Genomic DNA, 124,645 nt, shown 5'->3' with positions numbered 1-124,645 from the left:
CACAGGACAAGACCACAGAACAGTGGATCAAAAAGGTAGTGCCCTTCACAATAGCCAAGCACAAATTGAAATATTTAGGGATTTACCTGACTAAAAACCCAAAAATTTGTATGAGGAAAATTATAGAACACTATTGTAAAAAAACAAGAGTGATCTCAACAAATGGAAGAATATCTCATACTCGTGTATCAGAAGAGTCAGTATAGTAAAGATGTCAGTTCTGCCCAAGACACTATATAAGCTTAACACAATCCCGATATAAAATCCATCCTTTTTCTTCAAAGAATTGGAAAAATTAACTAACAGCTTCACATAGAGAAGGAAGAAGCCCAGAATTAGCAGAGAACTCCTCAAGAAAAAGGACAAAGCTGAAGGGCTTTCTTTGCCTGACTTTAACACCTATTTTAAACCACAGTGGTCAGAACAGAGTGGTATTGATATAATGACAGATACTCAGACAAATGGAAAAGAACTGAAAACCCAGAAATGAAATCATTAGCATATAGACAACTGATCTTTGATAAGGGCCCAAAAATATCAAATAGGAAGTAGATGCCCTCTTTAACAAGTGGTGTTGGAAAAAATGGATATCTATGTGCAGAAAAATTAAGCAAGACCCTTAACTCACACCATGCACAAGAATCACCTCAAGGTGGATCACACACCTCGAGGTAAATCCCAAACCATTAGGGCCATCAATGAGGGAATTGGGACAAACCTGAGAACTTTGGTGCATGGAATACAAAAACTATCAGAAATAGGGAAGGACATAAACTCAGAGGAGGCACAAATTACTAAGTGGGATATTCTGAACATAAAACACCTGTGTACATTGGAAAACTTCACCAAGAGAGTAAAAAGAGAGCCTACAGACTGGGACAACATCTTTAGCAATGACACATCAGACAAAGGACTTATTACTAAAATCTACAATACTCTGATAGCTTACAATAGGAAAAAAAAAACCTAATTGGCCACTGAGGAGGTGGGCAGAGAATGAACAGAAGTTTCACAAGGCTGAAATCTGAATGGCCAATAAACATATGAGAAAATGTTCCCGATCATTAGCCATAAGATAAATGCAAATTAAAACAACTATGAGATACCACCTAACATCCTCAAAGATAGCCCAATTCAAAAAATCAGAAAGCAACAAGTGTTGGAGGGGCTGTGGTGAGACAGCTACTCTTGTCCACTGCTGGTGGACCTGTAGGTAGTATATTTGGCGATACCTGAAACAGATGGAAATCAAGCTACCATATGACCCAGCAATCCCCCTACTGGGCATATACCCAGAAGAGGCAAAGAACAAACCAAGTTCAAATATCTGTGCTCCAAAGTTCATCACAGTGTAGTTCACAATCGCAAGGAGTTAGGCACAACCCAAATTTCCATCTACGAACGAATGGATTAAAAAACTGTGGTACATACATACAATGGAGTATTACACATCCCTAAAAAGCAGCGATGAATGCATGAAGCATTTGTCATATTGCCGAATGGGAAGTATTGGAGGAAATTATGCTAAGCGAAGTATGCCAAGCACAAAAGGACAAGTACAACATGAGTTCACTGAGGTAAGCTTAAAAAGCAAAAGAGCCTAGGGGAAAAACTACTATAGGCATATATTCCTGGGGTGAGGTCCAGGTACTATGGCAGGAGCCAGACCCAATCCAGGGATACGTGTGGCAGGCAACTAAAAAGGAGGGTAAAAGAAAGAAAAAAAAGACATGGATAGCGGGGCAACAGGGAACTAACTTACCCAAGGGGAGGCTATTGTTTATTTCTCCACAGGAGAGGGACCAAACTTCAGCATGGTGTGCCAAGACATGAATGCAGCATACCAGCATGAAGCAGTGAACCAATAGGGAGTTCTGCAGACCAGCCTCAATCCCAACTACATACACACCCACACACACACACAAATACACTTGTCTCTGAGCTGTAGTTTCAGTGCTGTACAAACCTGAACAGAGCACACAGGAGCAAACAAAGGGGCAAGGCGAGATATTGGAACACATCCTGGCCCACCAAGCCCCGAGGACGATATTCCTGTTTAGAGACAATGCACAGAGAGGACCATGAAACAAGATGTTCCTCACTGACCCATAGTGCTATGAGGGACAACACTAGTGAAACAATGTGGGAATTATGCCCCATCTGACCACACTGGTGTGAAATACTAACTTGGTGCAACAGAGCAGCAAGGGGAACAAAAAATGAAGTCCCCAAGGAATACCAAAAAGTAAGCTTTGAGAACAGGGTGTGGCTCCCCATCAGACTCGACCTAAAAGCGCTCATAAAGGTCAATAAACAGACCTGGAATTATTTATAGGCTTTTGTTGTTTTGTGGTTTGTTTGTTTTTTTGCTTTTTTTTTTCATGTCTATCTAGATAAGCGGGATAAACAATATGGCGAAAATAATGGGACTGATGGTTCCAGGGAGAAGGGGGAGGTGGGGGAAAGGCAGGGTACCAACAAACCGAAGGACAAGGGAACAACAAGTGATCTAGTATCAATAGCAAGGAGGGCGTAGGATGCCTGGTGGGGCTTGATCAAGTGCAATGTATACAGGAGGAATTACTGAAAACAGAATGAAGGTGGAACATGATAGTGGGACAAGAGGAAAGTAAGTAGAAATAGAGGAAATAACTAGGAGACAAAGAATATTCATAGAAGTCTAAATATAGGCATGGACAAAACATTTATATATAACAATAGGGAAATAGATCTATGTACAGTACTATGTTAACTATTAAGATAGCAAACAGACATTGGGCCTCTACTCAAGTACTCCCTCAACACAAGAACACTTAGTTCTCATAACCTGGCATTCTGTAATGATCAATTTCCCAACATGAATGCTGAAGACAAAATGGGTACATAAGCAAATGTAGTGAAGAAAGCTGATGGTACCCGGCTATCAAAAGTTATAGTGTCTGGGGTCTTAAAGGCTTGAAGATAAACAAGTGGTCATGTAGTTGAGAATCCACAAAGCCCAATATTGAAGAAGCACACCAGCCTGTGTGATCATGAGGTGTCGATGGGATCAGGTATCAGGCAGTAAAGACCCAAAACAAAAAATCTTACCAATGTGAATGAGAGGGAGGGTGGAGTGGAGACTCAAAACCCATCTGTAGACAATTGGACATCCCCTCACAGAAGGGTGACAAGAAATGCATCGTTCAGCAAGCAGTATAACATTAATGAAACATGCTACTTTCCTCTAGTTCTTTAATGCTTCCTTCCCCCCACTGTCATGACCCCAATTTTACCTTACAAATCTGGCTAGACCAGAGCATGTACACCAGTACAGATAAGAACTGGCAATACAGGGAATCCAGGACATAAACCCTCAGGACCAATGATAGTAGTGATACCGGGAGGGTAAGGGACAGTGGAGGGAGAAAAGGGGAACCTATCACAATTAGCAACTACAACCCCCTCCCAGGGGAAAAAAAGAACAAAAAAGTGGGTGAAGGGAGACAACTTCGGTGTAAAACATGAAAGAAATAATAATTTATAAATGATCAAGGGCTCATGAAGTAAGAAGTGTGGGGGGAAAGGGGAAATGAGCTGATATCAAGGGCTTAAGTAGAAAGAAAATGTTTTGAAAATGATGATGGCAACATATGTACAAATGTGTTTGACACGATGGATGTATGGATTGTGATAAGAGCTGTAAGAGCCCCCAGTAAAAGGATTTTTTTTAAGTTGTTGAATAAAGGCCAAAGATTATCAAGGGAAAAAAAAAGATTACAAACAACACACACACACACACAATGCTCTGGAGTAGTCTAAAGTACAAAGCCATCATTAGTTGGTAACAATTTGCTGGCAACTAACAAGGGAATTTGCAGACCTTGTAGGAAACACGTCGAGTAGCTAGTGTAAGATGAAGATCAGAAATTTGAAATGGCACTAGTTTGTGCAGTTGTGGTAATTACAGAAAGGAATTACTGATACTAGTAGTCCTGAAACTGATATTCAGAAATAAGTACAGAGATTAAGAATCTTTTAGGGATTTCTGTTCCCAGCAGTTAAACAAACATTCTAAGCCATACCACCTGTGGTACCGATGTCCCATGAAGAAAGTGTTCTCATAGATAAATCCATTCTAACCATGTGAAACCAATTTCTTGCTGTGGTTCTCTGAGCATTGTGACACTATAGAAATAAGAGAAGACAAGAAAGTAGCTAAACTTCTTCAACCACAGAAGTGGGTTTCCTAGGACTGCCATGAGACTATGGTGTACCCTTAGTCAGGGAAGTACAGGCGGTTCCCAGGTTATAAATGAGACCATTTCTTTTGTGCGCCTCTAAGTTGAATTGTAGGCAACTCAGAATGGGTGCACGTGGTCCTTATTAAGAATTTATTGAATGCAAGAAGGAGCCCTGGTGGCATAGTGGCATAGTTACACACTGCGTTCCTAGCCTCAAGGTTAGCAGTTCAAAACCAGCAGCAGCAGCTGGGGAAAAAGAGGAGACTTTCTACTCCAGTACAGATTTACAAACTTGGAAACCCACAGGGGCAGTCCTAATCCTCCCTAGCATTGCCATCAGTCAGAATAAATACAATGGCAGTGGGGGGTGGGGTTTAGTGCAAGGAAAGACTCAAAGCCATGATTTAAAAGCTGCTCGTGCGGCAAGGACAGCTGATTGTGATGAATTGGTTGTGAGTTGGGGTTGGTTCTGTCGTTTCAAAGTGATGGTACATATCTATAGCATTAAAGGGCAAGGAGGCCGAGTCCTTTTGTCAGCTGTTCATAACACAGGGATGTCCTCTACTTGCATAGATGGTTTCTTCAGATTGCTTTCCTCCCAAACATTTCATGAGTCCCCACCCAGAGTGAATCAGGCAGACAGTGAGATCCCTAATTAGCCCGGGCATCAACCATCCGTAGTTAGTCATGGATGTGAGACCAAGAACTGAGACCTGTGATGTTGGCCGAGGTAAAAAAAAAAATCAACTGGATAAGTACCCCAAAAGAGCTTTTAAGGCTAGAAGTGTATGTTCTGGGAGTGGAATCCCTTTGGTTGTTTAGCAGTGGAGCACTTCTGTGTATGACCAAGCATGCAACTGCAGAGCTTAATCATAAAAGTAGATTGGAGATAAAGGTCATCAGAGTTGAGGGAATCAAAGGACAAATAGAGTCTAGACTATAGAGTGGTAGGCCATTCACAGTGACATTTAAATCAATGGTGTTAGATGAGAATGAAAAGTAGGAGCTTAGGTCTGCATTGAATATGAGGGAGAAAAGGAGACCTGTTGAGGGTATATATTATGTTAAAAAGGTGAAGCTAACACTTTCTCCTGCTTATTGGCCATTCGGGTCTCCTCCTTTATGAATCTTCTGTTCAGGCCTTTTGCCTACTCCTCAGTGCGCTATTGTTTTTGTTTTTTCTTATTGTGAAGTTGCAGGGCTCTGTAAATTTTAGAAATAAGACCTTTGTCTGATGTGTCATTACCAAATACCTCTGATGTGTCATTACCAAATAACTTTTCAGTCTGGACTCTTTCATTACTGGTTTGAAGTCTTTCTTTTCAATGCACCTAAATGTTTAGTCTTTTAAACATCCCACTTGTCTGTGTTCTTCTCTTCAGGGGAACAGCCTTCATTAGTGCTGATAGCCATGTATTCCCCTAGTTAAGGTTCTTAGATTTGTCCCAATTTTTTCATTGTTGAATCTAATAGTTTTAAGTTTTACCTCAAGGTCTGTGATCCACCTTTGTCTTTGTGTATGGGGTGAGGTAAAGTCTTGGTTCATTCATCTGCAGATTGACATCCAAGTTTTCCAGCACCATTTGTTATAAAGGGCATCTATTTCCCATTATATTTGAGGGTGGGGGACACTTAGCAAAGATCAGTTGTCTGTATTCTGCTATTTTTATTTCTGGATTTTCTGTTCTTCTCCATTGGTCCAGTATCTATTGTTATACCAGTACCATGCTGTTTTGACAACTGTGACTGTATAGTTAGTTTTAAAGTCAGGTAATGTATCCCCCCACCCCGACTTTATTCTTCTTGTTGAGGAGTTCTTTACCAATTCTGGGTTTCTTCCCTTTCTATATGAAGTTGGAAGTCAGTTTTTCCTTTTTGAAAAATGATGCTGGTATTTGTATCAGGATTATATTGAACCTATATAGTACCTTAGCTAAGGTTGACATCTTTACAATATTTAGTCTACTGATCCATAAGCATGGGATATTTTTCCATTTGTCTACTAACATTTTATAGTTTTCCTCATACATAGCTTTTGAGGTTTTTTTAATAAAGTATATCCCTAGATATTTCTATTTAAGCTTTGCAATTGTGAAGGGAACTACCTTCTTGATCGTGTAATCCCATCAGTTGTATATAGCAATCCAATTGACTTCTGCTTGTTTTGATAATGATGGTTGCAACAATTGTACAATTATGTTTGATCGTTTTTTGTTTTATTTTTTTTCTTGCTGAATTGTATTTATTTTAGCTTTTTAAAAATCATTTTATTGGGGGCTCATACAACTCATCACAATCCATATATCCATCCATTGTGTCAAGCACATTTGCACATTCGTTGCCATCATCATTCTCAAAATATTTGCTTTCTATTGGAGTCCTTAGTAATAGCTCATTTTCCCCCTCCCTCCCCACCTCACAATCATGCTTGATCTAATTGCACTATGGATTGTTATAATATCTGTAAGGCCTCCAATAAATGTGGGGGAAAGGTGAAACAAGGTATGTAAAATGACATACCTAAGCCACAGAACTTTCCACAAATCTCATATATTTACTTTTGCTAAAGACTAATAAAAAGGTAAGGCAAAATTATTTAAATATTCAGTATCTTAAGTCAAAGAATGGGGGTATTTCAGATCCTTTGGCAAAGTATTTCAGGAAAATGTACTTGTGCACTAGGAACTGCTAACATACGCATATAGGCCACTTAGGGAATCAAAAAATTGATTATAGCAGTGTATGTAATTCTTATTTAGCAAGGTATTTTCAAACTTTTTGTTACATGGACAGAAGTTTAAAGGCTACCTTGGTAGCAGATAAAAAACTCTCAGCTGTTATATGACAAACTGTACCCACAACTTAGACATTTAGTCTTGCTAGACAACGAGTTTATTCTGTGAGAGCTGTCCCCTGAAGAACCCAAGGTCTTCCTTTCTCTGCTTTTCACATAGCATTTCACCTCAAATCACACTACACCAAAAAGTGTAGTAAGGCAACGCTGTGGAAGTCTGAATCTGTGTACAGCAAAACCTGTCAGAGACGGAAACTCATATACTCAAAATTTCCACTGGAGAGCTATAGGAAAGAAATGAACATGCTCAAAGGCAGAAAACTCAGAGTTGCAGGCAGTTCTGAAAGCTACAGCTCTCGCAGGCGTCACTGTATTTATTTAAACTTATAACTAAGCAGATGAAATGAATTGAAAGTCATATAAATCTTTTTTTTACCATTTTGCACTTTTTAATTTAAATGAAGATATTTAAAAGGAAAATGAAGCAATTAGAATTTAATAAAATCGAACGCCAATTTCTTCATATTTATCTGATAGTGCGACATAGATATGTGCAATAATATTTTATGGATATAAATAAAAATGCTCTAAAATTTACATCACAGGATACACCATCACATTCATAGAGGTACTATTTAAACGATACTATCCCATTCTTTGTGAAATGCTTGTTACTTTGATTTCTGCAGATGCAGTACATACGATGAACAGCAGAGGGCACAAAATTCCAAACATTCCCTGAAAGCTTCTCCCGTACTGGAGGCAGACACATTGCGTTTTATGACAGTTACTAACAGCTGAAAACTGAGCGCCTTCAGATAGGAGGCTCATTTGTGGAAAGAGGAGCTTCAAGTTATTTAATTGGGGTAGCCTGGGTTTCCCAGGCTTATGGCAGTGTGATGTGCCCCTGGGCATTTATCGACACTACTCAAGGAGCTTTGTAAGGCAGAAGCCAAGAGGCCATGTGGCAGAGAGAGTGAGGACCAACAAAAAACCTGAGAGTTCGAGGCCCCCCTTGGGCATGGAAGGGAAGAGGCTGACCGGCTGAAGAACTGAGTCTTGAGCAGTTCTGAGCCTGAATTGTAACTGTTAACTTCCCTAATAAACCCTACAATCATGAATATTGTTTGAGAATGCTGTGTAGCCATTGCAATGAATTATCAAACCGAGGTAAAGCAGGGGGTATTATGAGGAGGCCAGTTGGCATTGGAGTAAGGAAAGGAGACTGAACGGAGTGGCTTGTCTGACCCTTCGTTCTGCCTCATAGGAGTTAACTTTCACCGGCAGAAGCCTGGTCAGATGCTGCCTCCGTGTCCTTTTTTCCTTTGAATAAATGCAAATGTAGATTTTATAGCAATGTGTGCAGACCATCTACATAGAAATAGCTATAAAGTTTTATAGCATTACCATCATTAAAATAAAAGCTAACCCAAAGAAATGTGTTATTAAAATACAAAGCTGTGTTGGATTTTTTTCTAAAAGAGAAAATGTGAAATCCAATGTAACTGGATTTGAGTATGTCTGTATATTTTTAGCATTATATATGTAGTTCATTGTTCATATCAGAATACGACCTGGGAAATTAGCTATATGAGAATCATCCTCAAGTACTTGTTTTGAAGGTAGATTCCTGTCTTACCCACTATTTACTTTTTCTGATCCATCTAAGGGTATAGAATCTCAAATTTCTGTAGTAAAATATAAACAAATGTAATTACTTATTAGAAACAATCAAAATGTGCATCAAGAAATGAATGGATAAGCATATTGTGCTATACATACATGCAATGGACTATTTTCAACCATAAAGAGAAATGAAAAGTTGATGTATGCAGCAACAGAGTAACTCAGACACATAAAATAGTATGATTATATTTATATTAAACATATTATTACATTATATATTGTGTTATATTATATAATAAACAATAATATTAAATATTTAATAATGTAAAGCAATATTTTGTATTATAAATAATATTCTATATTAAGCAATATAGAACAAGAAAGGTCATAAAAAAACAAAAGAGATTATCATTTACTAGGACCTGGTTGAGGTGAGAATGGGGAGATATTCTCAAGGGATACTGAGATTCTATTTAAGGTAATGAAAAGATTTGGAAATAGACTGTGTTGAAGGTTATCAAACACTGTGGATATAATCAATGCCATAATATGCTTAAAATTGGTAAATAAAACAATGAAAAACTAGAAAAAATAAGTGAATATTATAAAGGGATCTTATATACATTCTTGAAGATGAAAGCTCTTTACAATAAGATCACCAGACAATTTTGGAAATGACACCTTAGTATTTTAAAATGGACTAGCACAAGGTAATTTTTTAACAGTTATCTTTATTAGTGTATTTTTAAAGGTACATATAATCCTGAGCTACTGTTTTTTTACATTTATCATTTATTCTTTGAAGTTTACATTTATTTTGTTCCAAACTCTCTGATAAGTATGTTTTAAATGTTAATCAGGAACATAAATAATTTACATTATTATTCTTATCCTTGGAATAGTCAATTAATTTACTCAGAGCATCTCATTATCTAATTCAACTGCATTAAAGACTTTAGAATAATTTTAAAAAGACTTTAGAATAGTTTTTCTCAATGAAGCATTTTCTTCTTTACTGCAAAGAGAGGCAGTGTGAGAGCTGATTCCTTAAGTCCTAGTGAATTCTTAGAAAACTAAGTTGCTTTGTGTTTCTGATCTGTTTTATTTTTTCATAAATTGGGTAACTATCTGACACCCCTCCCCCCCCCATATTGAGAAGAATGGTTAAAAGAAACTACAGTCTCAACATTTCAGCTAGTGTAAAATGTCATAGGCTTCCTTCACTTATAAGTAATACATACTTATCCCAATAAGAAAAATGTTTCATGGTTCTAAAGAAAAGAAGGCAACCCAATATAAATATACCTTTGTTTAAATGGTCAAGTATTATAAAACATGTTATATGAAATACCTCTTCCAGGCTCTATAAAGGAATACATACAATAGATCAACATTGAATTCCATGAATCCAGACAAAACATTTTATAATTGGTAAAGAAAACAGACAAAAATGAAAGTCAAAAAGTCCTGTGATCCTTGAAAAACATTTATCCAACATTATCTCCAACTGTGGACAAATAAATATTTTCATTTTTGTATTTTAAATTACTAGCAAAATATTGTATCTCTCTACAAACAACAAAAAACCAAACATACATTGTCTAGAAAGGTTTTGTATCCTCTAACAACAGTGTCAAGTCTTTGAAGGTACACTCAAAATTTCTTCCTGAATAAAATTATTATGATCTTAGGTTAAAGTTACAGTAAGCAGTTCAAGCAAAATGCATATTGCTTAGATTTTAAAGCAAGCAATTTTGATATCATCTAATTAAAAGGTAAGTATAAATGTGAAGCTATCATAGAAAACCTTATAAATACTTCTTGGGAACACAGTAAGCCATCAGTATTTGCAGGGTGTAGGATGAGGAAAGTGGTTGCTTCCAGAATCCCTATAAGTACTCAAACTTATAAAATGCATAATACTTGCATATTACCTACACACTCCCCCAACCCATATACTTTAAGTCATCTCTATATTACAATACCTAATAGAATGTAAATGCTATGAAAGTAACATGGTATGGTCTCTTTGCCTTTGAGGGTTTGTTTTGACCACTTAATTGCTTTTTCTCATACTCCCACTCTTCTCAGAACATTTTCAATCTGTGTTTGGCCGAATTCTGGGATGCAGAACCCAGGGGTGTAGAGGGCTGACTGCATTCACAGACTAACAAATTATGGAGCAACTGATTTTAAAATAATGAATGGCTGATATTAGAAGCAATGATTAGGGGGAGGGGGATCCAAAATGCTTTTCAGAAACATAAAAGGAAGTGAAAACACAATGTTATTATTTTTCAGAGCTTGAAAACCTAGCAGCAAACCAAACTATCTGCATATAATGTAGTGCAATCAACATTTGTTCATTAAAGACTCCCAAAGTCTTTAAACTAGTATACATAAGTGGAATCCACTGGCAGAACTTGTTTATAAAGATGTCCAGAGTATCTTTTCAGGAACTGCTGGATATTCTCACCTCATTACATGATCATAAGCAAGTTTATGCAAAACTATGTTCTGGATAACTGACTCTAATGGCGCCCCAGTAACAAGCTCGGATAAGGCAGATCAGACCTAAGAGATAAGCAATTGCCCAGGAAACATAGGTTGTGTGAAAACGCCTGGCAAAATCTTGGGTGCCAACCTAAAATTAAAAAAAACAAAGGTTAAAAATTTTAAGGAAATAACTGCTTACAGACTTTGTGTTGAGTTACATGTGAGTTTTATAAAATATATAATTGACAGAATAAAATTTAATAAAATGCTACTTATATTACCTCTGAATTTTTGAAGTAAACAGTTTCTAAACATTTGTGATCTCTAGAAGAAATTTAATCTACATACCTCCTTAGTCTGATGAGACACGGTAGAATACTGCTAGAATTATGGGAACAAGTATACTAACTGAGGAACAAAGAAACACGGAAATCAAATAGCAAAAAAAAAAACATATCAGTTTCTTCCTCTTCTCTTAGTATAATCCCCATGCCAACTGCTTAGCTTCAGTCCCCTCCAAAAATAAACCTTATATTGGTACTAAGTCTCGGCTTAATCTTCTGGGAAGAATGAAAGAAGGGTTTTTCAGGCCAGACCACATGGGTATTGCTTAGGTATAAAAACAAACAAACAAAAACCCATAGCAGCACTAAACTGGTCCAAGAGATTACACTCGAGTACGTCACACGACAAGTACATGTTAGACCCTTCAGAAGGTTTCCCCACTGTCATTTCATCCAGATGGGCACAGTCTACTAGAAACTGGACCATAAATGGGCTGCAGATTGTCCACAGTCCTTCCAAAGGAGTTGGGCCTAGCATGCAAGGGAAGTAGGCTCTTCTGGGGTCATCCTTTGTTGGCCCTTTGTTTACTATGAAGGAAAGCTGACAGGAAAGAATTCTAACAGTAAAGCAATACTTACAGTTAATCCGATGCCAATAAAAATACATATCATTCCAATCGTAATGTATGCACAACAGCGTCTACGTGGAAGTGCACTACCCACGGAGGAGCTGCAAATTCACAAGTGCAGAAGGAGATACAAAATATTTTATATATTTTATTCATTTCTTCAATTTGATATACAAGAACATGCATAAAATCGATCAATTTTAGTGAGTAACAAATTTAAAATGATACTTTTTTAAGCTGTGGTCATTCACAGTATCTACAACCATAAAAATCATAAAACTCCTCAATGAGCTCACAAGAGAAAAATTTCCTTCCAAAAAAATCGATTGTAGAATAGAAATTAAGGGCTATCTTATAAGTAACATTTGGTTTTTCTTGATCTGATTTCAATATATTATTAATATATGTTTATTGTCGGATATTAGGAAAATGTAAATAGGAAAGGGATATTATCTTTAATCCTATGACTATAACATAATCTCTCTCAATATGTTGGCATATTCTCTTCCAATTGTTTCTTTTTCTTTTTTAAACTTATTATGAGTATTTTGCTATGTCACTAAGTATTCCCAAACTAGAATTCTGGTGGATGAATAGAACATCAAAGTGTCCATTTGTAATATAACTAATTTCCTAAAATAACATGTTATTTTCATTAGTATAAACAGCACCAGCTAAACAGCATTTAATAGTACTATGCTTATTTTTCACCATTTTCTTAAAATAAATTCCTAGAATTAGGAGTACAAATTTAAAGGGATTAAACTTTTCAAAGTAAAAAAAATAAATTTTTCAAAAAATTTTAGTAAGAAATTCAGAAAAGCATATACTGTTACTACTTGCTGTTGGGTTGATTCTGACTCATGGCATTTATGGAGACTCCACCGTCTCAGAATGCTAAGGCCCTTTAGGAAGCAAATGGCCAGGCCTGTCTTCCAAAGCACCTCGCGGTAGGTTAGAATTGCCAACGTTGAGGCCAGTACTTTAGTCCTTAACACTTTACACCATCCAGGGACCCCCTAGCACTTCTCAATTAAAATTCCAAACCCACCAGTATTTACCTCTCTCTACTTATAAAAAATTCCATTGCAGATAACCATATTGATAATTTTCAAAATGATACAAGTATGTTGTTTTTAGGCGCCATTGAGTCAGTTCCAACTCACACCGTCCCTATGCACAACAGAAGGAAACACTGACTGTCCCTAGGTTTCAGCCAGCCCATGAGGCAGCCACTGTGGCAGTCCATCTCCTTGAGGACTTTTGTCTTCCGTGCTGCCCCTTTACTTTACAAGCATGATGTCCTTCTCCAGGAATTGGTCTCTCCTGACATGTCCACAGTATATAAGACGAAGTCTTGCTAGCCTTGCCTCAAAGGAGCGTTGGCCAGATTTCCTCCAAGACAGATTTGTTTGTCCTTTTGGCAGTTCATGGTACTTTAAATATTCTTTGCCAGTACCACAATTCAAATGCACCAATCCTTTGGTTTTCCTTAATCAATGCCCAACTGTCACAGGCATTGGAGGTGACTGAAAATGCCATGGCTTAGTCGAGGTTCCCTTAGTCTTCAAAGTAGCATCCTTGATTCTCAACACTTCCAGCAGCAGATCTGCCAATGCAACATGTCTTTTGATCTCTTTGGATACAAGTATAACAGAGCTCGAAAAGCCAAATTAGCACTTCTATCTCAGCCTAATTGTGCATGTATTCATGAACACATCCTGTGTGTCAACCACTATGCTAGTAAATGATAAAAGAGAAGTGTCTTAACCACCTTTGTGCACCCAATGTCAAGATCATCACACCTGGCACACAACCATTGCTCAATATATTTTAGGAGCAGATTTTTTAATAGCAAAATTAATTCCTTTAATTCTCAAACTTTGAAAATAGGTGTCATTATAAATATATATTACAAACTTTCCTGCAACTTTGAACCCACAGAGTAATGGCATAATCTTGGTTCTATCACTAATTACTGCAGTGTGCCATATTCCAACTTGCTCTCAGGGATTACAGAGCTCTGGTGGCGTAGTGGTTATGAGTTGGCTGCAATCCAAAAGGTCAGCAGTTCGAAACCACCAGCCACTCTGAGGGTAAAAGATGGAGCTTTCTAGTCCCACTAACAGTTTAAAGTCTCAGAAACTCAGAGGCAGTTAGTTCTACCTTGTCCTATTGAATCGCCTTAAGTCGGCATAGACTCAATGGCAGTGAGTCTGATTTATGTCAGGAACGACAAGGCCATGAAGTATTCATTGCCCTTTTTCTATATTAACATATAGAAAACCTACATTTTAATATAATATATGAAGCCTACCATTTGTTTTAAAACTTGTGTGAATTCAGTGGGATTTCCTGGCTTATACTTCACAGTCAGCTGATGTTTCTCATTACTATCATGTACTTGCATTTAGCAGTCCTTAATCTACCACTAGAAACCAACTAAGTTTATTAGAATTATATGTTGAAAAGGAAAAAAATTTCTAATGAAATATTAGAGGAGATTTTCTGATCCAAGAGAATATACTTGAATTCATTAATTTCAGTATATGAACTCTACTACTTAGACTAGGCCTGTCCATTTTTTAAAATCACTCATATACTTCCTATCTCTGAAACATATTCTCAAAAAAGAAATGACCTACATCTACCTCACAATCTACATGTCTTCGTACCACAGAGATAAGGCAGTTATCAAAAACAACCATTGCATATATCATAAAATCTCTTTATACATGTAATATTTAGTGTGCTATCTAGGTAATATATGATATGCTTTGCCTAGGTTAAAAGTTATGTGCATGTTAAACTTAAATGAATAAAAGAAAAATATGAAGTAAACAAGCTGAACAGAAGATTGCAAAGGGCTGCACAAAGAAGACAAACTAATTGAATGTGCAAGACATAGAGTTAGAAAATCAAAAGAGAAGAGCATGCTAAATATTTCTCAAGCTGAAAAAAATTGAAGAAAAAAATTATCCTTGACATACAATATTGAAAAGTTCTATGGGCAAAATATTAAACAATGTGAAAAAAGAAGAGATGAAATGAATGGGAGTCACATTAAAGAAGTAGTCGTTTTTCAACAATCTTAGGACAGAGCACACGATCAAACACCACAGGGAAGGCTGCACTTCAGGCAAGGGTGAAAAACTAGGCTCCGGTAATTAATGGAAAACCAACTGAGATGTTTCAACAAATGGATGTGGCTCTGGAAGCACAGCTTTTAAGGTAGTGGTCACAAGTGGCCCAGTTAAAGGACAAACTTCACCCTCCGTTACAGTAGCCCCAGCTCCTGAATAAATATGGAACAGTGAGTTGGGGAAACGTTTCTCGATCTCTGTAGCCTCACAGGCTTCTTTCCCTGTGTGTTTTGTAAGATAAATACAACATGTAGGGCTTAGTTTCGTAGTAACAATTTAGCAACTCTCAGAATTTAAGATAATCTTAGGATGCTTAAGAGTTGTTTTAAAGAAAGAAAATTACATCTCAGATTATTTCAACAGATGATCCATCATTTTGCTATGAATAAAAACATTCAAAAGGAAGAGAGGTGACACCAGCCAGGAGTGTTCATGTGATAGCATCTGTACCAAGTAAGCAATGACTGCCCTGATAAGTAATGAATGCCCTGCTCTCTCCCATGTGTAGCATGTGATTCCAGTTCTATAAACATTCTTCTTAGGATAGTGTTAAGCTGATTGATTCCAAGGGAATTCTATGCAAGTTGTTCCCTAAGTAGCTCACATCCACATTAACACACTGTCTTGTGACAGTTTAACAAATCATAGACTATCTAGAAATTCAATACGCCTTTATTATTACTAAACATCACCATTGTTTAAAATAATTAACCAAATAAATCAGTTGAGAAAAATCTTTTACCTACCTAATGCTTTCCATCAACAAAAGATAATATACTCAGGATTCCCAGTTTTCATAAAGATTACTGCTAGTATACATGGATGTTATTTAAAGTAACTATCATCCACCTAGCAAACAGCTTGCTTGCTAATCACATAATTCTCTGCTTTTTATCTTGTACATGATACTCAAATCCAGTGTGCTATTCTCAGTGAAGACATTTACAATTCAATATTATTCATTTTTCTGGAAATACAAGTATGCAACATTAACATGCACACAAGCACACATAATTTTAGTAATTTCCCATTCTTAGGAACTGATTTCCCTTCAAAGAATGATAATCAAGCACAATCATTTTAATTTTGAAATGGAATATATTAATTAATGCAAAGATGTCTCTTTTTTTTTTTAAGATGTCTCTTTTTTGTCTTAACAGCATAAATGTATTTCACACATTCATTTGAGAGAGTATCTATAAATCAAAAGCTACGTAACTACAAATTCTGAACTCTTTAAATCGGTCTTGGCATTTCCAAGTTTATAAAGAACTTACATTTTTTTGCAATGTGGGCATTTTGCCAGAGTGTTGAACCTCAATTCCATCCACTGTAAAATAAATAAAGAGAATAACTGAAAAGAAAAACAACGAGAAAATGTCCAATCTGATAAGATGTTTCTTTCAGTTTAAATATCACCAGGGTTCCCAGCAGAAGTAATCACTTTCTCATGGTCACAGAGCTTTGGGCCACCAACTCTCTTTCCCCTCCTTAAATTAAAATGGTTGAGACTCCCCTCAGAAACTTTCCCACGACTTTTCCAGGGCTCTGACGCACTCCAGGTTTGCTTTGCAATGAAAGCTGAATGTAAGGCCACAATTAGGGTCATTTCTTTCAGCATTATGTCTCAGTTCATGCCGAAGGAATACAAACATATTTCATGAGCAATTGACAAGATCAGATAGGAAACCCTGGGGGCAGTGAGTTCACATTATTGGATAAAATGCAGAAAAAGAGGGGAGAATGACTGCGGAACTGAGGAAACTATTATCAATGTCACCGAATTGTACATGTGCAAACTGTTGACTTGACGCATGATCCTAAACTGTATAACCTCAACAAGAGGACAATGAAAGTTTTAAAAACATATTTCATCTAACTTCAGAGTTGCCTTTTCTTCTAATATAGAAGGTCAGCTTAATAAATACAGGGCTGTTTGGACACATTATTAAACTGCAACTATTCATTCTGCAAAGGCACAAAATAAGCAAACTAAGCAAAAGGGTGGAGGGAAAACTAAAGTCAGGATACTTTTCTCTGTCACGGGTTCCACACTGACCCAAAACACACTTCTTCTTTCACATAAATTTCTCTGCCAATCTTCTTTCCTGTAAATGTAGATGGAAACACATGCCAACTTACTCACACGAACGTTACTCAGAGACTTGAAAAGGCTTCCTGGTAGTAGGAACTGTAAATTATAGGTTCATGTTAATCATATATAAAATATACTTAAGAAATACACTTCTTACTTTATGTCCTCTCTAGATACCTTCTGGAACAGGCAAACTTCATTTATAGGTTTGGGGGTAATTATTTAACTCCTTCAAAAGTTAGTTTCATCATCAAAATGACTTTTTCTTTATAAAAATTAATTTTTGTTTAGGAATCCAGGGCACATATTTCCCTTTTGGCTGTGAGGTGCCATTAAGTTGATTCTAACTCATAGCGGTCTGGGTGACGAAGGTGGGTTACCTCATTGGTTGTGCGAGGCTGTAAAATTTATAGGAGCTGATGGCTAGGTCTTCCTCCCAGGGCACTGCAGGGCATGTTCAAGTCGCCAGCGTTCAGTTAGCAACTGAACAGTTAAGCATTGAGCAACCAGGCTCTGTATTGGAATTCTCAAATTCCAAGTTCGGTGGGACTTCAATAAGTTGTTTGTATTTGTGTTTGCCACACAATGGAAGGCACTATTTACACAGCCTATGAGGTTTCATATTTGCTTTAACTTAGCTTTAGAAAAGGATCAAACAAAACTTAAGTTTGCTTGGACACTTTTTGCTCCATTTCCATTTCAAACTCCACGAACCCCAATTAAAGCGATGTGATCTCTCGCAGTCATAGCAGGACCACACAGGTCCAAGATAACTCACCCAGAAATAAAACTCTACGTGAATGCTTATTCGCTTTTCAAAATGTTCGCTGTTTGTTTTTTTGTTTTGCGGGGTGGGTGGGGGGTAACCCTCTTGTGTGTGTGTGTGTCCTTTATTTTTCTATAAACGTTTCTTCAAAAAATACCCCTCAAAATACGACTGTGGTTCTATTATCCCTCAAAAAAATTCTGGAGGCTAAAAAAATATTATAAAGTGCCACATAAAACCTCTGTTTGGGGTATTAGGATTGATGATGCATGCTTACAAGTGCTAAAAAAGGCGGGGGGGGGGGACAAGAAAGAAAACTGCTTGTTTTATTCCAGCAATTTCCAACAACCATGGAACTTTTCAGTCACACAAACCAAAAGCTTAATTATCTGCCACCAAGGTGATCCCAACTATCAGTAGCTCTATGTGCTCAAAGAACTACTCCACTGCATTTTCAGGACCATCACCTTTTAGAAGCAGAAGGGCAGGCCTTTCTTCCAAGGAACTCTGGGTACATTCAAGTGAGCAACCCTTCAATCACCAATGGAGCACTTACCCATTTGCCCATCTAGGGATTCCTTACCCACGTAAGACCTACGATTATCCTATAAAATTAGCATCCTATGAGTATACTTTGGGAAACAAATCCAGTTACTCTAAATTGTATCCATAGCTCTAGTCAGACATCAAAATCAATAAAGTAGATAGTGTGAGTTTCTAGCAAATTTCATTTCAGCAATAAAATATTGAAATATATTTTAAATGTTATTATCCACAGCAGATGCTGTTGGGAACAGTCCATGACATTATTTTGTTTTTTATTTATTTGTTTTTAACTTAATCCATGGGAAATTTCTATTAGGTCTCAGTATTCTGGCAAAAGTTTTCTAAGTGGGCTTTAAAAAGAACAACAACATCATAAATACCATATATCAAGATCTCCTCCTTTCACTGATGGCTAGAAAGCATAAAGCAAAATTTCAGCCTAATTTATGAATGCTTATGTTCTTATCTGTGACTTCCTCTTATTTTTCTACCCTATTTTTCAGTCTTGTTGATCTGAACATGTATTTTCAGTCCAACCAAACTGAATGTATCTTTGGAACTCAATTGCTTCTAGATTTTGTATGCCAAGGCTGAAATAAGGTAGGTAGAGAAATAAATGAATTGCCCTACCAGCTGCACACTTGAAGGTAAATGGACATACTGCTGTGGATATAAAATTCTTCATGGCTAGCACAATAAAATACATGATTGAGTTCTCCCATCATAATCAAGAGTTTTCAATCAGAGTATGCTTTACAACACTGAATATCTCTCATTTATCTGAAGTTCTTAAAATAATACAAACCCAATGAAACCCTACCACCTTCAAATTAATTCTGACTCATACCAGCTATAAGGGATTCTGTCTCATACCGACTATAACAGTAACTATAAAAGTTCTTTCTGAAGTGAGAAATCTTTATGTAAGCAAACTGCTTCACCTTTCTCGGGTGGGAAGCGGAGGGTGGGGGCAGCTGGTTGGTTCAAACTGCTGCAGACTTTGGGGTTAACAGCTCAACACTTACCCCAAAACACACTAGTGCTCCTGTACCCTATAGACGTGGTACAGTATTCCCCAAGTAACCAAAGCACTGGCCTCTGGCAAGTTTGTCATGTACATATCTGTACATATCGTATATGAATCCCAAAATACCCGTTCCTGCAAAAGGATTAAAGTTTTTCATCAGCATTATGGTATTACTATACTATCATTATTTAAGCTAAATAATAAAGTAAGAAAAAGCCTGTTTTAGAAGGTAGTCTCTGGTTTTCATACTACTTTAGTAACTTCTGAGGTGAAAAGCATATCTAAGTGCATAAATCATTTTAAAAAATAATAAAGACTATGTCACATAGATGTCCATCTAAGTTCTCAATAAGTTGGGTCCTTCTCTAGAAGTCAGTGCTACATTCCAAACATTTCATTATAAGCCTTTGAAAATGTATCTGATTCTTTTTCCTCATTTCCTTTTTCATCCTAGTACCTTTCAATTTTCTCTCTCAAAAATGTATGGTCATTTCTAACTATGGTCATCAGGTTTTACAATGAGCGCTGGTGGCATAGTGGGTCACATGTTGGGCTGTTCGAAACCACCCGCAGCTCCTCAAGCCAAAGACTGGGTTTTCTACTCCCTTAAACAGTTACAGTCTCGGAATCCCACAGGGGTTGCTATGACTCGATGGCAGTGAGCTTGGTTTGGGATGTAGTCTCCTTTTTCTCGAAGTTGACTTCTCTACATTCTATTCTGTACCATGGAGCCATGTGTATGCAATTAAACATAACACTCTTGTATGACTCTCCACTACTCTTAGGATAATGTCGCTTCCCTGAGGAAAAATAAACGTAGGCTAGATGCTATTATCTGTGCACTAAAGGCACTCCACGCTTCCGTTGTTATAATACAAATGCATTTCATTTTAATTGCCTTTATTCTTCCATTAGCTCAGAAAACTCCATGACTGTGCTTTCCTGTTCACCATTGTTTACCAAGCACTAGACCAGTGCCTTGAACACATTCAACATATTTGCTGAATAAAAAAATCAGTTCATTTGTAATCTGGTTATAAGACAGCAAAGGACACCAGGATTCCCTTGTCAAATGATTTTATAAATCATTCAAAGGAAAATTATTAGCAAGCAGAAGAGCTGAAAACCACACAGAACTGCAAAACCCACATCCTGGAGCAAATGGGGAAGTTGAGTAAACAAATCACCCTCACTCAAGCTCCTCAAGCCCAAGTGTTAGCCGTATGCAGTAAACAGAGAAGATATAGGCTGCCCATCAAGGACCACAGCAAGCACACATGATATACCATAATAAGTTCTGCCTTCTGGTACCAGACGCTCTTGCGAGTTTGCAAGCATCCAACTGGGAAAACAGCCATACTTGTAACATATTAATATAGACCAGCCTAGTCCAGTCAAACTTGGCCTTTTTGCTGAATTTTGATGAATATGTATAACCTTCCTGTTGGACGGGAAAAAAACTGGAACTCTTACTGTGGCTTTGGAGAGACAAAGGTAAGGCTTGCATAGGCCCTCCATGTCTTTGCCAATGGGTTCTCTTCTCTAATAAACTTCGCTCATGTGGAAACGCTGGTCCTCTCCTAGTCATGCTACGTCAATAGAAAGCAAGAACCCTCAATTATCAAGGAAAATAATTTAGAAAAGATACCTGGGTAAAATGCAAGGCAATTGTGTAAAGAAAGATCCTCCCTTAAGAAGGCTGATAAGAAATCTCTTTTGGAGATTTTTAAATGGTATAACTTTAAAAAAAATTTTATTAGGGACTCCTACAACTCTTATCACAATCCATACATATACATACATCAATTGTATAAAGCACATCTGTACATTCTTTGTCCTAATCATTTTCAAAGCGTTTGCTCTCCACTTAAGCCCTTTGCATCAAGTTCCCTTTTTTCCCCTCCCTCATGAGCCCTTGATAATTTATAAATTATTATTTTGTCATATCTTTCCCTATCCAGCATCTCCCTCCCCCCCCCCCCTTTTCTGTTGTCCGTCTCCCAGGGAGTAGGTGACATATAGATCCTTGTAATCAGTTCCCCCTTTCCAACCCACTCACCAGCTACCCTCCCAGTATCGCCCCTCACACCCCTGGTCCTAAAGGTATCCACCCTGGATTCCCTGTGCCTCCAGCTCCTATATGCACCAGTGTACAACTTCTCTATCCAGACTTAACAAAGTAGAATTCGGATCATGGTAGTGGTGGTGGGGGGAGGGGAGTATTTAGGAACTGGAGGAAAGCTGTATTCTTAATCGGTGCTACATCGCACCTCTAGACCCCTCTGTGAGGGGATCTCCAGTGGTGACAAATGGGCTTTGGGTCTCCACTCTGCACTTCCCCCTTCATTCACTAAGGTAAGATTTTTTTTTTTTGATGATGCCTTATACCTGATCCCTTTGACACCTCATGATTGCACAGGCTGGTGTGCTTCTTCCATGTGGGCTTTTTTGCTTCTGAGCTAGATGGCCGCTTGTTCACCTTCAAGCCTTTAAGATCCCAGACACTATCTCTTTTGATAGCTGGGCACCATCAGCTTTCTTCGCCACATTTGCTTATGCACCCGTTTGTCCTCAGCGATCGTATCATGGAGGTGTGCAGCCAATGATATGATTTTTTTGTTCTTTGATGCCTGATAACATCCCTTCAGAACCACGTGATCACACAGGCTGGTATGTTCTTCCATGTGAGCTTTGTTGCTTCTGAGCTAGGTGGCTGCTTGTTTTATCTTCAAGCCTTTAAGACCCCAGATGCTATCTCTTTTGATAGCCAGGCACCATCAGCTTTCTGGATCACATTTGCTTGTTCACCAGCTTTGGCTTCAGTGGTTGTGTCGGAAGGGTGAGCATCGTAGAATGCCAATTTAATAGAAGAAAGTATTCATGCATTGAGGGAGTGCTTGAGTAGAGGCCCAAGGTCCTTCCAAAATGGCATAACTTTCATGTTAACATTTTTCACATAAAAATGATAGGGCATGGCACCCCATCGGACTCGACTGGAGGAGACCCCTAAGGTCAACAAACAGACATTGAACTATTTACAGGTTTTTCCTTTCTTTAATTTTATTTATTTATTGGTCATTGGTATTTTTGTTGTTGTTCTTGTCGTGTTCTCTTTTGTTGCTTTGTCTTGCCATGCCTTGTTTGTTTGTGCATATTATTATCTCGGCAGGGCTATCTACATGATAGGCTGGATGAACAGTCTGGAGAAGAAAACAACAGGACCGATGGTTCCGGGGGAACAGGAGAGTGGGGAAAGTGGGAGAAAGGAGAGAGATGGTGTTGACCAACCCAGGGACAGGGAACAACAAGTAATCCAAAATTACTAGCAAGGTGGGTGTGAGCAGTCTGGTAAGGATTTATTAAGGGCAATGTAACTAAGAGAAGTTACTGAAACCCAAATAAAGGCTGAGCATGATAGTGGGAGAAGAGAAAAGTAAAAGGAAATAGAGGAAAGAACTAGGAGGCAAAGGGCATGTATAGAGGTCTAAATACAGGCATGTACATATATATAATAGGGCAATATATCTATGTGCATATATTTATAGGTTTAGTATTAAGGCAGCAGATGGACATTGGGCCTCCACTCAAGTACTTCCTCAATGCAAGCACACTTTGTTCTATTAATTTGGCATTCCATAATGCACACCTTCCTGACACAATACCTGAAGACAAACGTGTGCATAAGCAAATGTGGCGAAGAAAGCTGATGGTGCCTGGCTATCAAAAGATATAGCACCTGGTGTCTTAATGGCTTGAAGGTAAACAAGTGGCCATCTAGCTCAGAAGCAACAAAGCCCACATGGAAGAAGCACACCAGCCTGTGTGACCATGAAGTGTTAAAGGGATCAGTATCAGACATCAAAGAACAAAAAAATCATATCATTGTGAATGAGGGGGAGTGCAGATTGGGGACCCAATGGTCATCTGTAGGCAACTGGACATCCCCTTACAAGAAGGGCCACCGGGAGGAGACAAGCCAGTCGGGGTGCAGTGTAGCAACAATGAAACATACAACTTTCCTCTAGTTCTTTAGTGCTTCCTCACCACCACCACCCTCACAGTCATGATCCCAATTCTACCTTACAAATCCGACTAGATCAGAGCATGTACACTGGTACAGATAGGAACTGAAAACACAGGAAATCCAGGGCAGATGACCCCTTCAGGATCAGTATTGAGAGTAGCAATACCGGGAGGGTAGTGGGAAGGTGGGGTAGAAAGGGGAAGTTGATTACAAGGATCTACCTATAACCTTCTCCCTGAGGAACAGACAACAGAAAAGTAGGTGAAGGGAGACATCGGTCAGTGTAAGACATGCAATAATAATAATAGTTTATGAATTATCAAGTGTTCATGAGGGAGAGGGAAAAATGAGGGGCATATACCAAGGGCTCAAGTATAAAGAAAATGTTTTGAGAATGATGATGACAACAAATGTACAAATGTCCTTGACACAATAGATGTATGTAAGGATGGTGATAAGAGTTGTACAAGCCCCCAATAAAGTGATTAAAAAAGAAAAGACTATGGGAATAACTAATAATTTGTGTATAGAAAAATAAGTCCAAAAGGAGGGAAAAAAAGTATTTTTAAATCCAAGAATATCTAAAGTTATACAGGAAAGAGAATATAGTATATTTATTTGGCTTAATTGTGAACATTATTTACCTACATAAACAATATGATTAAATAATCATAAACAATATGAATATAACCCTAAGTGTTTTTCTGTTGATTTCACTTTGTAATTTGTGACTTTGGAGCTATGATTCTCAACCTGTGGGTTGCGACCCCTTTGGGGGTCAAATGACCCTTTCACAAAGGTTGCCCAATTCTTAATAGTAGCAAAATGACAATTATGAAGTAGCAACAAAAATAATTTTATGGGGCAATGAATGTACAGATGTGCTTTACACAGTTGATGTATGTATGAATTGTGATAAGAGTTATATGAGACCCTAATAAAGCGTTTTTAAAAAAAAGAAAATAATGTTATGGTTGGGGGTCACCACAGCATGAGGAACTGTATGAAAGGGTTATGGCATTAGGAAGGTTGAGAACCACTGCTCTAGAAGGACCACCTCTGCCACAGAGTAGAACAACCCCATAGGTTTTCTTGGTTATAATCTGCTGATCACCAGGTCTTTTCTTCCGTGGTAGGGGGTAGGTTCAAACCACCAAACTTTTGGTTACCAGCCAAGTACACATCTTTGTGTCACCCAGAGACCTTAAAAATGCAAACATTAAGTATTAATTGAACAAAAATAACTACATTGAAAGTATAAGAGTTGGGAAGGAATATGAGTGGTATACTTGCTAAGTCCTGACTTGTATTTTACAAGTTAGGGAGTACTGTCTAAAAATGATTAATCAGAAAGAAAGAATCTGAGCAAATACTTTAAACACAGAGGTGTAAATACCAGAAAAGGAGAAAGTTACAAATGCTTGGGTCTGAAAATCAGAGGTGGAACTAGAGATGACCACCATTTTCCCTATAAGCTTGACAGTTATTTTTTTCATTTGAAGCTATATATGAATTGATATAATAAAAATTAGAAAACCACAAAAAAGCCAACCACCTACTCTTTAAGCTTGTTCATCTCTTAGTGACAGTAGGTAGTTTTGGATAACTGGTAGCTCAGTCTTTCCCATCCCAACAGACTGGAAGTTTCCTTTAATATTCAGATCTTTATGGAAAATATCTTTTCTCAAGCTCAGTCAATTAAGAAATCAATCTGTACAAAGCAACAACTCATGGACTACAGCTCCCACTTGGACATTTACTCATAAATGCCGCATATCAACAGTACCTTAGATTCTATGTCATTGGACAAATAATTGATGCACTTGATGCAATCGCCTTTTACCTTAAGAGAATGATTGACGATGTTTTTCTTTTCTAATGTTATTTTTGTTTGTTTTAATTGTTGTTTCTCTTTTTCTTGTTGTTTCTGGCTTTTGTTTTTATCATAAAATGACCACCAAGGTAAACCAGAGTCGTTTATAACCCAAAGACAAGCAGGTGGATTCTTGGCTCCCATGTAATTCTAGCCCTAATCCAAGAATGGTTAGTTCTAATAACGTGCCTCGGTTCCATCCTCATTTTCACAAAGAGATCACTGAAGATAAGGGTACTAGAGCAAAGTGTGGTGAAGAAAGCAGATGGTGCCTGGCTACTAAGTGGAATAGCATCTGGGTTCTTGAAGGCTTGTATACAAACAAGCAGCCTTCTAAGTGAGGCACCAACTAAATCTACAAAGAAGTACACCAGCCTGTGTAATCCAAAGATGACTATAACAAAATCCAAATATGATGAAAGGAAAGAACTTACCGTATATACGTGAATATAAGCCAACCCAAGTATAAGCCGAGGTACCTAATTATTACCAGGGGAACCAGAAAAACTGGTTGACTCGAGTATAAGCCTAGGGTGGGAAATGCAGGATGTGAATTAACACAGAGGCCAGAGGGGAGAGACGGAGCGCAGCCACAGACACATCCTCACCAGTTCAGCTGCCTGAGTAAGTGAAGCACGACATGTACTTCTGCAAATTGGAGCCGTCCACATCATAGGACAGCTCTGATTGGTTAGATGTGAGTAAACAAACATTCAAAGCCCTGCAGTGTCAGCGGGGCTTTGAATGAACAGCGGAGGAACAGCAATCACCCACGAGATGTTATACCTCGCTGGGGTACCACTGACCCGTGTATAAGCTGAACCCCAGGTTTTTAGCACATAAAACTCGGATTATTCACAAGTATGTACAGTAAATTTTGAATACCCAACTTATAAAGGCTATGGAGGATGGTAGGAACCAAAGTCCATCTACAGAGTGTCTGATGGGATTGAGTCTCTGGGAAGATCCGCTTTAGTCATGGGCAGCAGACTGGAACAGCTTTACTATCAGAGATTTATTGTAAACTTGATTATGGAAGATGAAACCATGGTATAATATGATACTTGGTCAGTTGACCTCTCTCTTGACTCAACCTGAATTTGCTCTAGGCCATGGTTCTCAACCTTCCTAATGCCACGACCCTTTGATACACCTCCTCATGTTGTGGTGACTTCCAACCATAATTTTGCTACTGTAATGAATCATAATGTAACTATCTCATGCAGGATATATTTTCATTGTTCAAATTGAGTATAATTAAAGCATAGTGATTAATCACAAAAACAATATGTAATTATATATTGTGAAATATTTATTTCTAATTACCAATAAATGAAATTTTGTCTTGAAGCATGGTATAGCATTGGTAACAGTCTTCATACCAGGTACTCATACGTGGGCATATCTGCATGTGGGAGAACCTGCCTGAAAATGGATAGAGGAGCAGTGTCTCGGTTCCTAAGACCATTGGAAATATGTGCTTTCCAATGGTCTTAGGCAATCCCTGTGAAAGGGTCATTTGACACCCAAGGGGGTCGCGACCGACAGGTTGAGAACCACTGCTCTAGGCTCAACTATTTCTTGATTGTTCCAAGACAGAAATTTCTTCTCTGGGCTTTTAAATATTGGTAATGGTCTTTTCTTTCTGACTGTTTATTTTTATATTCTTATTTCTTTTCTATTTCATTTTGGTTTTGCTTTTTATTGTTCCTGTTAGGTCTTTCAGTTTAGGAAGCACAGAAGGAGTGGATACACAGAGACAATAAACTGATGCAATGGTTTCACAGGAACATGTGGGGGTGGGGGGGATTGAATTAGGGAGTCATCAGTGGATGTGGGAGATGGGAGGAAGCATTGGAGCTGATTATGATGATGTATATACAACTCTTTTCAGTAGCAGTTTAACTATGAAAGTTTGTTATATGTGAATATTATATCAAGAAAAACTACCAAAAAGAGAGAGAGAGAAAGAGAAAGAAAGAAGCGACCTTACTTGACCTATGGTTACCCTGGGTGAAGGACGAAGAGTTTTGCTTAGGGGACATTGAGTTCATTTTAATGGTACTGGAGAGGGACATGGATAATGGTTGTATGGCATGGAGAGTATGTATAATCAATGGCACTGAATTATACATGTAGAGAAGTTGTTGAACTGGAGATTTTTTTTCCAATAAGGACTCCTTATTTATTGTACAGTAACTCTTATGTTAGCCCCTTTTATTTTTAAAAAAATCATTTTATTGGGGGCTCATACAACTCTTATCACAATCCATACATCCATCCATTGTTTCAAGCACATTGCTGCCATCATCATTCTCAAAACATTTTCTCTCTACTTGAGCCCTTGATATCAGCTCCTCATTTCTACCCCCCCTCCCACACCCTCCCTCCCTCATGAACTCATGATAATTAATAAATTTTATTATTATTTCATGTCTTACACTGACCAATGTCTCCCCTTCACTGTCCCCCAGGGAGGGGGTTGTATGTAAATCATTGTGATCAGTTCCCCCTTTCTCCCCACACCTTTCCCTTAACTGAATTGGAGAATGTTTTGTTGTATATATTTCTGACAATTTTTAAATTACATGTATAACAATGAGTACAGGGAAAAAGGAAATGTTCTAAAATTGATTGTGGTAAAGATTTTAAAACTCTTCTTGATATGATTAAACCAATGAATTGTGGATGAAATCCAATAAGAAAGATAGATAGAGATCTTTTCTCGATGAAAGCTGAGCAACCGAGGAAAATCTGTCCTAGTGGTATCAGTTTTTATGCATTTAACTGCTTAAAAGACAAACTTGTGATTGTCTCTATTGTTTATGGATATCAAATTATTTAAGCTGTATCATTTTCTATGCAAGGGTTTATATAACAATCGATATCCATGTTTATCTTTATACCTTATTTTAAAAATGAGAAAATATCAGATAAGTTAAAGTTAATAAATTATCCTGAATCTAGAGTCATAAATCAGTGACATCATATGGGATTGTGCACATTGAACTCTGGTGAGGTGAGAGTGAGGCTCAGATTCAGCTGCTCACCAAAACAAGGCATCCATGAACCTAAGCCTGGGTAGAAGTTTCCTGATTCTCATTGACTCATGCAAGGAAGCTTCTTTTTGCAACTGAACTAACCAAACAAGGCACCTATTATCCAATTCATAAAACATGCTGTCTGCCCTGGCCGGAGCTCACTTTCACTAACTTTGTCCAGTAAGGCTCTGTTTTATTCTTTTGACCAGATTTTCCTTGGATAACATTGTGAGATAATGAGTAGTTGATAATTCTCTGTGATGATGACCTCTATTTACAGGTTGTTATTGCTGAGACAAATGTTGGCTACTTACCAGGAATGTGTTTCCACAATGGCCACACACAACTCTTGTACCTTCTGGTTGGATTGGCAATGCAGGTTGAGCTGGCTGTTCTTCAGAAATAAGCATGACTGGACCAAGGTTAATGATGCGTCTGCTATGGAAAGGGACAGGTAGAAATTTCATTATCTCACAGATAACCTGAGGATGAAATCTGCAATGTATGGCCTAAGACAGAATTTGTTTCTAAAACATACTATACTGATTTTATAAACTGTCAAGCTGTGGAGTCAAGATTATGTAAATTAACAATAGTCAACTTTCAAGAGCAAAACATTAGGATTTTTTTTAATACTTGGGACGGAACTCATATATTTAAATATCTGTCCTAATCAATGTCCTTGGAAATCATTTAACTGTCATTTCTAAGCTTCCAGACATTTCAATGAGAAAACTCTTCTGACTGTTCCTTGTCCAGCACAGCTTGAACTAGGCATAAAATTAAATAAATTAATCTAAAATATAATAGTACCAACATATTTTCACATGCCATGAAGGTTCAGGGTAATGAGCGGCCAAATTTGTTTGAATTAGCTGTTATTCCTTAATGCCTCTTTCACCATTGTCTGAGAGAAATTAAAACAGAGACCTCTTTTCCTTTATCCAGTTCAACATCAAATGAAGCTACAAAGGATTCATTTAATAGTCAAAAAGCAAGAAATCATACACACACAAAATGCACACATGGTAGTTAAGTTCCTGATACTTGTATCTGAATATTCACAATGGCATCTGGCATGTGCAAATTATTCAATAAATTATTAGCAATATTTAGTTGAGACTAAGATTACTTATAGTGGAGTAAATAATGACAAAACACTGAGTATTTATTTTAAATAAGTTTAGAGAAGGATTAAATTATTACAGTGTACAATATCAAGAAAATGCTTTGCTCACTAAAAAATACTGTCTTACAAATACCTATGGTCATAAACTCAGACTAAGCAGATTAGTCCTTGAACAAACGGGGGGAATTCTAGATCCTGTAAGTAATTTGAGGACAAAGACTGTCTAGAACTAAGCCAGATGCAAAATGTGCCTTCAATAAATAGCTGAATGAACAAATAGATGGATGAATAAATGAATGAACCTTTATCTCTTACCAATTAGGTCTTGGACATCCAATTCGCCGAGATGTGTCCTTACAAATGAGGAGACAATTACAAGGGCATCTAACATACTTCTTTCCTGTTGGGGGGTTTTTGATTGGCTAGATAATGAAAGAGAATCCAAATACAGCAAATTAACTGAAGTAAATTACCAAAGTTTACCAAAGTTTCTGTGTGTGCTTAAGAAGAAAAAGGCTCCTCTCAAATTAGGGCTCCCCAAAGTGCCACTAAAGCACGCTTTAAGGAAAGTGGTTTCAAATAGCACAGATGTCAGCAAATGCTCTGTGTAGTTTGGGATGTCTACAGAGATTATCAAGGCTATACTTCAAAATTAGCTCTTATTGGCCTTTGAGTTATAGGAGAAATAATTTCATTGAAAACCACCTCACTGACATGAAGTCAATTCTTACTGGAAGCAACTTATAGGGAAGAGTAGAACTGTCCCCCTGGGTTTCTGAGATTGTAAATCCTTACATGACCAGAAAGACTCATCAATCTCCCATGAAGGTGGCTAGTGGGTTTGAACTGCTGACCTTGTGGTTAGCAACCCAACACTGACCTCACTGTGTCACCGGAACTCTGAGGAACAATTAGGGTACACAAAATGTTTGTGTCTCTTTAAAGATAACAAGACATCTATCTGGCCAGGTGCAAGCGTTCCTTCACAGAATGTCCTGGCTACCTGTCCAGGAAAGTGCCAGAATAGTCTGTGCCTGGTTATGATTGCCCTTTAATATTATGTAAATTTATACTCACTTTGAAATGAACAAACCCTCATTCCCAATAAATTCTTTATCACAATAACTTTCACTTGCTGCACATACAGCTTTTAAGTCATTGGCAAGGCTTTGAGCCATTTCTTGTTTCTTGCATTAACTCAAAAACTCAAACTCACTACCACTCAAATCACAGTCACTCCATCGGACAGTAACTGCTCTGTCGGTTTTCCAAGACATTCAATCTTTTGGGAAGCAGACGAACTCATTTTTCTCCTACAGAGTGACTGGAGTGGTTGAACTGCTGACCTTGTGGTTAGCAGTTCAGTGTTTAATCCACAATGCCACTGTGCTCCTAACCCAGGACTGTCTATCCAGTGGGAATAGTTGGAAAGAGGAGTGCAAGGTAAAGCTGAAGTAGTCTTAAACTTCCATCAATGAAATGTAACAAGTGGTCAGTTCCATGGGGATTTTAGGTTTGAAAACACAACTGAATAATTGTTCTTAATACCAACATTATTTTTAAACTTAAAGGCATGAATAACAAGAGAAATCTCTTTCAGTGAAGCTTGCACTGGGAGGAATAGAATTGGACTCCTTTGGCATTATTGTCAAAAAAACGTAAAACCTGAGTCTCCTCACAAGTGAGTACCAGACAAACCCACCTGAGGTACATTCTATAAGATATCTTATGTAGACTCTTCACAAATGTCGAGAAAAGTGAAAAAAAAAAGTTTGGGATCAAGATTTACTAAAGCATCATGACAACAAAATGTATCACGTGATCTTCAGATTGGGGTTGGACCAGAATCCTATTTATTTAATTTTATTTTGTGCATAAAGAGCATTAGTGAGAGAATTGGAGAAACATAAGAAGCCAGTAGATTTGATAACAGCATTCTATCAATGTGAACTTCCTGCTTTTGATAATAGTACTGTGATGATATCAGTGAGTGCCCCTGTTTTCCAGAAATCTACTCTGCGGTATTTAAGAATAAAAGCACACCAAGTCTGCAGAGACCTTCAAGAGACTCAGAAAAACAACAGCCTTTACTTCTTTATTCAGAGTCAATGTGGCAAAATATTAACATTTCTGGAAACTGAGTGAAAGGAATATGGGAATTCATTGTTACTTTTGTAAACTTTTTCTATAATCTGCAATTATTTCAAAATAAAAAGATAAAAACATTTTAACTAACAGTATAAAATGTAAAAGTTAACACCTTATTTTTTATTAAGCTATAGTTATTAATTTACTAAACTTCATTAGAGATTTCAGGAAATGTGAAATTTAAAATGTGCAAACATCAGACTATGTAGTTTTAATGTCAAAAGCATCAAGAAAAACAGAATGTGGGTCAAGTTCTGTTAGTCTGAACTGTCCTGTAGCTAAACGTCTGCCTGATAAAAGCCAGGATTTGTCTTCATAACTTATTTACACCCACTTCTAGACTCCAGTTGCCTTATGAACTAGATCTCAAGCACTGGTCTTCAGTGCCAGTCTTTTGTGCCCTGTAGTTCCTGGTTTGTTGAGAAGTGACCTCCCCACCCCCATCCACCTCCAAAAAGAGAGAGTGTGTCCTTATGCATATGTTTTAATATTCATAAAAACCGTGTTGCCAGATACTAGACACTCTACTTCTGTATTCTCAATATCTACTCTATAAGATAGGTATTACTATTCTATATGAGGAAATTATAGTTTACAGATGTCCAGCCCTCAAGGAAGTTTTGCTAACTAAAAGACAGAGCCAGAACTTGAACCCCATTCTGTAAGTCTACAGTACTCAGCCTCTCAGTCACAGAGGCAAGCATTCTTGACTTAGAACATTTTGTTAGGCAGACTAGCGCAAGGTTAAGGAATGTCCATTAACGCATGCCCAGAGAGCCAAGCAGGGGAACAAGGAGTGGCGCACTGCACATGCTCAGAGGCTCAGGTTTCCCGCGGGTAGGCATGGGTGGGCGCTAAACCTGGATTGGCCCACCTGGGCCAGGTGAATTCAATTCAGCTAATGGGGTCGATCAGGGGTCGTCCACCACGCTTCCCCATGGAGTCCTTGAAAAGGCAGGAGCCTAGAGTTAGTCAGAGAGAACTTTGTCTGCTTGACTCTGAGCAGGCTCTGCTGGGCTGCATGGTCGGGAGGAGTCCTATGAGTGCCGTGTAAACCTGAAACTTCTTCTAACTTTCATAAAACTCACTTGGATCACAAACCAGGCTTCGGCGTGAATTCTTTCCGCGCGGAACCAAGGACCAAGGTACAACTCTATCTCCAGAGAGATCTTAACAATTTCACATTTTCCATGATGCTGCCCAAGAAATCCTCTCCCTTAATCTGAAATACCATATTATCAAAAATCTTGCTAGCAATCATTTTCACCTTTTTGACAACAAAATAACAAAAACCGTACTCTTCTTCTCAATTTACTAAAATAAAGAGCAGAAGAAAGAAGAGGCTCTCCATTCCTTAAAGAGGTAAAGTTTCAGAAACCCACAGGACCAGTTCTTCCCTCTTATATCATCACTCACTATGAGTCAGAATCATGCATTTTATTTTTGCTTTTGTTGTTGTTATTTTGTTTTTGTAATTCCCATAGATATGAAAGTAGCTTCAAAAAGTTCGTGAAAGAAATTTAATATCTTTTAATTCCATTTTTCTACGAAGTTTGTCAAATCCTCTTAATGTTCCTATTGCAGGTGACTGCTCAGGAGGCTAGATATAGTGATCTCCTGGATTCAATGACATGAGTAGATTGATCACAGTAATAGTGACTGTGATCTAGTCACAATGAACATTGGGAATGGCTCTGTAGGCCCTTGGTCCATAATAACAGTTCTTTGCTATCTAAATGGAGTTCTACATGGTAGAGTATGCACTGGGCTGAACCAACCACGGGGTCAACAGTTTGAGTCCACCAGCTACTCCACAGGAAAAAGACGAGGCTTTCTGCATCCATGGACATTTCTTTTTTTTTTTTTAATTAAAAACCCAACCCAACCCACTGCCCTCCCCATCCATGACATTTCTATAGTCTCAGAAACCCATAGGGAAGTTCTAGTCTAGTCTATGAGGTCAGAATATTCCTATTACAAATCAGATCCACCTCAATGGCAGTGAGTGAGTCCTACCTAGTACAGTCTAACATCTCTGAAATACATTTGTTTATATTACATTTTAAGTCTTATTATCTAATAAAGCTCTCCTCATGGAATTTTTTTTCACTGTTCTCCTCTGTAATGTTCCTGATTACAAGCACAGTAGTATACTTAAATACTAATCATGTTCTATAGAATCTTCACATTTATTTATATCTTTATTCCTTCACAAGGGCAATCATAATATGAAAAGTTTAGAATGGCTTAAAAGTAGCTTATTTGTAATCAACTCCTTAAATGGCCACACAAGTTGGACTGTGTAAGAACTCACCACTTCTTAGAAGCCAGATTGACATGATTGGCTAAAACCACAGGGGTTGTGAGATGACTGCATAAAAGTTCTACCCGGCTGTGTTCAGGGGTGAAACAAGTTAGGCACTGACCTACTAACCAAAAGGTTATCAATTAAAATCTAAGCAGATGTATCTCAGCAGAAAGGCCTAATGATCTGTTGAAAAGACCCTGGAGCACACTTCTACTCTGAAACCCAAGGGATCTCCAGGGCTGGCAATCACTCAACAGGAACTGGTCTTTTTGTCCCTGCTTACTGCAAGTGTAATCTTACATCTTTCAAACTGAAGAACAAAAGTTGCAACGTACAAAGAAATAGGTGAGGAAATGAGCACCAATACCAATATAAAGAAACCTTTCATGGTCATTGGTAGTTGCTATTTTCTGTCCCAAATCCAATTTTCTTGCCAAATGTCCAAAGAGCAATGAGAAAGTTAATGCTAATTAAATGTATGAGAGAAAGTCCAAATTAAAAAGAAAACAGCTGGGTTTGTAGCCACCATCTATTTACACAATACAGCTCTTAAAAATGGTAACCAGTACAGAAGGAAATATTTATAAAGGAATGCATGCACTGTTTCATGACCTAAAGTGGTTTCCTTTGTTTTGTTTTGTTTGTTTTAACTTTCTTACAAAACATGCCCGGATAAGTAGAAAAGCATCGATACAAAACCATAGAAGCTTTATTAGACCAAAAAAGTATGAAAATGTAAAGATATTGTTTTTGATATGTCCTCCAGCTAAGTCTATATACTTCTGGAGGCGTAGTTTCCATCTCTTTAAGCCTCTCAAAAGAATTCCAAGCTCCTTGCTTTACAATCCATGGAAATAGCAGTTTTGGCATCCACAAGGGATACGAAAGGGATTCCTTTTCATTGTCTTTGCTTTTGGGGAACAAAGAGAAATCTGAAGGTGTAATATTGACCCAGAGGGATAGATGAAGGCTTCCCCAGGGTATTGTCACAGGACAGCCCTTGCCAGCCTCAAAGAATGAGCAGGTCCAATGTTTTGAGGGGGAAAAAAATTCTAGGTATAACTTTCTTGGTCTATTCCTCATAAATGTCATTTTCAATTTTCTTAAAACTCCTTCCTACTAAGTCCCATGATTTTCCTAAGTCCTAAAAAGTCTACCACAATTACCCCCTAAAAATATATAGGAAACTCAATATCTATGTTTATGATTCTTAAACACACAATATTATGGAGTGATATTTTAGATCTTCTAATGAAATAAACACATATGCAAAATAAAATTAATACATGACTACAGATTTTAAAAGAGCCGGGACCTTTAGATAGAGATTTCTTGTAAATCACTGCACACGTCAATTATTTATGACTTGAAAATATAAACATTTGGCTTAAAATGCATTTGCTTTTCCCAGGTGCTAAGGTCTAAGACCAGTGGAAAATGTGCCCTTCAAATTGTTCTGAACATTTTACTAAATTATTACAGAATAAATAGATTCAAAGGCAAGATATTTGTGATCTAGCACAGGTAACAGTAATAATGGTAATCACAAAACCCAGAAAGCTCACACTGACATCCCAGAGAGTGAACAAATTTAAATAATTTCCCACATACCAAAGGCAGAATTTACATTTTGAATTAATTTTAACACATTTTTAAGAACTTCTTTATGATGCGGACAGATATCCCAGTTAATTATAAATAACTGCCTATTACCATTGTCTTATTTTAGAAAATAAAGAGTCAAATAGCACTATACTTATATGAACTGTGAAATTTTCTTAAAGACAGATAAAGAGAAAGAAGAAACAAAGAGTTAAGACTACCACATTTGTATCCAGCCCACATCTACTCTTAAGAAACATTAGAAGTGCTTTGGAACAAAGGATGACATCAGGTACCAATTTACGCTTTTATTAACGGAAAACTCCACTTACTGTTGCTTCATTGCACACTGTACACTTAACCACATGCTGGTGAAGCTTGCCATCCAAATTGATGAGAGATTGGCACACACGGCAGTTTATTACTGGAATACCACTGGCATCTGGGCTGGCAATGGCTGTGTATGGAGGTGGAAGTTCCGCTGAAAAGATATTAGTTACTTAGTCAGACTCTCAGACATAGTCTGGCAGCTGATAGTAGGGAACAGATAAAGAATAGAAGTAAAGTAGAAACCATCAAATATTTCCCATGCTCTTTTCTTTCCTTTTTTCTTTTAATTAGCCTAATTATTCCAGTTTTATAGCACTATACACACACTTGAGACTGTCTTGTAAAAGTACTAAGGTAATTCATTTAAAGTATTTCATTGTGTTTTAGTGAAAGTTTACACAGTAGTTTAGGTTCCCATTCAACAATTTCTACATAAGTTGTGCAGTGGCTGTGATAACATTCTTCACGAAAACTTAACAAAAATGGTGAGCATTCTCATGATATCTTTTCTGCTTGTTCCATTCCCATTTGTCTTGTTTCCCTGATCCTTTACATTCTCACTTTGCTTTAAAGCAACCAACTGCTCTCAGGTGATTGGTTATAAGAGCACAATATTTAGGGGTGAAATTTCTTAGTTTGTTATTTAGCTAAAAGGTTATTTCAGGGGTTAGTTTTGGTTGAAGGTTTGAAGAATATCTTAGGGATTGGTTGTAGTGATGATTTCACAACTTTTTCTAATATGTTCAAGCTACCGAATTGTATGGTTCATGAATTATATGTTAATAAAATTGCTTAGAGAGAGAGAGAAAAAATCTTAGGTCAATAGTCTCAAGAGTTCTTTAGTCTCAATCAATCTAGTAAGTCTGTCATTTTTTTCATTTTGTTTTAAGGAATTCAAAGCTGTGAAATAATTCTTAATTCTGATGGAATCTCAATCATGTTGGCCTAGACCTAACCCAATGACCCAGTGTTCTTTTGCACATTTACAAAATTTTCTTTTACACATTGTTATGAACTAAATTGTGTCTTCCCCCTAGGGAAAAAAGTGTACATCAAGTAGGCTAGGCCCTGGTTCTCAGTATTCTGTTGTTATCCATCACTTTGTGATCTGCTGCAATTATCCTACCTATTGTAAATCCTAACCATTATGGTACTAATGAGGCAGGGTTTCTGAAAGTTTTGTTAATGAGGAATAATATAATCTGCAGGATTAGGTAGTGTCCATAGTGATTCTCTGAAATATAAAAGAGACCAAACAAGTGAGCAGAAACCAGAGGGATATATTACCACTAAAACAGAAGAGCCAAGAGCAAAGCATATCCTTGGACCCAGGGTCCCTACACAGTGAAGGGCCTACAATCAGGTAAAGAGTAAGACATCTGGATGTCAGAATCCAGTGTGTTTCTGTTCCTACTTTGATAAATTAATTGATAATACTCTAGAATGGGTTCCCTAAAGGAATATGAAGCGTTTAATATCTTCTGAAGTCAATTACAGTCCTAGAAACCCTTGCAAGGTAAGGTGTTATCTTGGACATCTACAGAAGACTAAATTATTTTAGCAATACTCAAGAAAACTGGCATCTCAAGAGATTTCTGCAACTCTATAAAAATACAATCACAATGAGGGGGAGTGTGAAATGGAGACCCAAACCCATCTGTAGGCAACTGGACATCCCTTTTCAGAAGGGTCAAGGGGAGGAGACGAGCCAGTCGGGGTGCAGTATAGCACCGATGAAACATACAACTTTACCCAACTTCTTTTATACTTCCTCTCCCCCACTATCACAATCCCAATTCTACCTTACAAAGGCGGCTAGACCAGAGGATGTACGCTAGTGCAGATAAGAACTGGAAACACAGGGAACCTAGGACAGATAAACCCCTGATGAGTAGCAATACCAGGTAGATAAGGGAAAGGTTGGGGGAGGAAGGGGGAATGAATCACAATGATCTACATATAATCCCCTCCCTGGGGGATGGACAACAGAAAAGTGGGTGAAGGGAGACATGGGTCAGTGTAAAGACATGAAAAAAAATTTATAAATCATCAAGGGTTCATGAGGGAGGGAGGGGAGGGGAGGGAATGGGAAAATGAGCTGATACCAAGGGCTCAAGTAGAAAGAAAACGTTTTGAGAATGATGATGGCAACAAATGTACAAATGTGCTTGATGCAATGGATGGATGGATGGATTGTGATAAGTTGTACGAGCCCCCAATAAAATGATTTTAAAAAAATACAATCACAATAGGTAATCATGAAAAGAGCTATTAGAATTGGAACTCTGGTCTTTTAAAATTACTTAGAACACAGCATATTCTAAACATAGTATGTTTAGAATCTATATACCACCCCCTGGCATCCTCAGAGTTAATTGTATAGATTTTCCCCCCAGATTTGCAAACAGTAAAGATCAAGTACTACTCATTGCAATGATTCATAATAAGATGAATTTCTGCAGTCAGCCAAGGTTCTGAAAGAGGCCACTTTGAAATCACAGTATGCTCACATTTCTAGGAGGCTTATCCCAAAACACTGCCAAACACTTTATTTGGAGGAAACAAAGTCATTGATGTCTTAAATTATAAAAATAGCTATAAAGCCTTGAAAGAATGTGAAGTTGATCCACAGAGACAAGTACAAGTTTAAGGAACAACAACGATACACTTGGGCTCCTGCAATTTGCAGATATTCTATCAGATCTCAAACACACCATCCAGGGAAACTCATAATACCTCACTAGAAATTTAAGACAGCTCAAGAGAAATAAACAAGATACTTGCAGTCACGCACTACCTGGTGCACAGTGAACCCTGTGAGGGCCAGAACTCCCTTAGAATGAATGCCTTGTTTTTCCGGGTTTCACATGCTTTAACATGGTAGAGTCCTTACATCATTTTTCGCTTGTTTTAGTGGAAAATAGTTGCATTTTCCCTCTCTGACAAGTTTCTACCATAGAAAGGCTCTGGCTTTTGCCGGCTTTACTGTAAATAGTTTTTAGATAAAGTTTAGCAAGACCTGATCCCCAAGCCCTCCTGCTTGAGTCGATTACAAATCATAGCAACCTTTGAGAGTCCCCAAGGCTGTAAATCTTTCCAGCAGCAGAAAGCCTCATTTTTAACCCTAGTGCAACCGTGGGTTTGAACCACCAAGCTTGCAATTAGCAACCCAATGCTTACCCAACAATACCAACAGGGTATTGATAAAAGTTACTTTCTTCTCTTTTCTCTTACTTGAGTTATAAAGTAGCATGTGGCTCCATAACCCCAGGTTCTCATCTTAGCTTACGATAGAAATTTAATGGTGAGACAATTTCAAAAATAAAAACCATATTTTTTTGGTGAAGAAGGAAAGAGGCTACATATGATAACCACATAAAACAACAATAAAATTTATCACTCAGAAGAATCACCTAAGAAAATGCTAATTGGTTTTAAGAGGTATTTGAAGTTTATCAGAGCCAACAAAACTGAAATTTTCCTCTAAGATTTGTTCAACATACTTTTTTAGCCTGTCATAAAAGAAAAGTCCCTAATGACAAAAATATGTCCTAATATACTTTGGGGAAATGCCCACACTTCTATAAGCCTATAGATTGACAAAAATATGTCCTAATATACTTTGGGGAAATGCTAAAGAAATGTCCACACTTCCATAAGCTTATAGATAGACATCTAAGAGGGAGAGGTCATAAACTCCATAAGGCCAGGCCCATGTCTGGTTTGTTCATCAACACTTGATGTCGTAGAGCCTGGTCCATGAAAGATGCTCAGTAATGATTGAGTGACTGGATGAATAATTGAACAAATGGGTAAATCACTAAAATTTATCAAGCACATCTGTTTCTCTTGGAAATATAGCACTAAGTGACTACCTTTACTCTCCTCCCAAGGGAGTTAGGGTGCTGAAAAGGGGTATAGAACTTGACTGGATAAAGGTTCTATTTGATATAGAAGAATGTCGTTTCCAAGTCATGCACAGAAAGAGACGTACTAGTCGTGGAACACTGACCTGGCCCACTAGATACTGAATCAATACCAAGTACTGACTCCATCTAAGAGATCAATAGAATGACAGATGTTACAGTCTAATTACTCCACTAAATAGTTCTTTCAGGCCCTTCATTTCCATTTTCCACCCATCAATTTAGCCTAAGCTGATTTAGAGATAGAAAAGGGCTTTCAAAAGTGTATGGGGAAAATTGAATTGAAAGATAATGGAACTTTTTCTGGAACTTTTTGAAACCTCCTCATATTTCTTATACTTTGGGCCTCTTACAAAGAGCTTGTGATTCTAGTTTTTTAATTCACAGTTAGCAAACCAAGAATAAGTAAAATAAAACAAAAAACAACCACTACCTTCGATTCGATTCCAACTCAGAACAACCCAACATTGGGTTTCCCAGGCTGCATATCTTTAGCCAAGCAGAGTCATCTTTCTCCCCAGGTAGGACCTGTGGATTTGAACAACTAGCTCTGTGGCCCAATGTTCACCCAACAGTGCCCCAAGAGCTCAAATAACAACGGGTATTTGTTCACTTTCTCTGTTTTAATTTTAAAGCATTCAGGAGATCACCACTATCACATGCATTTTAAATGACTACCTTGGATCCAAGTCTATCATAATTTGGAACTCAGAGGCATTATTCTTTGGGAAGCATCTTAGATTGTTTATTAAAATGGCCCTTCTTTCTCTATAGAATGAAAAAGAGTTTCTCTTCCACGTGAACCACTAGTACTCAATTCTGGGGGAAAAACGATTCCCAAGTTTCAGAAGTGCATACAATTTGAAATTCAAACTCTTTAAAATCTAACATTTTCATTTATGAAGCAGAAAACGGAAGTCCTGATATTCTGCCTTTTAAAGAGTGGTGTAGCATCTCTCCAGTATGAGAGCTGACTCCTATCCCAGAGATCATTCCACAACAGGTGCCATCTCCCTGAGTGAATCAAATGACTCAATATCAGGAAGAGGAGGAAGGGCCAATGCAGAGATTCTGTAGAAACAGGCAGGAATCTGATCATGAAGTTTTCAGAGAATCCGTTCTGAGTTAAAGGGAAAGATGGGTGTTGTTAGGTTTCCTTGATTCAGTTCTGACTCATGGTGACCCTGTGTCCAACAGAAGAAAACACCTCCGGTCCTGCACCGTCCTCACAGTTGTTCTTACCTTTGAGCCCATTGTCCCAGCCACTGTGTGGATCCATCTCATTGGAGACCTTCCTTTTTGCTCTGCTCCTCTACTTTACCAAGCTTGATGTCCCTCTCCGGGGACTGGCCCCTCCTGGTAGCTTGTCCAAAGTAAATGGGACAAGTCTCACCATATCTGCCTCTATGGAGCATTCTGGTTGTACTTCTTCCAAGACAGATCTGTTTGTTCTTTTGGCAGTCTATGGTACTTTCAGTGTTCTTCGCCAACACTATAGTCAAATGCACCAATTTTCCTCCAGCCTGCCTTATTCAATGTCCAACTTTCATATGCATATGAGGCAATTATGAGAAAAACACCATGGTTTGAGCAAGGTGTACATTAGTTCTCCAAGTATCTGTCCTTAAAGTACTATCCTTGCTTTACAACACCTTTTATGAGGTCTTTTGCAGCACATTTGCTCAATGCGATATATCATTGAATCTCTGCCTGCTGCTTTCATGAGCACTGTGGCTCCAAGCACGATGGAATCCTTGGCAACTTCAATGTCTTCTTGGTGTATCAGGCTGGTACCTCTTGGTCCAGCTGAGAGTATTTTGTTTTCCTTACATTAAGTTGTAATCCCTGATGGAGGCTGCAATCCTTGAACTTCATCAGCAAGTGCTTCAAGTCCTCCTCACTTATAGCAGGCAAAGTTGTATCACCTGCATATCGAAGTTTGTTAATAAGCCTTCCTCCAATCCTGATACTGAATAGAACCATTATTATTATGGTAAGCCCACAAGTCATCAAATTACATTTTCCCATAATAAACATTGACATAAATTATTGTATTGTACTTAAAATATGCCAAAGAACCCTTCTGTTCTTACACTTTGTTAGTGTATTAATCTATATTTCCTTTTCTTTTTCTTATGTCTTCCACCACTTTAAAGCTTGACATTGTCCTGCTGAATTGCTCTGACTTTTATTATCTCAGTTATCCCTTTATATGACCCTTCAGGTAATATTTTCCAGTCTAATTCATTTAATTCACTAACACACTCTCTTATTCAGTCAAGCAGGCCATGGTCAAAGATGCTACATCAAATTTGAAAGCATCATTAAATTAGAGATACTTTAGGGTAATAATGGGAAATAAAAGTAGAAAAGGAAAGTCTATGTTGTATATTTTATATAAAAGTATAAAGGAGGAAAGGCTTGCTTTTTTCTGCTCTGATTTTTATTGAAGAAGTATAATTTCCATGATGATGTTTGTGAGGAACCAAATCACCTTGGCTGCTATGGAGTATCCACTTTTAGTATACATTTAGTCTAATTTAACCCAGAGAAAGATCCCTCCCCTTCTTTGAAACCAAGGAATTCCAGGGAATTCTTAAATTCTTCACAATCATGGCACTCTCATCAAGAATCCTCTTGCCCCAAGTCATATAAGAAGGTAAATATGACAGCTATTAAACCACAGCCTGTCTGCTCCAAATCCAACCATTTCTACTCGGTTTTGTGAGGCTGGCACTAGTTCTTGAGAAACCACATTTCTGTCATGCCAGCTGGCTCCAGGTTATCATCCAGTGAAGAAGGGGCGATAGAGGAAGCCAGCAAGGTTGGAGGAGAAACAAGAAATATGCTCCTTGTTTGGCGCCTGGTTGCTCTCTGCAAGATACTTCCCTGCTTGTAGTTACTCTGAGCATAATCCCAGGAATGCTTCTTCCACCCTGGTGCCTGCTCCTTTCCTTAGCAACAACTGAATCAGCTTGCAGTTTTCAACGGTTATTTGCCTGAACCACATTTCTGGTGTTTTCCCTCCTAGAAGACGAAGCACTAGCTAGCTAGAGCCTCTCTCTCCACAGGTGGGTAGTTGGCTGGTTCCTCTTCCAAGGATGTCATATTTCAATTCGGCAGGACTCCTCTTCTAAATTTCAAAGTTTTAGAAAAACCCCTTTGCAGTGTGTTCAATCACTTCATGTGGTCCTTCAGGGCTTTGTCTTTAAAACTCCAACCGAATGCCTGGGTGGGGCTGTTAGCTGCCAGTGAGTCAGCTATGAACCACAGGGACCCTCTGCACAACAGAATGAAACACTGCACGTCCTGCGCCACCCTCACAATTGTTCCTATGCCTGAGCCCATGGCTGCAACCATGGTGTCAGTCCATCTCACCGAGGGGCTTCTCCTTTTTAGCTGCCCCTCCCTCTTTACCAAGCATGCAGTTCTTCTCCAGTTCTTCTTCTGATCTCTCCTAACAATATGTCCAGAGCCTCTAAGGGCCTCTCTGGCCTGACTTTTTCCAATACAGATAGATTTGTTTGTCCTTTTAGAAGTCCATAATACTTTCAACATTCTTCTCCAGCACCACAAGCCAAACGCATCGATTCTTCTTCAGCCTTTCCTATTTCATTTCCAACATTCACATTGCATAAGAGGCAAGGGAAAACAGCATGGCTTGGGTCAGGTACACTTTAGTCCTCAAAGTAACATCCTTGTTTCTCAATACTCTAAAAAAAGGCTTTAAAAATAAAAATAAAAGGGCTCGTGCAACAAATTTACCTAATGTAGCGTCTTTTGATCTCTTGACCGCTGCTTCCATAAATATTGATTGTGGATATAAGCAAGACAAAATTTTGACAGCTTCAAACTTTTCTCTATTCATTGTGATGTTACCTATTAGTCCAGTTGTAAGGATTTTGGTTTTCCTTACACCGAGTTGTCATCCACACTGAAGGCAGCAATCCTGGATCTTCATCAACAAGTGCTTCAAGTCCTCATTTTTAGCAGGCAGGTTGTATCATCTGCATATTGAATTCTTTTACTAAGCCTTCCTCCAAATACTTCTTCTTTTTAATCATTTTATTGGGGCCTCATACAACTCATCACAATCCATCCATCCATCCATTGTGTCAAGCACATTTGTTTCCCTCATCATTCTGAAAACATTTGCTTTCTGCTTGAGCCCTTGCTATCGGATCCTCATTTTTCTCGTCCTTCATGCACCCTTGATAATTTATTATTATTTTGTCATGTCTTACACTGTCCGACGTCTCCCTTCACCCACTTTTCTGTTGTGCATCTATCCCCCAGGGAGGGGGCTATATGTAGATCCTTGTAATTGGTTCCCCCTTTCTACCCCACCTTCTCTCCATCCTCCTGGTGTTTCCACTCTCACCAGTGGTCCTGAAGGGTTCATCTGTCCCGGATTCCCTGTGTTTCCAGTTACTATCTGTACCAGTATACATCCTCTGGTCTAGCCAGATTTGTAAGGTAGAATTGAGATCATGATGGGGGCGGGAGGAGAAGCATTTAAGAAGCCAACTTCTCTGATGATTTTCTCAGCATACTGATAGAACAAGGATGGTGAGAGGATACAACGCTGTGCCATACCTTTCCTGTGTTTAAACCATGCAGTATCCTCTGGCCCTCTTGTGTGAGGTGCCAGTGGCCTGACAAGGAGATTAGATGACTTGTGTGGAACCCCATAGAGGTGGGATCATGCAAACTATGTACTGGAACCCTACCATCTAGATTGGCAGGTTTTTGCCATCCTGCTAGACATAAAATGGGCTGTCTCGGAAGTGGAAAGGGGAACTTCCTTAGGTAGGAGACAGAGATAAAACATTGTAACACTAGGGACAATATAAGATAATGAGAGAGAAACCACAACAGTAGAACCCAGCAGGAGTGTGTGGGCTTCCTAAGCCATGGACTGAAAAGCTGCACACTGCTGGGCAGGAGGCCTGTTAGTGAAGGGCGGTGCTTACAGGCATTTGGTGGCAAAGTTAAAAGAGCTTGGGAACACTGGACGGAGCAAGGGGAGGCCAGCTGAAGGGGGCAAAGCCAAATAGAAGCCTGCCAGCCCACAGGCCCAGCTGAAACAAGACTTTCTTGAATGAAGAATTGTATTCTGGGTAATTTCTGATCTGAAATGTAAATCTGTCACTTCTCTAATAAGCCCATAATCTTGAGTATGGTCAGTGAATTCTGTGTGATGATTGCAACAAATTATCAAACCCAGTAGAAAAACAGAGAGCTTGATAAGGATTGGAGGATGGAGGCATATCTAACTTCCATCTCATAAAAATCATCCTTGAGCTATTGATCTTTATCTTCTTCCCAGCTCCTGACTTGGAGATCACATGACCCCAACAGGCCATTCTAACATTCTTTCCTTCATTCCTACAACCTATGGGTGGAAGTTGTTCTCTATATCAGAGTTCATATATATAATTTTACCTTTTGGCTGCCTATTAGCCAAAACTTTATACCTCAATAACCATTTTTATACACTAAATTCTATTGTGTCACATCTGTCTTTTGACCAGGCCTAGACTAAAACAGAAACTGTTATCAGGAATGGTCTCAGGAAATTAAGATGGAATATCGTACTGCCTGGGCTCCTGACCAATGGGAAAGGGGATAACAGGAGTCCATGGCATACAGCAGCTTCCTAAGAAATCAAGATGATCTGAGTCCAGCTGCTGTGGTGCTTACACGTTGGGCTGTAGTTTGAAACCACCCATTGTCCCACGAGTAAAGGACAAGACTTTCTACTCCCATGGACACTCACAAGCTCAGAAACCCACAGGGCAGATCTAATCTCTCTGATAGGATTGCTATGAGTCAGAATCTACTCAATGGCAGCAAGTTTTGGTTTTTGTTACATAAGAATCCCCAGATATTCTACAAGAAAGCTCCTGGAACTACTCAAAGCATGTAGCTAAGAGGCAGGGTGCAAGAACAACATACAAGATTCAGTCAATTTCCTCTAGAACAGCATACAGGTATCAGTCAATCTCCTCTTCACTAACAATGAGAACTCAGGTAGAACACCCACATTTACAGACAGTGGCCACCAAAACAATGAGGTATTGAGGAATAAATACAGATATAAAAGACATACAAAGAAAACCACAAAACACTACTGCAAGAAACCAAGTCTCAACTCTGCTTGAAATCTAGTTGATTCTAACTCACAGAGATCCTCTAAGACAGAGTAGAACTGCCTCTGGATTTCCGAGACTGGATTTGTTCCCAGGAGTAGAAAGCCACATCATTTTCCCACAGAGCAACTGGTGGTTTCAAAATGCTGCTAGCAGACCAGTGTGTAACTCACTACCCCACTGGGCTTCCTAGAAGAAAGATGGAAACAACCTACCTGCTCATCAACAACTGAGTGGATAAACAAGCTATGGTGCAAACCTACAATGAAATAATACTCTGCGATGTTAAAGAATAATGATGGATACAAAAAAATCATTTCACAACATGGATGAACATGGCAGACATTAAAATAATCACAAAAGAAAACTATTTTTTAAACAATTTATTAGGGGCTCATACAACTCTTATCACAGTCCATACATATACATACATCAATTGTATAAAGCACACCTGTACATTCTTTGCCTTAATCATTTCAAAAGAAAACTATTATACATAAGGCCACTGTTTTAAAGGTCAAGCAAAGATTTCTACACAGAAAGAAACATTCTTTGATGTTCACCAGGCATGAGAAGGAGGAGGACTAGGAAGTGTTTCATTCTGTTGTACATAGTCGGAATCGACTCCCCGAGGACCTACCAATGACAGAGAGTAGACATGAGTACACACTTGGGAGAAGAACACCCAGTAAGGGGGAAGTCAGGATAAACTGACCCAGGCAAAGGAAGACACTGGAACCAAGAAAGAATAACAAGCAACAATGATAAATGCTCTTCCAAATACAAACCTGTAGTGGCAGTAATAACAAGCAATAATACAGCAGTGGACACACAGTATTCAAGATGAACAGGTGTGCGATGTCACATGGGAGTACACGCAGAAGCATTTATAGGTTTGCCATGGGATATTTCTACATATTTACATTCTGCAAATGGATTCAGGTACACAGTAGAGCACACAAGAGACCATATTATTTAAACTTCTGAGCAGTAAGCAAATACCATAAGGGACTGAATCCCTAGACTTCGGTCTTCAGACTGCAGTTCCAGGGCATCTAGATAAACTGGCATTGCAGAGCCCATTAAGACAGTGCTCTTCATTGTACTTACTAAGTGCAAGTGGAGCCTTAAAAGTGCGTGAGCGGCCATCTGAGATACAACTATTGATCTCTTCCCAGCTGGAGCAAAGAGGAATGAAAAAAAATCAAAGACCCATGGAAACAATTTGTACAAGGGCTAATGGACCACATGGCCACAGTTTCCACTAGCCAGAGACCAGCAGAACTGGACGGTGTGCAGTTCCCACTACCAACTGCTCCGAATTGGATCATGATGGAAGGTCCTGGGCAGATTCGAGAAAAATGTAGAACTAAACTCCAAATTATGGGTGATGGGTAGAGGCTGGGCTTTCTGGTCTGGTAGCTTGGTGACACTTTCAAGACTGGTTTTTAGACATCTTTCAAACCTGGAACCGAACCCACTTCCATAGACACCTCTGTTATTAAAAAATAGACAGTCTCATAAAGTAATATTCAGGAACAGAATCTTCAAAACAATCAACCACATGAACCCCAAATGACACTTGCCCAAAAAGCAAAGTTCAGAAGATAAGAGAGGCAGGAAAGAATGGTGAATGGAATAGGGGACCCAGTGAGGAAATAGGTAGAATGCTGTTATAGCGAGGGGATTGCAATTAATATCATGAAACAAAATGTGTATAAATTGTCGAATTGGAAGCTGAATTGCTCTGTAAACGTTCACCCAAACCACTAGAAAATTTACAAAATAAAAGTAAAGCTCCTAGTCTATGACCGGCAAACAGACTTGAGCTGTCACAGTAAATACATTTCAACCCTATTCTAGCAAAAGCCAGTTTGCAGACCTAGACTCCTCCGACAGAAAGGGAGCCTGGTCCTCTTGAAGAAGCATACAGCAGTACTGCCACCAACATATGCTGTGAGTCCTCCCCCAAGCTTCCCTAAAAACACCTGCAGGCATTCACTAATGTGATTGTTTACTGCAGAATAGGAAATACATAGGCTTTCAAAGAAAAGGCTTTTGACCAACAGGTGGCTGATGGAGTCTTATTCCATACTCAATTTGTAGATGATCCAACTGATCTGTGGACCCACTCCTGAACATATAATCAGAATAGACTTTCTGAACAACAAGCAAAATATTAGATCTCTGGTCAATAGATTAAGGACCATTTAGTAGAAAGGACCAAATGGGGGCCCCTAGAACTTCTCTTTCCAAAAACAACATTGCATCCTTGGGAAGAGCTGCAGAGATCCTGAAGGGGAATTGCAGAGACCAATGCAACTATCAGAGACTATAAAGATGAAGATACCTATGACATCCTCATGTAACTTCCTTGTTTTCCGAATTTGACTACTGCTACTGAGAAAGCCTAGTTTCTTAAACAAATGTGGTGAAGAAAGATGATGGTGCCGGGCTATCAAAAGATATAGCATCTGGGGTCTTAACGCCTTGAAGTTAAACACAAGCGGCCTCCTAGCAGAAAAGCAAACAAAGCTCACATGGAAGAAGTACACCAGCTTATGCAATGATGAATTCTCAAGAGGATCAGATAACAGGCATCAGAAGACCCCAAACAAAAAAGAAAATAACAGTTTGTTGAGAATGAGGGGAGATGGAGCAGAAACCTAAAACCCATTTGTGAACATGGGACATCCCCTTACAGAAGGGTCATAAGGAAGGGATGAGTCAACCAGGGCCAGTAGAGCACAAATGAAACACAAGATTCCTCATGTCATATCGTGACCTCATTTTAATTATATATTTCACCTGTGGTATTTGTGCCATTTCTAATAACTGACAGCTAACAATTTATACATTCTTTCATATTAAAGACTACTCTGCATATTTCCATTACAAAAATAAAAAGCAAATTCTTCTGGCAGAACTTGGGTGAAGTCAGTCCGCTTATGTGCATGGCTCCATTCTTGGTTTGCCATTGATAATATTGTTTCCAAGGAAGCAGGTGCTCCCACCCCCCTCAAAACGAGAAGCTCATTATTTTATAGAAACAAAAAAAAATCCCAAGGCAAAAAACGAGTCTAGAAATGAAAAAAACTGCTTCTGTAGCTTAAGTAAAGAACACCTATTCTGCCCCTTTTCCTTGATAGCATTTTTCACAAAGTATCCCAGACTGCATTTTCTAAAAGAAAACAACCCACTTCTCTGCACATAACCAAGTACATCTATGAAACAATGTATACCTTACAAGCATTCATAAATCCCAATTATAAGATGCAGTTAGATCTAACTGAACAAGAGCAAAAGGAAGCACTTTAAGTAAGAGAAATATGAGTGAACATGATCTGAGTATGTAAGGGATGAGGGATTCAAGCTGGATTTGGGCCGCTTCATTTGCTTAAGATGACACAGTATATACCAATGTTAGGGAATGAGCAAATGGGGTCAAGGCCACACCTGAACTGCTTAAAATGTGGCTTTAATAGAGAGAAGAAGGAGAATGCACCTCCACACCGGCCCATGGCAATTACCACAGACATGCCTCCACACTCCATCTTCCTTTACCTGCTCTGACACCAACCATCCTTCCTCCATCACTCTACTACTTTCCTGGTACAGTATTTGATCATGCATTGCAATGGCCCCACAGACATCACAAGAAATGCTCACAGTTAGGGTGGTTTGTTAGGGAAATTAACAAGTTATCACAAGCCAGGATCATAAAATATTAAGGATGCAGTCGTTCACAGCAACTCTTTTTGGCCAGGAGCCAAATCTTTCTCTCTGGTCCTTGGCCTCTCCTCCATGTGGTCCCTTGGCCTCTGCCTCTGTGGGCCAGGAAGCCCTCCACCCTCATGGTTCCTTAGTCCCAGTGCTGCTACTCTATTCTGTCTCCTGGTCTCCTTGCCTTGGCCTCTGGTCTCAACATGGGATGGCCTCTGCTGCCTCCACCACCCTAAGGAGGGATGGAAAATGTTCTCCGTTGGTGGCTATTCTTCCGGGATGTCTCCGAGAATTCTCTCCTGCTTTTGAAATGTCTCTGTTATACACAGCTAAAACTGACCAAGTCTCCCTCTATGTCACACACCCTATTAACATGATCCTATCCAAGCATTTGATGGGGTTTAGAGAGCTATGAGAAGTGCCACATTAAGAAATTGGCTCCGTCACTGCAGGTTCCAATGGAATTAGGTGGTACAACCAGTTTGCCTTGGGTTATTCCTCGCTCTGGCAATCCCATACATGTCAGAATTAAATCTGAAGATTTTAACGGCTGATTGTTCAGAAGCAGATCACCAGATTTTTCTTCTGTAGGAGTTCTAGATAGCCTCAAACCTCCCATCTTTCAGTTAGTAGCCTAGTGCTTTGTCCATATGCAAAAGATGTATTACTATTAGGACTCCAGTTCATACATGCATGGATTTATTTGTTACAAAGACGAGTCAAGAATTCGGAGTAGGTTTGGACTGGATGACCTGTAAAGACACTTGTAACTCTGAAATTCTATTATTCTAAAATTGCAAAACATGAAAAGGTGGAATACCATTGGTTATAGTTACAGATTTCATTGGTCAGTAACCCCCAAAGCTTTATCAATTTTAATAAAATGTTTAATAAGTCCCTAAGAGAAGAATATGGCCAGACTTTGGACATGCCATCAGGTGGTATCAATCCTGAGATAGTGGTAAAGTATACTTTACCTTAGATACTTGGTAGAGGGCCAGCAAAAAAAGAGAAGCTCCCCACAAGATGGGTTGACACACAGGCTACAATAATGGGCTCACATGGATGATGCAGGACTAGGCACTGTTTTATCCTGTTGTACAAGGGGTCGTTACAAAATGACACTGGCTCAACTCACTTAACAACAACACACGACAAGGTTTACTTTCAGACTATCCCTTGTAACATTTAATTTTTCATCTTCCCTTTCAATGGTTTACCTTCTGTATTACTCAAACTAATTGGCCCCTCTTTCATGAAAGAGTTTGTAGCTTATCATTCTGCCTCAATTGGAAGATACCAACATAATTTAAAGAAATAATTCATCAGGAAAAATAAGTTCCACCAGACTGCTAACCAGAAGGTCTGTGGTTTCCAGGAAGAACGATGAGGTGACCTGCTTCTGTGAGGATTTATAGCTGCAGAAACCCACGAAGGGTCGCTTTGAGTTGGAATCCATTTGGTGACATTCTTCAAGGGTATCAAGGTCGGTCGGTCCTACGAGGATTTCATTGGGAAAACTTGCCCCACACACCCTATGGCGGGCACTGGTCTTTACCCCTTCAGATTTCTTGTGCCCCTTGGTCATGCCAAAATTGCTGTTTTGATGTGGTATAAGTCAAAGAGTAAAGAATTATTCAGGGAAAAGTTAGAGATGGGAGTGCGGCCTTCAGAAATGTATAGGCCTAGATGGAGGATATTTGAGAAACAACAGCTTCACATTTTAATATTTTTATTTATTAGGGATTTATGGTTTTGTAGAAATATTTTATTTACCCTTGTATGGTACTATGTGTAAGGTATGCAAATACATCCATATATAACAATCCCATAGTGTGCATAGTTACAGATACTTCCTAGATATAACCAACTCCCTCTCAAGATTGATTTCCCAGTTAAGACGTTTTAGCCTCCTGCAACAACTCGGTCAGTCGACATCATGCTTTTCTTAAAAACTTATGTTACATTTCCTAGCATGGTGAGTAGTTTCTGGGATCTTAAAAACTTGCACACAATCTTCTAAGATAAATCGATCCATGTCTAGTTATTGGGAGCATAAAAAGAAAGAAGGAAACTAAAGACGCAGAAGAAACTACTCTGCAGGACAAGCAGTCCCCGTGAACCACAGCCTCATCTACCCCAGGACCAGAAGAACTAGATGGTGCTCAACTACCACTAACAATAGGTGGACCCTGAGGGGATGGGAGTAAAACGTGGGGCAGAACCCCGCTTCCTAAAAAGTCCAGGTTGTGATGAGAGAACTCCAGGAAATCATCATCCTGAGATACTTTCTGATCCTTGAACTGAACGTATCCTTTATCTTAGCTAAATACCAGATAAGTTCATAAAATAAAAATATTACCAAGGAGTATTGTATACCATTACAAAATCATCTATTTGAGACCAAACGGTCAACAATGATTCCAAAGCAAAGATGGGAGAACAAAACAAGGAAATGAAATTTCTGAAAATGGAAAGTCTGGGTCACAAGTAATGAGAGCGCTGGCACATTTGGAAGAATATAATGGATATCAAACAATTTGTGTAGCATGGCTAAATCAGAAAAAGAAAGTGCTTTGCTTTAGAGTTTAGCCTGTATGATTAAGATAACATAACAAAGAAAGCCTCTAGTTCCTAACTAGATTGTTATAAACACAGGTATAAGGGTTAGATTCCAATATATGTTTTGGGTGAGTCACAATTAAATCTATAACATTTGGGGTTTTTTTCTTAAAATTATTTTATTATTATCGATACATCAATATTTAATCAATATTTCTTAGGAATATTACTTCTCAATCAAAATGCAATAAAACTAGAAATCAATAAAAATAACACAAATATTAATTTCTCCAAAAGTTTTAAACACTCTTTGGAGTTAATCCTAAAATACTGATTTATTAGTGCAGAAATTAGAATGTTTATTGTTGTAGAGTAATCTTTTACCAATAACTGTAGAGAGGGGAAAAGAAACAGAAAGTCATGTTTAGATTAAAATGTCCTCGCCAACGAGTCACAGGGCATATGCGAGTGCAATGTATTTATTCTACATGAGAATACAACATAACTGGGCTGCTGATGCTGCGTGATAGTCTCTAATGACAAACCCAGGGGCTTCATAAGGTACGCAGTCAGAGTTAAGAAAGAAAGAGAAATGAATACAGTATGCACAAAGAGGAAGTGGGACAAATGATGGTATCATGAGGGGAGAGCAACTGATGGGTTGAAACAAATGTGTCTCAAGTGGTGAGTGGAAAACTGATAAGCTGGCTGGAAACCTTCACCCAATTCACAATCAAATGTTTGTGGGAAAATGCCCGTATCTTTTCATTCATTTTTTCCCATGAACTTTTTTATGTCCCCTGAGACATTTTGTCTGCAAGGTAGAGGGCACTGCAAGAAAAAGGAATTTAATAGAGGGGCTCTGGAAATCAAAGAGGATATAATAAAAAACCAAAACCAAACTCACTGCCAACGAGTCAATGCTGACTCATAGAGCCCTCCACACCTCCACCCCCTACCCTCACAGCCCAGACTGTAACTGTTAATGTCAGCAAAAAGCCTAGTCTTCTCTGAGTTGCTGGGTGGTTTAAAACTGGTGACCATGCAGATCAGAGCCCAATGCATAACCACTACACTAATAATAAACCCCTACATTTTAAACTGTTGGATATATTAAAATAGATAGATAGATAGATAGATAGATAGATAGATAGATAGATAGATAGATAGATAGATAGATACAGTGTTTGACATATTCTCTTCTTGCCCTGACCAACCCATGGCTGGGTGGCAGTGTTCCCTAAGAATAAAAAGAAATTTACCGACACAGTGCTTAGCAAACTCACCTGAGGTCCAAGAAAAGAAGCCATGCTTTGCAGTTATTATTCACTTTTTCTTGATTTGTACAGAAAAAAAGAAATTTGCTTTTCAATAGCAATCAGGTGTTAGAAAATATCTACAAATGTGTCAAAGCAATTCCAACTTGGGGGTGGCGGGTAAGGGGGGTTGTGAGGTGGGAAGGAGCAGCAAGTGATGCCCTCTCAAAAGAGCAGAGTGCAGTAGGGAGAATTTACGCCTCTTGAGGAGGCATTGAAGGGATTCTCGGTTTGTTCAATACTTCTTAGTCATTACAAAATGAAATACTAAGCAGCTAAGCACACAGCTGTACCCAGGGTTGTCTGCTTTTCCCCAAAGTGGAAGGATTAGGTTTCCAATTGGATTATTTCCCAGATGGCTATTCGCTACCCTTGAAGATAGCTAGGAACTCCCATCCTCCTAATTCTCCTCTTTAACCTTGATCCCCATCTAACATATCTCACAAGATTTTATCAGAATGCTCTGCCCTAAACATTTGACATTTCTGAAAAGTTTGTACAGCCCTTGGAAATAATGGGAGTTTGAAAGCACCATCTCTCAGCACAAGGGAGTTTTATTATGCTTTCATAAATGATGGTGGAATGAAATTTTATCTCCTGCTCTAAGGTCGCTTCAGGCTCCATATTTGTGTATCCAGTGGCCTAAAGGCAATTCCATTGAATGATGATGAACAGACTTCAAACTCATGCTGCCTAAAATAGAACATTGATTTCCACTGTCCTTATTCCCCACAACTGCACATAGAGACTCACTCAACCTTCTTTCACACCTCTCTCTCTCTCTCTCTCTCTCTCTCTCTCTCTCTCTCTCTCTCTCTCTCTCTCTCTCTCTTTTCCCCCCAGCCCCCTGCACTCATTTGCCCAAACAAACCCAACCAGTTGTAGTCTAGTTGATTCTAACTCAGTGACCCACGTGATATAGAAGTGTGCTTTATAGGATTTTCTAGGTTGTGACTTTTTGGAAGCAGGAAACGGGGTGGATTTGAGTTAGTAGGCCAACACTTAACATCTGTGCCTCCCACGAACTCCTTTTAGGTAACAGCACCACCTAAAAACTAGTTGATTAGGTCATTATGGGGACTTTTAAATTTCTTTTCTTTCCAGCGATTCAATACATCAACAAGGACTTCTGATCCCAATTCAAACTAAGTCTGGAAACAAAAACTATCTCACTGCTTGCTTCACCCCTACCCTAGTTCCGATAGCAATTACCTCTTCACTATTAAATTCGAATAGCGTCCTAACCCATCTCATGTCGCCTTTTTTTCCTTGGCTAATGCATTCTCACACTCACGGCAACCCTGTTAGACAGAGGAGTATGTTCCCTTGGGATCCGTGGCTGTGAATCTTTTTTTTTTTTTCAAGGATCGTTTGTTGGCGACTGTGAATCTTTACAGGAGTGGAGGGTTTCATCTTTCTGCTGCAGTGGGCTGTGGGTTCAACTGCTGACCTTGCTGTGAACAGCCCAATGCATAACCCACTGAGTGGGCTTGTGTTTATTGTTGTAATTTATTCTCCACAGACCAACTACAGTAAGTTAAAATGTACAACTTTTCACACCTCTTCTTTGCACTACAACCCCATGGCCTCCCATCACCCTTAGAATGCTTCCCACTCTCATCCCCTAACGGTGACCTACAAAGTTTTCTTGGACCTTTCTAGTTTGTTGTATACCTCTGCTATCTTCTTAACATACTGTCCTTATTATTTGAACAGCAGTCTTCATACTTGCTATTCCCGCTACTGAAATATCCTTCCCCTAAATCTTCAACTGGTGATGTGGTGCTGGCAAAAGATAATATAAGTTCCCCAGACTGCCAAACAACAAACAAACCTATCTTGGCAGAATGTTCCTTAAAAGTAAAGATGGCAAGACTATATCTCACTTTGGACCTGCTGTCAGGAGAGACCAGTATTTGGGGAAAGCCTTCATGCTTGGTCGAGGGTCCGTGGAAAGGAGCAAGGCCCTCAATGAGATGAATTGCCACAGGGGCCGCAATAGCGGGCTCAAACATGACCGTGAGGGTGGCGCAGGACCACGCAGTGTTCCGGTTTGTTAGACCCTTGAGTCACTATGAGGCAGAACTGACCTGCTGAAACTCAATAGCAAATTTTCAAATGGCTCCCTCTCCCTCACTTTTTGAGCCTCTGAGATGCCTTTCTGGACTATCCTCCACCCCAGACACTTCCCCTCTGTCTTGTTTCCTTCATTCTCCAAAATTACCACTGTCTGTGTCTTTTACTAAAATGTGAACTTTCCAACAGCTGCAACAGTATAATAGATACTTAAATATTTGAAAGGCTGATGACTCAATGAAACACTTCCTGATTCATGTTTCTAAAAGATGATGGGCAGAGAAGTGGGAGACGTGGGCATTACAGAGTAGAATAAGAGAATTTTGGGAAATGATTATGAGATAGACATACTTCAATGGGCTCTTTTTCCTGCATGGGAATGTGTGTCCAGGGCACCAGAATTTATCCAAGGACCATTTGAACACATGCCCTTAACTGGAACACGAAGCTTCATATCTTCAGCCAGCCCTACCTTGCTCATTGACGCATCAGGTATGCCACCCTTACTGGGGCCCCGAGGGAACCCCAGAAAGCTGCTGCCAAATATATTGCATTTCTTTTTGCTCATTGTGATTATGTGACTTGCAGGATTCTGGGTAAATTAAAAGAGTTTAATCTAACCTGATTGATAAGGGTGTGAGTCTGTGTTATCTCTTTATGCCAACCCACTGCCAGTTTTAGAAATAAAAAATGACGGCCCAATGTATTCAAGGATCGAATTCAGAGAAAGTCTAAACTCATTTATAACACAAGCTAATTAACCTGCATTTATCCCATTTAAAACTGAGATACAATCTCTAATCTGAGATTTGCCTAGATTAGAACAAGAGAATTTTTTTTAAAACCAAAGAATCCTGGTGGTAAAGTGGATTGCAAGTTTGGCCGCTAGCTACATGGGCAGCAGTTCGAAACTATCAGCTGTTCTGAGAGAGAACAGTGAATAGTGAGGCTTTCCACTCCCTTAAGACTGACCTCAGGAAACGCAAAGGGGTACGCTGCCCTACTCAGGATTAACTCAATGGCAGCAAGTTTTATTTGTTTATTATATGAGATGTGCTGATTAGATTTTATGTCACCATGATACCTGTCAATCAAGGGGTATCCTGATAATGCCTCCCTAAGGGTGGGGCCTTTTTGTGCAAGAGACAGTGATAACTTCTCTCTCTCTCTGGACTTTCACCTTCTCCTGGTTTGGGTTCTGTGTTTGCCTCCAGGAATGGTCCCATGTTTGTTTCCGATCTTGGGCACTGTCAGCACCCACCAGGTTCCCACCTATTTGGATCTACAGGACGTGGCACCAAACTGAAATCTCCCTGCTTCCTGCTTACCTTATCTTTCTATGCCATCGGGCTATAGTTACATGAGGCTGAGGGCTCCAGCTCACATCAGACCCATGGAATTGAGTTGGACTGGGCTGGATGCCTTCTTAATATAAAGTTCTTTCTTATACTTGTATGAGTGTCACTGGTTTTGTTTCTCTGCAATCCAGCATAATACACAAGACTACTGCAACCCACTAGATAAGAAACTAAAGGGAGTCCAGGAGGCCACCTTCAGCCAGTGTTAGATGATTCTATAAAATAAACCGCAAACTCAGGAAGAGCAAACAATTATATGAGAAAAAAGGGTAACATTTGCCCAAAACCAAAGAGGAGAAGCAGGAAGACACCGGAAACCAGATAAGTAGAAATAGGGAAAGTTCTGGCATGCTGCGGATTACTGATAGGAAAATTAATTTGCTATGTAACTTGTACCAAACACACAACAACATGTTTAAGAAATAATACATGCGAGCACTGCCCCTCCCCCACCCCATCCCCAAAATAAGACAGAAAAAAGGTCTGCTGGGCAGAACTCTCATAATATACATTTTTCCCATTAGGCAAGCATGAAGCAACTCCCTCTGAGTTAGTGCACCCAGTTGCATTGCCTGGGAAGGTTCTCTCTGGTCACAGTGAATTTTTTCATAAAAGCAGTTTTGCTCAAACTTTGTTTTTTGTGATGACCGATTTAAGAGAACAACAAGTGGCCGTGAAATTTTGTTTCTTGCTCAGGAAAAATGACATAGAAACTGTTGTGATGCTGAACACAGTTGACAAGGACAGTGCTATGGCATAACCCAAATGTACAAGTGGTCTTCTTTCAAAAAAGGTGCAATGTCAATTGATGACAAACCTCATTCTGGCTGTCCATCAACTTCCCAAATGGACAAAAATGTTGACTCATAGTGCCTTTGGAGTTCGTTCTATCAGGTCAGATTGTTAATTGAGCTTTCTATTTAGCAGGTCTGAAATGATTATGTGACAGTGTGTGATAAAAAAATGATTACGTGACAGTGTGTGACAGTGTGTGATTATGTGACTGTGGCAGATGGGGGACTGGTTTTGTCACCACAAAAATGTATCTGCTTACACAGCCATCTCAGTGTGCCAGTTTTTGGCAGAAAACAGCATGCCTCTCTTGTCCCACACACTTTACTCACCTGACCTCGCTCCATGTGACTTCTTTTTATCTCCACAAGCGAAAAGGGATCCAAACATGAGTTTGAAAAATGTTTCCAAGAATGGAATCACATATTTGACAAATATATTAAGTGTAATGGCGAGTACTTTGAAGGTGATAAGTTTGTTTTGTAAAAATAGTGTAAATACATAGCTTGAAAAAAATTCTGGTTTTTTTGGGCACCCCCATGTCTGCTCCATTTTCATGAAAAATTTAGCAATGATAATGAGTGGCATTTGTACAATTTGAGGTAGCTGTTAGTTGGGCTGCTAACCAAGAGTCAGCAGTTTGAAACCACAGGGGGCTCTGCAGGAGGAAGATGAGGCTCTCTACTCCTGGAAAGAGTGAGTCTCAGAAACCTACCCGCAGGGGCAGTTCTACCCTGTCCTATACGGTTGTTGTGAATCAGAATCCACTCAACGGCAGTTTTTTGGTTTTGTTTGTTTTGTTTTGTGATTCCTCATGTGCACACACACACCAAAAAAAAAAAAAGCATTGAGTTGGCAAGTGTGTTATATAGATTTGTAAAAATAATTAGGGTTAGGGTTAGGGTTAGGGTTAGAAAAAAAAAAAGAAAAATAAAAAAATAAAAATAAATAAATAAATAAATACATATTTTTTCCAGAGGATTTCTGTGTAAGATGTATGAGAGTACATTTTATTTATCAAACTAGGAGTTAATGTATTTCATTATTGTATTTATTTTATTTTTGGAGTTATTGAAAACATTTTCTCAAGATATGTCAAATTTATACATTCTTAAAAAGTGAAACAAAGATGAAAAGGACATGGCAATGTCTTGTGAAACCTAAATGTGTTTCAAAATAAAGGAATACTGACATCTTGACTAAGTTGTTTTAAGGTAACTTTACAAGTACAATAAACTTACATTAAAATGATCCATTTGATGGAAATGAAAGATTTTCAATTCTTTAAAAAGAACTTGAATTGTATAAAGCACAATTGATGTATGTATATGTGTGGATTGTGATAAGAGTTGTATGAGCCCCTAATAAAATGTAAAAAAAAAAAAAGAACTTGAATATAAACAAATGCCACTAACATCATCAGTGACTTCCATGACACTAAGGTCAACAGACATGTGTTAGGGTTCATCTAACTTGCTCTTTCTCAGTTTGAAACATGTTTTGGCACTCCCTGTTTTCTAAAGTATTTTTTCCCACTGATTCTGTGATACTTTACTTCTCTGGGTTTTTGCCTACATTGCTCGCAAATACTTAACAGTTTGGGGTAGGTTTACTTTCCTCTAATTCTTCATCAGACAGGGGACTATCTCAAGTAATGTCCTAGGCTCTCTCCTCATTTTACTGTATTCTTTCTCCCTGGCGGATCTCACATGGAGCTCCCCAAAGGTTCTCACATGGTGATACACAAAGAAAAGTACTACCACCGCATTGTTACTCAAGAGTTGAAGGCTATTGGCTTCGGGGCTTCAATTGCCGCAGTGGCTGAGAAACTCGACATTACTTCTGGTGTGTGCAGTCCAGTCAATACCTTAGCATGTGTGCATTCTGTTCTTGGCACATTCCGTGGAACTCTGCTGGGGCGTTAGGAAGTTCTGAATGCAGACTTAAGTATGTAGCTACCATTTGTATCCAAATAAAGGCACTCAGGGGGGCACTGTGGGTTAAGTGTTGGACTGCTGAATCAAACGTTAACAGTTTAAATTCACCAGCCACTCAGCAGGAGAAAGACATGGCTGTCTGCTCCTATAGAGATTCAGTTTCAAAACCCCATGGAGCTGTTCTGTTCTATATGGTTGATAGGCGTTAGAATTGACTTGATCTCAATGAATTTAGTTTGCGTTTGCTATACAAACAATTACCCTTTTTAATTTCCAACCCAGGCCTCATTTCTTCCTCTGACACCTGCAGCTAGCTAGAGTCCCTAGATGGAACACATGGTCAAGCACTAACCAAAAGACTGCTTGTTCAAACCAAGCCAGAGGCGTCTTGAAAGTAAGACCTGATGATATGTGTTCCAACGTTTACAGTCTTGAAAACCCAATGGAGCAGTTCTATTCTGCAACACATTGTCAAGAGTCAGAATCCACTGAATGAAACGAGCACCACCACTTACGAATCAGTCTATCTTGCGTGAAAAACAGCTTAAATGTATCATGTTTAAAACTAAGTGATCTCCAAAACCCAGTTATCTTCTGTTGTTCTCTGTCTCATTGTAGGCAAGATAATCTTACCACCTCCTTCTCATTTCAATGTCCGTCTCCTGTTAAATTTACCTTCCTAACATCATCTCACTGCTCCCCATCTACCACTCAGTCCAAGCTACCATCATAAGACACCACCAGATTTACCTGAACTATTAAAATAGCTACTCAAGTCAGCCAACCCAACCTACTCTAGCCCTGCCCCTAATTCATTCTCTAATCTATCAATAAAGTGGCTTTTAAAAAACACAAAACAAAACCAGAGACTTAAAGTCATACTATGTTCGACATAACCAACAATGAACTGACTCGAAACTACCAGTCAGGCCATCTGTTGCTATGTGACAAGTCATCCAAAAACTATTGGCTCAAACCAATCTATTATCTCTCATGATTCTGTGGATTGATAAACTTCATTCAGTTGGAGGGTCTGGATATAGAGTTTCCTATAGTTGCTAAAAGTAGTTCGTTAGTGCTAAAGTGTTCTGAAGATGCCTTTTTAACTTACGTACATATCTGAGCAGCTATCTCTCCATGTAGTCCCTCCATATGACTCACTCTTCTTACATGGCAAGTGACATTCCTAGCATGTACTTTAGAAAAGACCGAGGCAAAAACTGCGAGACCATTTCTGATCTAGTCTCAAAAGTCATCTGGTATTTCTTTTACCTTATGCGAGGTCAAAGGAAGTCATGGGGTCAGCCTAGACTCAGGGAGGGGCCTATCAATCAAATCGACTCTTTTCTGGTCTTCTAGCCCTTCCCATTTGCTAGTTCCACTTTGACCACCTCGAGTCACACTCACCTTCTTTCAGTCTCTTGTGCCCGTCATCTCCTATCCTGTTATTGCAAAAATGCTATTTTCTTAGCCTAAAATGCTCTTTCAATTTCATAATTCAACAAGTGAATGCCTGTTCAACTTTCAGGCCTCCGTCAAACCTATTCCCTTGGGAAAGCCTTCAGACTTCCTGAATCCCCCTTAATCTTCCTAATCTCTCCTCTCATATCACTGGATGCATTTCCAGCACTGTCTCCCATTGCATTTTGCATTTCTTTGCTTTTGGTTTATTTATATCTCTAGTTTCTCCACTAGCCAGAAAGAAAAGGCATATCTGTTGTAACCTTCTACAATAGAGTAAAGATTAATGAATGAATGAGATAAACTAATTCTAATCAACTCTATTCTTATAATAAATGTCTTTTTTCTTTATAAATGATAGCAAAATATCTCAAAACACATTTCTATATTTAATACATAGACAGCTAATGGACTCAAATATAAAGCATTTTCACAGATAAAATCTCATAAATTTAAATATCATAGTCATTTGCTAAATTCTATCTATAAAACTGAAAGTGCCCTGGTGGCACAGTGGTTATGCACTGGGCTGCTAACCGCAAGTTCAGCAATTAAAAACAACCAGCCACTCTGTGGGAGAAAGACTGGGCTTTCTGTTTCACTAAACAGTTATCCATAACAGCTATAATCTCCGAAACTCAAGGGAGACACTCGGCCCTGTCCGGTAGTCACTGTGAGCGAGCACTGACTCGATGGCAGTGAACAAAAGACCTATAACCTTGGCAGAGCAAATGCGTACATCAACGAATGAACTACATCCTACTTATGTAAGTGTGGCATTTTTTTAACCTGCTTTGAATTTAATCTAAAACTGTATTTGATTTCCAGCACTGTAATTACAAGCGAGGTGACTTCCTACTCAATATAGAATCCCAGGGCCTATAGTAAAGACCACTAGAAGCATTCCACTTCAATGCTCTGCAAATTTAGTAACTACCCATCTGAAGTGGAGGCTTGAATTCTGTAGTGATGTTGAATATCCAGCCAGTGAAAGTCTATGGATCACAATAATCTGATTGTTATTTCTGGGATCACCTCTACTAATAGGTTCATGCCACACAAGCTAACAACTTTGGCTAACACTACTGATTTTCACTACCTCTAGTATGAGTTGTCTATGAAAGAAAAAAATCCCATTAACTTTCAACCTGACGTGAAAGAGCTATGTTGGGAAGGGAGCTCACACTCCTGTTTTTAGAAAGGGACATAAATAGCCAAGGGCTGGATTGCTGATGCAGAAATAGAAGAATTTTACCAATATATTCAGTGTGAAATAGGTCAGATGTGCACTCAAGATGCATTGATTATTATTGGTGATTAGAATGCAAAAGCTGGAGACAAAAAAGATGAAACAGTAGTTGGAAAAACTTGGCCTTGGTGATAGAAACAAAGCTGGAGATACAACAATATAACTTTGTAAGCTCAATGACATCTTCATCACAAATATCTTTTTATAATAACACAAATAAGGACTGTATGCCCGGACTTCTCTAAGTAAAATACAAGGAAAGGAGATTGACTACATCTGTGAGAAAAGATGATGGAGAAACTCAGTAACAGCAGCTAAAACCTGGCCACGGGCTGACTGCGGAACAGACCATCAATTGCTTATACATAAGTTTATGTCAAAGCTAAAGACCATTAAAACAAGTCCACAAGAGCCAAAAGAGGAAACTGAGTATACCACACCTGAATTTTTAGAACATCTCATGAAATTGAACACTAATGACAGGAAATCTGACATGTTGTGGAAATAGCATCAAGAATAGCATACATGAAGAAAGCAAACGGCCATTAAAAAGATCAAATGGATATTGAAGAGACACTGAAACTTGCTCTTAATCATAGAGAGTAGCTAAAGCAAATGGAAAAATGATGAAGTCAAAGAGTTGGATAGAAAATTTCAAAGGGCAGCTCAAGAACACAAAGTCAAATATTGTAATGAAATGTGTAAAAATCTAGGATTAGACAACCATAAAGGAAGCACACACTCAGTATATCTTAAACAGAAAGAATTCAAGAAAAATGCCAAGTCTCAATTTGCAATATTGAATGAGTCTATGGGCAAAATATTAAATGATGCCGGAAATATCAAAAGAAGATGGAAAGAATACAGAGTCACTCAACCAGAAATAAATGGTAAACATTCCACTATTTCAGGAGGTAACATCTGAGCAAGAACCAATGGCACTGAAGGAAGAAATCCAAGCAGCACTGAGCATTGATAGAATAACCATTGAAATGTTTCAACCAGCTTAGGAAGCACTGGAAGCACTCTCTTTTCTTTTTTTGAAGTACTCCTTTATGCCAGAGAGTTTGCAAGACTGCTATGAGCCATTTGACTGGAAGAGGTCCATATTTGTACCCATTTCAAAGAAAGGCAACCCAATAGAATATTTTTTAATTATAAAACAAGATCACTAATATCACATATAAGTCAAATATTGCTGAAGATCATCCAACAGTTGTAGTGGTACCTTGATAGGGAACTCCCAGAGGTTCACACTAGGATGTGGAACAAAGGATATCATTGCTGATATCAGGATTTTGTTCAAAACAGACACTACCAGAATGATGTTCATTGGTGTTTTATTCAGTATGCAGAGGCATTCAACTGTGTGGACCATAACAAATTATGGATAGCTTTGAGAAGATTAAAAATTCAATTAATTGTGCTCATTCGAAACCTGTACATGGACCAAGAGACAATTGTGGGAACAGTACAAAGAAAGGTGTGCATCAAGGTTGCATCCTCTCGCCATATTTGTTCAATCTGTATGCTCAGAAAATCAGGCACGCTGTATAACAAAAATTTGGCATCAAGATTGGAGGAAGGCTAATTAACAACCTGCATTATGTAAATAGCACAACCTTGTTTGCTGAAAGTGGGAAAGACTTGAAGCACTTGCTGATGAAGATCAAAGATGGCAGCTTTCAGTATGGATCACAGCTCAATGTCAAGAAAACCAAAGTCTTCCCAACTGGTTCAAGAAATAACATCATGATAAACAGAAGAAATTCAAGATGTCAAGGATTGCCTTTGCTTGCATCCACCATTAATGGTCCTGGAAGCCACAGCCAAGAGATTAAAGGACACAGTGCAGTAGGTAAATCTGCTGTGTAAGACTTTCTTTAAAGTGTTGAAAAGCTAGGATGTTACTTTGAGGACCAATGTGTGTATGACCCAAACCATGGTATTTTCAACCCTCTCATAGGCATATGAAGAATAAAGAAGACTGAAGAACTGGTCATTTGAATTATGGTGATGGAGAATATTGAAAATTAAATATTGCCAATAAAAAATCTGTCTTGGAAGTACACCAGAATGATCTTTTTGGAAGCGAGGTTGAGGAGACTTCCTCTCAAGCACTCTGGAGATCAGTGCCTGCCAAAGGACATCATGCTTGGTAACATAGAGAGCTAGGGAAAAAGAGGAACACCTGACTAGAGGGATTGACACAGTGGCTGCAACAATGAACTTAATATCCTTCGCCAACACTGTAATCCAAAGACTTCTGGTTTTCTTCCGTCTTTCTTATACATTGCCCAACTTTAGCATGCATATCGGAGAACTGAGAACACCATGATTTGGATCAGGTGCACCTTAGTCCTCAAGGTGGCATTTTCTTGCTCTTTAATATTTTATAAAGGTGTCACCAGTAGATTTGCCCAATGTAATATACAGTTTAACTTCCTACTTTGCTTCCATGGGTGTATTGATTTTGGAACCAAGAAAAATGAAATCCTTGACAATATAAATATTTTCTTCACTTACCAAGATGTTTATTTGTCCAGTTGTGAAGATTTTTATTTTCTTCATGTTGAGGTGTTATCCATACTGAGGGCTACAGCCTTTGACCTTCATCTGTATGTGCTTCAAATTCTCTCAACTGTCAGCAGTCGAGGTTGTGCTATCTGCCTATTGCAGGTTGTTAAAGGTCATCCTCCCATCTTGATGCCGCATGCTTCTTCACAGAGTATGTCTTTTTATTAGTTGCACAGCGTACAGCACTGACACACATCTTTCCCGATTTAAAACCAGTTTCCCCTATTCCATTGGAATAACTGCCTCTTAGTTTATGTACATGTTCCACATGAACAGAATTGGATGTTCTGGAATTCCCATTCTTCACAATGTTAGGCATAATTTGTTATCCACATAACAAATCATTTCAGAGTCAGTAAAACACAAGTAAACATCTTCCTGCTTTAAACCAAGATATATTTTACATCAGCAAGGTTATCCCTTATTCCACATCCTCCTCTGAGTACGTCTTGAATTTTTGACAGTTCCCACATGTATTGTTGCAATTATTTTAAATTACCTTCAGCATAATTTTACTTGTGTGTGCGTATTGATATTGTTTGATATATTGTGTATTCTGCTGGACTTCTTTTCCTTAAAACTGACACAAACATGGATCTCTTAAAGTTGTTTAGCCAAATAGCTATCTTCCAAAATTTCTGGAAGAGACAGTGAGTGTGAAGAGTGTTACATCCATTTAATGAAGCATCTCAATTGGTGTCCCATCAATTCCTAGAGCATTGTTTTGCACCAACACCTTCAGTGCAGCTTGGACTTGTGTTTCAGCACCATTGGTTCGTGACCATATGCTGCCTAAAATGGTGGAGAGTTGCCCAATTCTTTTTGGCACAATGATTTTATGTATTTTCACCCATATTCTTTTCAAATTACAATGTGTTATATAGAAAATTTAAATACCAGACAAGTTCAACCTGCTCTGCAGCAGATCCAATCCCAGACTTGAACTCAGAAAAAAGTTTTGTTACATGAAACATGACCCGCTTATATTTTCGACTGCATCCAATTTGTCTTCTTACACTTTTCAACATTCCTCATTATCTAGTCACAAGTGAAAGAGAGGCACTTAACATTACATTTGCAGGTGCTGTTTCTGATCAACCTTTTCTCTAGTCTAAGTGGTTTCTCAAAGTCTTGCCCTCCATTTTCCATAGCTCCTGGCCCCTCCTACTTCTAGATACAGGCATCAACTAAAAGGCTTAGAACAAAGATAGATCTTTGACTAAAGTGAATAGCTTTCTTTGTCTATTATCAAGCAGTTTTCAAAATTCTGTCGTGAGAATAAAAAAATAGAAACATATACTGTTATTTTGATTACTTTTTCAAAGTTCATTTCAATCTCATTCAGATATGCATAAAAATATCCCATCTTCCCTCTATCAGAAGTTAGGTTATTCCTCCTCATTCACAGTTAGTCAACAGCTATTCTTTACAGGTATCAGCAACACTGAAGGGTAGGGGTTTGGGACATAATAGGAATGTGGATTAGCCAAATTCATTGTGACCAAATCGTTCCCGGGTTCAGCAGAGCATTCATCGGTGAGTGACCGTTAGGAGATGCATATTTCTCCAGCTGAAGAAGCACTTTCAAGGACAGATACCAAGGTGAGCAATGCGCCCAGTTTCTCAGCAAGCAGGGAGGATTTGTGAATGACTGAAAGATTTGCACCACCTCCCACACCTCCCGCTGCGCTGAGCGGTGGCTCTAAGGAAAGGGACAAGGAACAAAAATTGCATGGGCAATTTCTGACATAGCTTTAATCTTGGTCAAGAAGTAATGACCCACACATGCACGAGAGAGAGAGAGAGAGAGAGAGAGAGAGAGAGAGAGAGAGAGAGAGAGAGAGAGAGAGAGAGAGAGAGAGAGAGAAACTGCAAAGAAGCTGCGGGTCAGGAAGGCTCTTCTGAAGGCACAGTCAGCAAGCCCTTTCCCTAGCTCAAGCGCGAGTCTCTCCTCCGCCTCTGAGCTGCAGCATCTCTGAGCTTGACGATTCCAGGCTCGGCGTTGCGAAGTAGAAAGGTCTAGGCTGGCCTTACCTCTGGGGCTGCTTTCTTGTAAGTATGGTGGGGCCGTGGGAGTGACATTGCCCGAGTGAGACGCTGACAGCAGGGGCGAGCGTTCGTCCACACCGTCAGCAGCCATGACTACTGCAGCCACCGGCAGCCGCAGCGAGGCGAGGGGGCGGTTCAGCCGGTTTGCGGCTTCGGTAGCAGCGGCCCCGGGCTCGTGCAGCGGCGGCTGCGGCTTCTGCAGCTGCTTCCGCTGCTGCCGCCTCCGGGAGTGCCCGGGATGTGTCACAAGGCTGAGGCTGGGGGAGGGGAAGATGCGGGAACTCGAGGCTGGGAAGGGGAAGCGGGCTAGGCAGCTTGAATGGGGGAGGGGGATGGGAGGAAAGAAAGAAAGAGGTGGGCACAGGAGGAGGGGGAGAAGGGGTGGGGAGCAGGAACCCCGGCAGACGGGGGTGGGGGGTGGGGGGAAGGAGCGCTTTAGCACGGATAGGGAAATGCGCTCAGTGGAAGGTGCGAAGCAACCCCCTACAATATATGTAATAAGAGGAAGGCGGAGTAGATGGGGAGGGGGCGAGTACAACTCTTGTTCACTTTGTGCTTTGCCTTTTCTTAATGAAGGCGGAAGAGGGAAAGGGACGACCAGAAAGGGCACACAAGGAAAGAGGCCTGTGGAAAACCCAGAGCACCCACGGATTCCAAGTTCAGCCCACTGGGGAAGCAGCGGGATCTTGCTGCCAAACTTCGCAGCAATGATCTAAAGACAAAGTGTTTCATCCCGGGGTTCACCATTTCGTTCTTCAGGGGTTCATCTTTTGTTATGCAGTAATGGTTCAACATCTCCCTAGAGGACATATAAAACTTGGAATGATTGTTGGCATACCTTGCTCTTTCCTACTGATTGTTTTTTTAATACCTGTTAGGTACTCCAGTAATAGTAATTTATGAAAACCATACAGAGTGTGTTGGCGAGTCAGTCTCTACAAAATAGGTTGCATTCTTACATAGGCAACAACATAGGACAATTAAAACCTATTTTCTGGAGATTATTAACATTTAAAGAGAAACGTTGGCATGTAGATGACAGTGAAAACCCCTATGCACATTCTTGCTTTCCGTGGTTCTTCTTTTCTTGTTTACATAGCTTTCTCTGTTGGCTGCGGTGGTTTAGTGCTTAGCTGCAAGTGGCAAGTGGTGAGCAGTTAGGACCAGTGACTCTAAGGAAGAAAGATCTCAGTCTGTTTCCTTGGAGATTTACAGCATGGGTTCCCAGACTTAATTGGCCTACCTTCCTCCCACCTCCTTTTCAGGAAGAAAAAAAAATTATTTGTAGGTCATCGCCCCTCTGACAACTAAAAACTTTGGTACTATAGTCCATAATCCAGGATGACGTGTGGGATCTGCGTTTGTGGTCTCTGCAGGTCAGTCCAGTGTGCCTTCTTACCCCAAAACTTTGGGAGACATTGACTTACAGCCTGGAACCACTGCAGAGTAATCCTTCTCTGTCCCACATGGCCACTGTAAGACAAGATTGAACAGGCAGTGGGACTGCTATACAAAGTGGTTTTAAAAAGTTCACAGAAAAATCCAATTATCTAATAACTCCATGTTTTTCACAAACATTTTGGTGCCTCTGGATTATTCTAAGAAGCGATTTACATGGATACAAAAACAAATCAGAGTTTTGCTACTCAGATAACGAAGCTACAGGAAAATGCCTTGGTTTTTTCCTGCAAGGATTCCTGGAGTCAATTCAACAAGCACTTATTGAATTTAATGAGTCTACAGAGATAAGTAGGTGCAGGTGCGGTCCCTGTCCTCAAGATGTTTCAAAGGCCACACAGAATCAGAAACCAAGCCAGTGATGAAGCTAGTATGATCCTGGCTAAAAGTTTTAAAGAGGCAAGAGAAAAGCAGCCTCAGACATTTGAAACTACTTTTACATGACATTAAGAAGGCTCTTAGTTTTGCTCTCTGTACACACACTGTGTGTTTAGTTTTTAGTTTTAGCTCTTAGTTTTGTTCTCTGTACACACACTGTGACAGTTTAGTTTTTCTTCCAGAAAATCCACTTAGACAGCGAGTAGAAATCCTACAGGGAAATTAAAGAGTGATGTGCTCTGTTTTGTAACTCCTTTTATAGGTCAGTAACATCAGGGCACCATACAATAAATGTAAGAATCCCCATAAAATATAATTTCCAGACATTTATAGGTTTCCAGGAATTGGAAAGGGAGGGCTCAAGATGTCCATAATTTACAAAATAGACAGCTTTGGCCTTACAACTGCAGTCTGGGGACAATTGAGTTAAAGGAAACTTTTCAAAGAGGGCTTATGGAAATCCAGTTAATAGAGCTGCTCCATCCTGTCACTTAGAAGAGCTCTGGTGGCGCATTGCTTAAGTGCTTCACTGCTAAGCGCAAGGTCATCCCGGTCAAGCCCACCAGTTGCTCTATGGGAGAAAGCTCTGCTTCTGTAAAGATTCACACCTTTGGAACCCTATGGAGCAGTTCAGCTCTCTCCTATAGGGTTGCTATGAGTCTAGTTTATAGCAGCTGGTCATCATATCACTTAGCATACCCATTGTAATAGTTTAATCTACTTTCCAGTATCCACCCTCCACCTGCAAGGAATTCAGTGGTCAGAATCGCTGTCTTTCTCAATGACTACTCAGTGCCTGGTACATACTCAGAAGACTAAACTCACTACCATCATTACTTCACTCAGAGGGACGTATAGGAGAGTAGGTCCCCAGGCTTGTAAATTGTTATGGGAGTAGAACGCTTCTTTCTCTTACAGAACAGCCTTGTTGGCAGCCCAAAGCTACACCAATACACCATCAGGAGTCCTCTGGCACATGGGCCAAAAACCAAAGCCAAACTCTATGCCCTTGAGCTAATGGTGACTCGTCTATGTTGATCCTACCTATCTGTAGGACAGAGTAGAACTGCCCCTATTGGTTTCTGAGACTGTTGGGTTTTTGTTTTTTTTCTGAGACTGCAACTCTTTATTCAAATAGAAATCCTCATCTTTCTTCCCCAGAGTGGCTAGTGGTTCCAAATTGCTGATCTTGAAGTTAGCAGCCCAAAGTATAACAACTATGATACCAGGCCTCCTATATTTGCCAAAGACAGACTTGCCAAATGTGTGAATGAATATATTTTCCACATCCCCCAAATCTCAGTAAAAGAAATTCCCTATCAAGAAAAAGGAAGGAGTTTTCAACCCTTTGAGCCTTTTTTTCCTATTTGATTGACCGTTTCATTCTTCTATTATTTCTCCACAACTAGAGTTTCTATGAGGCCCATATCATCTATGTAAAAAAGTTTTGTTTTTCATTATATGGACTCTATTAATTTCAGAACTCATTTGAAAATGACACAGCTAATGACAATTATTCTTCTTGTAATAACTTAAAAGAAAGTAGGTATGGAGTTTATATTTGTGGCAATGTTGAATTTCACAGAATGCCAAACAACTTTTATTAGATAAGTATTATTTCACTCTCACTGAAAGAGAATACTGTATTTCTGGTAGCTTAAAAATATCAACTAACATTCATCAATCAAAGGCATTTTTATGATTGTAATTCTTTAGTTTCTGTTTATGAGATGAGTAAATGTGTGCATTGGAATAAAAACGAAGAGATACTATTAAGCTAGAAATGTACTGTGCTAAAGTTAATGCTCCAGTTACCTATTGCTGACAAACACATCACGCCAAAACCCAGTTGTTCAGAACAACATGATTTATTATGTTTTATGTCATAGGTTGACTAGGTGGTTCTTCTGCCGGTCTCCCTGGGGCTTCCCCATGTGGCTATAGTCAGCTGGCAGATGGGCTGGGAGCTGGGCTCAGTTGTGACAGCTAGGATGGCTGGGTGCCTTTTTTCATGTAGTTTTTTACAGACTTCTTCATCAGCCTTCAGAGGTCTCAAAGCAATGTCTATGAGAGCAATGGTAGAAAGGCCCCTTAAGACCTAGGCTCTGTTTCCAAACACATTCATTTCCACCACATTCTACTGGTAAAAGGAAGTGTCTTCATCATCAATGGTACATTGCATATGGCACAGAACACATGAAATCATGAATAATTAAATCACAAATCATGGTATGAATAGTCTCCTACAATATGCCCCCTGGCTACAGTGATCCATGGCTCTCCTATAAGCAAACTACAGGTACGCCAAGACCCCACATGCCATCTAATCAACAGTGTCTTGGTTTGTGTTACCTAAATTAAGTCCAAATGCAGACAAGGTTCACTGGATTGGGTTCCAGAGGCACACCATCTGTTGACTCTCAGACCTGTGAATTAAACAAATGATGAGTTCTGCTGATTGCACCCCCACAACAGGTGGAGTTAGGGGTGGGGGTAGCAGGGGAAAGGGTAAGAGAGGAGAGGAAATCGTCTGAACTAGAAGATAGACAAGCATGCCATGAAGCATGCAATTCTAAAATCCAGTTTAGCACAAGTCCCCACATCCCTTGAGCCCAGAGGACGGAATTCACCCTTGTTAGGGCACGGTTCTCCCCCTGTATTCAGCTGCTTCATCCACTGCTCTCTGTGGCTCTTGGTTTGGCCTACTGAGTGCTCCTTTCTTTGGGTAAGAAATGATTCCTAGTTGTAACTTTTTCAGCTAACTTTTTCCTGCCTCCTGGCCAAAGAATGGTGCAAGCCCTGCCGCCTGTTTGTATTTTGAATAGTCTCTGTTTCCAAGGTTTTCCTATGACTCTGACTTGGGATGGCTTCATGTCCCCAAACCACAGCAACAATTCTTTTTGAGACAGGTGTCCCTCTGTGTTAGGTTGTATTTGAGGCTCTACATCTGATTCAGTCTCATTTGTCTGTCTAAAGGAGTCTCTTCATCATTGTATTGAATTTCTGAGAGTTCTTGACAAGGGGTGTTCATAGCCAGACTCATTATTTGAGCCTTCCTCTTATTACAGGGCATTTCTTATATTGATAGTCTTTTGCTCGATGTCCATCTTTTTGTGTTGTTGTTGTTCTACTAATGCATTTATTTAATGAGTGGGTGAAAGAATCAAGGAGCCTTGAACTACATTTTTTATGTAGAGAATAAAGAGAAACGAAAATCAGTTTTCCAAATCCATTTTGAATCTTAATTATGTCCACCTGCACATCCCAGATGCCAACAGTCTCTTTCCCATGTCCACATTGTAAAAGCCACTGACCAAAGCTGATGGTGCCCGGCTATCAAAAGAGATAGTGACTGGGGTCTTAAAGGCTTGAAGATAAACAAGAGGCCATCTAGCTCAGAAGCAACAAAGTCCACATGGAAGAACACACCAGCCTGTGTGATCGAGTGGTCCCAAAGGGATCAGTTACCAAGCATCAAAGAACAAAAAATCATATCATTGACTGCACACCTCCATGATAGGATCGCTGAAGACAAATGGGTGCATAAGCAAATGTGGTGAAGAAAGCTGATGGTGCCCGGCTATCAAAAGAGATAGTGTCTGGGGTCTTAAAGGCTTGAAGGTGAACAAGCGGCCATCTAGCTCAGAAGCAAAAAAGCCCACATGGAAGAAGCACACCGGCCAGTGCGATCACGAGGTGCCAAGGGACCAGTTATAAGGCATCATGCAAAAAAAAACAACAACGATATAAGTGTGTGTATATATGTGTATATGTATATATATACCATATTAAATGAAGGGGGAATGCAGAGTGGAGACCCAAGGCCCAAGTGTCGGCCAATGGAGATCCCCTCATAGAGGGGTTTAGGAGAGGAGATGGGTTAATTAGGGTGCGAGGTAGTACCGATGAAGAACACAGCTTTCCCCCAGATCCTGGATGCTTCCTCCCCCCAACTACCATGATCCAAATTCTACCTTGCAGGACTGGATAGGGCAGAGGCTGTACACTGGTACATATGAGGGCTGGAGGTACAGGGAATCCAGGGTGGATGATACCTTCAGGACCAAGGGTGTGAGGGGCGATGCTGGGAGAGTGGAGGGTGAGTGGGTTGGAAGGGGGGAACTGATTACAAGGATCCACATGTGACCTCTTCCCTGGGAGAGGGACAGCAGAGAAGGGGGGAAGGGAGACTCCGGATAGGGCAAGATATGACAAAATAACGATGTATAAATTACCAAGGGCACATGAGGGAGGGGGGAAAGGGGAGGGAGGGGAAAAAAAAAAGAAGACCTGATGCAAGGGGCTTAAGTGGAGAGCAAATGCTTTCAGAATGATTGGGGCAGGGAATGTATGGATGTGCTTTATACAATTGATGTATGTATATGTATGGATGGTGATAAGAGTTGTATGGGTCCCTAATAAAATGTAAAAAAAGAAAAGAGGAGAAAAAATGATTAGGGCAGGGACTGTACAGATGTGCTTTATACAATTGATGTATGTATATGTATGAACTGTGATAAGAATTGTATGAGCCCCTAATAAATTGTTAAAATTAAAAAAAAATTTTTTTAAGATAAAAAAAAAAGAAAATGGTTAGGGCAAAGAATGTACAGATGTGTTTTATACAATTGATGTAGGTATATGTGTGGATTGTGATAAGAGTTGTATGAGCCCCTAATAAAATGTTTTTTAATAAAATAAAATAAAATAAAATACAAAAAAGCCACTGACCAATAGAACAAGAATATATTCTCTGCAAATTGGGGTCTGGAGAATACTTCTTTTTTTTTCTTTTAAAAAAATCATTTTATTGGGGGCTCATACGATGTCCATCTTTTATTATTAGTTGCTGTTACCCTAATTCCAACTCATGGTGACCCCATGTGCATAGAGCAGCACTGCACCACACTTTCCAAGACTATGAACTTGAGAAGCAAGATTGGCAGACCTGCCTTCTGAGGCATCTCCGGGTATGATACCACGACCAACCGCTCAGCTTGCAGTCAGATGCTTAACCTTGTATATCATTCGGGGGGAGCGGGGGGGGGGGGTCATAGAGTTCCTCAGCTCATTCTCTAATTCCCGATGTAGCAGATTCCTTCTCTAGTCCTCGTGGTTCCCCAAAGAAGTTCAAACCCTTATCCCTAGACCTTGTGACTGTCACTCGCATGGCAAAAGAGTATTTGCAGTTGTGATAAAAGAACACAATGGATGGATGGATGGATGGATGGATGGATGGATGGATGGATGGATGGATGGATGGATGGATGGTGATAAGAGTTGTATGAACCCCCAATAAAATGGTTAAAAAACTTAATAAATGTTCTTTAAAAAAAGGATGGGGGGGGCGAAGAGGACCTAATGCAAAAGACTTAAGTGGAGAGCAAATGCTTTGAAAATGATTAGGGCAAAGAATGTACAGATGTGCTTTATACAATTGATGTATGTATATGTATGGACTGTGATAAGAATTGTATGAGTCCCTAATAAAATGTTTTTTTTTAAAAAGGATCTTGAGATGGTAAGATTATTCTAGATTATACAGATGAGCTCAATCTAGTGATCAGACCAAAGAGTCATGGTCACATTCATGAAAAAAGAAATTCAAAGCATGAAAGGGACTGCACTTGCTGCTTTTTAGATGGAGGGATGGTGCCATGGCATAAGGAGTGTTAGGGGTCTCTAGATGCTGGGAGTGAACCTCAGTGAGAAGGAAATGGTGGTCTCAGGCTTACAACCACAAGAAGCTGAGCATGGTACCAGAATGAGCGAGGCAATAGATCCTCCTCTGTAGCCTTCAGGAAGGAACTCGGCCTCACTGACACTTTGGTTTTAGGTTGGTAAGGCCGTGTTGAACTTTTAACCTACAAAATATAAGATAATACACTTGAGTTGATTTAAGTCATACAATTTGTGGTGAATTGTTATGGCAGCAATAGAAAATACAACCTCTCTCTTGCAATACCTTATTGAGCAGTTGAAAGTGCTAATTGTCTTTTTCAACATGCTACATGGAAATTACTTTGTGAAATCATTAAGTTCACTAAGCATGTTTTCTCTGCCATCACATTGACCACAGGCAAGAGTTAGTTGTTCCATCTCTGTTCTCTAGTCTTCAGTGACATTTCCCTTCCCGATCTAGCTTCTCGTAAGTCTCCTTCCTCTCCAGCCAGGTTAGCATCCACCTACTGCTTGGCCGGCCCTAAGAGCCCAATGCTCTGTATTTGGAATTTTGTTCGAGCAATGCTTATTTCTGTTACATCTAGCCTTTCAGCATCAACTTCTGTTGGATTTATCTGTTGCTCCATACTCCCTGGAAGATTTATTTATTGCTTTGCAAAAATTCTCCAATGTACCTTACAGTTGTTACATTATATGGTAGTATTGTATGTATTCTGCTTGCTATCACGAAAATTCTTAGCTGCCTCAGTATGCCAGAGAGGGTGTTAGTTAAGCATGAGAGTTTTAGGGTCTTTGGGGAAGGCACACAGGGGCCAGGGGGATGGCAGGGAGGTACACTGTCAAGTTTAAAGAGACCGACTCAGATTTCACATTAAATATGAATGTCTCTGCACTTTTTTATAGCCCGAGAAGGCAAGAAACGGGTTCTTTGAAGGGGGAAATTTAAAGAATGGGTTTTCTACTTTAAAGCCCAGAGTGAATAGCTTTCTCAGCTCTGAGAGATTTTGTTTATTTCTCCAACAGACAGCAGAATTGTATTCCAGAAAATTTTTTGATGATGTGCTATCTGCTACAGGGGGCAAGTGGGAGTTTAAAATGGTTTAGTTAGGGGCAGAATTGGGGGAAAACCCTTTCATATTTATACCTTGTTGAGTTGTTTAATAACATGTCAGAAAACTGGAGAGAAACACAGACACACACACACACAAATACATACAAAAGCATTGCTACTGAGGTTCCAGCTCAAAAATGCATGGGCTTATTTTAAACAAAATGTGTTTAAATATGTCTCTGCAATCAGTGGATGGTTGTACACATGTATGTTCTCTCTCTTTTAAAAAATCATTTTATTAGGGGTTCATACAAATCTTATCACAATCCACACATCAAGTATGTTCTCCTAGTGCACTTCTTAGTTTCATTCATGTGCCTTAAAGGGGGCCAAATCCAAATAGTAGCTTCTTCGGGGAACTGCTGGGTCACTTAAATCCACAGGCCAGCACAGAATGAATTGTGGCTGCTGTTCTTGGAGACTCCAAAGAGATCATTTTGATAGATTTTCTCAAATGACACATGACAATCATGGAGACTCATTATGAAGATATTTTAAGAAAATTGAATATTGCATTGGTGAGAGAAAAAAAGGAAAGTTGAACTGGGGATTGATTTTTCATCATCATGACAATGCGCCTGATCGTTTAAGAGGAGCGTGATCTGAATGCCTGCAGAAACATGATTTGAATGCCTAAACTGCGGTCTTGACATAAATATAAGTTGAAGAGTGCAGAATTTTTCAGAGAAAAGTTAGATTAAACCACTGCCCTCAGAAGTATGTAAACCTAGATGGAGGATATGTCAAGAAATAATAGTTCCACATTTTGATATTTTGTTTACTATAATTTTATAGCAAGACTTTCTGACATGCACTCATTTAAATACAAAGTTATTGAATACATACATATAATATCAGTGTGTCAGAATTTGCTTTATTGATTCAAACGTAAAAACACAAGATTTATTGAGCCATAATTAACATACCATACAATTGAATAGTTCAATATTTTCTAGAAGGGTTATGTAATCATCATCACAATCAACATTGGTACCTTTTCTTCCTTCTTAAACCCATTAATGTTAACTTTCCATTTTCTCCTCCCTACCCCCTTCCATGCGCCCAGGCAGTCATTGCTCTAGCTAAGATCTTCAGACACCCACCCACCCCATTTCCTTATACAGAAAAACAAACAAAGCAAGTGCAAACAACCAACAAGGACCCAGTAACAATGACCACATAAAATAGAAATACCCGAATCCAAGAGAAAACAGAAAATCTCAAAAAACTAGAATAAATTCACATTGGGTCCAGGGGGTGATCAAGTGACAAGGTGTTATATTCCAGCCTAAATATAGTTGCTAAAATCAACTTTACAGTGGTGTGTGTCTGATATTGGGGCTGCTGACATCCCTGTCTAGATGCACCAGAGATTGAGCGGCCCTCCGGCCACACAGGCTCGCTGCACGCGGCTTTTGGGCCACCGCTGCCGTCCATCGCTTCCTTCAGTCCAGACCGGGCATGCTTTATAAGTATTTAGTATTAAATATCAGGGCTGCCAGGATGAAAAGGCAATATTGACATTATTCCTTGCTATAATGGAGGTAAACACAACTGCAGGAGGATGGAAAGACTGTCAATAAGGATGTACTAAATGTATGACCACTCTATGCTAGTCACCATTGTAACAAACTATTTTGGTCAAAATTACTTTTGCTTTATGCCTGGATATAGTCATTTTAACATGGCAACATTGTGGCATCTCAATTAAAAAGGTTTTTAAACCATTTTATTGGAGGCTCGTACAACTCTTATTACAATCCATCCATCCATCCATTGTGTCAAGCGCTTTTGTACATTTGTGTTCCTCATCATTCTCAAAACATTATCAGCTCCTCATTTCCCCCCTCCCTTCCTGCTCCCCCCTCAACCATGAACCCTTGATAATTTATAAATTATTATTTTTTTAAATTGTATTCGTCTCCCCCCTCCCCAATAAATTATCTTGTCATATCGTAAACCATCCGATGTCACCCTTCACCCACTACTCTGCTGTCCATCCCCCAGAAAGGAGGTTATATGTAGATCCTTGTAATCTGTTCCCCCTTTCTCCCTCACCTTCCCTCCACCCTCCTGGTATCGCCACTCTCACCACTGGTCCTGAGGTGTTTATCTGTCCTGGATTCCCTCCCTGTGTTTTAGGTTCCTATCTGTAACAGTGTATATCATCTGGTCTAGCCAGATTTGTAAGGTAGAACTGGGATCATGATAGTAGGGGGAGGAACCATTCAAGAACTAGAGGAAAATTGTATGTTTCATCATTGCTACACTGCACCCTGACTGGCTCGTCTCCTCCCTGTGGCCTATCTGCAAGGGTATGTCCAATTTCCCACACATGGCCTTTGGGTCCCCACTCCCCACTCCCCACTCCCCCTCATTCCCAATGCTATGATGATATTTTTTTGTCTTTGATGCCTGATACCTGATCCTTTTGACACCTTGTGATCTCACAGGATGATGTACTTCTTCCATGTGGGCTTTGTTGTTTCTCAGTTAGATGGCCACTTGTTTGTCATTTCAATTTATGATGAGTCTTCAGTCATCTATTTGAAATTAAGTTACTATAAATGCCACCTTGAAATATTTCTATCAACTAAATTTCAGTCTCTTAAATGTATTTATCTCAGAAATGTATGTGTTTATGTCTTATGTTCAAAAGGGTTTTTAACAAATAATCTCACATTTGTTGATGCATTTTACTTACTAACAACATTTAATTTTGATGTTATCATTACCAGATAGACTGTTGGAATTTTTTTCAAAATTAATGGTTAAGTAGAATAATATCCAGTAGATTAAATAATTGTATTCTCAGAATCCTTAGCAAAATCTTGCATCCAATATAGTAGTATAAATTATTTAATTTTAAGAATTCTTAGCAAACTCTTGGGAAGATGGCCCAGAAAAATACAACATTAATTGAGGTAATTGAATGTAGGCTTATTTATTATTTAATTTTTTCTATAAGAAGAGAAATTTCATTCTCAAAGATTAAGATTACTTTTTTTAAGTGCCTTTTAACCCTGGAAACATACATGTAGGAACACATATATATACACACATATTTCATAGAGAAACCTGTATGAAACCAGAAATCAGTTGATAAATGTAAAAACTACATTTTATCATAAGAAACTTCCTTTCTATGGTTTCAAGGATGAGTTGGGTAATCACATAACTATTACATTCTTCAGAAATTGGAATGCTTTGCACTTCCTGCGATATAGAACCACATGTCAGTTTTTATTTTGTTGCTAAACTTTTTATTGTGAATTGGGTGGTTTACAGTATCTATCAGTTTTAAATTCATACATATTTTGTTCCTTTTCATTGAGAGCAATTCCCACAATCCCACCCTGATTATCCACTCCGTGTTTTCTATCACTATGTCGCCTTCTGCCCTCTCTGAACTTTATTCTTGAGAAAACACTAGACTTCTTTTATCTCAGATAGTTGATTAGCCCAAGGTGTTTGGGTGCATACCTACTGAATATTATTGTTTCCCTGATATATATCTGTCTATTGTTTGAAAATTGAATCTTGGGGCTGAATTCACTTCTAGACCTGAAAGACCTTATTTTCGTCTGACTTCTTTTATACTTTTGAGTTTTGTTTTATATATTTCTCTCTCTATTCAGGACCTTTAACATTGTCCCTTTCAGAGCAGTTTACGCGGGACTTTTCATGTGTTCCCTTTCAGAGCAGGTGTCAGTGCCGTAGCAGAGCACCACTTCCGATGTCCTTGTGCCTTGAGTTTCATCACCTTCTTTCCTCTGCATCCAGCGAGACCAACACTTGCACACTAGCTGGCCACTCACACGCGTTCCAGAACCCAGCCGCTACTCACCAAAGGGAGATTCCGGACGCTGTCATTGTGGACGATGCTACACCAATTGACTTGGCTTTCATGAGATTCTTGTCCTGAGCCCTTCGGCCCAGATATTAATTCCCTCAAGGTGTTTGGGTATGTCTAAAATGTTGTCATAACTTTATTTCCTTCATCCTCCATCATACTCATGGATCTATTTGCAGCAAAGGTAAATACCCATGTACAAGTAAGTTCTGTCAAAGCTATATATATTTGTGGGTTACTCCCCTGCCTCCCACACCTGTTCGGTCTGAGTGTCCATCCATGCGCTTCCCTTAGACCAGTTATTGCAATAGGCTGTATGAGTATTTACCTGTTCCCTTTAACCCTTGGACTGTCATTGTACTCTCCTGCCGCCATCATTTTTGCTAACCTCCTCTTATTGAATATCCCTTTCCCCTTCACCCAAGTTAACATGTGCCTACTGTCTGTCCTATCATTTATCTTCCCCCTCCCAACCCTAGTCACCATCAAATAATATTTTTTTTCATGAAACACTTTTTCTTGACTTTTCACTTTAGTGGATATATATATCCTCTTGTGATTTAATTCACCCAGTATAATGACCTCTAGGTCTGCATATGTTATGGAGTGTTTTGCAGATTCATCTTGATTCTTGAATGTTGCATAATATTTTGTTGTACGTATGCATTATCGCTTATCACTTGATGGGACTAAGTTTGAGGTTTTTGAATCACCACATAAGAAGAAGAAGAGGGGGAAAAGGCCAGTACCTAACATGATAAAACGACCCTGCATACAAAGCAAAATCCTAGTGTGATCATACAGTGCTGAGGACTGTGGCCAGGCTGATTGGTCAGAGCACGAGAAGATGTGACACTTAAGGAAAGTGACACACTGACTGGGTGAGCCAGGCACCCTTGTCCAGAGAGGGTGCAAAGGGAAGACATGTTATGCTTTATGATAAGCAATAAGGGAAGAAAACAAAACAGAAATTAGATCCTTGTGAGAAACAAAGGTTTCTCCCAAGTTGCCTCCCTCGAATATATACCAAACGTAGCTGCTTGCTACATGTGGCAGATGACTATACACTTGGAAGTCAACAAAAGTAGGTCAGGGGTTATTCTCCCTAAGGGTATCAACCATCTAGAGCAATCAGACTGTATAGTGAGTCCCACTGATAAGAATAGTAGTAGATTGTTTCCTTGTAGGAGAGCCCAGGGAGGTCAAGCTCACTCAAGAGTAACAAAGGTTAGGCCACCATCATGAATCTAGGGTCTGCCCTTCTTGTAACATGTATACTCCTAGTCCCTCCCCTTCCTATCTAGTGTATACCCCTAATTCCACCCCTTCCTATCAAGTGTGCACCCCTAGCTCATCCCCTTCCTGTTACGCTTATGCCCATGGTATATCCCCTCCTACTGCTTGTATTGCCTATTGTACAGCCCCTTCCTGTGACGTATGTCTTTACCTGTGATTAGGAGGCATGCACACCCCCAAAGATATACAAGCCTTGGTTAGCAATGAATCACTCTCTCCCTGCCCTGTACCACCCAGAGGAGCTGAGGTGAGCACGCTACCATGAAATGTATCTGACTCCTTCATGCTACTCGCTCCTCTACCTCTCTTATTATTTATGGCTTTACTATAATCTTTACCTAATATTGCTGTACAATTGCACCTGCCGGACCTGTGATGGTTTGTTAGGGGCGGGCTCCCCTGACAATAACATCCAAAAGAGCAAAGCAAGTTACCCTCCAGTTGATTCCTGCTCATGTTGACCCTGTGTGTAACAGAGTAGAACTGCGCTCTTACTGCATTACGGAGAATGAATCAAAAGAAGTGTGTTTTTGTAATCTAACTGAGAGTTGGGCCTAGAGCGGTGATTGAAACTGAAGGTAAGCACATTGATTTGAGATATATTGAGGGGTGGCGTAGCGGGTTATGCTATAGGCTGCAAATCACCAGGGCAGCAGTCTGACATGACCAGCCACTCAAAGGGAGAAAGAGGAGGCTTTCTACTCCCATAAAGAGTTACAGTCTTGGAAACTCATGGGGCAGTTCTAGTCTGTCTTCCAGGCTCCACATGGGTCAGAATTGGCTCTGTGGCAGTGCATTTTGAGGTCTTCATGACTTGTTGAAAATACAGGGTGAGTCAAGAATCACATTCAACCTTCTGACATGAGCAACTGAGAGAACAGTGCTGCTATTTATTGGTTATTTATAGCCCAAAATATTATATGCCAATTATACCACTGCACCTAGGGGTGACCCACAAAAACATAAAGATTCTGTCAGAGCGATCAGAGCTATGACAGTGATATTACAAGTAAAGAGACCGGCAGTGCTTTGAGATGGGGAGTAGCTATGTGGTGGTGAGGAGTCACATAGACTTGGTGAAGGAAGGTCTCACTGATAATGCAGAACATAAGCATTTTGACCAGAAAGATAGCAAAAAATCCAGTTTCATATAATTTGAGGTTTTATAAAGTCCAAGTAGCAAAACTGAAAACCTCCCGATGCAGGTACCCAGCTAGCTGATTTTTCCAGAAACAGAAAAGGATGGTTAGGAGGGCGGGAGCTTTGGGGTTGGGAGTAGATGGGTTTAGAGATGAAAAGATGAGCAAGATGTTCCTGGCTCGTGTCATTTAATGAGATTACAGAATACCAACTAAGGAAATAAACTAAATAAACCACTGCCCTGGAAATACACAGGCATGATGAAAAATTAAAAAGGGACAAAAAGAGAAACGCTCTACACAAAAAACCTAGAGACCAAATTTAGAAAAGCTGATGAGTTCAATTTACCAAAAAACAAACAATCCAACCCCAAGCTCATGGCCTTTGAGTTCATTCTGACTCACAGTGACCCAGCAGCGCAGAGGGCAGAGGATCACTGCTCCTGTGAATTTACAGGATTGTAAATCATTAGGTCATAGAAAGCTTTATTTTCCTCCTGTGGCACTGCTGGTGGTTCTGAACTGCTGGTCTTGCAGTTCACAGCATAATGCACACCCACGGTACCACCAGGGCTCCTAAGATGATGTGGCCAGGTACCAGCTATCGTGGGAAGCAACCCAGGGTGCTGCTTTAGATATACCTGCTACTCGTTATTCATAACCATAATATCACAGTTGCCATAAACACTGATTTAGGGAATACTGAACCACTGCTCCCTGGAGAAATAGAGTTCAGTGAGCCTCTGATAAGATCAGTACATGAGAAGGCTTCAAAAAGTTCATGGGAAAAATGGAATGAAAAGATAATGGAATTTTTCCACAAACTTTTTTGAATTCCCCCCTTATATAAGCTTATTTTATGCTTCTGTTTAAAGGCACTTTATTTAATATATTTTAATTAACATTGAATTCATAGTCAATGGCACAGTAACTCGTGTCTGAACAAGGCTTACGCATTTTCTTCCTAAGGCAGATTGGTGTTCTTGTCTTTGGGGATTTACAAACCACGCTGCCATCGAGTGGATTCCAACTCCTAAGGATTTTCTTTGGGGTTTCCGAAGCTGCCGATCTTCATGGGAGCAGACAGCCTCCTCTTTCTTCCACAGAACAGCTGGGGATGGGGGTGGGAGTGATGAAGGGCTAACCTTGTTTACCCAACAGGGCCACCAGAGTCCCTTCCTCAGGAATACATGACCGTATTTAAGCACTATGCTTGGGGGTTATTTTATTTTTAAACTTTTTTTATTGTGAGTTGGGTGAAGTTTTACAGGGTACCAATCATCAGTTTTACATGAACAATTCATACACTTAGTTTCAACTCACCCATGGCAATCCCTTCCACATAGGGCACCAATCGCCTGCTTCCTCCCTGTGTGTGCTTCCATTCCTCCCCCTTCTCTAACCTTCTGAAAGCAGTCCTTGGGCAAATGTTGCCTTTGATCTTAAGTGGTTGTTTATTCTAATGGGTGAATTCAGTTCCAGACCTGGAGAGTGACTAAAGGTCACAGTCACAGGCATTCTACCATCTCTATTTGGGAACTATTTTAAGCAAAAACCTGAAAGGCCCAGTACTACATTAGATCATGAGCAGGACACCTGTTTACAGCATGAGACTGGAAAGAAGAGGCAGAATGGTACCTTGTATCTTGTTGGCTGATAACTCAGTAGTTTACCACTCTAAAGCACATGTCACCAAAGGACTGCAAAAGCACAGTAAGTGTTGATTTGGGCGTTACAGACAATTTTGAGTAGGTCAAGTTGCAAGTACAAAACTCACCAATACTAAGGACCAACTGTCTACGATCTGACAATTTGAGCAGATGTGGCGAGCACACAGATAAATGAAATTACAGGAGGCGATAAAGTTGTTAGACAGTGTGGAGTGAGAAAAGAGCCTGGGATAGAGTTCGAAAGAAACTAATTGCGAGTGTGCCAAGGGAAAGGACTGACAACAATCAGTGTCACAAGGATCTTGTTGTTATCATTAGATGTCATCGAGTCCGTTCGGTCCCATAGAGACCCTGTGCACAACAGAACCAAACTCTGCCTGATCCTGGGCCATCCTCACACTTATTCCTGTGCCCGAGCCCATTGTTGCTGCCACACTGCCAACTCATCTTGAGGGCCTTCCTCTTTCCTGTGTCCCTCAACTTTAGGAAGTTTGATGTCCTTCTCCAGGGACTGGTCACCCCTGACAATATGTCCAAAATATGTGAGACAGTCTTGCCATACTTGCCGCCAAGGGGCTCTCTGGCCATACTTCTTGTCAGTGTGTTATACTGTGGTGGCTTGTGTGCTGTTGTGATGCTGGAAGCTGTTACTGGCATGTCGCGACTCAGAACAATGAAGGGACTCGGCTCCCCACTTTGGAAAAAGGAGTCACTGAAAACCTTACTCATGTTTTCGCAAGGATCTATAGCTCATACATCAGGTGGCAAGAAAGCAAGCCTCAGCAGGGAAATAGATAGAAAGGTGGGTGGGAGAGCACACCGCCTTCCATGTGAAGGGGTGAGGACAGGCTTCACTGATGTTTGACTTAAAATGTGGCCAGAAGGAGTAGTTAATAGCGCCGGATACTGAAAAGTTGAAAAGGGAAGACTTCAAGCTGTTTCTGAATGGTTGGAGAAACACCTATGTTATAATTTCAAGGGAAAAGAGGCAGGAAAAAGGTATAAATTAACATAGTGTTATTCCAAATTAGAAGAGTAATGAAATCTTTGAATTCTCTTGGCATCTCTTCACCATGAGTAGACCGATAGTGTGGTTACTTATTGGGCTGAATTCTGCATGGTCAGCAGTTCGAAACCACCAGCTGTTCTGCAGAAGAAAAACTGGGCTTTCTATGGTAGTAAATAGTTATAGTCGTAGAAAACCACAGTGGGGCTTATGAGTCTGCAATGACATAATACCATTAGGTTTAGTTTTCATGGTGGGATAGTACTCTTAAAACCATGTGTGTCTTGCTCAGAATGCATGCAACAAAGTTTTTAAGTTACAAAATTAATTTTCTTTTTTTAATATGATTGAGACTCTTTCAAAGATATTATGGGCAATATGTACTATGGGCAATCTTTGAAAAATATTAAATGATGCAGGAAGTATCCGGAGAAGATGGAAAGAATACACACAGTCACCTTGCCCAAAAGAACTGGCTGACATTCCAGGAGGTAACACACTAGCAAGAATCAATGCTGTGAAGTTCAAACTGCACTGAATGCATTATCCCAAAAGGCACCAGAAATTGATGGAATGCCCATTGAAATGTTTTAGAAAGTTGAAGAAGCACCAGAAGCACTCACTGGTCTACTACCTGGTCAACTGATTGGAAGACCATATTTGTGCCCATTCCAAAGAAAGGTAACCCAACAGAATGCTCAAACTATAAAGAACAGTATTATTGATATGACCTGCAAATAATATTTTGCTTATGATCATCTGACAAAGGTTGCAGCAGTACAATGACAGGGAACTGCCAGAAGTTCAGGTCGGATCAGAAGAGGACTTAGAACAAGGATTATCATGGCTGATGTCAGATGGATCTTGGCTCAAAGCAGAGAATACCAGATAGATGTTTACTTGTGTGTCATTGACAATGAGAAGGCATTCGACCGTGTGGCTCATAATATATTGTGGATAACCTTAAGAACAATGGGAATCCCAGAACACTACATTGTGCTCATGTGGAACTTGTTCATGGGTCAAGAGGCAGTTGTGTTAACAGAACAAGGGAATACAGCATGGTTTAAAAGCAGGAACGGTGTGCATCAGGGCTGTATCTTCTCACTATATTTGTTTAATCTATATGCTGAACAAATCATTAGGGAAGCTGGATTATGGTATATGGAGAAAAGTGAGACATCAGGATTGGAGGATGGCTTATGAAGAACCTGTGGTATGCAGAGGACATACATAACCTTGTTTGTTGAAAGACAGGAGGAAATTATATCACTTGCTGATGAAGATCAACGATTGTAGCCTTCAGTATTGGATTGCAACTCAATCAATCTAAGGAAGACCAAAATCCTCACAAAAGGACCAACAGGTAGCATGATGATAAATGGAGAAAAGGTTGCAGGTGTCATGGATTTTGTCATACTTGGATCCACAATCAATGCTCATGGAAGCAGTCGTCAAGCAATCAAAAGATGTATCGCATTAGGTAAATCTGTGGCACAAGACCTCTTTGGAGTATTGAAGAGAAAGTATCTTGCCTCGATGACTAAGGTGAGCCTGACCCAAGCCATGATATTCTCCATTGTAGTAGATGTATGTAAAAGCTAGGCACTGAATAAGGGAGATCATAGAAGAATAGAGCATTTGAATTGTGGTGCTGGAGAGGAATATTGAAAGTACCATGGACTGCCAGAAGGACAAACGGATCTGTACTGGAAGTAGTAAGACCAGAGGGCGCCTTAGCGGGAAGGATGGCAAGACTACATCTTACATACGTTGGCCCTATTGTCAGGACAGAAAGTCCCTGGAGAAGGAAATCGAGTTTGGTGAAGGGGAAGAGCAGAAAAAAAGAGGAAGGCAGGCATCGGAACAATTGTGAGGATGGAGCAGGAGTGTGCAGAGTTTTGATTTGTTGTGCGTACGGTCTCCATGGGTTGGAATGGACTCAATGGGACCTAACAACAACATGATACATGGTCAAAAAAAGTAGAGAAATAATAATAATTATCCAAAATACTACACATCTTCTCTAGACTGAAAGGCAAACACATACAAACACATAGAGGTTCTTTTAAGAAATAATTACTGTATTTTCTATTCTGTAACTAACTGGATTTTTTCCATGTCATTAAGACCTTTCCCTATCAATTGATGCAGATTTTACTGATTCATTTTAATGGTTATATATTATATTTAAGCCCTTATGACTAGACATAAATATTATACCCAAGTTTTTCAGTATTATACATTTTGCATATTTTTCTAGGATAAATGTTCAGAAATGAAATTTCTGAGATTGATGTGAATTCCTTTTTTTTTAATAAATCATCTTGTTGGGGCTCTTCAGCTCTTACAACAATCCATAACATCAGTTGTACCAAGCACATTTGTACATATGTTGCCATCATCCTTTTTTTTTTTTGCAAGCACATTTGTACACTTATTGCCCTCATCATTCTCAAAACATTTGCTTTCTACTTGAGTCCTTGGTATCAGTGCCTCCATTTTTTCTCTTCCCTCCCTACCCCACTCCCTCATTAACCCTTGATATTTTATAAATTATTATTTTGTATGTCTTATACAGTCCGCTGTCTCCCTTCACCCACTTTTCTGATGTCCATCCCCCAGGGAGGGGGTTATATGTAGATCCTTGTGATCGGTTCCCCTTTTCCACCCCACCTTCCCTCCACCCTCCCGGTATTGCCAGTTTCAGCACTGGTCCTGAAGGGATCATCTGTCCTGGATTCCCTGTGTTTCCAGTTCCCGTCTGTATCTGTGTACATCCTCTGGTCTAGCCGGATTTGTAAGGTAGAATTGGGATCATGACAGTGGGGGGAGGAAGCATTTAAGAACGAGAGGAAAGTTGTATGTTTCGTCGTTGCTACCCTGCACTCTGACTGGCTCATCTCCTCTTCCCATGACCCTCTGTAAGAGGATGTACAGTTGCTTACAGATGGGCTTTGGGTCCCCACTCCGCACGTCCCGTCATTCTCAATGATATGATTTTTTGTTCTTTGATGCCTAATACATGATCCCTCAACACTGCACAACCCCCACCACTGAATCCACTGCTGCCAAGCTGGTTCTAACTCAGGGAGACCTCATGACTACAGAGGGAAAACTGCAGCACAGGCTTCCTTTTGGAAGCCGGTCACCAGACCTTTCTTTCACAGCCCAGCTGAGTGGCTTCAAACCTCCCACCTTGAGGGTAGACGAGCACAAACATTTGTGTCACAGACACCCTGGACAGGGTCCACATAGCTCCTTTAGGATTAAGTTACCTTAAATAATAACTTCTATTCATTCATGCTTCTACTGCTTAGGAGGAAAGTTTTTTTTTCCATCTTAGAAATAATTAAAATAATTGCACGTTACTCTTTGATTAATATTAAATTGTAATGCATGTGGAGATTCCTTGCATTCAGAGAGCTAGGTTTAAATTAGTACTTGTTTTAGGACTCATCGAAAGCTGAATAATGCTTTTTGTTGTTTTTTTTTTAAATCATGTTATTGGGGACTCTTACAGCTCTTCTAACAAGCCATACATCAATTGTTGTTTTATTTTTTAGGGTGATTTATTTTTTTTGTTTAGTTTTAAACGTTTTATTAGGGGCTCATACAACTCTTATCACAGTCCATACATATACATACATCAATTGTATCATGAATATTTGTACATATGTTGCCATCATTATTTTCTAAACATTTGCTTTCTATTTCAGTGAAGCCTACTTTGGTTTTTTGAACAGTAAGCAACATGCATCTATTCTGTGAAGCTATTTTTTCTTTGCATTTTACTCAAGATAAAGTTATGAAACATTACAGAATAATCACTGCTTTTTAACCCCTGAAAAGAATTTATCTAGTAAATCTAAATAATTGTGGTAGTTATATAATTGTCAATTTTAGAAGATTAAGGATGTAGGGGTGGAGTCTAGCCTGTCAATCAGGATATAGCCAATGAGACCTCTGTGATTATGGTCTTCTGAAGATTCTGAGAACTGCCGTATTTCCTCCTTAGAGGCAGGAGACACTCTCTCTCTGCTCACTCCCTGAGAGACTCTCTACTGACAGGACACATGGGGCTATGCTGATGGCAGGGAGAATCCTGGACCTGGAGGAGCCATGTGGAGATCCCTGCCAGAGCTGAGATGCTTACAACACCACTGGATCCACAAGACTTTCCACCCACTGGCCTGTGATCTTCCTGCATTCAATGTCATTGCATGTGTTTTGTGAGTCTGAAGAGAACTTTATAGATTGGTATGGGGCTTATGGGCTAATATTGGACTTAAGGACTTGATCTGGACTGGGCAGGGATGTTTTCTCATATTCAACTGCTCTTGTATATAAAGCTCTTTCTTATACACATGAGTGTCTATTTGTTTCTCTAGTCTATCCAGCCTAACACAATAATCTAACCCAATCTGTCTCTCCCCCTCCCCCTACTTGCTCTACAACAATCTGGGTAGCTCACTGCATTTAGAAAACAGCCTAGAAATAAACAGCTGATGATGTACTTCTGGAAACAAGCCTGTGAAAACTCCATATTCAGCAATCGCTCACAAGGATGGTGCAATACTGGGCATCATTTAGCTCCGTGGTGCAGGGCTCAGCTTTGCATTGGGGCCGACTTGACAGCCCGTAACAAGAGCAGCAGCAACTATCTCTTTTCTCTTACTCGCTTCACCAGAAACCATACATCAGGTGTTTTTGGTTAAAGGATTAGTCCATGAATTTTAAGGGCATACAATGCACTGTGAGTGTACCGTGATTTATTTTTACAGCAATAAAACTAACCCACAAGCTATGGCCCATGCACTTTTCTAGGAATACTGTGTTGTTTACCATAGAACAGCTCTTAAATGTTATACTTTATAGTACATATTTTATACTTGAAAAGAACCTTTTAAATTCTTCAATTTTATTTAAGGAAAATACTGCTCCTTATTTCTATTTCTCACAAGATCCTTGGTGACATAGTAGTCTATGAATTGAGCTTCTAACCACAAGATCTGCAGTTTGAGCCTACCAGTGATTATGGGGAAGATGAGGCTGCCTATTCCTATAAAGATTTAAAGTCTTAGAAACTCAAAGGGGCAGTTCTATAGGGGTGCTATGAGTCACAATTAGCTCGATGGCAGTGAGTTTGATGTTTCATGTCAATCCCTGTGGTTTACAGTTTCCATTGGAATCCTTTAATAGAAATGCAAAGGAGCCCTGGTGGCATAGTGGTGATATGCTGGGCTGCTAACTTCAAGGTCAGCAGTTCTAAATCACCAGCTGCTCTGTGGAAGAAAACCAGTGTTTTTTGCTCCTATAATGAGCTAGTGTCAAACACAAAGGTAGTTCTATCCTGACCTATGGGCATCAACTCAATGGCAATGGATTTCTTTTAAAAATTTTTAATAGAGATGTGAGTATATGGGATTAGAGAGTGAATATTGACCTATGCTGAACCCTTTTAATGCATGTATTGAATCAGGTCATGAGGAAGATAACATGTTTTTTGTCAGTTTACTTGAGCTAATTTAAATGCGTCCCTGCTATTTTTCACTTGCTATGACACTGCCACTCAAAAATTTGGAATGTATGCAAGGGTGTTTTAAAAAGTTTGTGGAAAATGTTATCGTACTTTAGATCCATTTTACCACAAGTTTTGAAGCCCTTCATATATTCTAATTTCCCAGGTATCACTTCAGTGTGAATTTATTTACAAGGGCACTGCCATACAAAGCAGTTACTATTGATTTCTACTAGGCAGGATGCATGCACAATAAGGCTGTATCTATACCCCCATAGCAGGAGGAGCTTTGGTGGCTTAGTGCAGTACACAATGAGCTGCTAACAACAAGGTCAGAAGCTCAAACCCACCAACTTCTCCATGGAAGAAAGAGGAGGCTGTCTGCTCCAGTGAAGATTTAGACTTGGAAAGCTAAAGGAGCAGTTCCACTCTGCCCTATTGGGTCACTAAGACACGATAGCAATGAGGGTGATTAGTTCTTTGCCCTAATCAGTGATTCGGTAATAAATTATTTCTATAAGTTTAATTGTAAATACAAAAAACGTAGTATTTTCTCCCTGAAAATAAGGTAAATAAAAATATCTATTGGTTCCCCTCTTTGTCATATTAATATTTAGCATCCTTTCTGCTATTTGCCCCATCCATAATAACAAAGGCCACTTATTTTACTTAAGTTTTGCTCAAGAATTTGTAAGTCTTAACCTAGTGTTGCATACTAAAAATTAAACTCGTATTTGTTCGTCCTAGATACTGAGCATTAAGCATGCCCTTTTCACAGCTGAAATTTAAACCTAGTTTACTAATCTACAGTTGACACGACTTAAAAACCTTATAACAATTTAGACAAAGGCCTGGTGCTATGCTTCCATAAAGATTACAGCCACCTGCCCCTATGGCGCAGGTCTACTCAGGAAGGGGGGTTGCCAGGAGCATGAATCGCCTCCCTGGCAACAGGTAAAGGTAATGCTTTTTGATACTTTTAAAGTTCACCCTCCTTCTCTACAATTGTATCCTGACTTGTGAACGATTTTGATTGATGCTCTCTCTTGACTGCAGTGTATCTGCCAGCAGGTTTCCAGGGCAGGACTTGAGGGGTAGACCGTTAACTCTTACTTCTATGACTTCCCTGTTGCTTTTGTACAGAAACAGCCAGGTACATAATTCCTCGTTTAAAATAACGCTCCTTTAAAACTCTTTAGCTATTGTTCTGTTGTCTTCTGACAGTTTCGCCAGAGTAAAATATTATGTTCAACCTGATTTCTGTTTCTTTACTGTTTCTTCACTGTACACATAGAGCATTTTTCTTTAAGATTTACAAACGTCACCAGAATATTTCTATGACTGCTTTCTTTTCACTAACTGCAGATGTACTTTGTTCTTCAACTCGGGAAGACTTATCTTCAATTCCTTCTTTAATTATTGCTGCAGTTCCATTTGCTTTGTCCTACTCCAAGCATTCCTGATTGTGGCTCCTGAATCAGCCCCCCCCCTCCTGCATTCACATATAATTTAATTAGATTTAGCGCCCCTTTCAACTTGCTCCTATATAATTTCGATTTTAAGCTGTTATCTTATAACTCCTTGATATTTTTCGTGTGCTTTGACTGTTTCACTGCCCATTCCCCTGTAAGCTTCTATGTTGCAATAAACACACTTATATCCTCGGTTTCCACCACTATATCCATTTCAAGAGGCAGCATTTCCTCAGCTTCTTTTCTTGGTTCCTTTTTGTGAACTGTGGTATGGCATTCCTATCTTGAAAACAGTTTGCTGCTGTTTTGCCTGAGACTGGCGTCAATGTACAATTTCCTTACAATGAATTGCCATCGAAAATGATTAACTTTATTAAAAGTATTGGTTTTTTTCCTTTCCTTGCCTTTTCAATAACTCTACGTATAATGGGGACACCACATTAATATGAAAATAACTTCCAAAGCACGAGCGTCTAACACGGCTGTATGACGTCATCACCGCGCGTCCACTTCCGGGCCAATAGCGTCGCGTGTAGTTTTCGGGCTCCAGAGACTGGAGAAGCCCCGACTAAGCGTCAGGAGCGTCGCCACGCTTCCAGACGCCCCGCCCCCGCGTCGCCACGCTTCCCGACGCCCCGCCCCCGCAGCGCCCGCGGCAGGGTCGCGGCACTGCGCACGCGCAACCTCCGGTCGCCGCCTCGCTCCGGGTAGCGGCGTTTAGAGCGGCACCGCCTTGAAGGCGGGGCTGGTGTGAATCGTGGCCAATGATACTCAAGGTGAGGGTTGAGGGGTGGGGTGAAAGGTGCCCGCTCATCCCCGATGCGGGTTTCTCGCCGCCCGCGCGAGGGCTCAGTGATTTGGTCGTCATGGAGGCAGCCCTGACGGAGGAGCTGGACGACGAGGAGCAGCTGGTGAGAAGGCACCGCAAAGAGAAGAAGGAGCTGCAAGGTGACGGGGAAGTGGGAACCTGGCGGTGGGCGCGTGGCCGGTCCGTTCTGGCGAACCTGGAAGGACGACTGGGCTGCGTCCTCGCACGTGGCCTTTCTTCCACCTCCCTTACCCGGCTGCTCCTTAATACCCAGGCCTTCGTAGGCGCCCTATCCTTAGACCCGACGTGCACCCCCGTCCTAAATTACGGTTTCCGACCGAGACCATCAGAAGAGGTATTTGAAAGACTTAAAACTTGCTTCAGGTTTTCTTTTTATCTGCTGAGCCCCTGAACGACCCATGCAATCTCAGTTATGTTAATGAGAGTTTTTTTGGGGGGCGTGGGTGTCTATCTGACCCTTCTCTGTTGCTGTCTTCTGTAATGCCTCATTGTTTTAATACCTTTATCCCCTTCTTATTCCTTTATTGCTCCTGTACCGTATTTTCTGTTACTCGGTTCACTGACATGTTTTGGTGCCTTTTCAGCCAAAATCCAGGGTATGAAGAATGCTGTACCCAAGAATGATAAAAAGAGGAGGAAGCAACTCATTGAAGATGTTGCTAAGTTGGAAGCAGAGATGGAACAGAAGCATAGGGAGGAACTGGAGCAATTGAAGTTGACATCTAAGGAGAATAAAGTATGTTAAGTACTGTTTGCTCTGCTTGGCATAGCGTTTGTTTTCCACACCAGGAAATGTTGGCAAGCCTTACCTTTCATTAGCATCTTCTGAGTAGGTGCAAAGCAGGTTCACACCTTAACCTACTAACTTGTCTCAAAGACCAATAGATTGATAAAGTCAATGCCTTCCAGTGGATTACTCATATCAATCCTCTTGGACAAGGTAGAATTGCCCCTGTGGGTTTCTGAGGCTGTCAATCTTCCTGGGAGTAGAAAGCCTCATCTTTCTCCAAGTTGCCTCTAACAGGATTGATACTTTAGGCAAAGTTATTTAATCCTTCTGAGTACAAATTTCTTGATATATAATACAAATAGTACAGATCGTGAAACTGTCAAGTATAACTACAACTGTAAAACTTTTTAAATTATAGGAGTACTTCATCAGCAGTCGTAATGGATGATTTTCTCTTGTTTTTTTGGGTAAATTGAGCTATGCTGTCATAATCTAATAATTATGTTTGGAGCTATGTATTCTGGTGCTAAACACATTAAGATTGCATGGATTATTTAATTAAACCTCATTAATTTGTCACTAAGATATTCTTTATGAGGTAAGTTTAGATGATCCCATTTTTTAAAATGAAATAATATGTCCAGATAGGTTAAGAAGTTTGTCCCATTACTTTCTGCCAAGAAATGCTTCCCATTAAAGAAAAATAAGATGCTTAATAAAAAAAAAAAAAGCTTGTCCCAAAGTCAAACTATTAGTGACACAGCTAAAACACAAAACCAACTGTTTTACTCTAGGGCGTGAACACGATTTCTTATATCTCTGTAGAGTGGTGATTGTTTCGTGGGTTTTAAATATCAAAGTCGACAGTCTCAGTACACTTCTGCTAGTTACGTGTTCACTCACTAAACCTCATTGCCATTGAGTCAGTATCAACTCGTAGTCTCCCTTTAGGACTGGGTTGAACTGCCTTACCTCTGAGTTTACAAGACTAACCCTTTACTGGACAAGAAAATCCTGTCTTCCTTTTGCAGAGAGGCTAGTGGTTTTGAACTACTGATCTTGCAGTTAGTAGCCCAACACTTAACCACTGTTCCACTAGGCCCTCTCCTAACGTTTTCGCAGCTGTGAAAAATTTCACCAACTATAATGAAATTTTATCATTTGTTGTCAAGGACAAAACAAACAAAAACCTGTGCTATCCTGATTTATGGTTGTGCTGGTGGTGTAATGGTTATGCATTGGGCTACAAATAACAAGGTCAGCAGTTTGAAACCACCATTGGTTCAAGGGTGAAAGACTAGGCTTTCTACTCCTATGGAGCTGAGCATCTCGGAAACCTACAGGGCCAGTTCTACTCTGTCTTAACAGGCTCGCTTGTTGTGGGCCAGAATTCACTGGACGGCAATTGATTTGGGTTTTTTGTTTGTTTTTATCCTGTTGTATAATGGTCTTTATAGGGTTATTTAGAGTCATAATCGAATTTATGGCAGTGGGTTTTGGGTTATAGAAGTCACAGTCTCCATGTCTTTAACTTCATATATCTTTTAAGATTATCACCATTCAGGAAAAAGATGGATGTGGTGGTAACATTGTGTGCTTAAATATTTTAACATATTGCACGTGTTATCTCATTTAGTCTCAGTAATACAATACACAGTCCATACATATACATGCTTTTTATGAGGTAAGTATTGATAGATCCCACTTTGCAAATGAGGAAATAGATTTACAGCTAGATTTTAAAAGTTTCCCTGGAATCAAACCATCTCTGTTGTTACTATTGGGTGGGTTCAAACTGATAGCAGAGCAACCCTGTGCACAATGGAACAAGCACTGCCTGACCCTGTGCCTTCTTCCCAGTTGTATTTGAGCCCATCGCTGCAGGCACCGGACGAGCGGTTCGTTGGGGGTCTTATTTTTACTGACACGCTTCTTTATCAAGCATGCTGACCTTTTTGCAGGGATTGGATCCACGTGATTTCATGACCAAAGTGCATGAGAGTCTCACCCTCCTCCTTCTAAGGAGCATTCTGGTTACACTTAGTTATTTGTTCTTAGGACGCCTTTGGTCCTTTCGATGTTTTCTGCAAACACCTTGATTCAAGTGCATCAATTCTTCCCCATCTTCTGTATTCATTTTCCAGGTTTTACATGACTATGAAGTCCTCAGAGTTACAGCATTGCTCTATCACTGTCAAGAGATCTTTTGCTGTAGATTTACCCGATGTAGTACGTCATTTAATTTCTTTTTTTTTTTAACATTTTATTAGGGACTCATACAACTCTTATCACAATCCACACATATACATGCATCAATTATATGAAGCACATCTGTACATTCTTTGCCCTAATCATTTTCAAAGCATTTGCTCTCCACTTAAGCCCTTTGCATGAGGTCCTCTTTTTTCCCCTTCCTCCCCGCTCCCTGTCATTTAATTTCTTGACTGCTGCTTGAGTGTTCCTTGTGCAGCCAAGGAAAATTAAATCAGGCACCTTCACTATTTCCCCATTTATGTTCTTGTCTATTGGTCCAATTGTGGGGCTATTTATTTTGTTTGCATTGAGTTGTATCTACACTGAAAGCTGTAGTCTTTGCTCTTTTATCAGTAAGTGCCGCAAGCCCTCCTCCCTTTCCGCCACAAACATGGTTGTGTCATCTGCATATCACAAATTGTTAGTGCATCTTCCTTCAAACCCGTTGCTGTGTTTATCATGTAGTCCAGTTCTCAGATAAATTGCCTAGCACACAGATGGTATAAGTATGGTTAAAGGATCCAACACTGGCACACCCCATTCCTAATTTTAAGGAGCTAGATGTAGTATCTCCTTGTTCTCTTGGAAGGACTACCCCTTGGCTGGTACAGGTTCCATGTGAGCACAATTAAGTCTTCTTGGCATTTTTCCTCATAGGTTGTTGTGCACCCAGTCAAATGCTTTGGCCTGGTCCATGAAACCGAAGCTAACATCTTCCCTGGTATCCTCTGCTTTCAGCCAAGATTCATCTGACATCAGCAGTGATAGCCCACTGAAATCCACCTCCTCTTTGGATTTTTTTATTTTTTATTTTTGTCTTTGATGCCTGATACCTGGTTCCTTCAACGCCTTGTGCTCTCGCAGGCTGGTGTGCTTCTTCCATGTGGGCTTTGTTGTTTTTCATTTAGATGGCCCCTTGTTTATCTTCCAGCCTGTAGGACCCCAAATTCTATATCTTTTGACAGCCTGGCACCGTCAGTTTTCTTCACCACATTTGTCTATGCACCCACTTTGTCTTCAGCATTTTTGTCGGAGTAGGCTGGTGTGCTTCTTCCATGTGGACTTTGTTGTTTCTGAGCTAGGTGGCCGCCTGTTTATCCTCAAGCCTTTAAGACCCCAGACACTATGTCTTTTGATAGCCAGGCACCATCAGCTTTCTTCACATTTGCTTGTGTACCCATTGTCTTCAGCGACTTCAGGTGCTATATCTTTTGGTATATATGATCAATAACAGTTCTTGATCATATGCTCTCTCTTGAGTGGTTGTCTGCAACCATTTCTTTTTAATACAGTGACTGTACTAATTCCATTTGCTTTTGCTCTTTCCTATGTAGGTCAATGTTTTGCCCAACTTGAGGCTTAATTTTTTTCTTTAGTTTCTTTAGCTTGAGAAACACTGATCACATTTTTCCTTCTTGACTGCCTAACTCCAGGTCTTTGTATATTTCATTATAATATCTTAATTTCTCAAGTTGCCCCTTGAAATTTTATGTTCACTCCTCCTTTACTTCATTGCTCCCATTAACTTTAGCTGCTCTGCCTTCAAGGGCAAGTTTCAGAGTCTCTTCAGACATCCACTTTGGCCCCCCTTCATGTCCTTTTTACTAGCCTTTTGTTCCTTCGTGTATATCCTAAAATGTGCCTGATCTTTGGTCATTAGTGTTTAAAGCATCAAATTGTTCTTGAGAGCTGTAAATTGGGGTGGGATATGCTCAAGGTTGTATTTTGGCTCTCAGGAACTTATTTTAAGCTTACTCAGCTTGAGCCTGGACTTGCATACGAGCAATTGATGGTCTGTACTACAGTTGGCTGTTAGTCTTCTTTTGCCTGAAAAAATGAACTTCTCCACAGATGAAGTCAATTTGATTGTTGTATATTCTATCACACGAGGTTTGTGTGTATAGTTGCCCCTTAGACTGTTGAGAGAAAGGTATTTGTAATGAAGAAATTTTTGTTCTTGCAAAATTCTATCTTTGTGTCCCCAACTTCATTTCTGTCACCTGGGCCAAGTTTTCTAACTACTGATCTGTTTCCCTAGCTATTGCGTTCTTTTACCAATAATCGAGGATCTTTGCATGTATGGTTGTTATTAGACTGCAGAACTTCAAACATTTCTATTTCTTTCGTCGTTGGTTTTGAATAGTAAATTTGAAAAGTAGCTGCATGAACTGGTCTTCCTTGTAGGTTTGCAGATGGTATCCCAGCACAGATTACCTTGTCCTTCAAGATGGGTCTTGAAATGCTCTTTTGGGTCATCATGATGCTATTCATCATGAATTTGGCATTTTGGGTATAGAAGACTGTATAATTGGTTTAAAAGGTCTGCCACCAGTCTGTTTCGGCCCACCAGTGCCTAGGAGACCCATCTTTTTGTGTTCCATTTCAATATTGACACCTTCTAATTTTTCTACCTCACACTGTGTACATTCCAAGATTTGATTGTTATGCAGCTCTTTGTTCTCATTTTGAGTTGTGTGCCTGTCTAGATCTACCACTGAACTTGATCTTACCACGTGAAAACACTGTTCCTCGGTCGTGCTGAGTGCCTTCCAACTTGAGGGTCCCCTGCTTCCAGCACTAAGTCAGACAAGGTTCCCCTGCTATTTAGCTATAAGGTGTCAGGACTGGATTGCCTGTTCTTCCTAGTCTTCATCTGGAAGCTCTGCTGAAATCTGTCCACTGTGATGACCCAGCTGGTATTTGACAAAGCATTCCATAGCTCCCAGCACCACACAAGCCATCGTCGTATGATCATTTGACAGGTAGTAGAAGTACCATATATTCACCCAAATAATGCCCATATTGCATGTTTTTTCTGAACCAAGCCACCCCTGTGTGTTTCCTATGTGTGCTGTGCAATGGACGTTGGTTTTATGGCTGTAGTATATACTCATCCCTCCCCCCCCAAAAAAAAAAGGGTCTTCCAAGGTCAGAATTCAGACTCTACTATCTTGCTCAAACATGTGACTGCTGAGTGATGCTCTGTCTTTTTACAAAAACAGCATGTGTCTTTGAGGAGCTATCAGGGAAGCTGCTTGAGAACCTGAAAATAGAGAAACAATGAAACTATTATCTGCGATGTTGTCTGGTACTGTTCTTAGTTTTGCAGCTTTCGATTTCACAGATTGGTGGTTTTTAGGAATAATTTAATAATTCCAATTTTAAAGTATTTCTCATTAACTTGGTACTTTTTATGTTTTCTTCAGATAGATTCTGTTGCTGTTGACATTTCAAACGTGGTTCTTGAGACTCAGCAGCAGCCTCGGATATCAAAAGCACAAAAGAGACGGGTATGGAAGTCATGTCACCGAGTCTTGAAACCAGTGATGAGTGCTTAAAGCTATTTTAGGTTGTACACTTCATTTTTAAGGAGCCTGAACAAATCTTTATTAAGCAACTGCTGTGGACCAAATACTATGCTGGGCTGATTATATGAGCTCTTACTTAATCCTGGTCATAATTCTGTGAAATATGATCTCTAGACCCTATTTTTAGATACGAACATAGGCTCAAGACAGGGAAATTAATATTGTCCGGTTTTCTCATTTTAGGATTGGCCTAGGAAGAGGAGGTGTTCAAAGGATAGTTTTTTTTTTGTTTTTTTTAAACAATTTATTAGGGGCTCATACAACTCTTATCACAGTCCATACATATACATGCATCAATTGTATAAAGCACATCTGTACATTCTTTGCCCTCATCATTTTCTTTTTATTCTCCTCTTTTTTTACATTTTGTTAGGGGCTCATACAACTCTTATCACAATCCATACATGTACATACATCAATTGTATAAAGCACATCCATATGTTCCCTGCCCCAATCATTCTCAAGGCATTTGCTCTCCACTTACAAAGGATAGTTTTTATAAACTGATTAGCCTTGGCTTTGACAACCAGGACTGCTCTGTGAGCTTAGTTCTCCGTAACTTGTGGAGCCACAGGGTCAGAACGGACTCACTGGCTGTTGGTTTAGCTTTACTGTTTTATTCCCAAAACTTTAAATTCAGAATCTTAATGTGTAGAGTCTGTGACACAGGGATGGTTAAGATCCGTTGTATTAAGTGGTAATAATAAGGTTTTGAACCTAGAGTTTCCAGAATATTGTTTCTGTTTATTTGTATAACAAGTGGTGAGATGGTAGGAAAGCAAGATATGCAGCCATATACATTTCTCAAAGAATTTGTGCCTGTGTGATTGGTCATTACTGTGAAACTTGAGAGACGACAGTTAAATGCTCTGAGTGAAATGTTAATCAATGGGTTGCCATTTGAAGGAAGTGTAATGATGTAGAAGGAACTCCCCTAGTCCAGTTTACAGGGTTGCCAGTTCCACCAACAAATCAGTCGGTGGCAGAAAGCAGTGGCAACCCGTTTCTGTAAAGATTAAGCTTTGAAAACTGTGGGACAGTTCTACCGTCTTACAGGCTCACGAGAAGTCAGCATCAACCTGGGGTTTGATAGTTATTTGCCTAGGATATTTCAAGTGGAAGAAGCAGCATACACAAAAATTAAAGCCATGCCAAAGAGCTACAAGGAAACTGATTTATTAGAACTTCATTGAACTAAGATTTTAAATGATGAAAAACCAAAAAAACTAGTTATGCATTTTAGTTTAGAATTATAACTTAATAAAACGATCCCTGGGTGGCACAAATGATTTATGTTCAATTATTAACATAAAAGGTGTTACTTTGAAACTGCACCATGGGAGAAATCCCTGGCAATCAGTTTCCATAAAAACAGCTGCAACACCTCCCCCACCCCACCCAGGAAGTACAGTTCTTTTTTGTAGTGTACAGTGTTGCCAGTAGTCAGAATAGACTTCATGGATATGTGCTTTGTCTTTGAAGTGTAGACCATGGGTTTGCAGGCAGCAGGTGTGAATTTTAATCCCATTTACTAGTGTGACTTTGAGTACAGTTATAAGACTGTAAGACTCAGTTTCACATATTTTAAAATGGGTGAAATAATGTATTTCATAAGAGTTATGGATATTAAAAAATAACACTCCAAAGCCTTCATTTGAGGCTTGAAAATAAAGACGTAATAGCGTTGTTTACGATGTTAAGTACTGCATAGTATGCCTCTTTAAAACTTCAACCTAAGCAATTTTTTTTAAGGTTGTCAAGTAGTAAGCACTCCTCATAGTCAGGTAAACGTTATTTTTAAGTTACCACTATGGTTGTGAAATTCAATTTTTAAGGTAACTGTGGCTATTGTCTAGTTCAGGTTCAAACTTAAGTATTCTTTTTCTAATAACCTCACAGTTTTCCATCTAGTTACTATCGATCATAAATAAAGGACTAAATCTTTGGCAGTGGTTTAATATAACATTTGTTAGATTTCCCTCTTCTTTGGAATTGACTAGCCACCGTTTTTATAGTAGCTTACTTCATTCTAGGAAACACTAGAAGACACACAGCTCCTTCTGTCTTTACCAAACTTGTTCATTCTCATCTGAACCCTTAGGTAACAAGACAAACAAAATCCCACCTTTCTCAGTCCCTTTTGAAAATACTACATAGCTGAAATACACCTGCAGAAAATGTACTGTGTTTCACAGCCAGCTGTCTGAATACTGGGCAGATAAACCTTTGAAAGTACTGCTCAAAGTTTCTTACTACTCTGTTATATTTAAGGGGTTCTGGACCAGAAAACACTTAAAATGTATAACGCTTAAGAAAATGGGGCCTGGAATTTGGATGGACAGTTGAGCATTAATTAGAGTACTTGGCACTTTATCGGTCAGTGGCTCCGTTAAGAAAAAGAAAGACAGCTAAGGGTATTTTTGTTTGGGAAAGATCCACCTCAGGATGAAAAACATGGCAAAATTTTATTAAAATGTATTATTAGTGGTATCTTAACTGTAGGATATAATGTGTAAGTCTTTTAAATTTTAATCTGAAAATACAGAGGATTGAATTTAATTCAAAATATGGTGGAAAGAGCCCAAAGTAGGATTTAGTACAAGGGCTCCCAAACTTTTTTGACCTACTGACCCCCTTTCCTGAAAAACAAAAAGTTACTCAGTGCTCCCCTGGCAATGAGAAACTTCTGTACTGTAGCCCACAATCCAGGATAGAGTGTAAGCATCTATTTTTACAGCCCCTCTCATCTTTACCACCACCCCCATCTGGCCCACACCCCCCATCATTCCAGTACCCTGCAGGGGGTGGTACTGCCCACTTTGGACAATACAGATAGAGAAGAACTGGTCTCCAAAAAAGATGAGTGTGAGAATGGGAATGGTACTTTTACAAATGAGAAAGCTGAATTTTAGATCTTTGAAAGTAGTATAAAAACCCAAGACCAGGACTCAGCTCTTAAGATCCGTCAGGCCTCTTTGGTGTATCACTCACTGTGCTTTTGGTTTTGTCAACAGTGTATTTGGTCCAGGCTGTTTGCATCTTACCAGGAGCTCTGGTGGTGTAGTGGGTTTACACACTGAGCTAACCAGAGTCAGTGAAATGAAGCCGCCGGCCTCTCCACAGGAGAAAGACGTGACGTGGTGGCCACTCCTGTGAAGATGTCGGCTCAGGAAACTCACAGGGGCGGATCTGCTCATCCTATAGGGTCACTGTGAGTTAGGATCAACTCGATGGGCAATGAGATGAAGTTATTTTCATCTTTCATGTTTTTATTAGACATTCATGGTGTCATTCATTGTATTTCCTGTCAGGGGAAGCCAGCCCCTAACACATCATTACAGGTTTGGTAGGCGCAATTGTACAGCGATAATAAGTAGAGATCATAGTAACGTTATAGAGAGCATGAGAGATAGAAGTGAAGTATTGAAATAAATGGAGTTCAGACACAATTCACGGTAGCATGCTCACCTCAGCCCTGCTTGGCGGTCCACGTGGAGGGAGAGAGAGACCTTTAATGCTAACCCAGACTTTTCTCTGGGGACATGCAAACCCCTTAATTACAGGTGAGGACATACATCACAGGAAGGGGTTGTGCTATAGGTAACAGTAACGAGGGGGTTGGTCTAGGGAAATACACGCAATAGGAAGAGGAGGGATTGGGGTATACATGTGACAAGATGGGCGGATCTTAGATACAGGATGGCAGCCTAACCTTGGATGTCACAGATCTGTTTGGCCTGTTCCCTGACTCAATTGATAGAGACTATTAATCCATTGTCTCTAGCAGCGGGGAGCAGGCCCACCCCTGTGGTGTGGGGAGGCAGCAGTCTGGCAGGGACTGCCTTCAGGGAGGTGCCTGTGAGCATCTGACCTCCCCCCACAATGTCCATTACTCTGATTGTAGCAGTCAGAGTGGTCTAGTACCATGGGGAAACTCCCTTGCTGATATATGAAGCTTAGGGATTTCCCACCTGGTGCCCTAGCGATGAGTCACAGTTGCTTTGTCATATGAAGCAGAGCATGAAAAGATTAGATTAGAGGAAATGATTAGATGAAAATCCTAAAAGGTTTACACTGTTTTGCACATTGAGCAAAGTTCCACACTGTCCGCAGCTAGTACATAGCATTAGCCATTAACTCTAGTTCCCGTCTGCCCCAACTTTTATTCTGATTCAGGTGCCTGGATAGAAGGAGTTCTCTGTGTTGTCCTTGGTCCCTGCTCTGCTTCTAACCAGCTGTGTGACCTTTGGAAATCTTTCTGCAAGCGGTTTCCTCAGAAGAGGAAAATGAGGGGTTTTGGATTAGATGGTGTCTAAGGTGCTTATCTACCCTCTCCCCTGTAAAACTGTTAGCAGCCTTTCTTTATAAGGTTATAGCGCCATCTTGTGTTTTGAGATGTCATGTCTTTAGGATCCCCGTTGGTAGGTGTGCCGTGAAATAAAATGCACGTGTGTTCTGGCACTGTGGAAATCGGTAGGAAACATCATAAACAGACTATGCGTTATTTTTTGATTCAGGTAACCATCATGTTAGGTTCATCTGCATGGCACAGCAGAAGACATGTATACTACAAATACATGGCATTTAATTTACTTGAACCTACCTTCCTATTTTATCTCTCTTGCCCGAAGAATAAGCAATAGAGGCACGCAATATCTTCAACTTGTCCCACCTTTCTTTTTTTGATTGCTGCTGTTTACTAAGTCCTTCACTGTAATTTATCACCAATAGCAAAACTGTTTAAAGAATGCATTTCAAGTATTTTCATTCACTAGCTTTAAACAGCAAGCACCCCACCCTCACCCCCTTTCTCTGAAAGAAATTCTCCATGGGGCATACTGGTAAAATTTGCTCATGTTAGAGAACTAGAAGCAGAAAAGCAAAACATTAAATAAACTTTATAATTCTACCACCTATGGAAAGGCACTATAAATATTTTGTGTAGCTCTTTCTAGGTTTTTTTGTCTACTTGTTTTTTTTAACTTTTCCTAGATTATATACATGTTAACTATATACTATCTTTTTCTGTCCCCAATTATCTATAGACAATTTTTCTCGTGTTCTAACTTAGTGTACTGAATAACCAAGCTTTCTGGCTTTTGATCATTGCTAGTCAAATTGTTAGTATTTTTTTTCTCGTTCCCAAATTTACCACTTCTTTTACCCTTTTGGTTTAAATCTCTCCAGTGGCTCCATGGGAGAAAGACTTGGCAGTCTACTCCACAAAGACTGCAGCCTAGAAAACCCTATGCAGCCGCTGCACCCTGTTCATTGGGGTGGCTGTAAACTGGAGCTTACCCACAACATGCATCCTTTACGTCCCTGATCTTGAACCTCACCCTACCCCATCCTGCATGTATTTTCATGGGAAGGTATCAAAACGGGTAGAGAGAAGAACAATAGGTATGCAAAACTCTGTAAAAGACATTGAGATTAGTATTGCTCCTTAAGGAGAACTGTAGTTTATTGTTAATATATACTTTTTTAAATAAAGGAGAATGTTTTCTACCTATTTAATTAAATTATACAGGTACACTTTTTTTTTAAGCAAAGGAAAACTTTCTCTAACCAAAGGGTTCTAACCCAGCAATGCCTCATGCATAGTGATCCACAAAGAATGTAGTGTTGATGTGTTTCAAGGCTTAGTACAGCCCAGTCTTAAACACAGAAACTTGAAATGAGTAGAGTTTGGGAAACTTTGCATGTAGGTTTTAAGTATGGCTGGGAGAAAAATGTAAGGGCTTTCTTGCATCAGTACAGCGTACTAATACGGTGCTTAGGTTCTGGGAACATCGAGATAGATGATTTGCCCTTAAGGGCTTAGTTCACAGTGTAGAAATCTCATAATGTTAGGAACTAAACTGCGAAGCTCAGTGTAGAAACCTTCACAAGTGTTGATATAATCAGAATGATAGTCCTTATGGGAGAAGGGAGAAAAATGGCCAAAAGGTTTGAGAATCTTGTATCTCCATTTCTCTAATAAATGAGAATAAGTCCTAATGATCTGAATTAACTTTCATACACTCTCCATCTTTTCTTAGGAAAAGAAAGCTGCATTGGAAAAAGAGCGGGAAGAAAGGATAGCCGAAGCTGAAATTGAGAACTTATCTGGAGCCAGACACGTAGAAAGTCAAAAACTTGCCCAAATGTTGGCAGCCAGGCAGTTGGAAATGAAACAGATTCCATCCGATGGCCACTGCATGTACCGAGCCATTGAAGATCAGCTGAAGGAAGAGGATGGCGCTCTAACTGTGGCGGCCTTAAGACGTCAAACTGCTGAGTACATGCAAAGCCACGTGGAAGACTTTCTGCCATTTTTAACAAACCCTAATACAGGAGATATTTATACTTTAGGTAACTTACTTTTCTTTACTATATCTTACTGCTTTTCAATAAAGTATTGCCTGGGATCTAGCATTAAAGCATGATTCTATGAGGAAAAAATCACAGCGTTTAGGCAGAATGATATCTATATAGATAGGCCCCAACTTAGAACATTATAGCATAATCAAGTTATGATGAATTGCACTTAACAGTCAGCATCGGTTTTTAGTTTTGTGCTGCTTACCTTTAGTGTACTGTTTACAGCATGTGGTTTGCTAGTGTCACTATTCTCAGTTCACTCACAAGTAGTTCATTTCATGATGTGTTATTCAAACCACTGCCAGGTGTCTTAAGTACCTATAATCAAGCAGTAATAAAAACTGCACAAAGGATATTTGACTTATGTTAAAACTGACTGACTGCAGAGTCAATCGGGCCTGCACTGACAACATGCAGACTTCAACTCATGGGGATCCCCTCTGTGTCCGTGCTGACTCACAGTGACCCTTACAGCGTAACAGTGAAGCACTGCCCTGCCCTTTGCCCTCCCCAGAACCATCGCCCTGTTTGAGCCCATTGTGGTAGCCATGCTGTCAGGCCAGCCCGTTGAGGATCATTTTAATCGCTGACGCTCTGCTTTTCCAGACAGACTGCTCTCATCCAGGGATAGAGTGTTCAAACGTTGTGAGAGAAAGTCTTGCTAGCCTCACCTTTTTTGGGTTTTTTTTTTTTTTTTTTTTTGCTAGCCTCTAAGGAGCGTATTCTGGTTGTACTTTCTTTAAGACAGATCTGTTTATTCTACCGGCTGTCTGTGTTCTTCACCAGTGTCATAATTCAAAGGCACCAACTCTCCTCTCTTCCTCATTCATTACCTAACTTTCTCATGTTTGTGAGGCAATTAAAATCACCAGTGCTAGGTTTTGGCATACCCTAGTCCTCAAAGTTAGCATCATTCCTTTTTTGCAGCAGATTTTTCCAATGCAGTGTGTAGCCAGTTTCTGACTGCTGTTTCCCTGGGTGTTTTAAAATGAAGTCCCCGACAACATCAGTCTTTTCTCCTCTTGCTTATAGGTCCAGTTGTGAAGATTTTTGTTTTCTTTAAATTGAAGTGTAGCTTCAAGTCGTCCTCACTTTCCGCAAGCATGGGATGTTGTTGTGAAGTGCTGTCGAATCTCGTAATGTATAGTGATCCTGTGTACAACAGAATGAGACACACTCCTGGCCATCCTAGAGGTTGTTATGTTTAAGTCCATGGTGGCAGCCACTGTGGGAATTCCTGTCCTCAAGGGTCTTCCCCCTTTTTGCTTGTCCTCTGCCAAGTGTGACATCCTTTTCCAGGGACTAGTGTTCCCCCTGGTAACATGTCCACGATATGCTGGATGAACTCTTGCCACCCAGACCTCTTCCAAGACAGAGATGTGTTTGCTCTTCTGGTAGCCCATGGTCTTTACAGGGTTGCCTGCCAGCACTAATTGGCACGCATCAATCCTGTGTTCTGTGTACACGGCCCAGCTCCTGCATGTGTGAAAGGTGATTGCAAATACCCTGGCTGAGGTCATGTGCACTTCCGTCCTCGGAGTGCTGCCTCTGCTCTTTCTGTGGTGATCTAGAGAGGCCTCGTGCAGCACATCTGCCCATTGCGATGCGTCGGCTTCCTGCTTCCATGGACGTTGCTTGGAATCCAAGTAAAATCCTTAACAGCATCCGTCTCTGTTTCTCATAACGTTATGCAAGTAGAGTGAAGAGGTTCAACTTTAACATAAACAATTCTAGATTTGAAATGTTGACGTAGTAGCCCCCTGTTCTGTTCATCAACTGCCTCTTGGCCTATATTCAGGTTCTACATGAATTACAACTGTGTGCTCTGGAATTACTGTTTTTCCCAAGGGTGGAATAAAGTCACACTGGAGCAAAGGTGGCTAGTGCAAGAGTGTCCATTGAAAGGAAGTTTCTTGAGCAGGAAAAGTTAAGAGAAAGGTCAGGGTGAACTTTGCTTTATTAGAATCCGTAGTCCATGGAAAATTGAATAATCACAATACGAAATGGGTCAGAATGAGCACTGTCATTGAGTTAGGTTTCCACTGGTCATTAAGCTATCACTTTTATAGATCTTAGGTACCGTTGTCGATATCTAATTCTAGACCCATCTCTTTTCTCACATACCTATAGAACATGTTGACAATTTTTTTTTGTTTTAGGTATCATTGCTGTTTGTTTGTTTTAAATCATTGGGGGCTCATACAACTCTTATCACAATCCATACATACATCCATTGTGTCAAGCACATTTGTATATCTGTTGCCATCATCATTCTCAAAGTTAATTTTCTGTTCGAGCCCTTGATATCAGCTCCTCCCTGCCCGTTCCCCCTCCCTCATGAACCCTTGATAATTTATAAATTATCTCTTACACTGTCCGACGTCTCCCTTCACCCACTTTTCTAATAGAATTTGTTACAGCTATGAGAACATTTGTCTGTCTTAGATATGTAGAAGTAACGATAATAGGGCTCTGCTAGTTGTAAAGTAGTTGAATGGAAGTGACAACTCGGCGCACCGAGTCAGAAAAGGATTAAAAACACCCTGTGTTTAATTAAAGGTGAGCATGTTGCTGGCTGTTAGTCTAGTGATTGTTCTGAGCACTGGGGATATGTTGGTGAGTGAGACCAATGCAGTTCATTCTCGCATGGGACATACTTTCTCCTAAAAACCCATAATTCCTCCTGCTCCCCTAAATAGGAGGAGCTCTTGGATGGCACAGAGGGTTAAATGCTGTGGTAGCATGTGCAAAAGTCTGTACACACAATATGTATATGCTCAACATAAACTGCAATGAAGTCTTTAGCTTCTGCTCTCAGGGGCGATCAGGAGGAGCCCTGGCGGCATAGCAGCTTATATGTCGACCTGCTGACCTCTAGGTCAGTGCTTTGAAACCCCAGCTGCTCCACGGGAGAAAGAGGAAGCGTTCTACTCCTATAAAGTGTTACAGTTTTGGTAACAAACACGGGGAGTTCTACTCTGTCCTAAAGGGTCACAGTGAGTCGTATTTACCTCGATGGCAGTGCGTTGGGCTTTTGATTTGCCTGGCTAGGCTGTTCTGATGGAAATAAATGAGGTCGATCTTTTCAAGAGAACAGGTGAAGGAGCCACTGATGCTCTGTGGTTTGGAGTAGCTTGCACTGTTACTTTGAGTCTCTTCTTCCCTGCCTGAGAGGGTGTCCTCAAACTAAACCAAACTCCGTGCCAAAGAGTTCACGGTGACTTGTGACCCCAAAGGACCGTAGAACCCCTGTGAGTTTCTCAGACTGTGTACAAGTGTACAAAGCCCTGGCGGGTTTGAACTACCGGCCTTGTGGATCGCACCCCAACTCCTACCAGTACGGTGTCACAGTTTCTAGACTGGTGGGTGGTTACAGGAACATTATTATAATGGGGCTGCCTCTGTTGGTATTTTGGGGGGAACATGTAGAAGACAGTGAAATCAAGTGGCAACTTCGGGAGTGATTACTGTGGACAAAGAAAGGCAAAGTAGGCTGGTGTCATCATTAAGAACCCTGGACCTCCCTTGGGCTGAGCAAGAGAACCAGAAGGATTGTTTTGATTTTGGATGGAAAGGTGGTAGAAAGTTGAGCCAAGTTAAGTTTGGATCTGCAAAATTGATTAAATTACACAGGGGTACTGGTAGAGAAGAAGTTCATAACCTGGGCAGTTTCATTAGGAATTGCAGGAGTTATAAAAGGGGTATTGCAGTGTGAGTTATAAAAATTATTAAGTGTTATATTCTGATCTATTCTTTCTACAGAAGATTTTGGAAAATACTGTGATGATGTTATCAACACAGCTGCATGGGGAGGTCAGCTTGAGGTAAGTTATAATTATTCATAGTGGTTGTGGATGGTTCAATTGTTTCCAAATCCCATCTGTTATTTTTGGACTTTTTTTTCCCCCAAATGATTCCAATTTCTCTTTGTACGTTTCTTTAAACAAAAAGATATTTGCTGTTGACTGACAAAGCATTGAAATAGGGAGTTAACATTCTTAGGCCTTTGAAAAAAGGCTTGTAGCACTATTTCATCCTATATAGTGCACTAGTTGATCTTCTTCTTGGCTAAGCTGCTGTTGAATCTGCATGAGTCTTTCCATTTATTTTGCTGCTATTGGCAATATACTTGATTTTTCTGGACCTGTGAAAATGAAGGCTTTACGCAAGCCCAGCAAACTGCCCTATGGCTCAGCTGATGAATATTACTATTGGAAAAGTACCTTCTCCATTACCTCAAAAATCGAAAACAATATTTTAGTGTGAAGCTACAGGTGAGAAATCCTGCCACACACATCTATTAAAATGTGTTTGAATATTTAGCTTATAGTGATTTAGTTTACTTGATAGCAGTCTTTCGTATATTAAAATTCAAATGCACGAAACGATATGTTCAATCACTTGTAGGAGCTGTTTCTCTTTAGTTCTTTAATTATTTACTGTTACCTTTGTTTTATCAAAGCAAAAAATCTATAATATTTGTTGTTCAAGTGGTGATAAGGGAGCCTGGTGTGTAGAAGGGAAGGAAGACAGGGCAAGTCCCAGGTCCGTATCCTGGCTTTTGTTGTCACGTTTCAGTGTGATGCGCCTGGGGGAGTCGTCCAATCTCTGGATGATTGAAAGGGGACATTAAAACACCTGTGTGTGCTCTGTGGGGATTTCCCGGGCCTGGGCTGCATTTAGAGAGGTTTCTAAGATAGAGTGCCTCGCAGCGGATTCTGTCTTCATCACTCTAATAAGGCATTGTCATCTTGAGTCATTTGGGGATCTAGTTCATTTCAACTGTGTATTTTAAGGCTGTAGCATGAATACTGCCATAAAAATATTTCCTTAGTAGTACTATAATTTTACTCTTCTGAGCCACCAGGGGGAACTATGTCCATTAATTTTGTGTTCTGGGTCTTCCAAACTCTGAAAGATGCCAGAACTTTCTTTATAAGAATCACAAATTAAAAAAAAAAAAAAAAGAATCACGAATTAACATAGGCTTTTAGTTAAGTAACTTTTAAAAAGTGAGAACAATCTTTTAAAGCATCTTTTGAAATACATTTACTCATAAATTGCTCACCTGTGAGTTAAAATAAGAATTTCAGTTTCATGTGTATTTATCTGAAATTGATACTACCAGAGCTCATTTACAAGTGTGCATATCATACTAGCTTTTTAAAAATGTTGCTTGACATTTTAGAAAAACAGTGGGGCTTTGAATGGTTCTAAATCCTTCAGTCATGCCCAGTGAAAACAAGGCCCCGCTCGGAGATGGTGGCCAACACATTCGAAGAGGTGCGGAGTTGTCACCGTGTGGGGCGTCACGGCCTGACCCCTACTTGGGAAAGTCCACTGCGCCAGAGGTTTGGTTGCTGTGCAGTTTACACACTGCCCTTATTTCCAGTGGCTCAGATTTCCATTTTCTTCTATGTTATATCTTTTCCCTAGGAACATTTTATGAACCCGGGTCTGGCCTTGAACTTGCTCTCATGTGACAGAGAATTCTTTATATATTTAAAAGAACCATGGTCTCTAGACCGTAAGTTCCCAAATTTATTTGACCTACTTCCACCTTTTCAGGAGGAGGAAAAACCAAACTCAGGGCCCCTTGGCAACCATTGCCATAGCCAACATAAAGTGCAGCTCAGGGCTTTGTAGACCCCTGGGTTGCCCTTCCCCTCCTCCCTTCCGGGGGCACTCTCACCCACTTTGGGAAACACTGCTGTAGACAAAGTGGTCTTATAATGGGGCATATAAATATACTTCAGGGGCACGGTGATTGAAGATTGTTAGTGATTCATTTGGTTATGAACCTGGGTTCTAGAGTCAGGTTTTCTCAATTCCGGTGTGGCTCATTTTATTTCCTGGAGTCTGACTGTCGGTAAGCCCTGTCAGACCTCCCCTACTACAGAGTCTAGGTGTTTGAAGTTATCATAACAATAGTGCAGTTGACCCTTGGACAACACAGGATTTTTCTTCCCTGCTGCTTGTTGTGGTCTAGGAGCCCCGGTGAGTGTCCACTGGGCTGATAAACTCACGGTTCAAATAACTCAAATGCACATCATTCAAGAGCCCACTATGGAGTTGCCATAGCATCATTGTGAAGATTGAATTCATAAAGTGCTTAGAGTCCTTGTTTGGAACTAATTTGATCCATATTATTAGCAGCATTCATTGTTAATCACTTTTTAAGCCCCAATTTGATATTATATAATTTTTTTTTGAAATTGTGAATCAACTGGAAATGCTTGAAAGTACAGTACAGTTCAAAAACTAATGTGTGAAATTGTCATAGTGGCGATTCTCAGCCTTGACTATACATAAGAATTATCTGAGAAAGCTTTAAAAATACACTGAAAACCTCATGTTATATACTGTTTCTCTTCCAAATTAGAGTTTATTTGGTGTGCTGCTTCCTTAATGGTGTTTTTAAAAACTTATTTATTGTGAACAATTTCAAACATACTCAAAAGTCGGGGGCTGCTGCAAGGAGCCCAGTCTACCCGTCACATTGCACTTAATTACTAATAGCGTGGGTGGTTCTTAAAAGCTGCTGTGCAGTCAGGTTTGAAAAGCCTACGTGTGAGATAGTAAACATTTTGTTTATTGAGCAGTACTTACTAAGTGCAATGAGTCGCCATGGACTCGATGGCCATGACAGTGACTATGCACCAGGCTCTGGTAGTGAAGTGGGTTCTCACTGGGCTGCTGGCCACAAGGTCAGCATTTTGAAATTCACAGGCCATTCAGTGAGAGAAAGATTAGGCTTTCCGTTCCAGTTCAGATGTACAGCCTTGGAAATGCACAGGCAGCATTCTATTCTGCCCTACAGGGTCTCTGTGCATCTGAATCTGCTTGATGGCTGAGGGCGGGGTTGTTTGGTAATGTGTTTGGTTCTGGGTGGCCAGGGATGAGCAGTGCAATTCCTGCTCCTGCTGGCTACCTTATTCATGCTGGCTTCAGTAGTTTATCATTGTGTAAGATGTACACTTCTGTTTTGCCTACTAATGCATGTTTTCTCTCCCCTTAAGCTAAGAGCGCTCTCTCACATTTTACAAACACCAATAGAAGTAATACAGGCCGATTCCCCACCGATTATAGTTGGTGAAGAATATAAAAAAAAGACATTAATGCTTGTGTAAGTACCTTGACATATTTAAGTTTTCTTTTTCATGATTAGTGCAAAAAGGAATAAAAAGAGACTGTATGTGATGGATCAAAAAAAACCCGAACTCTTCAGTTAAACTAATTATGCTTATTTGACCTTAAAGGTAAATTATACAACAACAACAACAAAAATTATATAAACATGCACCTTAGGTAATTGTTTGGCTATCTAATGATTTATTCTCAAAGATTAGAGAATAAGTCATTCCCAAAGATTATAAGGTTTGAGGACATGTGTGCATATTGTTCCAATTCTATAATCATGAGGCTAAAAGTTTCAACAAATAGGGAAATTGAAATGTGTGTTGCCTGATTCTTTATTTGCTTTAGAGATTCTTTTTCTTCATATTGTGAAAAAATACATGATCAGGACCTCTTCCTTGAATCATGAGGGGACTTCAAAAAGTTCAAGGAAAACTTCATTATCTTAATTCCTTTTTCCCATGAACTTTTTGAAATCCTTCACAATATGGAGTGTTTGCTAACTGCTTTGGTATTTAACAGTTAAATCTAAGGAGGTATTTATCAGTGACTTGAATTTAGGGAACATTGTAAGCTTATTGAGCACTTACCATCTCAGCCTTTGTCTTTTCCCCTGTGGTGATGCGTTTTACCTGATTTAAGCTGGGCAGACAGGGTTACTGAGTCAGTTGTTAATGACTGTGGGTACTTTTCAAATGGTGTTTTAAGCAATATGATGACATACTCTGTTGATTGATATCCCTGGGAAGTGCTTTATTCAGAATGTTTGGTTTTATATATGTATTAAACATATCTGTTTGTGTACTATATAAAATTATATATAATGGATTACTTTCACCCAAATTGTTCGTTTCTCTTTTTTTTACTTTATTTCAGATATATGAGACATGCATATGGCTTAGGAGAACATTACAATTCTGTTACACGGTTGATGAACACAGCTACGGAGAATTGCAGCTAGTTTACAAATGTTGCACATTTGTGCTTTGGTACAGTGTGCTCTTCTGAGTATTCCTAGCGAGCACTGGTTTGATCTACATGTCACTGAAAATATAACAAACTTAAAGCGTTTTATGGCAAAGGTCCTAACAAATTCTTCACAAATGTGTCAGAATGTACCATTATCTCTTAGAGGCATTTTTAAAACTCAGATCCACTGTAGAAGACATCATTTATAGACCAAGAAGACACTATACCATTATCACTGATATTTCCATTGATAAAAAGACTTTGGACATTCACCTCTGTGTTGGAAAGCATTTTATTTTTTCCTCCCAAATTACCAAAAGCCATTTAGGGAACCATTTCAGTGCAGTTTTCCTTGAAGAAGTGAATTGGCTTCCTCTCTGTGTCACTGTCCGTCACGTGAGGGTAGAGATGAGAGATTTCATGGTGGTGACTCAGACTGACTGCAGTGACCGCGGTGCATGTGGAGCCAGCACCACGGAACCTTCTATTTAACCCCGTCAGGGTGCAGGGTAAGGAGCTATTTTTAATACTTAACAATTTCCATAGGTTTCTTCAGTTGGCAATCAGGTGTTGAGTTTGAAGAAATGATACAAATTCAAAAGCAAGTAGATATTCTTCAGATTATACCTCTGAAAAGCATTAGTGATTAGCTTTTATTCGAGTATAACTTAAAAACAACACCCAACAGATTCTTTCTATTTTATTACCATATATACTCGAGTGTAAGCCAACCTGAATATCAGCCGAGGCACCACAAAAACATTTCAGCATTAAAAATGTGCTTAAAAACTCAGCTAATACACGAGTATATACAGTATTTATTCTCTGTTCTTTCTTAAATTTCAGGCTGGAATTCCTCCGGAAATCTTTCTTATCTCCACAAATGCACATTTTTAATCTTCTCTGCATGTCTTCCTATCTCTGCTTGGCCTGTTTGCTTGTCTTGTAGCCTTTTCCGCTACGAAACAGTTGGCCCTCCCTCAGTTGCTCCCTTGTAAACGTTGAGGGAGTAGCAGTGGTAAAAAGGGTCCAAGATCAGTCAAATTTATTTCTGGTTTTTCTTTTCCATTTTACCTTACAACTCTCATCTTTTTGCCTCATTCTCTAGGGTTAGAACACTTTTGTTAGATTTATTAAAATCACTTTCCCTTTAACTCAGATGTTTGGGAATTTCGATGTTGCATGTGTGGATCAAGTTGAAAGTTACTGTTTGAGAATCAGCAATTATAGAATGAAGTCAGTGTGTAGTCATTGCAGGGTGACTGGTTTGATCCAGCTCCTGCTTCAGGCTGCTCCTTACAGTATTCTCTCTAAGAAGCGAGTAGCCATACGTGCAAACCGTGTCTGACCATTTGTTATGTAAGGGAGTATTGTCTGTGCAAATGAGCCCCTTTGGGTGTGATCTATTTTTACCCAAATTGGAAATATAACTGGTAAGATTTATCATCAAGTTTATATTATTTGAGTTTTGCTTCCATACGTACGGCTGCTTTTTGTAAGTGAACATTGTGTGTATGTGTAATATATAAATGAGGATGTCAGTCTCACGTGGCCTGCAGGTAACAACTCTGAGAGCTTGGTAGACTGGCAGAGGAGTGTAGGTCAGGCTTGCCTTCAGGCACACCAGCTCAAAGGCTTGAGAGCATCCTGCCTGCCAAGCTTCCTTTATTCCCAAGATGGTCTGTTTTGGAATCCTTGCTTTGAATGCGTTAGGGATCAGAAATTTATAAAAAGTATGAAAATACTAAATGCTATGGTTTTATTTTGAAGTCATCTGTTACTTTAAAAGTAAAATAAAATGAGACTTTAAGAAGTTCATGGAAAATGGGATTATTTAAAAACTTAAGTTTTAGGAGCCCTGTTGTATAAGAATCAGGAAGTTCCATAAAGATACTCTGAAAGCTAGTTACTAAGAATTCCTCTTCATCTAAAGTATTCTAAAATAACTGACTGGCACTTTTTATTTTTAATGAACTGAGTGGAATTTTTCCTGATTATGAATTTTTTAAAAATCATTTTTAATTGAAATTACCAGTATGGTTATTTGTATTATTTCTTGTATGCTGGCTTCTGGTTTTTCATAAAACTTCAGATAAACAATATATCAGCTCTAGTGTAAACTTGAAGTCTTTAAGAATGGCAGACATTAATGTAGAAGCAGCGTGTATTAGTCTAGTTTGCTGTGCGATGATGGTCTAATGGAAGTTTCATACCTTTCTTTTGTCCTCAGAAAAGTATATGTCAGTTCTGCAGTATGTGTTTAGCCAAGAATTTTATCCACTTTAATATGTTTACAACTTACATAAAGCAAAAAGATGTATAATTATAGTTTTGTTCACATTATCTGACATTTGCCAAAAAAGAATAAAAGATATATGAATTAAATCAATACATTTGTTCAAATTGTCATTCTTTCACTATTTTAGAATTTAAAAGCAAATTGTATTTTGCTTTAGACTTTTAATCTAGCCTTTCCTGTTTTGTTTTTTCTTTCTAATATGTTATTTGATAGGGGTACAATCACAAATTCTTAGGTTTAAGGACTAGAATAAACAAGGCCTAGAAAAATAAGAGGGGAGGTAGTAAAATATAATTAGTTAAACCAGGGCTCTTAAAAATTTGGTTAGAAGTTTTAAGAATGTTTTAGAGTAATAAAGGTTGTTTTAGGAAAAATTAATGGGAGAATATTCTAAGAGCCACACCATGTTGAAATCTACATATAACCCCTCCCCTGGGAGACGGACAGCAAAGTGGGTGAGGGGAGACGTCAGACAGTGTAAGACATGAAAAAATAAAAATACTTTATAAATTATCAAGGGGAAAGAAGGGGGGAAATGAGGAGCCTGATACCCAGAGCTGAAGTAGGAAACAAATGTTTTGAGAATAATGATGGCAACAAATGTGCTTAACACAGTGGATATATGTATGGATTGTGATAAGAATTGTAAGAGCCCCCAATAAAATGATTTAAAAAACAGACATTTGTGTGCAAAAATGTGAAACAGGGAAAGCTTGTGCAAATTAATGTCACAATTGTTAATAGATTTTCTTAGTGTATGTTGCCATGAACTAGCTGAAGAGAAGGCTGATTTTCTGAAGATTTCATTGGTTCTTTTAAATAAATGAGAGGTGTTTTATGTCTCATATATTGATTCTTTTATCTTAAGTCTTGTTAAAAAGCATCTCTGTCTTGCAGATCAAAGAAGGGTAAAAACAAACCTTATGAGGGTTTTTGCTCATTTTTAAAAGGAAGTTTTAGGAAGCATCAATTCTTGTCCATTAACCCACCCATGCTTTTATGCATGTCAAGACCCTGGAACGGCCATGCTTGGTAGTTGGTAGTTAATGGAAATACTTCGTCCAACCTCTTTCCCCTTGGGTCCTCATCGTTCTGGGGTGAGCTTTAAAGTACCTACGTAGGCAAACTTCCTTGACCACCCATCACCTTGGGCTAGGTTGGGTACTCCAATTAATGCATTTCTTTGTAGTAACTACACCTTATAATCATCAGTATTTAACTTTATTACTTATTTTTATCCGATTTTATAAATGCCCAGAAGCAAGAACTGTTTATTGGGTACTCAATACCTGGCTCCTATTAGATGCTTAGTAAATACTTGTAGTCTTAAAATACCAATTCAGACAATAGAATATGACTTAGAAGTTGCCGTAAGGCTATTGCACCACTGGGAACAGAGATAGAATTGTGCTTATTCACAAAAGGCCTGCTTTCCAGTTACTTTCTCTACAGATTAATTATTCAGTTTTTGCTCAAAGTAACCCCAAGCGAGCATTCTTCTTAACTTGTAATTGGAATATTAAGATTAATTTACCTTTATGTGTCAGTTAGACCAATGAACTGGTTTTAGTGAATCTAAAGGAGGAGGAGCCTCTAAAATAAGCATACAGATTAGGGAAGACATTAGTGTTCTGGCCAGAAGAATGTTTACAGTTCTCTTCACATACTGTAAGTACAACTTTAAATATTTGAAAAGGTCTCATCCTTGTCTTGCATGAAAGAAAGCTCACTCACTGGTATCAATTCCAACTCAGAGTGATTGGATAGGACAGAGTAGAACTACCCCTGTCGATTTTCCAAGATTGTAAATCTTTCTGAGAGTAGATAGACCTTTACTTTCTCCTGAGGAGCTACTGGTGGTTTTGAACTGACCTTTCGTTAGCCTAAAGCAGAGCCCACTAAATCCGGAGCTCATCTTGCACTAAAGTTAAACTAAGAACAGTATGTACCTGTTATGACTTCCCAGCTAATAGGACGTGAAGCCACACTTGGGAAGGATATGCTTTGTAGCCTGAGGACAATCTGTAATCAGGATGACTAATAAGCCTTACTGAAGCAATTTGCTGCCTCTGTACAGGGTGCTTGAATTTATCAGTTCTCTCCACAAGGGTGATTTATAATGTGTCCTGTTCTTGACCAAGGGAATATTCTATAGTGTATTATTTCAGTACAATGTCAACCTGGGAATTGCACTTAAACCTGAAATTCTAGAATTTGATGAGCAAAAATTTTGACCTCAGTTTAATAGATTGCTATTTTAAAATTTGGCATACCACACCCCACCCCCACCGCTGGAATTAGGGAAGGCTTTATAGATGTAGACCGAGAGCAGGGGGTCCCGGCAGTAGTCCCATTGGTGTTCTGAACTGGATGATTTTTGTGGAGCCAGCCCTGGCCCTTGTCCTGTGAGATGCTTAGCAGCATCCCTGATTTCTAATACTGAGTGGCAGTAGTACCTCTTTCTTGAATTATGATAGCAAAAAAAGTGTCTTCAGACATTGTGGAATGCCCCCAATTGGAAAGTTTAAAGAACCTTTAAGAACAAAAAGTGGACACCAGATGGCAACCGAATAATGAATGCCAGAACTCCTTCATGAAACCATGAACTCCCTTTGAAAGCCAGTGGACCTTTTAGCTCCCCTGGCTTTCCTTCTCTCTGCTGCTGTCAGTGCCACTGAGATGTGCTTCCTGGATTTTCCGAGTGGCAGCAGTCATGATAAACTAGGCTTACCCCAAGTAACAAACAAAAATCGGTGGTTATCAATGAAGGACATTGTTGGTCTGTACTACCTTTCCGTTGCAAGTTGACTGGAGGCTTGGCTCCATGTCTACCCTCGAACTGACCCTGCTGGAGTTAACACACTCTGATTTTGCCAGGAGAGAGCAATCTGGAAGGTTTCCCTCAAGCAAATGAGTACTATGACCTAGAAGAGACATCTCATTTGCCTTCATTGGCTGGAATTTGTCACATTAGTTGATTTCCTGGGTAACAACTCTTCCTTTGACTGGGTGGTCCCAGTCTCCTAGTTCACCTGTGTGACATCCCCTACCACCAACCCTGGCAGGCCCTGTTCTGCTCCGTGGACATGACAACCTCCACCTCTCAACTTTGGGATGTGGCCATACTCCCCCCCCCCCCCCACTTCCCGCGCACTATATTGGCATGCCCACACTCTGGAACTGAGGTGGTGAAAATCTGACAAAGCTAGGGAGCTGCGGGCCACCCTTTAAAGCCAAGAAAGCAGGACGGGCCTTCTTTTGTTGGGATGACAACCTAAAAACTCCCCCTGCCTTCCGGGCCTGTGGGACTCCCAGGGGCAAGCGCATTCCGTCTCAGCCGCTGGGTCTCTGCTGTCATACTTCATTACAGACATCAGTCACAGACTTGAACTTCCAGGACATGTGCCCTCGCTTTGTACCTCAGAATATCCCAAATCTAAGTTCAGTTTTCATTTTGCACAGTTTATTTTTCCATCCATCGCTTTCCTCTCACCAAAACCAACACCCAAACTCACTGACATTGAGTCAATTCTGGCTCCTAGTGACCCTATGGGACAGGGTAGAACTGCCCCTGTGGGTTTCTGGTACTGTAACTTGTACCGGAGTGGAAAGCCTGTCTTTCTCCCTTAGAGTGGCTGATGGTTTCCTGCCACAGTTTATTATACGTGGCAAGTAGGAACCACGTGAATCCTTTAAAATCTCATCAGCCAGGGATCTACATTCTTAGGGACCTGAATGGCATAGTGGGTTATGTGTTGGCATGCTAACCACAGGGTCAGCAGTTCAAAACCACCGGCTGCTCCATGGAGAAAGATGAGGCTTTCTACTGTCCTATTTACAATCTGGGAAGCCCAAGGAGCAGTTCTACCCTGTCCTATAGGGTCATCATGAATTGGAGTCAGCTCGATGGCAGTGAAAGTGAGTACCACCAAGCATTTGAAGAATTCAGACAAGTTTTTTGTTTGTTTTTTATGAGTGCCTAAAAAGCATGGCCCATCATCCAACTGCAAAAACATATTTCATGTCTACATATCTAGCAGCATTTTATTACTGTGGAGATCTCCTCACTTCCTTCGGAGACCTGGCTAGAAGTGTCTTTGACATACATAAGTCTCTACAGTCTCTTGGAGGCAATCTAGCCTTTTTTTTATATACTTATGCACATTAAATCACCTGCAGCCTCCCCCCATGACCCAATTCAAAACCACTTCCACATGTAGATATTTATGCATGGGATCCTATTCTGCCTGGCCCCAAATTCTGCTTAGGCTATCTAGTGCTGCAATACCAGGTAGTTCATGTAGAGGATAGTGGACAATGACAGCAGTTGGAAGCAGGCAAATGTGAGGGTTGGGATAGAGGGTTGGGATATGGCATCAACTTAGCTAAGTTTGAACTACATTCTCAGAATCCTTCGCTGCATCATTTTAGGTCCGTCTTGGCCACATTTTGCACAGGTTTGGGAGGTAGAGCTGAACTGGTGGGTTGGGAAATCAATGTGGAGTCAGGAGCTGTTGAAGATAGTGTACGTTGCTGATCTGTCGGCTCACTCTATTGCCATGAGGTAAGACCAGTGCCTCCTGCTCTTCCTGCTTCGGCCAGATAGTTTTCAGCTTCTCTGAATCTTGAAGCTGGCACAGCAGCAGACAAAAAAGCTGGTTTAACCACATCACACAATTATTAAAGGCCAACTTCCCATACAAGGCCAAATTATATATTCTTTATAATTTCCACATCTATTTCTCTGAGTGATTCCTGATACAAAATTTATTGCGATCACAAAATACTGAAACCACGTGAGCACGGGGACTGCGTCTCAGGAGAAGCCTCTTGAAGAGGCTGGTGGAGAGGGTCGAAAGGTAGGTGAGGAATGTATCATAGGAAGCTGGAAGATATGTAATTCCTATTAGGTGGTGGCTAAGTGCAAAAACACTACCAACAGCATGAACTTGGAAACAAATACATATTTATGTAAAAATACTTCATATGTATGCAGTGACAGCCAATGGACGGTCAAGGTAAAGAAATGTTCCGTCATTCTTAAAAGTGCTATCTGGATTGTACTAGCTTCCTATAGTAAAAATCAAGAGGAAAATGGCCAACACAAAATCTTTAAATGTAAAGGATCTAGTCTTTGAGGGGAAACGCTGATGAGTGGTCAGAGCTCACATTTTCATCAGGTGCCTTTCCTAATCGTATGGTTAACTATGACTGTAGACCGGGGGGGGGGGGCGGGGGGGAGACAACTCGGGCTAGCGGATATAGAACAAACAAGAATACAATTGTTACCGAGTTCAAAATACAGAATTCAAGAAGGCCACAATCCCAACAAACCAAAAGCTATGAATGTTAAGAATCGGCAGCACAAAAGCAAAATGCTCTCCTGACCTGTATCACGGCTGTCTGAACACCCCAGAAAACAGTGCCAAAGAGTTTAGAAAACAAGTATATAATCAGAGTAAACACACAAACCCAGCAAACTTCAAGTAACTATTTTGGATTGTGAACAAAGATAAATGTAATGTTCAAACAATCTGATAGAATAACCATTTGGAAACTGAGAAACAAAAGCATAGTTAAAGGATCTAGGTGCTTCTGACTTTGGAAATGTATTTCTCATTTTTCACCTCTCCAGATGAGAAACCATGCTCAGTTTAATGGGCTGCAGTCACAGCAAATCAGAGCCACCAGAAAGATGCGGGTTTAGAGATGAAGCCGAGAGAATGCGTATTGAAATCATGTGTGACGATTTCTCTCACCGCTCCATTCAACAGCTGTCCAGACTTCTGAAAATAGCCAGCCTATTTTCCCACAGTGATTTCAGATGGGAATCAAGTTAGAGGGGGGATGTCTCCAAATGATGGAGGTGTGGATTTTAGCTGATGAAGTGAATTATAAAGGAATCAAAAGAAACACACAACACTTTAAACGCAACGGTATCAGTTTGGGTTGAACAGGGCTGTGCAATGTGAAGCCATGGACCATTTCACATCGTTCTTGAGCGTGTAAAGTGGGGCATGGGAAAGGAAAGGTTACCCAGTGAATTACCAAAGAATTCCTCTGTAGGTATATGCCCGAGAAACATTAGAGCATGTTGAGTATGATGATGGCAACAGATGTACAAATGTGCTTGACACAATGGATGCATGGATTGCGATGAGTTGTACGAACCCCAGTAAAATGATTTTTTTTTTAAAGGAAAGCACTGTTCACACACCAAAAAGAAAGAAAAATGAAAATGTTCACACAGAAATTACACGCAAATGCTTTCTGGTGAATGGATAAATAAAATGGCACAACCTTTTGATGGAGCTTTTAACAGTGAAAATAAAGAAGTACTAGTACATATTGCAAAATAGATGGGCTGTGGAAATATGGTAAGTGGAAGGTGTAGTTCTATCTATAACACAGTGCGTGGTTCCATCTATAATAAAGTATCCAGAAAAGGAAATCTACAGAAATGGAAAGTAGGTTAGTGTTGGCCAAGGGGTGGGATTAAGAGTTAACTGCTGCTGAAGGGTGTGTCTGTGTGTGTGGGGTGGGTTGTTAGTCCTCCCTATGGGTGAGCCTAATGCAAGTGTTCTAGGTGCCTTGGACAAGTAGGGGTTCGGTCCTTACCTAGAACCTCTCAAGGAATTACCAGAGCCTATTACTACGTGGACAGTACCCAGAGAAATGTGAATGGCTTCTTACTAGTCAACTGGAAAATAGTTGGGTTCAAAAATGACAGTTACAGGGCACACAGAGGACATTCGATATGAGAAGCTACTGCATTAATTTCAGCAGGAGGAGTGGGGGGCGGTCTAGATCACTTCATCCCTGACTGAGGGAATAGCAATTTATAGGATGCTTGCCCCTCAGACATGTTTGCTGAAGACGACTGAAAGCCTGTCTGTGTTGTTAGGTAAGTGGGACCCAGGCTAGGTAACTGTGGTAATTACATAATCTAGTGTCAATTTGAGAGGATTACGAGTGAAGGGGTGGAGTTCGGCCTGTCAATCAAGATATAACCAATGAGGCCTATGTGGGCATGGCCTTCTCCAGAGAATTCTGGTATTTTCCTTCTTGGAGGCAGGAGACACTTTCTCTCTCTGCTCACTCCCTGAGATGATACTCTACTGACAAGACACTGGTGCTACACCCTGGGAGTTGAAGTTATGTGGACCTACCCTGATGCAACCAGACCTCTGGAGCCAGAGACCCCTACCAGCGCTGAGATGCTTTCAGTGCCACTAGATCCACAAGACTTCCAACCCTCTGGCTTGTGATCCTCCTGCATTCGGCATCATTGCATTGTTTTTATTTTGTGAGTCTGAAGAGGACTTTGTAGATTGGTATTGGACATATGGACTAATATTGGACTTATGGATTTGCTCTGGACTGGGCTGAGACATTTTCTCAATATTCAATTGCTCTTGTACACAAACCTCTTTCTTATATACGTGTGAGTGTCTATGCATTTGTTTCTCTAGTTGAGATACTTAAGGTTTATTGTGCCAATCTGGCTGGTAAACACATGTGGGATTAATTGAAGCGCAGAGCGATAAATAGCTCGGTGAGCCTTACCTTTCGGCTCTCTTGTCTCTTGCTCTCTGATGGTTGGACCAGTGTGCTGCTGCCTTGTCTAATTCTCCGCTTCAGCTTCAAGGCTCACTTCCTGAGAGAGATCCCTGAGGAGAAGCCACATGGACCTACTCTGATGTAACCTTGGGTGCTGGAGCAGCTGTGTAGAGACCCCTGCCAGTACTGATATATATATAAGTTTGTGTATATATATACATATATGTTTGTATATATATATACACGAGGGGGTACCCCCACAAAATGAACTTTTTTCCAAAGCTATGTATTTAAATTTTTTTACAAAACAACCTTATCACCTTCAAAATACTCTCCATTACACTTAATATGTTTGTCAAACCTATGATTCCATTCTCGGAAACATTTTTCAAACTTATCTGTTTGGATGGCTGACAGCAGGACCACCCTCATTTGTTTTGTTTTTCACCTCCTCTATGTCATCAAATCGCTGTCCTTTCATGGTCCTCTTCATTCGTGGAAACAAAAAGAAGTCACACAGAGTGAGAGCAGGTGAGTAAAATGTGTGGGGAAAGAAAGGTATGCTTTTTTTAAAACCCCAAACAGGCACACTGCAATCGATGGCTGTGTGAGCAGGTGCGTTGATATGGCAAAAACCAATCCCCAATCTGTCATAAATCAGGTCTTTTCTGTCACACACTGTTATGCAATCTTTTCAGAACTCTAAATAGAAACCTTGATTAAGAGTCTGACCTGGTGGAATGAACTCAAAATGCACTATGATTTGACATTTTTGTCCATTCAGGAAGTTGACGGACATCCAAAGTAAGGTTTTTCATCCTTCAACATGTCACCCTTTTTGAAACTAGAAAACCACTCATACACTTGAGTTTTTCCCATAGAACTGTCCATGTAAGCTGTGTTCAATCAACATCACAACAATTTCTGTGGTATTTTTACCGTGTAGGAAACAAAATTTCACAGCTACATGCTGTTCTCATAAAAAATGAGGTTTGAGTGAAACTGCTTTTAAAAAAAAGACCAGAGAGAACCTTTCCAAGTGATGCCACCGGATACACTAACTCAGAGTGAGTTGCTCAATGCCCACTTTTGGGGAAAATTTGTGCTATGAAAGCTTCACCCAGCAGAGCTTTCTTAAAAAAAATTTTTGGGGTCATCCGTGTGTGTGTGTGTGTGTGTGTGTGTGTGTGTACGGACACAAGGAAGCAGATGGACTTTGGGCCTCTAGTTAAATCTTGCCTCAGTACAAGAATGGTTTGTTCTAATAATGCGGCTTTGCATGATATGCA

At 39.8% G+C, this 124,645-nt stretch overlaps 2 protein-coding genes across 4 annotated transcripts; one reads left to right on the top strand and one right to left on the bottom strand.

Annotated features, from left to right (window-relative positions):
- Window positions 1-9,404: 9,404 nt before the first annotated feature.
- On the bottom strand, window positions 9,405-67,434 carry PIP4P2 (phosphatidylinositol-4,5-bisphosphate 4-phosphatase 2). Its single transcript, XM_075550615.1, has 7 exons — window positions 67,248-67,434; window positions 36,087-36,235; window positions 30,012-30,118; window positions 28,882-29,005; window positions 16,473-16,525; window positions 12,063-12,153; window positions 9,405-11,287 (listed from the first exon to the last, which is right to left on the bottom strand). The coding sequence occupies exons 1-7, from the start codon at window positions 67,351-67,353 to the stop codon at window positions 11,144-11,146; spliced, it is 774 nt and encodes a 257-aa protein (XP_075406730.1). The 5' UTR covers window positions 67,354-67,434; the 3' UTR covers window positions 9,405-11,143.
- A 25,181-nt stretch (window positions 67,435-92,615) lies between these two features.
- Window positions 92,616-115,886, top strand: OTUD6B (OTU deubiquitinase 6B). Of its 3 annotated transcripts, XM_075549504.1 has the most exons (8): window positions 92,616-92,796; window positions 93,262-93,413; window positions 98,867-98,950; window positions 105,070-105,382; window positions 109,154-109,215; window positions 110,828-110,918; window positions 112,411-112,517; window positions 113,405-115,886. In XM_075549504.1, exons 1-7 carry the CDS (start codon window positions 92,715-92,717, stop codon window positions 112,485-112,487), a joined length of 861 nt encoding a protein of 286 aa, XP_075405619.1. In that variant the 5' UTR covers window positions 92,616-92,714; the 3' UTR covers window positions 112,488-112,517; window positions 113,405-115,886. The 3 variants fall into 3 exon arrangements, with proteins under 3 accessions (XP_075405619.1, XP_075405618.1, XP_075405620.1); XM_075549503.1 differs by lacking the exon at window positions 110,828-110,918 and having other exon boundaries at window positions 92,619-92,796; XM_075549505.1 differs by lacking the exons at window positions 92,616-92,796; window positions 93,262-93,413; window positions 98,867-98,950; window positions 110,828-110,918 and adding an exon at window positions 102,940-103,345.
- Window positions 115,887-124,645: the final 8,759 nt, after the last annotated feature.

Source organism: Tenrec ecaudatus, chromosome 5 (assembly GCF_050624435.1).
Source record: "Tenrec ecaudatus isolate mTenEca1 chromosome 5, mTenEca1.hap1, whole genome shotgun sequence".
NCBI classification, from domain to species: Eukaryota; Metazoa; Chordata; class Mammalia; order Afrosoricida; family Tenrecidae; genus Tenrec; species Tenrec ecaudatus.
Note: the sequence above shows the minus strand (reverse complement) of the source record. Positions and strands in the feature narration are given on the sequence as shown.

Excerpts from the sequence above, each read along its gene's own strand:
- PIP4P2 (XM_075550615.1), bottom strand. The coding sequence starts at position 67,353 with ATGGCTGCTGACGGTGTGGACGAACGCTCGCCCCTGCTGTCAGCGTCT. Across the intron at positions 36,236-67,247 it reads ACAAGAAAGCAGCCCCAGAG|CGGAACTTCCACCTCCATAC; the intron begins GTAAGGCCAGCC and ends ATATCTTTTCAG. Across the intron at positions 29,006-30,011 it reads GGATGTCCAAGACCTAATTG|CAGACGCATCATTAACCTTG; the intron begins GTAAGAGATAAA and ends CCCTTTCCATAG.
- OTUD6B (XM_075549503.1), top strand. The coding sequence starts at position 92,715 with ATGGAGGCAGCCCTGACGGAGGAGCTGGACGACGAGGAGCAGCTGGTG. Across the intron at positions 92,797-93,261 it reads AGAGAAGAAGGAGCTGCAAG|CCAAAATCCAGGGTATGAAG; the intron begins GTGACGGGGAAG and ends GTGCCTTTTCAG. Across the intron at positions 112,518-113,404 it reads AAAAAGACATTAATGCTTGT|ATATATGAGACATGCATATG; the intron begins GTAAGTACCTTG and ends ACTTTATTTCAG.